The sequence below is a fragment of the Trachypithecus francoisi genome, unplaced genomic scaffold (assembly GCF_009764315.1).
Source record: "Trachypithecus francoisi isolate TF-2019V2 unplaced genomic scaffold, Tfra_2.0 Lachesis_group17, whole genome shotgun sequence".
In the NCBI taxonomy this organism is placed as follows: domain Eukaryota; kingdom Metazoa; phylum Chordata; class Mammalia; order Primates; family Cercopithecidae; genus Trachypithecus; species Trachypithecus francoisi.
This window is the reverse complement of record NW_022681462.1, coordinates 44,414,373-44,528,618: the sequence shown is the minus strand read 5'-3', so window position 1 is coordinate 44,528,618 and position 114,246 is coordinate 44,414,373. Positions and strand designations below refer to the sequence as shown.

General features: G+C 47.7%; 1 protein-coding gene across 4 annotated transcripts; it reads right to left on the bottom strand.

Annotated features, from left to right (window-relative positions):
* Positions 1-15,791: 15,791 nt before the first annotated feature.
* Positions 15,792-109,781, bottom strand: EDAR (ectodysplasin A receptor). 4 transcript variants are annotated; one of them, XM_033175508.1, is made up of 12 exons: positions 109,481-109,781; positions 51,568-51,636; positions 50,725-50,847; positions 49,810-49,991; positions 44,011-44,096; positions 32,822-32,908; positions 31,050-31,175; positions 30,879-30,953; positions 30,564-30,636; positions 27,697-27,856; positions 26,161-26,221; positions 15,792-16,460 (listed from the first exon to the last, which is right to left on the bottom strand). In XM_033175508.1, exons 2-12 carry the CDS (start codon positions 51,616-51,618, stop codon positions 16,138-16,140), a joined length of 1,347 nt encoding a protein of 448 aa, XP_033031399.1. In that variant the 5' UTR covers positions 51,619-51,636; positions 109,481-109,781; the 3' UTR covers positions 15,792-16,137. The 4 variants fall into 4 exon arrangements, with proteins under 4 accessions (XP_033031399.1, XP_033031397.1, XP_033031398.1 ...); XM_033175506.1 differs by lacking the exon at positions 109,481-109,781 and adding an exon at positions 86,332-86,530; XM_033175507.1 differs by having other exon boundaries at positions 30,879-31,175.
* Between the last annotated feature and the right edge of the window lie 4,465 nt (positions 109,782-114,246).

The window sequence follows — 114,246 nt, the reverse complement described above, 5'->3', positions numbered from 1 at the left end:
GCATTATTGGGCAAAGCAGTGCTTTATCTCATTCTCTTGTTTGCCTGTTCAAACTTCCCACCCATTGTAGACTCACTTGCTGTGTTATTGCAGGTTAAGCCCCTGAGGCCCTTTTCTCTCACCTCTTCTGTTCACCTCTCATCCGCTTTCCATCCTCCATGCCCTTCCGATATCCACATGTCTCTTCATTTTCTTCTCAGGCCTCCTCTTTTTCTCTCTCTTGCCATCTCTCTAAGTTATTGAAATTCCTGAAATCCTAAGCTGGCCTGGCACTGAGAGGTAAGCACCTAAGAGCGTCAGTCTTCCCTAGATAGATGGAACTGTGCGCAGATCTGGGACTGCTGGAAGGGTGTGAGGTAGGGGTTTAAGGATGGCGCAAGTAGGGTGGGGTTAAAAAAGACCTTGTCATCTTTAAATAATAGCATCAAGATTAAACTTCGTACTGAATTCAGCAGTGTTCATTTCTTATTTTCCACTGTATTTCATTTCAACCCATCCTCTATTTTATGAGCCCAAACAAAGCCTTTAGATATGTGTAGAGGAAGGTGTGATACAGCTTTCAAATTCTTGAAATTTGCCCAAGAAATACTTTGTATCATGAGGTCTGCAGTTATTTATACAAATCCCTGAAAATATTTCATGGCAAATCTGTAGCACCCAGTTGAGATGAGACCAAACTGGAAAAATCTCTGTGGCTGTGATTATTGTCAATTCTGTAAGATGAAGATGGGACCAGTGACAAGAATGTGCACTGTTTACTGAGCACTCACCTGCACGGGGCCATGTGCTTTTCAGACATTGCCTCTTTCAGTTTTGAGCACAATGCCAGTTGTGGCATCCCTGACATATAGATGAGGAGATGAAGATCCAGACGTAACCAGCAAGGGCAGGGCTGGGATACGATCCATGTATGCCTGATTCCCAGGGCTCGCATGTGTGCAGTTTTCTCTCCAGAACGGTTTGCCTTAGTGAGGAGAGGATTCAGGATATTCAGTTTCAGCTGCACTGGCTGGGCTGGAATCTTTGTTGACCCTTCCACTCTACATTCCTCCCTGGCCGGGGAGGCTTACTAGGGTGGGCTTCTTGCTGGGCTTGGCCAGTGGCTGTTGCCATCAGGAGATGACAGGGCATCTGCTTCTCCAGGGTATCCCCCAGGGCACAGTGCTCTGTGACTCCAGGGTCTGCCCCTCATGGTTTCTCTAAACCTCACTCCTCTCTTTGTAAACAGCCCCTTCATAAATTACCCACCTCGGCTGGGCGCAGTGGCTCATGTCTGTAATCCCAGCACTTTGGGAGGCTGAGGTGGGTGGATCACGAGGTCAGGAGATCGAGACCATCCTGGTTAACCCGGTGAAACCCTGTCTCTACTAAAAAATACAAAAAATTAGCCGGGCATGGTGGTGGGCACCTGTAGTCCCAGCTACTCAGGAGGCTGAGGCAGGAGAATGGCATGAACCTGGGAGGCGGAGCTTGCAGTGAGCCGAGATCGTACCACTGCACTCCAACCTGGGCGACAGAGCAAGACTTCATCTCAAATACATACATACATACATACATACATACATACATACATTACCCACCTTGAGGGTGTCATCTGCTTTCTGTCAGGAGCAGGACTGACACCCCTTCATGAGTTATCCACTTTGAGGGTGTCATCTGCTTTCTGTCAGGAGCAGCACAGACTCGCTAGCATCACTCCTAAATAATGTGAACTTGTTTTGATTTTTTGTTTGAGGCAGAGTCTCACTCTGTTTCCTAGGCTAGAGTGCAGTGACATGGTCTTGGCTCACTGTAGCTTCTGCCTTCTGGGCTCAAGCAATCCTTCCATCTTAGCCATCCCAGTAGCTGGGACTATAGGCGTGCACCACCATGCTTGGCTAAGTTTTAAAATATTGTTTGTAGAGATGAGGTCTCGCTATGTTGCCAGGCTGGTCTTGAACTCCAGGGCTCAAGTGATTCTTCTGCCTCAGCTTCCTAAAGTGTTGGGATTACAGGTCTGAGCCACTGCACCTGCCCAATGATGTGAACTTTTAGTAAGTCCCTTAAGTTCTCTGGGCCCAACTTGCTTTACCTGTCAAGCAGGGACCATGGTGCCGGGTCTCCCAGATTGTGAATGTCAAAGAAAACAGGTAGAGGGGCACTTTGGAAGACAGAAACACTCCTCAGAATGGGAGCTAGCACTGTAATTCCACAAGGCGCAGAATGGGCATTCAGTGCATAGCCTGACTGGAAGTGGAGCATCCTTTGTGAGAAAAGGAAACCTCTGAGACAGTGAATATGTTTCCATTCCGAAAAGCTTGATGCAATTAAAATAGAAGAAAGGGCACCGCTGAAGAGAATAAGAGGAGACGGGATCTTTGTTTTGTTGTTGCTTGTTTCTTTATGGTAGCGACAGCGTATTTCATGTAGGAACCTGTGACAAAGCTCCACATAATAAACATGAGAAAGTCAAGGATGATGGTTTTGGCGAAGGAGCAAATGACATGCCACAGCTGCCCTGGCAGGTCCCCTTTTCAAGATTGTGTCCTCGCGGATGGGACTCTCAAGCAGCTGCAATAGGCATCTTCCAGCTGGGAAAGGCCACTTGACCTCTTTCTCTCTTTCGAAAGCCAGGCAGCTGTGAGTCCAGGCTTGTCACTCCTGGGTGCAGGCTCAGGAATTGAAGGTGGGCCTGCCAAGCCACACACCGTCGTTCGAAACACCTCTGCTCTGTGGCCAGGTTTTTCAGCCCCTCCCCACTCCCCATCAGCAGTGCCTTCTGGAATTTCCCTGTCTGTAGAATGAGAATAGTTACACCAAAATTTCTTCCCAAGGAGCTAACTGGAATATTGCAATATGAATCTTTGCAGAGAATCAATACTGAGAGATGCTAAAGGATAGTTTAGCTCATATAAGTACTAATCAGTATCTCTTTTCCAGGTAGAGAGAGCTGACACTTCCAACCTTTCTTCCTATTCACAAACCCACCTTCACCTGCCCCCAATGCTGAACTTTGGTTTTTCACATTGCTTTTGCAGAACTTTAAAACATTTGATTTCCCTGATGAGTCTTTGTACTGAGGGGCCAGTGCAGTTTGCTTGGCACTTTGTTTTCCTCTCATATAACTTTTCCCTGCCAATAAGGCCTTTAGGCTGAGAGAAAAAGTTATTGAGCATGTGCATCCAAATTTGAGATGATCGTTATTTCATTTACCTAATGACTTTAACTTCTTTGATACTGTGTTTGTCTTATGAATGTAATGGCTTTCTCACTTTAATGAAAAGTTATGCAATAAAATTGAAAAGTAAGTACTATATATGTAAACATTAATTCCTTTTTAAATATAAAGAATTAATGGCACTTTGGGAGGCCGAGACGGGCGGATCACGAGGTCAGGAGATCGAGACCATCCTGGCTAACATGGTGAAACCCCGTCTCTACTAAAAATACAAAAAACTAGCCTGGCGAGGTGGCGGGCGCCTGTAGTCCCAGCTACTTGGGAGGCTGAGGCAGGAGAATGGCGTGAACCCGGGAGGCGGAGCTTGCAGTGAGCCGAGATTGCGCCACTGCACTCCAGCCTGGGCGACAGAGCGAGACTCCGCCTCAAAAAAAAAAAAAAAAAAAAAAAAAGAATTAATGGGACCAGGCTTTTTATATTTTATTTGTACAAATCTATGGGATACATGAGAAATTTTGTTACACATGTATAATGTGTGGTGATCAAGTCAGGGTGTTTGGATTGTCCACCCGAGTACAATACATGTTGGTTAAGTATAATCACCCTACTCAGCTGTTGAACATTGAGTTTTTTCCTTCTAACTTATTGTATGTTTGTACACTTTAACCGAGTTCTCCTTATCCTCTTCCTCCCACCACTCTTGATTCCCAGTCTCTGGTATCTCTTTCCCTCTCTACCTCTATGTGATCAAAATTTTTAGCTTCCACATATAAATGGAAACATGTGTCATTTGTCTTTCTTGCTTGGCTGTTTTCACTTAAAATAATGACCTCTGGTTTTATCCATGTTGCTGCAAATGACATGACTTCATTCTTTTTGTGGCTGAATAGTATTTCATTGTGTGTATGTACCACATTTGCCTTATCCATTCGTCCGCTGATGGGCACTTAGGCTGATTCCATATCTTTGCTATTGTCAATAGTGCTGCAATAAACATGGGGGTGATATATATCAATATATCATATTGTTTTCTTTTCCTTTGGGTAGATACCCAGTAGAGGTATTGCTGGATCCAGTGGTAATTCTAATTTTAGTTTTTTGAGAAATCTTACTTTTCCATAGTGGATATTTAAATTCTCACCAACAATGGGTAAGAATTATTTTTATCTACATCCTTACCAACATCTGTTATGTTTTGTCTTTTTCATAATAGGTATTCTGACTGGGGTGAGATGATATCTAATTGTGATTTTGATTTTGATTCTGATGTTGGGCATTTTTTCACGTATCTGTTGGTTACCTGTATGTCTTCTTTTGAACAATGTCCATTCATGTCCTTTGCCGCTCCCCCCGCTTTTTTTTTTTGAGACGGAGCCACTGTTTGCCACCCAGGCTGGAGTGCAGTGGCGCAATCCCAGCTCACTGCACAATCCGCTTCCTGGGTTCATGCCATTCTCCTGCCTCAGCCTCCTGAGTAGCTGGGACTACAGGCATCTGCCACCATGACCAGCTAATTTTTGTATTTTTAGTAGAGATGGGGTTTCACTGCGTTAGCCAGGATGGTCTCGATCTCCTAACCTCATCATCCACCCGCCTCAGCCTCCCAAAGTGCTGGGATTACAGGTGTGAGCCACCGCGCCCAGCCGCCTTTGCCCACTTTTTAATGGGATTTAAAAAAAATTTTTTAACTGTTGGGCTGTTTGAGTTCTTTGTGTATTTGGAATATTAGTCCCTTGTTGGATGAATAGTTTGCAAATATTTTCTACTATTCAATAGGTTGTCTCTTCACTCTGTTGATCATTTCCTTTGCTGTGTCAAATATTTTTAGTTTATTATAATCCTATTTGTCTATTTTTGTTTTGTTGCCTGTGTTTTTGAGGTCTTAGTCATAAATTCTTTCCCTAGACCAATATTCAGGAGAGTTTTCCCTAGGATTTCTGATGATATTTTTTATAGTTTCACATCTTATGTGTAAATCTCTAATCTAATTTTTAGTTTATTTTTGTCTATGATGAGAGATGGAGGTCCATTTTCATTCTTCTGCATGTAGTTAACCAATTTTCTCACTATCATTTATTGAAGAGGGTGAACTTTCCCCAATGTAAGTTCTTTTTGGCTTTGTCGAAGATCACTTGGCCATAAATATATATGTGCCTTTATTTCTGGTTTCTTTATTTTGCTCCATTGGTCTACGTGTCTGTTTTTATAACAGTATCATGCTGTTTTGATTACTATATGCTTGTAACATGTTTTGAAGTGAGTCATTGTGATGGCTGCAGCTTTTGTCTTTTTGCTCATGATGACTTTGAGCTCTTTTTTGGTTCCATATAAATTTTAGGATTGCTTTTTTAATTCTGTGAAAATTGATGTTGGTATTTTGATGGGGATTGCATTGAATCTATAGATTGCTTTGGGCAATGTGGTTATTTTAATGATATTAATTTCTCTTATCCATGAGCATGGGACCTTTTTCCATTTTATTTGTGTCTTCTTCAATTTCTTTCATCAGTGTTTTATAGTTTTCCTTATAGAGATTTTCCACTTCCTTGCTTAAATTTATTCTAGGTATTTTATTTTATTTTTGTAGCTATTGTAAATGGGATTGCCTTCTTGATTTCTTTCTCAGATCATTATTGGTATAGAAATGCTACTGATTTTTGTTATGTTGGTTTTGTATCCTGCAACTTTACTGAATTTATTTATTAGATATAAGAGATTTTGGTGGAGTATTCAGGTAGATATAAGGCCATAGCATCAGCAAGGAGGGCCAATTTGATTTCCTCTTTTCCAATCTGGATGCTTTTTATTTCTTTCTCTTGCCTGAGTGCTCTGGCTAGGATTTCCAGTACTAAGTTGAATTGCAGTGGTAAACTGGGGTATCCTTGTCTTATTTTAGTTCTTAGAGGAAAGGCTTTTAGCTTTTCTCTGTTCAGTCTGTTAGTTGTGGGCTTGTCATAGCCTTTCTTATTTCAAGGTAAGTTTCTTCTGTGCCTAGTTTGTTGACAGTTTTTATCCTGGAGTGATGTTGAATTTTTTCAAATGCTTTTTCTGCATCTGTTGAGATGATCATATGGTTTTTGTCCTTCATTTTGTTGATGTGATCTGTCACCTTTATTGATTTGCATATGTTGAACTATCCTTGCATCCCTGGCGTAAATCCCATTTGATAATGGTGTATTATGTTTTTGATGTGCTGTTGGATTTGGTTTGCTTGTATTTTGTGGAGGATTTTTGCATATATTTTCATTCACCAGGGATATTGGCCTATAGTTTTCTTGTTATATCTTTGTCTGGTTTTGGTATTAGGGTAATGCTGGCCTTATGGAATAAGTTAAGGAGAATGCCCCTCTCTTCAGTGTTTTGGAATAGTTTCAGGAGGGTTCGTGTTATTTCTTTGTATGTTTGCTAGAATTCAGTTTGAATCCATTTAGTCCTGGGCTTTTTTTCTTGGGTGACTTTTTATTACTGATTCAATCTTCTTATTGATCTTTTCATGTTTTCTATTTCTTCCTGATTCAATCTTGGTAGGTTGTATGTTTCTGGGAATTTATCCATTTCCTCTATGTTTTCTAATTTGTGAGCAAATACTTGTTCATAATAGTCTCTGATTATACTTTGTAATTCTGTGGTATCACTTGTAATATCTTCTTTTTCATTTCTGATTTTATTTGGGTCTTCTTTCTTTGGTTAATTTAGCTAACAATTTATCATTCTTTCTTTTTTTTTTTTACCTTTTGGGACAATTTTTCATATTGTTGAGTCTTTGTATTTTTTTTATTTTATTTTATTTTATTTTATTTTATTTTATTTTTTTTTTGAGACGGAGTCTCGCTCTGTCGCCCAGGCTGGAGTGCAGTGGCCGGATCTCAGCTCACTGCAAGCTCCGCCTCCCGGGTTTATGCCATTCTCTCGCCTCAGCCTCCCGAGTAGCTGGGACTACAGGCGCCCGCCACATCGCCCGGCTAATTTTTTGTATTTTTTTAGTAGAGACGGGGTTTCACCGTGTTAGCCAGGATGGTCTCGATCCCCTGACCTCGTGATCCACCCGTCTCGGCCTCCCAAAGTGCTGGGATTACAGGCTTGAGCCACCGCGCCCGGCCAAGTCTTTGTATTTTTTTAAGTCCCTACTTTATTTAGTCCTGCTCTAATCTTTATTATTTCTTTTTGTCTATTTTTGGGTTTGGTTTGTTCTTGCTTTTCTATTTCCTTGAGGTATATTGTTTGATTGTTAATTTGTACTCTTTCTCCTTTTTTTGATATAGGTGTTTATTGCTGTAAACCTGCTCCTTTGCACTGCTTTTGTTGTATCCCATCAGTTTTGGTATATTGTTTCTCCATTTTTATTTCTTTCAAGTTTTAAAAAATTTTTATATTAATTTCTTTTTTATCCAGCAGTTATTCAGAAGCATGCTATTTAATTTCCATGTCTTTGTATAGTTTCTAAAGTTCCTCATGGTATTGATTTCTAGTTTTATCCATTGTGGTCTAAGAAAATACTTGATATGATTTTGGTTTGTTAAGTTTTGTTTAGACTTGTTTTGTGGCCTAACATATGGTCTATCTTGGAGAATGTTCCACATGCTGATGAGAGAATGTATACTCTGTAGTCAGATAGAATGTTCTGTAAAGATCTGTTAGAGGGCCGGGCGTGGTGGCTCACGCCTGTAATCCCAGCACTTTGGGAGGCCGAGGTGGGCAGATCACGAGGTCAGGTAGATCGAGACCATTCTGGCTAACACGGTGAAACCCCATCTCTACTAAAAATACAAAATATTAGCCAGGTGCGGTGGTGGGCGCCTGTCGTCCCAGCTACACGGGAGGCTGAGGCAGGAGAATGGCATGAACCTGGGAGGCGGAGCTTGCAGTGAGCCGAGATTGCACCACTGCACTCCAGCCTGGGCGACAGAGTGAGATTCCATCTCAAAAAAAAAAAAAAAAAAAAAAAAAAAAAGATCTGTTAGGACCAGATGCTGTAAAGTTTAGTTTAAATCCAGTGCTTCTTGATTTTCTGTCCAGGTGATCTATCTAATGCTGAGTGGGAGACATGAAGTCTCTGACTATTACTGTATTGCATCTATCTCTCCTTAGATCTAATAATATTAACTTTATTAATATCAGTGCTCCAATGTTCTAGACATACATATATAGAATAATTATATCCTCTTGCTGGATTGATCCATTTATCATTGTATAACAACCTTTCTTGTCTTTTTTTTTTTTTCTTTTTACTATTTTTGACTTAAAGTCTAGTCTATCTCATAAGTACAACTATACCTGCTCAATTTTGTTTTTCATTTGTATGGAATATGTACATCACTTTACTTTCAGATGTAAAGTGGTAAGGTGAGTTTCTTGTAAGAAGTGTATAATTAGATCATGTTTCTTAATCCATTCAGCTATTATATATCTTTTAAGTGGAGAATTAAATCTGTTTGTGTTCAAGGTTATTGATATGTGAGGTTTTGTTGTCTTTTCTGGTTGTTTCATATATTCTTTGTTCCTTTCTTTTTCTCTTATTGATTGTTGTTGTGGTTGGTGGGTTTCTACAGTGGTACCATTTCTCTTCCTATTTTATGTGATTGCTTTACCAGTGAGTTTTATACTTTCATTTGTTTCCATGATGGTAAATGTTGTTATTTTGCTTCCAGGCTTAAAATTCCCTTGAGCATTTCTTGTAGGAGTGGTCTAGTGGTAGTGAATTCCCTCAGCATTTGCTTGTCCAGGAAAGACTACTTCTCTTTCATTTATGAAGGACAATTTTGCTGGATATAGTATTCTTGGCTGACATTTTTTTTTCTTTCAGCACTTTGAGTATATCATACCATTCTCTTCTGGCCTGTAAGGTTTCTGCTGAGAAACTCACTCTTAGGCTGATGGGGTTGTCTGTCTGTCTGTCTGTCTGTCTTTCTTTCTTTCTTTCTTTTCTTTCTTTTTTTCTTTTCTTTCTTTTCTTTTTAGATGGGGTCTCACTGGGGTCTCACTCTGTCACCTAGGCCAGAGTGCAGTACAGTGACATGATATGGGCTTACTGCAGCCTCTGCCTCCCAGGCTCAAGCAATCCTCCCACCTCAGCCTCCTTAGTAGCTGGGACCACAGGCACAAGCCACCATGCCTGGCTAACTTTTTGTATTTTTGGTAGAGATGGGGTTTTGCCATGTTGCCCAGGCTAGTCTTGTACTCCTGAGTATAAGTGATTACCCATCTCAGCCTCTCAAAGTGTCAGGATTACAGGCATGAGCCACCGCACTTGGTCAGGGGTTTTCAGGTAACTATATGCTTTTCTCTTGCTCTTTTTAGGATTCACCCTTTATCTTTGACTTTAGACAGTTGGACTATAGTGTGTCATGGAGAAAACGCTTGCAGAATGTATCTTCCTGGAGATCACTGAGTCTCCTGTATTTCAATATCTAACTCTCTAGACTTGGGAAGTTTTCATCTATTATTTTATTCATTAAATTTTCTAATATTTTCTTTGTCTCTTTACTCTCAGGGATATTAATAACTCAAATATTTGATCACTTTGTGTTTTCCCAATTGTCATGAAGGCTTTACTCATTTTGTTTTATTCTTTTTCTTTTTGTCTGACTGGATTATTTTAAAAATCCTGTCTTCAAGTTCTGAGATTCTTTATTCTCCCTTATCTAATCTATTTTTGAAGTTTTCAAATGTATTTTATACTTCCTTCAATGAATTCTTCGGTTCTGGAATTTCTATTTGGTTCTTTAAAAAAAAAACCTATCTCTTTGGTAAATTTTTCATTCATATCCCGTATTGTTTTTCTGATTTCTTTGTGTTATTTTTCAGAGTTATTTTGTATATCACTGAGCTCCTTTAAAATCAATACTTCAAATTTTTTATGTGGGATTTCAAAAATTTCTTTTTGATTAAGATGTATTGCTTGAGAATTCTGATGTTCCTTTAGAGGTGTCACATTTCCTTAATTTTTCATGTTTCGTTTGTCCTTAAGTGGATCTCTGGTGTAACTGTTGCTTCTTCCTGTTTTTGAAATTTTCTTTCATAGAAGAGGATTTTTTCCTAAAGATATATCTATGGTTTTGGTTGAGTAGGGTACTTTGGCTTTGATTCTGGGTGCATGTAGTAATGTAGTCTCTGTATAATTTTTTAGGCTGTAAATAGTGTTGGTGGCATCCATGATTTCCTCACTGGGTTAGGGTGAAGTTACTAGTGGAGGCTGTGGTGAAGTTGTACTAGGGATTGGGATGCCAGATGGGCCAGTCTTCAGGCCCTAGTGATGACAGCAATGGGCTAAATGTGCCCATTTGTGCCCAGGGCTGTGTATGCTGGCATCTCTGTTGGCAGTTATTTGGCAGGCTGATTTCTGGGCCTCCAGCTGGCTTGTTCAGTTGCTGGTAGTGGCAGCAATGGACTGGGTGTGTAGGTGGGTTTTGGGGCTTTTGGGCAGCTGGCATAGCATGAGCGATGGCAGGAGCAGTAGCAGGATGATTCTGTGGGTCCCAAGTGGTGTGCATTGATGTTGGTGGTTACTGTGATGGGCTGGGTGGGACAATCTCTAGGCCTTCAGGTGGCACTTGCAAGGAGGTGCCAGGTGACGTGATGGTGGCTGGGAGTTTAGGCCCAACCATAGGCCCCAGAAAGAGTGCTCAGGTACCCAAGATGGTGGATTGCTTTGCACAGTCCCCAGGACCCCAGGATGTATGTCCTGTCTCAAAGAGTGGGGCAAAGCTGGGCTGTGCAGGTTTGTGCTCAGGCCTCTTGGTGAGAGCAAGAACCACCATTGGGGGCCAGGGTAGGGTGATCCTCAGGCCCCAGGCAGAGTGCTCAGGTAAGAGATGGTAGCAGCTGTGCTGAGGTGCTACGACTGGACAGAGTGTGGCTGTGCTCTGTGGTCACAGCCTGGGCTGGTAAGTGGGAATGTATGTCCTTCCTACAGTCCTAGTGGGGTTTGCTTTCTAGCCTTGACAGTGTTAGCCCATGCCTGTCTCACGCTCCCACCCCGGCTGCAGGAGGCCCCATTTCAGCTGGTGAGCAAGTCCCAGTGGTAGCTTACACCCTTTCGGCATCCTCATCTCTGTCCTAGCAGCACCCACTTCGTGGCATCAGCAACTGCAACCCTTTCCTTGTTTGTTTCTTAGCCCTGGCTGTGGGAGTGCTCACAGCTCACTCCCTATTCCCAGCAGCAACAATCTGGGTTTCTGTAACAAACACCTCAGTCCCAGTGCCTCTGGGCCCCAGGACAGCATGCAGTCTACCCAAGGCTAGGTTTGAAAATGGTATCTTGCTGTAGTTGCTTAGGTCTCAGACAAGTGTGGGATCCAGTGCAAGCTCCATCTTTGGAGCAGTTCCATCCCATGGTCTCCTGGCAGCTCCCTGTGTTAGCTTCAGTGGTTGGGAGGGTTGAGGGGGTCTCTTATGGCCAGGATTACATGATTTCATGGTGGAGAGCTGGGCCACTGGAAGTCTCTCATCCACCCTTTCCCTGAATTGGGAAGTCACGCCCAGCTCCGAGTTGATCCTGGCTAGGCAGGCTGCTTGTCTCCCTTCTCCTCCCCTGCTTTTGGTGTTTCCTGCCACTTCTCTGTTGAATTCCAGTGTTCTCTATTGGATAATGTATTCAAAGTGTGACTGTCTACACACTGTGTTTGTTCTAAGTGGAAGAGGCCGACATGAAACGCTTCTGGTAGCCATCTTTGTCTGTGCTATTTCTAATACTACATGCTGTACCTAGGTAAATTCCTCGGGAACGTTGAGACCCATGTTCACAAAATAAAGAAAAAGGCCACAAGGTTACAAGAAGGGTCACCGGTTCCTCACGGTTATTTCATTTATTCATTTGTTTGCCTTTAAACCTACATTCATGGCTGAAAACCATTATGCAAACTGGGATTCTCATATGACTACGGATTTCATTTTTCCTTTATATTTTCCTTTTTTAAACTTCCTGTTACTTGTCCAATCTCAGTAGAAGTACACCTTCTAACAGAATAATACTGGCCCTACATTTTGAGATGAAAGCAAATGTTTACAGAACAGACAAAATCGAACTTAATAATAGACTTCAAGTAGACCTAGCCTGAGAGCCACTCTCTCCAAACTTCCCTTTTGCTCAAACATGGCTAAAGGGTTTTGACACTGACTCCTAGTCACCATCAAATCCCTCCAATGTGAGACCAGACCAGCCACCTAGGACAGGTCTATCCTGGCACCAAGGAATCATCAAAACCTAACTACGGGATGGCTCATCGGGGATGCTTTCTGATAAAGATCTTGATCAAATGGGGGAAATGTGAAAGTTGTCAGAACTATAAAGGAGTCACTTGTGCCAAAAAAACAAAACAAAACAAAAAACCCTGACAAATAGAGCCATGGAAGGCCATGAAAGAAGGGTTCTCCTAGATAAATGACTGATAACAAGAGCCATCACAAGACTCTGAAAACACCAAAACCTTGCGCAAAAGCCATTACAATCTTAAACACACACAAAGACTCCTGCAAGGACCTCTGCCCAACAACTCCCTGTCCAGCCTTGGACTGGCACCACCCTTATTATTGATCGTTGTAGCCAAGGATAATTGTCTCAAAATAATTACGTAATCCTTCTTATTTTTCCTTTAAGAACTGTTGTCTTCCTTTACCTCTTCAAAAACACACATAGTTTACCATGGCACATGTATTCCCATTGCAATGCCCTATTCCCCAATACATATCATCATTTTCTTTTAGAGAGCCTCTCTCTGTTATCTAGGTGGACAGAGATGATGGAGCAGAGCTGCCCCAGTTAAGGTATTCCAACAGGCAGAGGCCCCAGTTGACCCACATTCAACTGAGCCCAACCTAAGTCAGCTGACTGACCCTCTACTAACCCCCAAGCTATGATAATAAATGACTGTAGCTTTAAGCCATTGAATTTTAAGACAGTTCGTTACACAGAAATAGATAAGTGATACAATGCCTTATGTGCTAATGATAGCGGCTTGGAAAACAATGCTCCAGGTGGTTTCTACATGATCTCCTTGTAATGTTTGCTTCTACACTAGAAGTTCTAGTGTTCTGCTTCTATAACACTAGACGTTCACTAGAGCAGTGGACTCTAGTGAATGGCCCAGGCCCTAACATTTTAGGCACTTTTTGTTTATAGCTGGTTGCAATCCTACAGTCTCAGCATCCATAGTGCAATAACCAGGAACAGAGCAGTCAGAACCTTCTGCACTCACCCACCGACCCACCACCCCAAATACAAAGAGCTCACATTACAGTAGTCTATAAATCTTATTAGTGTGTTTATTGAGATTATAAAATATAATAAGTTATATATATACAGAGTTAGACAAAAATATTGACAATTAAGACTTCACTGTCTAAGGGCCACAGACCTACCCTGGGGCGTTTTCTAAATGTTTTAAAGTATTGCAAAATAATATCTCCACACAAAAATGGCAGGATGGAGTCCCAGCTTTGTTCAGTGAGAATTATTATGATCTCATTGTTCTGAATCCCATAACAAAGGCTAAAGCTTGTCAGAGTAAATCCCATGTTTCCAAATAAGTAAATGACAAGAGAATGTGTAACTATATAAGGAATAGCTCCCTAAAAATGGCAGGTGGAGAGCCAGCGGAACAGGAGCTGACACTGGCTAGCCTTACAGTCCCAGAATTCCAATAGCGTGAAATGAGGCCTAAGCACCAGGAGCAGAGAACAGCCATCCCACTCCTTCACTGAAAACATCCTGAGGAGGGCACAAGCTGTTATCCTGGAACAGCACACTCATCACAAGTGACATTTGCAGTCTAATTAAAGGGAGACTCATCATCATTATCATAATGCAGGGGGAAGGGGGCACCACAGGATTTCAAAGAGGAATTAAAAGGATAATTAAGCTCTGCCGTGGAGTATTTAGCTTGCAAGATAAACCAAATAGGTTCTGAAAAACAGCAGCAAACAGACACAGTAAATGATATTAAATATTCAGGACCTCATTATGATCCTCTCACAGTATGTACTACATTCGTTGGTGGGAAATTGCTTGTTGGTGTGAAAGATATGACTGATTTTCCCCCCAAAGCATTTTTTCAGTCATGCAACTTGTAATTTTTACAACCTCACTTTGTAAGTCAGAGACTTTGTTTTAATTTAGTAATAAACACAGTCAGACCTGCCATCAGGGAGCTCAGCAGTGAACTCTAAATTAACCCCTGGTGTGATCACTAGCCTGCCTCCTGAGCCCTTGGCAGTTACAGGGATAGTACGAGAATCTGCCAAGAACAATGCCAGATTATTACCTTTCTGCCTATAAATGTTATGTCAAACCATTGCAGTTACTGTGAAAATGCCAGTTCTGAGTTCTTCTGTTTCAATTCCCATTTAAATGGACAAACCACACTGTATTCACTTCCATAGAGCACCTCAAAGGCCTGGCGTTTCCTACAGCTCCACTTTCTTTTTGCTCACCTGAACCCTACCTGCCCCAATTATAGAATCACTCGCTAACATCTCATTTGCACAAGAGAAACTGAGGTTGAGAGAGGAAAAGACAAGAGCCAAGGTGGCACGAGAAGCCAGCTCCCTGGACTCCAAGCCCAGACCCTCATTTGCCCTGCAGGACTCCACTTTCCCGACTGGCTCAGAAGGCTGAGTCTGAAACTCTCAGGCCGTGAGGCTAATCTACGAGTCTCAGATGAGCTCTTGAAATCTAGAATTATGCGTGGCTGAGCTCTTAGGAAGTCATCATTTCTCTAATTACAGTTGGCTACTCATATACGTTTGAAGTGAAAACACAGCCTGACACGTTATAATTTAAATTGCTGTGTCCTTGAGCATTGCTGCCCCTAAAAGGTCAAATCTGCCTAAGGCTGAGAGTGGAAGGCCATTCACATGTAACGCAAACCACAGGGTACCCAGGCCAAAGATTCATGCAGTAAATGGAATTGGCTACTGCACACATCCAATTGCTTGGACAAACACATGCCTTGCATATTGGTTTTGTATAGAGTGAGCTCTTTCATTATTGACTGGAAGGCCTGTAAGAATATGGATGACCTCAAGGATAGGTAAAGTTATCCTAATGAAACCACATAGGGTATTAACAGATTTGTACTAAACCTGAAATAATACCTGGAGCAGGGTGTTTGCATTTTGTAGCCATTTTACCAAAATGTTTGAGCTGCTTCTTCACTAGGATGCCATCCTTCATCGTCCCAGTAGGGAGTCATCTCCCGCGTAGAACTTCTATTACATTCTCTCAGTGCCCCTTCATTCAGCTTGTTTGATGTCTTCCAGTGAAGTGGTTTGTAAACATACGTTCCTTCTGTCTTCTACTGGAGTGCAAACTCCTTAAAGACAGGGAACAGATTCTTCACTTCTGTCAGTCCCACGGGGTTTGGTTCATTTGAGTCCTCAACATTGTCTCATTGTTCAGTGACTTAATGGTGGGCTGGTAGGCTGGCTGTATGAGTGAGTGGATTTTTTTTTTTTTTTTTTTTTTGAGACACAGTCTCGCACCCAGGCTGGAGTGCAGTGGCCGGATCTCAGCTCACTGCAAGCTCCGCCTCCTGGGTTTACGCCATTCTCCTGCCTCAGCCTCCCAAGTAGCTGGGACTACAGGCGCCCGCCAAATCGCCCGGCTAGTTTTTTGTATTTTTTAGTAGAGACGGGGTTTCACCGTGTTAGCCAGGATGGTCTCGATCTCCTGACCTCGTGATCCACCCGTCTCAGCCTCCCAAAGTGCTGGGATTACAGGCTTGAGCCACCGCGCCCGGCGTGAGTGGATCTTTACTCTGCCTGGTGAGGTACAGGCGAGCATCTGAAAGTAGCCCAGCTCTAGTCCTTTATCTTTGGTTAAATTGGAAGACAGGCCTTATTTCATCTGGCTCCTTAAACATCCTAAGGTACATGGTGACATCACAAAAGCCTTGATTCTTGGCAGTCTTTTGGCACCACTCACAGCTCCAGAGCCCTCATTGATCCTTGGCTTGTCCTGGGAGGACAACCCACAGGCATGCTTTTCAGGATGCAGCATGTGGCTGGGAAGCAGGTGGCACAACCCCCGCCCACTCCAGTATGTCTGCACACAAGGACTCCACAGCATCCAGCCGCTCAATCTGCACCAGTTTTGTGAGCAGCTCAGGGATGCTGTAGCCTGCTGTGCTGATGCGGTCAAAGAGCTGCATGCCGTCTGTCATGCCCCCAATCTCATCCCTCTTCAGGCCGAAGCTCTCAGCGAGGTGGCGCCACGTTTTCACAACAGCCTTCTCAGAGTTGTACGTGGAGCTGAGCATTCGGCTAGTTTTCTCGAGGCAATCAAATGGCAGCTCCGTGGGGCTAAGACCTGCAAACACCAATGGCCACAGTTAGATGCTGCAAGTCGCAGTCAATAGAAGGTCAACATCATGAAAAATTATTTAAATGAAATAAAAATTATTGAAAAAAACATTAAAAAATCGTAAAACAAAGCATACAGAAAGCCACCTAAAACAAATGCATAATTTAAGGCAAACGACACCTAGAACGCTGCCAGCCACAAGAGAGGGCTGTGCATGTACCCTAACCCCGGTAATAGCCCCTTCCCCACTAGGAAAATGACTGCTCTATTGACCATGATAATAATTCCCTGATGACCATTTTTAGCAATTCTCAAAGACTTCAAGACAAGTTATCCTTAGTTGGGTAACCCTGTCTCCCATGGGGCTGGGCTGAGGAGGGGCTCAAAGAGACAGTATCATGTCTCTTTAGGGAACAGTAGTCAACTTTGTAATGGGTGCTCTCAATGATAGCCCCAGATTGGGGTTATCTGAACCAAGTCACTGCCAACTCAGTGGTCTGATGGTTTTGGGGGTTCACTGTACATTAGACTCACCTAGGAGCATTTAAAAACTTGATATTGCTGCTTCTGGAAGATGAGGAGATATAATTTTCCCTAATCCTCCCACTAAGTGCAGATAAAAGCCCTGAACATTCTGTATAAAACAAATACAAGAAGTCTCTGAAAAGTGGAGAAAAGAAGACAGACCAACTAGGGACCTCGATACCTCAGGATGGTGGTGGTGCTGAGTTCCCTGGGTTTTCTTTTGCCTCATAAATTCCAGATATGGGGCAGAAAAGTCCAAAAATCCAGACATAATAGCAACCACAGACAAAAACAGCCCCAACAAAAGTCTTCTCTTTCTAGTCAGAGCACTAGGAAAAGAGCAGCCTAGCAAGCATACAACATTGAGACAATAATTGCTCTATTCCAGCCAAACACCACAGAAAAACTGTGTCCCCACCCCATCCAGGGTAGCAAAGACTGAGAGGGGAGCCTCAACTTCCACCCTCACCAAGCTGTAACACTGTGCCAGGTGGTGTCAGGAAAGGCCATGTAAGGAGATGGGGCTTTCTCATCAACCAGCTGGTAACAACTCCCCTGCCCCTGTGGTGACCATGTCAGGAGCCATACTCCCAAACCCCAAGTAGCAGTAAAAAGGAGTCCCCTTGGGTGTTAGTGAAGGTTGAGTGGGGAATTTGGATGTCTACCTTCACCTAACAGTAGCAAGACAGCACCCTCATTCTCCTGCCACAGGGCTGTCTATCAAAAGGAGCCAGCTAAAATAGAAGGCTTAAATAAGACCCAGAGTTTCATATCAGGACATAAAACTACACAGGTTTCAAAGTGAATTCATTCATCATACCAAGAACCAGGAAGATGTCAAATGAGTAAAAAAGAAAAACAATAGATGCTAACACTGAGATGACAGATGTTAGATAATCTGAAAAAAGTTTTAAAGAAGCCATAATAAAAGTGCTTCAACAAGCAATTATGAACATGCTTAAAACAAATGCAATAATAGAAAAACAGAAATAGAAAATAGAAAAAAATAGAAATCCTCAGCAAAAATATACAAAATGTACAAAAGAAATGAAAATATTAGAACTTAAAAAATACAATAACCACAATAAAGACTCAGTGGATGTGCTCAGTGGCAGAATAAAGACAGAGAAAAGAATCAGTGAGATGGATAATGGAAGCTAGCAGTGGAAATTACTCAATCAGAGAAAATAAACTGAAAAACACAGAGCCTTAGGGAACTGTGGGGTTATAACAAAAGAGCTAACATTTGTGTCATGAAGTTTCAGAAGGAGAGGAGAAGAGAGTGGGACTAAAGTACTCAAATAAATGATGGCTTAAAACTCCCCAAATTTGTAAAGAGATACAAGTCTACAGATTCAAGAAGCTAAGCAAATCCCAAACAGGATAAACCCAAATATATTCATGTCAAGATACATCATAAATGAACTTCTGAAAACTAAAGATAAAGTCTTAGAAACAGCCAAAGAAGGCCGGGCGCGGTGGCTCAAGCCTGTAATCCCAGCACTTTGGGAGGCCGAGACAGGTGGATCACGAGGTCAGGAGATCGAGACCATCCTGGCTAACACGCTGAAACCCCGTCTCTACTAAAAAATACAAAAAACTAGCTGGGCGATTTGGCGGGCGCCTGTAGTCCCAGCTACTCGGGAGGCTGAGGCAGGAGAATGGCGTAAACCCGGGAGGCGGAGCTTGCAGTGAGCTGAGATCCGGCCACTGCACTCCAGCGCAGGCGACAGAGCGAGACTCTGTCTCAAAAAAAAAAAAAAAAAAAAAAAAGAAACAGCCAAAGAAAAACAACGCCTGACCTAGAGAGAGAAAACAATTAGAATGACAGTAAATTTATAATCAGAAACCTGGAGACCAGAGAGAAGTAGCACAGTATTTCCAAGTACTGAAGGAAGAGAACTTTCAACCCAGAGTTGCATACCAGGTTGCAGTGAGCTGAGTGAAAATATCCTTCAGGATGACATGAGAATATCAAGACATTCCAAGCCAAAGAAAAATTAAGAATTTTTCACCAGCAGACCACCCTAAAAGAAGCAAAAGGAAATTGTATAAACAGAAAGGAAATAATAAAAGAATGAAACTTGAGACATCAGAAAAGACAGAAAAGAACATAGTGAGCAAAAATTCGGGGAAATAAAATAGACTTTCCTTCTCTTTTTAAGTTTTCTGAATTATGTTAGGCAGTTGAAGCAATTTATGTTGTTCTAAATATATGTAGAGGAAATATTTACAACTACTATAAACAGGGAAGGTAAAGGGACAAAGAGAAAGGTAAAGTTTTTATACTTCGTTCAAACTGGCAAAATAATAACACCAGGAAGGCCAGACACAGTGACTCACACCTGTAAACCAAGGACTTTGGGAGGCTGAGGTCGGCAGTTCACCTGAGGTCAGGAGTTTGAGACCAGCCCGGCCAACATGGTGAAACCCTGTCTCTACTAAAAATACAACCGGTTGGTGTGGTGGTGCACAGCTGTAATCCTAGCTACTCGGAAGGCTGAGGCAGGAGAATCGCTTGAACCTGGGAGGCAGAGGTTGCAGTGAGCCAAGATCACGCCACTGCTCTCCAACCTGGGCAACAGAACAAGACTCCATCTCAAAAATAAAAATAAAAATAAATACTAATAACACCAGTAGACTGATAAGTTATATGTGTAAATGTAGTCTCTAGACAAACTACTAAAATAACTATGGAAAAAGATAAAATCAAAACATATCACTCAAAAAACACCAAAGTTGAATTCTGAAATATGTTCAAGTGACCCACAGAAAAGCAGGAATATAAAAACACAGAAATGAAAAACAGAGACAACAAACAGTAAACAAAATATAAAATAGCAGACTTAATTAAGCCCTAACGTAATAATGACTACATTTAATGTAAATGGTTTAAATACCAACTAAAGGCTGGGTGTGGTGGCTTATGCCTGTAATACCAGCACTTTGGGAGGCCAAGGCAGGTGGATCAGCTGAGGTCAGGAGTTTGAGACCTGCCTGGCCAACATGGTGAAACCCTGTTTCTACTAAATATACAAAATTAGCCAGTGTGGTGGTGGATGCCTGTGATCCCAGCTACTTGAGAGGCTGAGGCAGGAGAATTGCTTGAACCTGGGAAGCAGAGGTTGCAGTGAGCCAAGATCACACCATTGCACTCCAGCCTGGGCAACAGGAGCAGAAACTCCATAAAAAACAAACAAACAAACAAAAACCTAAAAGGCAGAACTTGATAGAGTAGATTTTAAAATATACCCAGCTATATGCTGCCTACAAGAAACTCACTTCAATATAATGAGAGAGGCTGGTTGGAAGTAAAAGGATGGAAAAATACATACCATGCAGACTTCAATAAAAGAAAGGCAGAATGGCTATAACATCAGTTAAAGTAGACTTCAGAGGAAAAAAATTACCAGAAAGTGACATTTAATAATGATAAAAGGGTCAATCCAAGAAAACATAGCAATCCTAAATGAAGATGCACCAAACAACAGAGCTCCAAAATATGTGAAACAAAAACTGTTAGACCTGAAAGAAGAGATAAGCCCACAATTATAGTTCAAAACTTTAACATTCCTCCCTCAGTAAATGATAGAACAATTAGAAAAAAATCAGCAAGAGTATAGAACTTACCAACATCATCAACCAACAAGATCTAATCAGCATTTATAGAACACTCCATTCAACAACAGCAGAATACACATTCTTTATAATTATGGGCCTTACACCTCAACAAATTAAAATAATTGAAATTATACAAAGTATATTCCCCTACCACAATATAATTAGAATATAAATCAATAACAGAAAAATCTTTACACATTTGGAAACTAGACAACAGTCTTCTAAATAATCCACAGGTCAAAGAGGAAGTCTCAAAGAAAATTTAGAAATGAATGAAAATAAAAATACCAGATGTCAGTATTTGTGAGACACAGCTAAAGTAGTACTGAGAGGGAAATTTATAGCAGAAATACAAAGGAGGAAAACTCTTAAATTAATAATCTAAGCTCCCATCTCAAGCACTTAGAAAAAGATTAACAAAATAAACCAAATGTACATAGAAGGAAATAAGTAATTTAGAAATAAGAACAGTAATCAATGAAATTGAAAACAGTAAAGTAAAAGAGAGCAATATGAAAAGAAACAGTTATTTGAAAAGATCAATATAACTGACAAGGAAAAAAATAGATAAGACACAAATTACCAATATCAAGAAAGAAGCAGGAGATATCACTACAGACACCATAGATATCAAACAGATAATAAGGGAAAACTATGCAATTTTAACTCTACACATATAAATTTGACAACTTAGGTGAAAATAAACAATTTCTCAAAAAACATAAACTATCACAACTTACCCAATGTAAAACAGATCATTTGAACAGACTTATAACTATTAAGGAAGCTGAATTTGTAACTGTAAAAATCTCCAGCCAAACGTGGTGGCTCACGCCTGTAATCCCAGCACTTTGGGAGGCCGAGGTGGTTATGTTGCTTGAGGTCAGGAGTTCAAGACCACTCTGGCCAAGATGGTGAAACCCTGTTTCTACTAAAATACAAAAATTAGGGCCAGGCATGGTGGCTCACGCCTGTAATCCCAGAATTTTGGGAGACCAAAGCAGGTGGACCACGTGGTCAGGAATTCAAGACCAGCCTGACCAACATGGTGAGACCCCATCTCTACTAAAAATACAGAAATTAGCTGGGCATGGTAGCACGCACATGTAATCCTAGCTACTCAGGAGGCTGAGGCAGGAGAATCACTTGAACCTGGGAGGTGGAGGTTGCCAGCCTGGGACAGAGTGAGACTCCATCTCAAAAAAAAAAAAAAATTAGCTGGGCTTCGGTGGCACAAGCCTATAATCCCAGCTACTTGGGAGGCTGAGGCAGGAGAATCGCTTGAACTTGGGAGGCAGAGGTTGCAGTGAGCCAGGATCGTGCCACTGCACTCCAACCTGGGTGACAGAGCAAGACTCCATCTCAAAAAACAAACAAACAAAAACTCCCCAAAAGAAATATCTAGGTCCACATGATTTCACTGAAGAATTCTACAAAATTTTAAGAAATAATTAATAGCAATTCTACACTATATTTTCTAGACATAGAAAAGGAAGAAACACTTCCTAACTTACTCTGTGAGGGTAGTATAAACTGGATACAAAAACCAGACAAAGACAAAGAACAAACCACAAACCACAGACCAATATCTCTCATGAATAGAAATGCAAAATCCTTAACAAAATATTAGCAAATAGAATGCAACCATATAAAAAAGAATTGTACCACATCAGGTATGGCTTATTCCAGGGAGGCAAGGTTGGTTCAATATTTAAAAATTAACTGTAATCCACTCAAAAAATTAATGTCAACAATTTATAAAAAGCCTAGAGCTAATATTATACTTAATGGTGAAAAATGGAATGCTTTTAAGATCAGAAATAAGGCAAGAATTTCTGCTTATGCTTCATCACTTACATTCACTGTAGTGCTGGAAGGTGTAGCCAGTGCAATAAAATGAGAAAAGGAAGGAGAAGGTATACACATTGGAAAGGAAGAAATAAAACGGTCCCATTTGCAGATGTGATTATCTATGTAGAAAATCCCAAGGAATCTACAAGAAGACTCTCAGATCTTATAAGTGAATTCAGCAAGGTCACAGGATACATAATAAACATACAAAAATCAATTGTATTTCTATATAGCTAACAATGAATGTATGGCTACTGAATTTAAATAGTCATTTACAGTTGCTCAAAAAATAAATGATATACTTATGATGTAAATCTAGCAAAATATGCATAGAACTTGTTTTTTGGAAACTACACAATGTAGATAAAAAAATTAAAGTTGTGCTAAATAAATGAAGAGCTATACCATGTCCATGGCTCAGAAGACTCAACATAGGCCGGGCGCGGTGGCTCAAGCCTGTAATCCCAGCACTTTGGGAGGCCGAGACGGGTGGATCGCGAGGTCAGGAGATCGAGACCATCCTGGCTAACACGGCGAAACCCCGTCTCTACTAAAAAATAGAAAAAACTAGCCGGGCGAGTTGGCGGGCGCCTGTAGTCCCAGCTACTCGGGAGGCTGAGGCAGGAGAATGGCGTAAACCCGGGAGGCGGAGCTTGCAGTGAGCTGAGATCCGGCCACTGCACTCCAGCCTGGGCGACTGCGAGACTCCGTCTCAAAAAAAAGACTCAACATAATCAAGATGTCAAATCTTCCCAATTGATATACAGTTTTGTTGCAACTCATTAAAATCCCAGCAAGGCATTTTGTACATATAGGGAAGACTATTCTAAAACTTATATAGAAAGACAAAGGAACTAGAATAGCTAAAAGATTTTTGAAAAAAGAAAGTGGGAGCAGTCTATTTGATTTCAAGACTTATATAAGTTATTATACAACTTATACAAGAATCAAGACTGTGTGGTATTATAAGAGGGACAGACATGTAGATCAATGCAACAGAACAGCGACCCCAGAAAATAGACCTATACGAATATGCCAAACTGATTTTTGATAAAGTTTGAAAAGCAATTCAATGGAGGAAAGATACTTTTTCAAAAAAAACAGTGCTGGAGCAATTGGATATCCATAGACAAAAAAATGAACTTTGACCCAAGTTTCATATCTTCTATAAAAATCAACTCAAACTTAACTGCAAAATGTGAACTATGTGAACTTAAATGCAAAACATAAAAACTATATGGACTTAAATGTAAAACATTAAGCTATAAAACTTCTAGAAAAAATTGTGGGAGCAAATCTCTGGGATCTAGGACTAGGCAAGAGAGATCTTAGATATGACACAAAAAGCACCATCCATAAAAGGAAAACTTTATAATTAGTTTCATAAATTTGACTCATAAAAATTTAAAGCATCATTCTGTGAAAGCCCCTGTTAAGAGACTGAAAAGATAAGTTAAACTAGCTATAGAATGCAGAAAACATTTACAAAACCACATATGCATCATAGGACTAGTGTCTAGAATATATTGTTAAAAACCCTCAAAACTCAACAGCAAAAAATCATATAATACCATTGAAAAATGGGCAAAAGACATGAAGAAACATTCATTTTACTGAAGAGGACATACAGATGAAAGATAAACACAAGAAAGGATATTCAAACAATAGGAACATGCGAATTAAGACCACACTAAGAGATCATAACACACTTCTCAGAATAGCTAAAATAAAACATAGTAACACCACCAAATACTGGCAAGGATATGGAGAAACTAGACCATTCACACACTGCTCGTAGGAACGTAAAAGGGTACAACAACTTTGGAAAACAGTTTGGCAGGTTTTTTAAAAAAACAACCATGCAACTATCATACAAGCCAACAAAAGTACTCGTACATACGTGTACAAAAGTACACGAAAACCTATACACAAATATTTATAGCACCTTTGTTCATAATAGCCCTTAAGTGGAAATAACCCTGATGTCCTTCAGCAAGTGAATGGTTAAACCAGCTCTGGTCTATTTATGCCACAGACTACTACTCAGCAAGAGAGAGGAACGGACTATTGATACATGCAACAACCTGGCCGGACCTCCAGTGAATTATGCTGAGTGCAAAAAGCCATTCACCAACGGTTACATACTATGTGATTCCACTTTTATAACACTCTTGAAATGACAAAACTGTAGGAATGGAGAACAGATTACTGGTTTCCAGGGGCCTAGGTGAGGGTGGGATGGGTGGGAATTGGCTGTGGCTGTAAAAGGGCAACAGGAGGAGTTTTTTGTATGGGAGCTGAGTCTAGCTTCACCGTGTCGATATCAGTGTCCTGGTTGTGACTTCTGTGTATGGTTTTGCAAGATGTTATCATTAGGAGAAACTGGGTAAAGGGCTTGCAGGATCTCTCTGTATTCTCTCTTACTACTACATGGTAAGAAGTATCTCAAAATAAAAAGTTTAATTAAAAACAAGACAAAACAAAAAACAGAGACACAGATGCCTGGGATTCACCCCTGACTAATTACATCAGGGTGTTGGGGCAGATTGGGTGGGCTGGATGGGCAGAGATGGTGTTAAGACCTGCAGGTGACTCTAATATTCATCAGGGCTGGGCACAGAGCACAAGTTCTCAGCCCTGGCTGAGGTTTGAAAACCCCTGTCCCGGGGTGTGAACTAAATATTTTTTGGAGCAGAGAAGAGCTTGCTGGTGGATGGAAGGTGAGTCCTAGGCCATCCTCCCTTGGGCAGCTGACAGCCCCAGGCCATGCCAGGTGAGATCAGGCAGGCTGACCTGGGGCATGTGTTTACGGAGAGATGCCATGTTGCAGCAGCAGCCAAGAATTCTTGGCCCTGGAGCTCACCCACAGTATAGTTATTTCTGGCCAACAAAGCACTGAACCAGAAAGCCTGCCAGGGAACAGGGGGCTGCACTTGGCCTACGGTGGAGTGTGGGGGTGGGAGGAGCGGTATTGGGGGCATTGGCGAGCTGCCCGACGTGCACCAGGCTCCACTCCTGCTGCCCGGCCAGATCAAGGAGTCCAAGGAGGGAGGCCAGCAAGGCCAGCAGCAGGAAAACTCCTGACCTCAGCCACGAGGGGTTTATCTTTGGGGTTAATAAGAAGGTAATTTAGAAAGAGGATTTTGCAGGAACTGGAAGCTGAGGATTATGATTTCAGATTGCAGCACTGACGGTCCTATCCTGTTGCCTCTTACCTGCCCACACCCAAGCCCAGGTTATGGGGAGACAGCCTGACTTGGCTCAGAAGGCTGCTGGGAGGGGAGGCTGGAGGCTCCCAGGGCCATCGGACATCAGGGACGCTTGACGGCAGGGAGAGGGTGGCTAAGTCTAGGATAAGTGACTAAGTGACTGATTATGTTTCCCAGATGACGATGCCAGTGTAGAGACAGGCACTGGGGACACGGGAGTTCCAAGGCTCCATGGCTGCTGCTCCCCGACCCTGCATGTCCCTGTAGTGGGTGCCTGCACCGGGCTGTCTCCCACCATGAGGGGAAGGCCCATGGAAGCACTGGGAGATGCCTTCTAATATCTGGGAGCCAGATTCTGTTTCTCCACACCTGAAGTCGGTTCCAGCGGCCATTCTGACCAGAGTGCGGCAACTGGATGGGCGGCTTCCCTGAGTTCCCCTCACAGGAGCCTCAGGGCTCCGGGCACAACCCTTATGTCTGCACCACCTCTCTCAGCTTACCTTCCATGACTCCACACACGTTGGCATACACATCCAAGATCTTTTTCCTCCGGCTTTGAATCTGTAAAAAAGGAGTCAGGAGAATTTTCACCTCCAGAAAGGGGCAACAGTAGTGAGGAGGCAAATCCTCCATGTCAGCAGGGGCAGGCAGCAGCTACGCCTGACACCAGAGACGCTGCACACAGGCCCCGAGTCAGCACCCCAGCCCCGACACACAGGGAGGAGGGTCTTCTTCAGGTTTTCCCACTCAGTCATCTTTGGGGTCCACCGTGGGTGCTTCTCAGGCTCAGCTGGGTGGTCAGACTCGTAAGATACTTGGGGATACCCCTGGCATCAGTCTGTTTGAAAAGATGACCATGGGGACCCCCACTTGCCCTCAGGACATCTGTGCTGCAGCAGAGCTGTGCGGGGCTCCCATTCTGGATCACGTGGCTGGTGCCAGGAGACCAGGCCCACGGTGCACAGGTACTCAGTGGCCCTGGCTGAAGAGTCCTGGGGCCATGGCTACCTATTTCTTTTGTAACAACCCACAGGCTTCCAGGATCTCTGCAAGTGGCAGCCCCATTACCGAGGTCACTGAACTCGGAGCAGGCAGAGCATGGCATCCTATCAGGACCAGGCTGGAGCCAGGATCCCAACTGGGCATTTTTGCCATCAGTGATGTTGCCTAGCAACACAGCTGTCCTGCGGCTGGGGTCTGCAGCCAGGGCACAGACTAGAGGGACGACCACAGGCCAGGTCCACAGGGAGCCCAAGAGGGCTCTGGTCATCTCTGCCCTCACCCGTGCCCTGCTCCTGGCCACAGTACATTACAGGGTGGTAGGTGATAAAACCCTGGGGACAGTTTCTACATGTGAGCCTGTTTTTATATTTTTAAAAATGCATACGAGAAAGGCGTGTGTGTGTGTGTGTAGAAAATTGTCTGGCTGGATAAAATCCAATATATTTACAAGGATCTTTTTCTGCCCTCTGGCATTCCAAGTGATTTTACCTTTTTTCTTTTTGCTTATTCTTTTTCATGTTTGTGTATGAAGCTATATAATAAAAACAAAGTGGCTGTGCATGGTGGCTCACATCTGTAATCCTAGCGCTTTGGGAGGCTGAGGCAGGTGGATTGCCTGAACTCAGGAGTTTGAGATCAGCCTGGGCAACACAGTGAAACCTCATCTCTACTAAAATACAAAAAAATTAGCTAGGCGTGGCAGCATGCACCTGTAGTCCTAGCTACTTGGGAGGCTGAGACAGAAGAATTGCTTGAACCCAGGAGGCGGAGGTTGCAGTGAGCCGAGATCGCACCACCGCTCTCCAGGCTGGGTGACAGACAGGCTGGGTCCCATCTCAAAAAAAAAAAGAAAGTCTTTTTCCCCCCTTTTGACTATCTTGCTGTGAACCTGTCACTGTCCAAGTCTCCTTGCTTGGACTTTTGGGAGAAACACCCCGTCTTGCAGGAGAGCTGATTCAGTAAGAAAGTTCTAGTCTTGCGGCTGTGAGGGGGCCACATCTCACAGCTCATCATGGCATCTGCAGGAGCCTCACCCCGGCTGACTTGTTGCTGGTGGCAGACTTCTCCCTGGCCAGGTGAACCAGCGACAGCAGGCACAGCTCCGGGGAGCCCTGCTTGTCAGGGGCGGGCTCCTCGTCACTGTCCACACTCCGGCTCAGCAGCTGCTCATTCTCAGATGAGGCATCGTTCTCGCTGCAAAAACAAGAACAATGGTCATTAGCAGCGCCTGGGGGGACTGCAGCCCTGACAAGTTCTCCTGTGGTGAACTTGTCCATTGCTCAGCTGTGGACAGTGGGGGGCAATGACTTGTTTTTCAACTGGGCACCTTGTGGGCACAGGACCAGGGGACGTGAGATGAGACAGATACATCGGTGGCTTCCTGCTTCCTTCCAAACAAGTCCATGGTGGGTGACCTGCAGGCGTCTAAGGGGCTGGGGCTGCCACTGAGGGTGGGAGGCATCCATGGGCCTCTCCTTCTCTGCTATGTGACACGCAGTGGCTGCTCCATAAAGGTTCATTGAATATGTCCTAGATCCCTGTATTTAATCCCAGTAAGCACCAAGTTCAACTGGTGTCTTCATGTTAAGCAAATAGATTGATGTGGCTGGCACTGAATCCATGCTGGCTCTCTGGAGTCATTGAAAAGGGAGCTGAATGGAGCCTTGTGCCTGGAAAGCCCCTTCTTGACTAGGGGGGTGACCTGGCTGACCTGTGTGCATTGCAGAGGGTGGCACAGCAAGCCCCAGCGGGTGAGGTGGGTGGGCGGTCGGATGCACGAAGCCCAGGTTCATGCCACCTTGTGGTTCACAGCCCACAAAGAACCCAGGGTCTGCCCTTGGCACATGTGGGTTGGAGCTTAAACTCTCTTAAAACCATTCCAAGTATATGAAAAACAATATTCTTTTTTAGAGGCATCCTGCTTGCTTCCTGTGGTTTGGCTGAAGACCTTTATTTCTTAAAAAAAAGGGTTGTATTTGTTAGTAACTAGGTTACAGCAGTGAAGCCCACAGGCAAACACAACCCTAGAGACAGGGTAATACAAAGAAAATGAGAACCATCATGAAGCCCCAGTGGGATCCACTTCCTCATCAGGCTTCAGGGCCTCACAAGCAGGTGGTAGGGCCCATCCCTGTCCCCACTTGAGAGCAGGTGAGATGGAGCAGGTGAGGTGGCACCCCAGGTCCTGTCTCCAAGACCCAGGGACAAACAGCAGAGACAAAAGCTCAGTGCCTTGCTGTCTTTTAATGTACAATTGCCAGGGTTCAATTTGTATTTAATATTTGTGTATGAAAGAAGTATATATTTTTTCCTAGTAGGGCCTCTGAATTTTCCCTGTCTTCAACTGCAACTCAAGTCGTGGGGCATGTCTCTGCCCTTTTAATTTCTGGAAATAAGAAAAGCCTGAAAAACAGAAGGGAGAGGCTGAGACAGAATGAGCTAAGGCTGGGCTGGAGGCTGAGGAGCGAATTCAGTCTCTAGGGAGGCCCTATTTAAGAGTTACATCCATACAGGGTGACCAGGTCCTGCCCTTGGTCCTGGGAGCAGCAGCTTGGATCTGGCACCTCCCGCCAGTCAGGCACAATGGGGCTTAGACCACAAATTCCTGCAGGGGTGGTCGTGGCTGAAAAATGATCAACTGGAATTGAGTCACTTGCAGGAAATAACCACCCCAACACATACTCCGCTTTTCTTTCCTCGTATGCAAAGACTTCGTATTTGTTTGCCTCCTGCCTGTGTGTAAGGGGTGTTAAGAGACACTGGAGTTTTCCAGGTGAGACAATGCACCTGGCAGTGCTTTATGAATGCCAAAGCTCCACACAGATGCTGGATCGATTATTATTTCTTGACAGGAATGGCTTTGCGAGGCGAACCACAGGAAGATCATGGGGTGGGGGCAGGAGAGGAGGGTTTAACCTCTGCTCTTCCTCTAACCAGTTTGGTGACCTTCTGGTGGCCTCTGTGCCCCATCTGCCAAGGGAGGCACTGTTGTGGGGGTGTCCTTCCAGCGCAGCCTGCAGTGGCCATGGGGCAGAGGCTGGCAGCGGGCTCCAGGTGCATTGCCTGGCTGGGAGCTCAGGCTGTGGGGTTGATTTTTGGAAGCTACGCAGGACCAAGTCCAAATGACCATCCCACTGGATGAAAAGAACACTGACTTCCCTCTTCCCTCGATTTTAGAGCAGAGGCTGCTTCCACACCTTCATGTGTGGTAAACACGGGAAAGGCCTCACCTGCCAAATCTCCTCCTCCAGAGGCCTCTTTACGCCACGTGGCTCCTTGGGAGCCTGGACTCAGACCCCAGCCCTGCTGCTCACTAATGTGTGACCTTGGACAAGTGACAACTTCCACACCTCAGTGTGGTATCCTATAAACAGGGATGATATGAGCACCTTGCTCCTGCGCTGTGGAGGGGAAGATGTGTTCACAGCCCCAGCCCAGCACCCGGTGGGCAGCAGGCACCAAATGCTGTTAGCCATCATCACCGCGGTTGTTACCAGCATTACGGTGGCAGCAGTACTGGCACCGCCACGAGCGGTACTGGTGTCTTGGCTGCAGCAGCAGTCATAGGGGATGCTGCATGCATCCTTGGCTTATGTTCTGTCCTCCCAGTCTGGAGAAGGGGCATGAGGAAGTCGGATGTTAAGGAGGAAGGCCCAGGGAATTTGGCAGGGTGCAGGGACAGGAGCCTTACCCGAGAGCAGCAGGCAGCTGTTCCCACAGGCTCCTCACACCGCCTGACCCCTGACAGTCAGCAGAGAGGCGGCAGGGACTGTCTGTCACTGAACATCCCCATGGTGTCCCAGGCTAGCCTGTCAGTGCACCCGGCTACACCCTGGCTCCCCTCCCTGCTCAGGATCCACAGGACCCCAGCTTCAGCCTGGCGCTGGGGGCTTCCACATACCTCTTGGTGGGCTTTGCTGGAGTTGCTGTCAGCTTCTCAAATTCATCCTTCTCAGAGAACATCACCACGTTGTCTGCAGGGAAATGGGGAGGTTGGGGAGACAGGAGTTAGAATTGGCTCATGGCTCTGCGCTCAGCTCAACCCTGTTCTTCCTGTTGGGCAGAGCTGCCCAGTGTCTGCGTGGCACCACCCCGCGGTAAGCACAGCGTGGTTCAGCATGCGAGAGCAGAAGCAGCGAGTAGGCCGCTGCCGGGGACGCCCTCCACCCAGAGACGGGCACCACGCACATGGGTGTGGAAGCCCTGGTTCACAGACCTGGGGCCTCTTTCTTCTCCTCGTCCTTGCTCACTTGGGCCTCCACACTCTTCCCCGGGTGGCTGGTGCAACAGGCTGGGGAGAGAGGAGGGAGTGAGCAGCCAGGCTCTCCGACAGGGAGAGTTGACGGAGAGTCCAGGAGGCAGGGCACCGGCGCGTGGGGGCCGTCACCTGGGGCAGAGGGCTTTGTCTTCAGGATGTAGAACATGATGATGAGGACGATGGCGATGGCCATGATGAAGATGGTGGACATTGCAATGATCAGGGCAGTGGCCAGGTGTCCTTGGCCTGAGAGTTCTGTGGGTGGAGAGAAGACATGAGTGACCCAGAGCTCAGGATTCCTGCTGCTGCTCTTCCCTCCAGGACTACGGCCCCTGGAAGCAATGTGCCTGCCCCTGGGATGCTTTCAGGGAACCCTGAAATCTGAGGTACTTGCTTAGACTGAGAACCAAGTCCTCCGCGTTGGTTTTGGCTGCCAGACCAGGACTGCAGCCTGCCCTCAGACTGGCCTCTCCAGACTTCTCTGGGGTCATCTGGTTGTTCCTGGGGAGTTTGCTCTTGCTTCTACTACTTTGGGAACCTGAGGGCAGGGTTTGGTGTGGAGAGGAAGAAAGGCCAGTGAACAAGAGTGTCTGGAAGGCAGCACAGTTCAAGTCTGGGTATTTCCAAACAAAAGTCAGGATTCCTCTCTTCTTCCGAGCTTTCATCTGAGCACCACCTAACTCCAGGATCAGCTCTGGATTCCGGGTTTGGCTCCATCCTGCACCTCATGCAATTTCAACCTAAGTGTCATTTTAAGAGCTCCAGGGCACAGGTGGTGCCTGGGCGGGGCCACCTAATCCACCTGCTCTGCTGCCTCCACCAGGCAGTCCCTCAGTCACTCTGGGGGATGTTGCTCACTTCCCAGGTTAATGTCGACCTTGGATTGCATAAAATGCCCTGAAGCTCGTTCTCATTCTCTAAAATAACCAAACAGGACTCTGATTCTCTTGAAGTAAGATCCAGATTTGCCACCACCCAAATAGACAGGAGACAAGCATCTGAAGCTCTCGGATCATCTCGGGGAAAGTAGTGCCAGAGCTGAAAACCCCGCATGTGGGCGCTGAGCCTCCCCTGTGGGTGCATCTGCAGGAAAACCAGCCTCCCAGCATCATCTGGGGAATACCTGTAATAGCATTTGCATGCCAGGTCTAGATGACATACGTGTTTTAGTATTCTCCATGTTGTGAGCTCCTCGCCCCAGGGTCTGTGCAAATGAGATTCATATATCCTCGCCCAGCAGTCCTGCCTTTTGCTCTGTGTTAGTGTGTGAGAGGCCCAGTGATGAGGCTGATGAGCTGGGTGCTCTGAGGGATCTGGAAGGTACCTCATGGCTCACTGAGACCTGGACCCGAGACATGTTTCAGTAACAGGCTGGCACTAAACCAGTGAAAGGGAAAGGCCAAGCCAGCTGGAGGCCTGACTCTGAGAGACATATTGAACTTCGGGGTCTTCCTCAATCCCTTCTTCCCTGGTTAGGGAGAATGAAATGTGCTTTCTGCAAGTGAATATTAAAGTGCCATGGTCAGCAGGTTTATATGAAAGCCAGTGATAGAACTGCTGTTGACTCCCAGCCAAACCACAGCCCAGGACGCCTAGTCTCTCCTCCTGGCCCGGCTTGCAGCTGCCTGTGCTGCCCACCTGCCGCTCTGCCCCCGCCTTCATCACCAGCACCTCCCATCAGGCCCAGGACACCCATGGAGGGATCAACTCCGCTCCTTGCAGAGATAATGACTTCCTGCACCGGGTGAGGGGGGCACCTCGTCATTCAGTTACATTAGGGAGGTGAGACCAGGTGGGGAGCGCACCATAATCATTACTCATCATCATTTCCTCTCTTATTCCGAGCTTTCATCCAAGCACCACCTAACTCCAGGTGATCGGTACCTGAGCAGCCTTCTCACCTTTGTGGGCATGCTGGAAGGGAGATAGGGTGCTGCTGCCCGAGGTGCCAGGGAAGTTGGCAGAAGCTCCTGAAGTGGCTCCCACACCTGCAAGGAAAAGAGAGTCCCTCAAATGACCCAGAGAAGCTCCACCTTCAAAAACGCTGCCACAGAGCTCGTGGGTCTGGATTCGCGATCATGAATGGGCTTGAGACAGTGATGGCTGAGGGAGCGAAATATTTGTATTTCTTAGAGTGTTTAATGAACCCTAAAGAGTCATTGTTATTGTTCTTTATTTTTTCGAGACAGAGTCTTGCTCTGTTGCCCAGGTTGGAGTGCAGTGGCACAATCTTGGCTCACTGAAAGCTCCACCTCCCGGGTTCACGCCATTCTCCTGTCTCAGCCTCCCGAGTAGCTGGGACTACAGGCGCCCGCCACCTCGCCCAGCTAATTTTTTTTGTTTTTTTAGTAGAGATGTGGTTTCACCATGTTAGCCAGGATGGTCTCGATCTCCTGACCTCGTAATCTGCCCGCCTCGGCATCCCAAAGTGTTGGGATTACAGGCGTGAGTCACTGCGCCTGGCCCGTTATTGTTTTTTAAATAAAAACATTCATGTGATAAGTCTGCTAAAACTAAACAGCATAGGTTGAGGAGTTTTGCAAGCCTCACCAACTCAATTTTCCTATGCATGGAGACAAAGTATATGAAATTCATAAAAATAAGCAACATAGAATGTGTATATGAAAGTACTATTAGGGTGATACAATACTTGACTAATTCCTTCAATTACATAGAGTAGGAATGTGTTAATACTTTTTCCAGTCATAAAAGTAATATATGCTTTAAAAAATCTAGAAAAGGGGACCGGACGCGGTTGCTCACGCCTGTAATCCCAGCACTTTGGGTTTGGATTGTTGTTCAGCATCAGTTTGAGAAAATAGCTTCTTGATTTATACATATAAATATTGTTGTGGGAAGGAGGCTGGTGATAAAAGCACATGAGATAGCTATCTCTATGTAATATGGGTACAAGTTCTTCTTGTTAGAAGAACAAGAGGCGGCGGATCACGAGGTCAGGAGATCGAGACCATCCTGGCTAATACTGTGAAACCCTGTCTCTACTAAAAATACAAAAAATTAGCCAGGTGTGGTGGCAGGCCCCTGTAGTCCCAGCTACTGGGGAGGCTGAGGCAGGAGAATGGCGTGAATCCAGGAGACGGAACTTGCAGTGAGTGGAGATCGCGTCATTGCACTCCAGCCTGGGTGACACAATGAGACTCTGTCTTAAAAAAAAAAAAAAAAGTAGAAAAGGGGCCAGGCATAGTGGCTCATGCCTGTAATCCTAGCACTTTGGGAGGCCAAGGTGGGTGGATCACTTGAGGTCAGGAGTTCGAGACTAGCCTGGCCAACATGGTGAAACCGCATCTTTACTAAATACAAAAAATTAGCTGGGTATGGTGGCGCATGCCTGTAATCCCAGTTATTTAGGAAGCTGAGGTAGGAAAATTGCTTGAACCTGGGAGGCAGAGGTTGCAGTGAGCTGAGATCACACTACTGCACTACAGCCTGGGCAACAAGAGTGAAACTCCGTCTCAAAAAAATAAAAATAAAAATAAAATAAAATAAAATAAAAATCTGGAAAAATAAGAACACGAGAAAGGAGGAAAAGAACTACCGATGGCCTCCTTGGCTAAGTTGACTTTTGCTGCATTTCTCCCTAGGATTTTTCCTCAGACATGTTTTTCCATAGCTGTGACCAGTTTCAGAGCAAGGTGTGCTCTGCCTTCCCTAAAACTCCCCTTCTACGGAAAAAGTGTCACTTAGCGGGGACAGAATGGAAGCTGATTTTGCTCTCGGTCAAATCACTAAGAAACAACCGTTCAGCCAAAACGAAGCCTTTCCACCACAGAACAGATCACGTCCTGTCCCAGACCTCCTATAAGAAGACCAAGCTTCTTTTAGGCCAGACTTCAGTTCTGCAAATCATAAAAACCAACATGTTTCAAATGCATCTCCCACTCTCTCACTTTTGTCTCTACCAGTTCTGGAGAAATCTGGGAAGTGCATTTGGTCTACAGAAAAGCACCCCCTGAGTCAAGGACAAGGCCAGCTGCTCTCCCCAAATCAAGGTACCTCCCCAGCCTGGCCCAGCCCAGAGGAATGGCCCAGCACTGCACCTGGTCCGCCCATGCAGCAAGGCTTCCAGGAGAAGCAAGCTTCCTAGTTGGGCTGTTGTTTTGTTTTGTTTTGTTTGAGACAAGGAGGATCTCACTCTGTCACCCAGTCGGGAGTACCGTGGCATGATCTTGGCTCACTGCAGCCTCTGCCTCCTGGGCTCAAGCGATCCTCCCACCTCAGCCTCCTGAGAGGCTGGGAGTACAGGTGTGTGCCGCCACACCTGACTAAGTTTTGTATTTTTAGTAGAGAAAAATACACGTTGGTCAGGCTGGTCTTGAACTCCTAACCTCAAGTGATCCACCTGCCTCAGCCTCCCAAAGTGCTAGGATTACAGGTGGGATCCTGTAATCCACACCTGGGCTGGCTGTTTTCTTTAGTAGGAAGTTCTCAGGAGAAATGCACACTCTTGTTCTGTGAGTGGGGGCAGCCCAGGAGCTAGTGACCAGCTGAGCTATCCACTCGTGTCTCCCCTAAATGGAGTGGGGCCACAGGAGAATGGGCTGGATGCTTCTCTATCCTCACACCTTATAAAGCAAATTGGCTGCTTGGCCAAGGAAACACTGGGCTTGGGAGGGACCAGGGCAGCTAAGAGTGCCTGGGACTGTCATAGGGTATGTAAGAAACGTCACCTGCCCACTGAGGGGCGAGTGATGTTTCCTTGTGTTTCTGGATGATGAATGGAAGATTTTTTCCTCCTGGGCCTCAAACTTATGACAAATCTTTGCTTTCTTAATTTAGCCTCTTACTTGGCCTCAGAACCCGTGTTCTTATTCGGGAAAGAGCTGGCCAGGCACGGTAGCTCACGCCTGTAATCCCAGCACTTTGGAAGGCCGAGGTGGGAGGATCACCTAAGAGGAGTTTGAGACCAGCCTGGCCAACATGGTAAAAACCCATCTCTACTAAAAATACAAAAATTCGGGAGGCTGAGGCAGGAGAATGGTGTAAACCCGGGAGGCGGAGCTTGCAGTGAGCTGAGATCCAGCCACTGCACTCCAGCCCGGGCGACAGAGCGAGACTCCGTCTCAAAAAAAAAAAAAAAAAAAAATTAGCTGGGCCTGGGGGCAGGCGCCTGTAATCCCATCTACTGGGGAGGCTGAGGCAAGAGAATCACTGGAACCTGAGAGGCAGAGGTTGCAGTGAGTCGAGACCACACCATTGCACTCCAGGCTGGGCAACAAGAGGGAAACTCCATCTCAAAATAAATAAATAAATAAATAAAAAACAGCTGGTGGAGAGGTGTGTGCCCCTGGCTGAAAACCACAAGCCCCTGTCAAACAACAGAGCATCCCCCTCACAGACCTTACTGAAGTTGCTCTGGAAGTCTCCAGCGTGATAAGGGGACTTCAGACTGTGTGCCCATTTCTGTTTGCTGGGAGGTAGCCTCCCACACTTCATCAGGTGAGTAAGCACAGGGGCATCATAGCATAGTTTCCAGCATGACCTAATTTCCTTTATAAGGGCAAACAGGACATTGAAAAGAAGCTGATCTATCTGTTCAGTAAGGCGCTCAAGGGAGCTTAAGACACACTGTGGGAGCAGAAGAACAGCCGTGGGCTGTGCTGTCTGTGAATGTTTGTCACCTTCGTCTCTTCTTGTCCCTTCCTGCCGGGGCTTGCAGCCTGCTTCAGGTGACAGGGTTGGGGATAGGGACACAAATATGCCCAGGCCTGTGGTCTAGAGTGGAGCGATAAACGCAGCCTAATGAGCACACAGACACTTGTGGAATGCCTCTGCAGCCCTGCAGGGCTGGTTACACAATGACGTCCCCAAACAATGCCTGCAGACATGACATCTGCCTGCACCCACAGGCACCCACCTGCCCTCGGCCGGCCGGCTGTGCCTCCATCCTGATCACCAGACGTTTCCCTCCCCAAACACCCCCAGCTGGCACCAACCAAACAGTCCCTGACTGTGCCGGGCTGCAGGTGTAGGCTGGGTGCTCCCCGGTGTGCAGGGATCCCTGAGTTGGTGAGAGAAATGCTTGCTCTGAGCACGTGTGCGCAGCCGAGGAGGTGGGGGCAAGGTGAGTGGGATGGTGGACCCTGACATTTCTCCAGAGCTCAGCCTCTCATGTCAGGACTGGAGCTGAAAGCCAGCATCCAGTCAGCCAGACCCCACAAGCCTCCTCAGGTTCCAAAGTTCCCAGGGCCACTAGAGCATCTGCAGGGAGACACTTCCCACGAGACCGGTCAGGAGAATCCCAGTCGCTAGATCGTTGCCCAAGGAGCAGGAGGACATGGGGATTTCAGACTTGCCCACAGGCCACCCAGGCCACCAAAGGGCAGCAGCTCACTTCCTGACATTGGGCCTCTTCCCTGTGCTCAGAGCTCGGCAACAAGGAATGGAGCTGCCCTTTCAGCAGAAGGGAGAGGGGCGAAGACCCTCAAATCACAAATAAAGGCAAGGGTGCACTAGAATTTCCGGAGTGGCAGCCCCGTGGCCGACAGACCTGGAGGGAGTGTGCTTGTGGCAAAAAAGGAAAAGGATCGGCCCCGAGCACAGCTGTTTTATAAAAGCAACGCATGGCTCGTGTGGAAGCCAAAGGAGTGGATCTCACAGAAGTGGAGCAGCAGAGAGGTGGGGAAGGAGAGGCTGGTTAACACATACAAAAGTCCAGCCGGGCAGGAGCAGTTGTTCTGAGCTCTAGCACCCAGACTACAGCTGACAATAATGCACTGTATATTTCTCACAGCTACAAGAGAGGATTTGGAATGTTCCTTACACAAAGAAGTGATACATGTTTGAGGTCATGCATATCATAATTACCCTGACCAGATCATGACACTTTGTATACATGTATGGAAATTTCACTCGGTACCCCACACATATGCGCAATTATTATGTGTCAACGGAAAGAACCAACACCTAGCTTACTTGGTCTGTTTTGTCCACAATTCAGTGCCTCTGCCCCTGGGCAAGACAGAAGGTGTGCTAAGACCAGAGGGGATGTCAAACGGGAGGTGGTGGGCCTTGCCATCCCTGGCTGCAAGGCTGACCTCATGAGGGTGAGGTCAGCCCCCTACACACGTCTGTCACCTCTGCTTGCTGCCACTGTCACTACACATACAACCTACAAGAACAGGTGGGCAGATCCGGTCCCAAAGTGCCAACCTTGGGTAGCACTGGGTGTGGTTTGAGGACAGCTAATGAAGGCACCTGCAGAGCTTAAAGCAGGGGCTGGGTAATAAGCCCTGGGTTGTTCTGCTGTTTTTCAGGAGAGTCAGAAAAATCACCATGGGAAACAAGCACCTACTTCGCATTACCCCTAAACGCTTGAAAAAATCCATCCCAGAATCATGCAAGTATGCATTTTGATATTATTAGCATACCAGCATCCTGTTGAATGCACGTGATGTCTAAAAGAGGTTTGGGCAAAACCCAGCATATTAAAAGGAAAAGAGAGCGGTCTGGGCTAATCCTCTTCCTCTCCTTCTGCTGTCACCAGCTGCGGGTCCACAGACAAACCCTCGAGCCTTGCAGGGTGGTGGGTGGGGCTGGGCAGGGTGGGGCGTGAGCAGGCCCAGGGGCCTGGGCTGGAGATGCAGCCCTGGTGCAGCCCCCAGGACAGGCACTGGCACCCCCTGCACCTGCATGCAGGTTCTCCTGGGCCAGGGTCTATGCCTGTCTACTGAGGATTAACTCCTCACTAACCAAATATACAGTGTCTGGAGGTTCCCCCCGTTCCACTGTGTGCTGTGTGTTTCGGTTCATCTGCCTCTTGGGATGCCTGTTAAGTGGAAGGTGCTCCAGGTGGGTTTCTGTTGGGTGGCCAACTGCGGGTCCATCTCCCCTCGTACACTTCCATGCGCACCCGAGTTTTGAATAAGCAAAGCTGGGTTGTTTGATAAAAGCTGGTATGAACTGCAGTCCCAGAAAACAGGCAAAAATGTCCATACAAGGACTGTATTAAAGTGAAAATGAGGCCAGGCCAGGTGGCTCACGCCTGTAATCCCACCACTTTGGGAGGCTGAGGTGGGAGGATCACGAGGTCGGGAGATCAAGACCATTCTGGCCAACGTGGTGAAACCCTGTCTCTACTACAAATACAAAAAAAAATTAGCCGGGGGTGGTGGCACGCACCTGTAGTCCCAGCTACTCAGGAGGCTGAGGCAGGAGAATTGCTTGAACCCAGGAGGCGGAGGTTGCAGTGAGCCGATATCACACCACTGCACTCCAGCCTGGGTGACAGAGCAAGAATCTGTCTCAAAAAAAATAAATAAATAAACAAAGTGAAAATGAGCGGGGACTGGTTCTGCCTAGCTCGCCGTGGAGTTCGAGGCAGCGGTGACTCCGGGAAGGGTCCTGCCAGGCACTGTGTTCCCCTTCCCCAGGAAGGCTCAGTGAGCCAGAAGCATGTGGCCGGAGGGAGCTACGCCTCCATTCACAGCCACCATAGCTCATATGGGGGCCTTTGAGGTCTGTTAATCCACACAATTTAGCATCTCACCAGTATGCATTAGAGGCTGGCTGGGATTCTCTGCAGAGGGTAAAAGACTGCATTTTTAGGAATGATCTGTTTATTGATTCTTACAGCTGTCAACCAGGGGTCCCAGACTGTGGCACTGGCTGTGGACCCCCTAGTGGCAGATTCTGAACTGTGGGCAGACTCAGCAGAGACTCCCTAAATGCTCAAAGTGGGATTCCCTGGAAACCTGCTAGACATGCTGAGTCTCGGGCCCACTGGGGCCCGCTGTGTCAGAATCCATTGCTCAGCGGGTCCCTGGAGATGTGTGCTCAGTCAGGTCTGAGAGGCTCTGTGCCAGGAGCAGCGGAACGCTGGTGTCTGGGAGGCTGGGAAGCCCGCGTCACACCTGAGGGGCAGTGCTTGCTGTTTCGCATCACAGAAGGGCACCCAGGCATGAGAGATGGAAACCATGGAGTACGCAGAGTAGCAGAGATTTCTCCAAAAGGCCAGCCTGCTCTGGCTTTGCCTTAGGGGCCTTCATCCCCGATGATAAGGAAACAGCTACGAGTTTCCTCTCGTTGCATTCTTAACCCTCTGACCGCTATTTATTTATTTGTTTATTTATTTAGAGACAGAGTTTCGCTCTTGTTGCCCAGGCTGGAGTGCAGTGGCGCAATCTCAGTTCACCGCAACCTCCACCTCCCAGGTTCAAGCGATTCTCCTCCTCAGCCTCCCGAGTAGCTGGGATGACAGGCATGCACCATCATGCCCAGTTAATTTTGTATTTTTAGTAGAGATGGGGTTTCTCCATGTTGGTCAGGCTGATCTTGAAGTCCCGACCTCAGGTGATCCACCCACCTAGGCCTCCCAAGGTGCTGGGATTTCAAGGGTGAGCCACTGCACCCGACCCTGACCATTCTTTCTAGGGAGGGATTTCTGCTGCCCAGTGTCCCAGGCCCTGGGGCGCCCTCTTGGGTCTGAACCGTAGCCAGGCCAGAACCGGCAGTGTAGGTCGACGAGGCTCCGTGGTGCACCTGCCCTCTCTCCGCACTAGGAAGCTGCCTCATGGGGAGGCCTTCTGCCCAGTGGTTCCCAGCACCCTGAGTGCGTAGCTGACTTCCCAGCCCTGGATCTCCGCCTGGAGCTTCAGGCCATCTCTGGGTTAGCTATCTCGGTCTGGATGTCCCACAGTTGCCTCAAATTCCACACACACAGCCTCCATCTTCCCTCCACCTCCCCACTAAGCACCCTCTTGCCCTTGCCTTCCGCAGGTGAGCAAGTGGCACCATGTCCACATGGCCAGTCATGGAGACACCTGAGTGTCCTCTTCTGAATCTCTTTCCCCTTCTGTGTGCCGTCCGCACCCCTGGAGCCATGCTGCCTGCTGGGCTGGAATACTTCATCTCTGGTCAGTGCTCGGCGCCTGGCCCTGGAGTGGGCACTCCACATGCATCGCCCGTGCCATCACACCTCTCCTCCCAACAATCATGTCCCCAGTTTGCAGATGAGGAAACTTTCCCAGGGGTGATCACTTGTAATGAAACCCAAGCCTGATGCTGGACCCTATCTTCCTCTCTATTACGCCAGGGCAACGTGTTGACCTCCCTGCCCGCACTGTCATTACAACACAGATCCATTTATGCAGGATGGTGCAGGGAAAACAGAAAACCAGAAAGCTCTGGTCGCCCCAAGTATGTCTTGCTCTTTAATTTAACTGAAAAATAACCGAAGGCCTTTTCATCTCTTCATCTCTTTTCGCCGGGCTCCAGGGCTCCACAGTATTGCAGTCACTGAGTACAGGCTCAGAGCTGGGGGTGAGTATGTTCTAATCCAAGGTGACAACCAACCCACAGCCAGGACTGATCTGCAATCTGACGTCTGTCCTCTTTGGTTTCCCTCTTGTTACTTGGCAACCCCAGAAACTGGAATGATTTTATTCCATTGTAAGGGAAAGTATACGTTGCTTTTTCATTTCTCCTCAGGATTGAGGGCTGCATCACATTAATTAACACCCTGGGGCACTCACGGTGTGCTTCTGGGTGGATATGGTGGGCAAAACTGCACCTGAGCCACACAGCAGCCTGGGCAGTGGGCACCACTGGGAGCTGCCCTGTGCAGGAGAGGACGTGGAGGCTCCGGGAGGTGAGATAATTCGTTTAACTCAGGCAGTGAAGTTCCAGAGCACGCTCATAACCTACGCTAGTGGTTCCCAAACTTGCTAAAAATGTATATTCTCTGGTACATCCAGACCTGATGAATCAGGGGGTGGGCCCAGCAATTGGAGTCATAAGAAATCCCCCTGGTGCTCCCCTGAGAATCACCCCCCTGAAATCCTCTGCTTCACAGAGATGCAGAGAAGCCGCCATCTCTTTTAGGATAGGAGGTGACTGCACTGCACAGGTGCCTCAGCGTGGGGTTCAAGCCCAGGAGGTGTGGGGGAGCGCTGTGGGCACTCCTAGGCTGGGGAGACCCTGGCACTGACCTGGGCTCACTCCTGGCTGGTGCCTCCCCTGCAGCTGCGACCCATTGTCTGCTGCAGCTCTCCTAGGTGTGTGTCATCCTCAGCCAGGGGCCCTTGGCAAGTCTGACTGTGGTTTGCATAATCCACCATTTGTTGCTGCAGAGTACCAAGGATGTGAATTTCGTTTGGCGAGGGCCCAGTTAAATCAAGAAAACGGAGGGGAGGAAGAGGTGCTCTTGACCACAACCGTGGGTTTGAGGAAGACAGGGCCTACTGGACCTGGGCAGCCTGTTGGCAATTTCGGACTCCTGATGAAATGTTTCCTGAATCTCTGGCTGTCCAGGATGAGGCTGCTGACGACGGTCCTATGTGTGGGTCTCAGTGACTCCACGGGGGTTTCTAGCTCTGATGTTTTTGCTGACTGCTGGGCAGGTGCCCGGGGTAAAAAGATGTCTGGATTGAGACCAGTGCAGGCCCAGAGGTGGAGGGCATCACTCTGTTTGGCATTCACACTGAGGCCCCGACCCAGGCAGGGCTCCATCCACCCCAAGGCCTAGCTGGCCGCATCTCCCCATTTCCCAGATGGGCAAGCTGAGGCCTGGGGCCTTGCCCAAGGGGCCTCTCACGAGAACACAGCAGGACTATCTATTTCTCTGCTGATCTCCCTCAGGGCTGGATTCTAAGGCCCTACCCCAAGGCCTTCCTGGGAGCCGGCTTTCTGTTAAGCAGGCAAGGGCTGGAGGTGGGAGTGGGGTGCGCTCGTCTTTAAAATCTTCAGGACTCAGGGGACTTTGCTTGCTTTCCACATGTGACAGACCTCATTGCTGGACTTAGAGAGGCGCCCCTGCCGTGACTCGAGTCTATTCTGGCTGCCACATTGGACACTGAAGGCTGTGCCGTGTCAGAGCTCTCGAACAGAAGGGCCCCTGAGGAGGGCTGCTGCTCTCCCGGGTTTCACAGGCAAAGATGCTTTTCCGAATAGGTAGGGTGTGTCTGACATCTTTCCAGACCGGTTCTTCATCCCAGAATGACGTGGCCTTGAGTCAGCCTAGATCCTCACAGAGGACACGTGGGCCATGGCAGCTGGCTCCACCATGGGTCAGGCTGGCAGCCGAGCTGCGGCCTCCTCTCATTTGTGAATTAATTAGCATACGGCTGGCCAGGAAAATGGCTTTGAAGATAAGCAAACCCATTGGTGCAGGGCTCATGCGCTTCAGTGATTTGGAAGGGACAGAATGGCTCTCCCTGCAGCACAGCCCACAGCACAGAACCCTCCTCCTGGCTTGACCAGAAGGAGGGAGGAGATGCTGCACCCCATTCCTGCTCCTCCCCTTCCTTCCAGCGTGGTAAGATGCAGGCCCTCTTTCTTCTCCTGGAGAACATTATTATGAGACATGGGGGTAGTGGGGCCTTACGGAGAGCAAAGAGAGGCAGGGGCCCAGGGTCAGCTGCTCCTCCACCCTTGAAGGAGCCGGAGGGTGGCAAGTGCTCCTGCAGCCCGGGACCAGACACCCAGCTTCCTCCCAGCTGCCTGTCCTACCTGCCTTCGTCTCTCCCAGACCACACATCCAAGAGTCCACCCAGCACATTCCTCTGAGGCAGAGGTACCTGGCCCTTCCTCATAAACAGATGCCCATAAAAGCCAGACTGAAAGGAGAACAGGAAAGAAACACCCCAAGGCAGGATTATAAACTCCTGAGACTGTTAACAGGTGCTTTGTGGAATCTGTTTCATTAATTGTGATCACATTTATATTTTCCTTGGCCTCACTATCACCTAGCACTTCGTAGTACTTTGCAAAATAGTAGTACTTCGCCTCTGTGATCCCCTTGGTTTTTACAATAACCATGTGAAATTGGTAGGTCAGATGTTAGTACCCCCACATTACAGATGAGAAAACCGAGGCTCATGGAGGTTAAGTGACTTGTCAGGTAGCTGGTGGCCAACCTGCACTAGAACCTCAGCCTCTGACTCAAGGCTCAGCTGTGGCAAACCTCCCTGCCTTCATAGACCTGTCTAGACAGGCCACAGGGACACTTTCACTAATGCTGTTACTGTGATTCACCTTGTCCAGGTGCCAGGATTGGCTCCTTCCTACACCCTCTCTAGTGAAAGAGACCCGTGCTGAACAAATACCGTGCTGGTGGAAGGACAAAGACACTCACATTCCTTGGTGTTGGGGGGCGCCAGGAGGCAGGAGTAGCAGACCATGCCGTAGATGTTCCTGGGTCTGTTCTCCAGCATGTAGTAGCTATGGGGGAGAGACAAGACAAAACAGAGACAGGTGAGCTGGACAGCACACAGGCAGGGACTGGCGCAGAGAGCACGGCGGCCAGTCTGCAGGCCCACAATCCAAGTTGGGCATGAGGCCACGTCCAGTCAGCTGCCTGCTCTGACCACTCAGTTTCCTTGGGGTTTCAGCCTGTATTAAAATGGAGCATTCTTTTAACAGTATTGAGCCACCAGTGTGGGCCTTTCTTTTAATCTCAGCCCCTTTCTGGTTCCTCTCTCTGGTGGCTGTGTTTAGTGTGTGTGCCATCACCATCATCCACCAGAAATATCCCTGTGCCCCCACACGTAGGCTCTGCTTAGCCCCCCAGGGGTCACACCAACCAAGGCCAGACCCTCCTGGAGGAGGGACACGCCCTCTGTGGGCGCCCTCCCCAGAGCCTGCAGCCTGCTGGGATTATGGGCGTCAGTGTGCCTCTGGGACACGTGGAACCCCCAGGCCATCTGCATTGCTGCTGAATGCCACCAGAGTGCAGCTGCAGGAGACAGACGGTTGTGCTGTCCAGAGAGGTCAATGCAGGTGGCCCTCATGACAGCCGGCAACACAACCAGGTTGCAAGTCCCTCCTCCTCAGGAAGCACTTGACAGAAGACACCCTTGGAAGAGCAAGCCTTTACGCTGGGGTTGCACATACAGCGCAAGGAACAAATCATTCACAGTAGCTCCGTTTGAAGTCCTTCAGCTCCCAGTGATGTCCATTTTGTCTTTCAGCTCCCTGATGTCACAGCGCCAGCCCCGTGGCTATATGACGGCTCAGGTCCTGCTCTCAGGGGTCTGCCCTGTGCCTGTGCTCCCTGCAGCTGCCCCACTCCCAGGCACAGCCTCTGCTGGCACCACCCTCTCCTTGGGGCTCCCAGCTCGGGCGCCTTCCCTCTGCAGGCTATGGCTCCTACCCTAGCCTGGGCCCATTTTCCATAAACAAATGCTCAGCGGAGAGTGTGGAGCCATTTGTCACACGGTGAGAAGCTGATTAAATAACATGAGTGGCGCCAACGCTTTCCCTATTGCGATTCAAGAGCTGGGATGAGAAGGAATATTTCCATGGCTGTTTTCTAATCTCTTTTTTATCAGCCAGGCCCCATAGAGGCCCCTGCTGACGGTAGTGCTAAGCAGCAACCTGGCGCGGGGGTCTGTGGGCTCCTGCCTTCCTGAGCCTGGACTGTTACCAGTAATGTTAGGACCATAATTGCCTGCTCTCCCTCAAAGCCCTTTATCCTCAGATCCCTGTGTATCTTGTAAACATTAATTAACCAATCTCAAAACACCTCCCAGAGAAGCCACGGCAGCCAGTTTTACAGCTAAGCCTCTTGCAAATCTACCTTCTGCCCTCCAGAAGCCACCTCTTTCTATGAGGCAGGCCAAGGCACGTGTCTGCCACCTGGCCTTGTGAGCTCACGGGCATGTGGGCCAGACCGGGTCCACCTGCAGCTTTCTAATGTCCCCAGCCCAAGCTGACACTTCTGAGAAACATCTCGGGCTCCTAGGCGGCCCCCTACTCCCCATCTCACCTCCTCTGTGCCCCACCTCCTCGTCCCTTGCCTCCTCCACTTTTTCTCACTCTGCCTCCAGGCATTCTCTCTCCCACTTAGGGGGACTGGCCCTGCTCCTGGACTAGGAAGCCCTCCAGGGCAAGCCTTGTTCACATCTGTATTTCTTTGGACCTTGTGCTAGGCACTGAAGAAGGATGGTTCTCTGTAGACATTGGCTGAATGAATGAATGACACCAAGTTCTTCTCTGTGGAACTTCGATGCTGAGGTGGGCAGAGGCCCCCAAAGGCCTCTCTGCCCATCCTGGCTCACACCCCAGGCGCCGGGCTTGGTCTCTGTTATGGGTGAAGCTCCACGGCCACATGGTGGGTGCGGAACACCCGGCCGTAGGATGGGTGCCCACTGGGGCCACTACATTCTGAGCATGGGGAGGGTGGTGGCTCTGTCCCACAAGTGCGTCTCTGGCTTGTCCTGGGCACCCAGACACCTTCTGTCACAGGCTGGCCACCCTCATCCATGGGGGTCATGTGCATGGGTCCAGCTATGCAACCTATCAAGTCACTCAGTTAAGGAATATTGAAAGGTAATAAACTTTTTTTTTTTTTTTTCCTGAGACAGAGTCTCCCTCTGTTGCCCGGGCTGGAATGCAAAGGAGCAATCTTGGCTCAATGCAACTTCCGCCTCCCAGGTGCAAACAATTCTCCTGCCTCAGCCTCCCAAGTAGCTGGGATTACAGGCATGCACCATGACGCCTGGCTAATTTTTGTATTTTTAGTAGAGACAGGGTTTCACCCGTTGGCCAGGCTGGTCTCGAACTCCTGACCTCAAGTGATCCACCTGCCTTGGCCTCCCAAAGCATTGGAATTACAGGCCTGAGCCATCGTGCCTGGCCGGTGATAAACTTTTAAAAACACATTGGCTCCAAGAGGCTGTTGTGAAACTGTGTTTCCTCACCCCATGAGTGTTCAGTGCCTCCTGACAAGAAGCCACTGTTTTCTAGCACATGCTGCTGCACACAACATTTCTAAATGTTAGGTTCTCTCCGTGGGACTAGCCTAAACTCCACACAGTGTGGCTTACACCCGGGTCTCTCATCCTGGGCTGCACAGCAACCAAGAACATGTGCTTGTCTTTTTCTGCCTGAGCTTGTCACCAACCCAAAATCAGGTGTTCATTTAGGGATCTCTGGCCCAGCTACAGAGTGTCCGGTCCCTTTGTCTTTCTGGAAAGGTCTAATTTCCTACATTTTGATCCATATCTGGCTTTCTCCCTAGGTCCCCCGACCCCTGTTCTACATGGGTTGATTAAGGTGTACAGCCCAGGACAAGAGTCAGTTTAAATGGGTCCCCTAGGAGCTGTTGTTTAGGGATGGACTTTCTCTCAGTCAATAGATACAGATTTTCCCAGAGAGTTCCTTTCTTCAGAACTCTCATGCCGGTAAGGGACGCCGCAGGTTCCCAGATGTTCATTCTCCTCCAACCATGTTGGTGTGCAGAACCAGTGCAGAGCCGCTGTGTCCTGCCCCCTGCCCCTGCCATCCAGAACCGCCGGCTGGCGAATCCTCCAGGGTGAGAAGGCGCCCTGGAGAGGTGGAGAAACGTAACCTCTCTCCCGCTTTCCTCCTGTTTTGGTTCCCAGGTCCTTCCACACAACCTCTCCCAACAGGAAAGCCTCGGGTGCTGCTCATTGTTCAGCGAGTGTCCTGGCCACACAGCCGGGAGGGCGGAGCATCAGGAGGAGTACCTGCCAAACCACAGGCAGGGGCCGGGGCCCAGGACACACTGGGACGAGGCAATTCGCATCCGTAGCCTGACAGCCACTCGGATTCAGGAATGAACGCAGCCTTTCATGGAGCTAGTCACACCGGTCTGCCAAGACTCCTGTGATCCTCCTCTGTGACACAGCATGACAGCCTCACAAGAGGAAGTGGGGCCTCCAGGGTCCTACTGTGGGGAAGCCTCGTCTGCAGTAGAGGGGGCGGCATGAGCCCCTGAGAGGAGCTGGGATTCGGAGGCAAGGCGGGGGCTTTCAATTTTGGTGGCATTGGGACTGGCAGTGATGATTTGAGCAGACACAGCACATCATGGAGCCAACCTGGAAACTGTTCCCACTGTCTACACCCCTGTGGAGCAGAGCGAAGGCACTCTGAGGCGCGTGCTGAGGGTGTCTCTGCACTGGGTCCTTTGCCTGCCCAGCAAGTGTGCTGGGCCTTGCTATGTCCTGGGTGCTGAGGGTGGTGTGGACTGAGCAGGTCACTGTACCACAGAGCAGGGCAGGAGGCATCAAGATTCCAGCACTGGAAAGAATGTTAAAAGCCCAGAGAACATCCTACTCACTAATTCTGCAGATGGCCGTCCACATTCACCTGAATCCTTCTAGAGGCAGGGAGCTCACCACCCTTCCAATGTCCAACTTCTTTAGACATTATACACTTTCTGGTAAATGTATCAGAACCAAGCACATTGTCTTCAGGCCACAGAGTCAGCCTTGGCCTTCGAGTATGGATGGACACCTTCTCGGATCTGAACCGTAGCCAGGCCAGAGCCAGCAGCACAGATCAGTGAGGTTCTGTGGTGCACCCGCCCTCTCCCTGCAGTGGGAATTTGCCTCCTGGGGAACTCTTCTACCATAGCTGCTCCTAGCACCCTGAGTGCATAGCTGACTTCCCAGCTCTGGATTTCCGCCTGGAGCTTCAGGCCGTCTCTGGGTTAGCTATCTAGGTCTGGATGTCCCACAGTCCCCTCAAATTCCACACACACAGCCTCTATCCTCCCTCCACCTCCCCACCAAGCACCCTCTTGCTCCTGTCTTCTGCAGCTGATCAAGTGGCACTGTTTCCACATGGCCAGTCACAGAGACACCTGAGTGTCCTCTTCTGAATCTCCCCTTCTGTGTGCCGTCTGCACCCCGCTCAGTGCTCTCTTTCAGGGGACTCTCAGATTCTTCCTCTCCTCTACCCGTGACGCCTCTGCTGCAGCCCTCTCCCTGCCCACAGCACCCCTGGTCCTGGGGCTCCAGGCTTTCCCTGCTCAGCCATGTCCCTCGCTGCTGCCAGGAGGACGTCCTGCTGTGTCCTACCTGGCTCAGCAGTCTGTGTGTTGACCTGCATCGGCTTCAAGCTGAAGGCTCAAGTCCTCAGCGGTGGTTTCCAGAGCCTGGTTTCATCTGGTCCCTGCCCTCCTCCCCAGCTTGTCCACACCCCCAGGTGTGCAACTCTTGCTCTGGCCACAGGGACCCAATCAGAGTCCCAGGCGCTGCCCAGCTGCTCAACCCTCTGAGCTCTGAAGTCAGCATCTCCACTTGCAGGCCTCTGTCCTACTTCTTAGCCTAACTCATCCAGGTATCACCTCCACAAATCTCCCAAGGCCCCTGCTGACACTACCTCCCCAGCCATGAGGTGAGAAGTCCTTCTGCAACTCCTAAGACACTCTGAGTGTGCCTTATGCACTGAGTTGTGGTCATCTCCCCCGTCCTCACCGGCCTCATCACTGCCGCCACCTCTCCCACCTGTACCAGGGACACCACCACTGCTTTTATTTTTAGTCTCTATTTGTAGCCCTTGCAAAACATTATGCGTTGTGGCCACTAGGGGGAGGAAGCAGCAATAGCCGTGGCTCAGGATTTTCTGGGGATTGAGTGTATTTTCCTGGTCCCTGGCAGAACTTGCTCAGATGTCCTGCCTGGATAAAGGAAGATTTTCTTTCTCTCTTTCAGGCTAATTGCATTTTCAGTCTTTTTTTTGAAAACTTCTGATGCAGAATCATTTTGGTGGGATTATAGTATCATATGACTCAAATATTTTTATTGATAGCGTCCCCACAGTGTTCCCAGAATACTATGAAATTCTGTATGAAATTTTAGTTTTCTTTTTCCCAGAGTGTTTCACATGTGTCACTGCACTGCAAGTATTCAAGCAATTTGCTTCCTTTTGATGATGAAGATATTATGATGGTTAATGGCCACTTAGGAGACACAGAGGCAGAGCCTGATGGGCTGCCTGCCCACCGGAGGGGCCAGGACACTCCGTCCTGGATGCTGCCCCTTGCGGGACAGGACCAAGGCCAGGTGTGTGGCTGCACCGAGGCCTGGAGTGTCCATGACCCCCTGTCCCCAAGGTCCTTGCCCATCGCCCCTTGGGGTTTTCTGCAGAAAGCATCCCAGGGTTTGCCAGGAGGGCCTGTGCTTACCCAGGGAGACAAGGGCCACACTCAGCGTCGTTCTCCATGTCCCCCGGCGTCAGCACGGTGGCCCGGAAGAAGCCCTCACAGTCTTTGTGGCGCCTGCATATCTGGTAGCCTCCTTTGGAAAATTTCTCCGCCGGGCAGGGGACGCAGCCATAGTCCTCGTCTTTGGTGCCGTAGCCACAGGACTGGCCAGGGGAAGAAGAGAGGAGACACAGGTGGGTGCAGCAGCCAAACCGCACCGACTCGGCCCACGGTCCTTGGGCAGTGACGTGCCGGCTGTCTCCGGAAGCTACTCTTGCTGGGCCTTGGTTTCCTGGCTTGTCCTAACTGCAAAGCCCCCAGGAACCAGCTCACGCTCCGGGTCTGTCCCTTTCCTTGCCACTCTCTAGACGCCGCCCCTCTTCTGAGCCTCCCTGAGATGAATTCAGCAAGCTGCTGGAATGCCCAGGCAGTGCAGGTAGCACTTGACATCTGACTTTCCTCAGCTTGCTACAAGAACCAGACACTGAAACCCTGGAGGTTTCCCTTCGTGCTTAACAGAACACCCAGGCTTCGCTTGCCCAGAGGAGGAGGGAGATGTGGCACTCAGGAAAAAATGTACTAGTACTGGAGAACATTTCAATCCTGCTTCCAATCAGATGATCTGATGCTCATTTAATCAGGGTAGAGAGGGAAAGTGGTCCTTTAAAAACATTGGAGAACTCCTGAAAAATCTGTTTACCAATGCTCAGCTGGAGAGTGCCGTTCCTGGGCTCACGGCAGCTCTCGCCACCAATCTTAATGTCCAGGGAGTGTGACCGGCTGGTTTGATACACCCTGGCGACCTCTCACGCAGCAATGCAGGCTCAGGGCAACAATGCTGCAAGCGGGAGGCCTCCCCTGAGAGCGCACGAGGCCCCAGGAGGGCTGGGTCCTTACCAGGTAGGGCTCCTCCCCTGGCCCGCAAGGGGGGCACTCCTGGCACAGCCCCGTAGTCTGGTTGTAGTACTCGTTCTCGCCGCAGTTTGAGTATTCCGCTCGGGCCGAGCACATCAGAGACACCTGCCAACAAAGAGGGGTGTTGTGGCCTCCATATCTCCTTAGAAACATGTGTGACTCCCCCAAGAGCCCAAGGTTGACATAGGAAGGGGGTGCCCTGTGGTGGGGGCTCTGCTGGGGCTCAGTCTGGGAAGGTGCCAGCTTGTGAGTGCTCACTGCTGCTAAGTCTCCAGTGGCTCCTGGTTGATCACCTGGGCACGGCCAGCCCCCACCAGAACCACCCTGCCCCACCCCTGCTGGCCAAGCCTCGTCCCACCATCAAGTCCTGCTCTGAATTCTCCTCATCAACGCACTTGCCAAGGTGATGGAGGAGGCGCCCCTGTCCCCCACTGAGCCTCTGATACAGTGGCTCCTCAGAAGGCCGGTATGTCCAGGAGGATGGGGGTGGGAGTCTGAGTCTTCCAAGTCTTTCTCAGCTGTGCGGGCCGTAAGCATGAGCTCATCACACAGACACTGGGCTGTGTGTATCACACCACAAACAAGCACTCAAGAACGTTTATATCCATGAGACTCTATGAAGGGAGCTACCAATGAAATCAATCTAACTTCAGCCTGGGGCCGAGTTCCGTGCTTTGCAGGCCTGGTTTCATTTCACCCTCAGAAGAACCCTGTGAAGGAGGGACTATGACCAGCATTCCCATTTTACAGCTGAAGAGGCTAAGAAACGGTCCAACCATCACCAGGATGAGGGCGCCATGAGAGTGAGGGGCTCAGACCACTTACCACCAGGACGGGGAGCCAGGGCGTCTGTGTGTAGTCCCCCACATGGGCCATCCTCTCCCAAGGGCTTACCTGAAAGACACGCATCATTAGCTGGGCACTGGCGGTAGCCCCCGAACCCGGGGTCCGGCTACCTGTAATTTAACCCCACTGGATATAAAGTGCCTTCCAGCAAACACAGGGGAAACTACACATCCTAAAAGAAAAGGCAGACGTGAAGCTGAAGCTGTACCCATGCCATTCGAGCTGATTCTGGGGCCTTCCCAGCCTCGTGGCCATGCCCAGGAGGGAGCCTGAGAGGAGGCTGGGAGCACATGGAGGGCCCATGGTTAAACCTGAGGTTAGTGATTGTGTTTCTCGTGTTCAGAGGGTTTGGAGAAACCCAGCCTTACATGAGCTTTAAGTCTGGAGTACTCCAGGCCAGTCCTGGCCTTTGCGCCCCGGACACAGGAGGACCCCTGGGAGAGACTGCTAGGCATCAGATTCTGGTCTGTGCCGCCTCTGAATGCTCTCCCGGCCCCACCGTAAGGTTCTTCCCTCTCTCTGTTAAGAACAGGTTGTCCATCCAAGTGGACAAGTCCAACAACCTAACTTTACAGTTGAGATAATGGGAGCCCAGAGAGGTTAAGTGACTTGCCCCAGGTCACACAGCTATTTAAGGGACTGAGCATGGCTGCAGCTGAGGTGTTCTGATGCTTTTCACCAACTATTAATATTACACGAATGCACTGCCTTGAAGGAGGAGGTGGGTTTATTTATTTATTTATTTTTGCTTATTTGTTTTTTCACTTTCTGAATGGAGACCTGTGTTTCTGACTCAAAGCAATTTTACTTGGGAGTCTGGGTATTAATTAGTCTGGCTCTACAAAGAGAGATAATGTGCGCTTGTGGTCACCTAAATTCTCCAGTGGCTGCACTCTGGTTCACTGTCCTCTTGCCAAGACAAAACAGCAAGTCCTCTTCTAGATGCTGCGTTGTGTCAGGAACCTTCCAGAATCAACCACTGACTCAGACCAGAAGCCCAACTGGGCCATGGAACCCAAACTCCCCACGATCTTTCACCCTCAGCATCCTCTTGTCCTTAGCAAGCCATCACTGGTCATGAAAACCAATTAATTCCCAATATTGCACACAAAAATACCGTGATGAACATATGCCATGATACATGGGAACCTTCCCTCCCTTCCTCCTTTTCTTTTCTTTCTTTTGGAAAAGTCCTGCAACATCCTAAAGGCATTAGGGAGAAAAGTAGCCAAAGATTATTTATTGGAAATAAAGAAATTAAGTTGGAGAGGCTGGGCATGGTGGCTCATGCCTGTAATCCCAACACTTTGGGAGGCTGAGGCGGGCAGATCACGAGGTCAGGAGATGGAGACCATCCTGGCTAACACGGTGAAACTCCGTTTCTACCAAAAATACAAAAAAAATTAGCCGGGCAAGGTGGTGGGCGCCTGTAGTACCAGCTACTCGGGAGGCCGAGGCAGGAGAATGGCGTGAACCCGGGAGGCGGAGCTTGCAGTGAGCCAAGATCGTGCCACTGCACTCCAGCCTGGGTGACTGAGCAAGACTCCGTCTCAAAAAAAAAAAAAAAAGAAAGAAAAGAAAAAAAGAAATTAGGTTGGAGAAAGAGGCGGGAGCTGCGTAAGTCAGCAGCCAGGGAATGGCAGAGGACAGCAAAAGACCAGAGGCCCTGTCAGTGGGGACCGACACCCACAATCTTCTTTTCCAAATCCCCCAGGACTTAAGGGCTTATTCATGGAGATTTCTGGAAAGAGAATGGCCCTTTAGGGGATGCAACCAATGCCAAGTATGTGTATGTTTTTAACACATAAACTGTGGGGGAAACATTCAAACCATAGCAGCGTGGAAAATGTCTCTTCCCATCCGAGGCAGAGAAGGCTGCTGCTTAACTTGTGGAACTAATCAGTTAATTGGCTGCAAGGGAGCTTCCAGTCGGCCAGCCTTCCAGAGATCCCTGGGGAGCACACCCGTCCTGCCTCCCGAGTACAACAGTACATGCCCTCGATCCTGTAGGATAGTATGCTTGTTTATCATTGCAACAAATGCACACCCACGAAAAATCCAAAGGAACTTCAGTTTCCTGGAACACCAAGCAGGGCTGTACCACCTGTTGTTGGGTGAGAAAGAAATCATACAGAAGAATGCCTCCGGGTGTATTTGTAAAGTTTCTAAATGCATGAAAGCAGGTCTGGAGTGATGCCTGCTGAACTTCCAGCAAAGATTTTTTTTGGCAGTAACTGAAATCAGATGGGGGTGGCCAAGGACTGAGGGAGCATTCCAGGGAACATTCACTTTTTATTTTATGCAGGTCTGTATTGTCTGAATGGTCTAGAAGAGAGAGTATGAATTCTGTGATAAAGGAAAAAGCATGTGTACCTGGCTGCTCTAAGAATAGCTGGGGGAAGGGGGTCCCCGGGGCGGGGGTCCCAGAGGACAGACCTGACTAGGGTCAGGTCACTGGTAAAGCACAGTGGCGGTCCTGGGTCTTTCCTTGGGCCCCGGCTGTTGGCCCAGTCACCTTGGAGGTGTCTCACTCGGTGGAGACCTCCAGGTGGCTTTGGGGAAGAGTCCTGTTTCCAGACCTTCTTGATGAGGTTCAAAAACTGCCTTTTCCCACACACTATGTGCACTTCAGTGCTGCATTTACTGTTTGGAAAACACTAAATGGACTGAGGCAAGATTGAGGAGCCAGCCACCCCAGAGGTGAACTCGCTGGGTGTTTTCCTTCTAGCAACAGAGCAAGCTGGGGCAGGCAGCGACGGGAGGTCGGGGTGGTGGGGAGGCAAGGGCGACCTGCAGCCCGCCGGGTGAGGCGGGAGTTTGGGTACAAGCAAAGGCCTGAAAGGGAACTGATAGGAGCCGGTTCCCCCTCCCAGCAGCCCTGGACTTGGCTTCAGGATGGTGAAGTTAGCAGAGAGAGGTTTCCACTGAGTCTGTGGATAGGGCCAGAGGCTCTCAGCAGGGCTGGAGGCCTTCCAAGAACCATATGAATGGTTTCTAATTTAATTGACTTCTAATTATAGCTGAGCCTTGGAGGGCTTCCCTGAATAACTGAGAAGGGCTGGGCCTGCCGCACCTTAGTGTCAACCAGGAGCACTTATCAAAAGGCGCAATTAAAACGTTCCCAGGTAAACCCAAGCAGAGAGAAAAGAAAAACAAATAAATAGCTGCACAAAGCGGAACCAAAAGTCTGCGGCCTTAGATGTGTTTCATTACGTTACCAGTTCTCTGAGGGGGCGAGTGGGGTCTGGGGGAGGGGAGCACAGGGGAGCCTGTGGTTTGGATCCCACTTCTCAGACTGCAGATGCAGGCAGGAGGTGGGCCACTGGCTGCTGGGGGGCCAACTGCTCCCAATCGTGATCCCCTGTTTGTTTTACTTTGGGGATCTCCAATCTCCATCAGTGCCTGGCAATGCTGCTGGGGTATGAGACCAAGGAGCTGACTGAGGTAGGGCTACAGCCTTGTGCACACCGAGCTCCCATGTTTGTGACAGTGATGGGGAGAGGGAGCACCTGTCTTAGTGTGTTTGGCGCTGCTAACAGAATACCACGGACAGGCTGAGAACTGAAGTTTATTTGGGGTTCTGGGGCTGGAAAGTCCAAGAGTGAGTGACTGCATCTGGCGAGAGCTTAGTTTCCATGTCATAACATGGCAGAGGGCATCACATAGTGAGAGAGTGCAAGCAGCGCCAACTCACTGTTACAACCAGCCCACTCTCGAGATAACGAACCCACTCCCGTGATGATGACATTAAGTCATTCATGAGGGCAGAGCCTCATGACGTCATCACCTCCCACCTTTCAAACCTGTTCACTGGGAATTAAGGGATTAAATTTTTAACACAAAAGCTGTGGGGAAAACGTTCAAACCAAAGCAGCGTGGAAATGTCTCTTCCCATCCGAGGCAGACAAGGCTGCTGCTTAACGTGGAACGAATCAGTTAATTGGCTAGTGATCCAGTTCAGGGGTTGTGAAGCCAGTAGCCACCCAGCAGGTTCTGTGAACACACTCTTTCGGAGGCCAGCCTCACCTGTTGGTTACCTAGTGCCTGTGGGCATTTCATGATATAAGAGACCCCATGACCAGGTAAGTCTAGAATATCTCAAATCTGGCCCTTTATGGAAAAGGTCTGCCCACTCCTGCCTGAATTGACAGCTTCTCTTCCCCAACCTGCTCTCTCTTTCTCTGCCTTTGGACCTTCCTTCTTCAGTTCCCATCTAGAATGATGACACAGCTGTAATCACATCAGCTTATGACTACTGAGCTCGGACCCCAGCCAGGCACTACCATGGCTTCATCTTCACCACTACCACGTTGTTGCTCAAAGTGGGGCCCTGGACCAGCAGCATCAGCATCACCTGGGAGCTCAAGAGAAATGCAGAATCTCAGCCCCGCCCAGACCTGCTGTCTGGGATCTGCTTTTCAACCAGATCCGCAGGTGGTCTGTGTGCACATTAAAGTTTGAGAAACGCTGGTCTAGACGATCTCCTAGCAACATCTTGCTGAGGTGGGGAGAGAACATTTAATGTTTAATTAATGTTTAATTCCTTCTGGGAGCCCAGGAAGAAAGCCTTGGCTGGATCTCTCCCTCTTTAAGTTCTGGCCTGCTTCCAAAGAACAAATGCCATCATTAGCACCCCTTTTCACACACACACATACTCTGCACTAGACATTGATTCCCTTAATATTGTTTGTTAGAGTTCATTCATTTATTCGTCATTTATTCAACAAAGAGCTGTGGAGCTGCTACTACCTGGCAATCTTATAGGCCCTAAGGACGGTGCCAGATAGACAGGGTCCCTGCTCTATTGGGCCTTTATCTGTCCAGGGAGCCAGACATGGAAGACATCATAATATACAAGTTTGGCCCACTTTCCTAGCAGCCCTCCCCTAGACTCAGTCTCCTCTCTGAGCTGCCCGCCTCTTGGAATGGCCTTCACCCTTGGCGGTGTGGTTTTGACTGTCTACACTTGTCATCATGGCTGCCTCCAGAGCACAGACAGCGCCCAGTGCAGGAAGAAGGTGGCCATCCTCCCTACTAGTTACCACCTTTAGGAGACGCAGAGTCACTGCCTGGGCTGGCAGACGGTCCAGCCTCCAAGGCTTCCCATTCTTCCATCCAGCTGGGCCCCCTTTGACTGTGACGGTGCCACCTCTTCCAAAAGGTTCTCCCTGAAAGGGCCACACCTCATATCTGTGGGAAGCAGCTGAGACCAGGCGGCTGTGGGAAGCCTTGGCAGGCCTGATGGTTCGGAGTTACCTTTTAAAGTCTGTAGGGCGGATGTCCCTTGTGTCTGTGGCCCCTCTCCATCCCTCCCGTGTGCTCACCTGGCCTGGCCCAGCAGGGCTCACCACGCCTGGGTTGACCACATCATGGACAAAGAGGGGAGAGGCTGTGGCCGGCCCACCCAGCTCCATGGGCATAAGCTCTTCCACGGCGGGAGGCAAGGTGCTGGCAGCTGCCTGTGTCTGGGAGGCGGCCACAGAGCTGGCTGCGGCTCCCTGCCCACCCAGCACTACTCTGCTCCCCTGGCCTCCCACACTCTCCTTCCTACAGGAAGACCGGAGGGGAGGCTGCTGGTGGCCTGCTCCCCACACCCAGCAGGATTGCTTGCTCCCCAGCCTCTCTGAGGGCCCCCACTTCCCATCAACCCAGACAGACCTCCCTGCCCTGAGGGGATCCCGCAAGGTCATCATCAGAGCAGCTGAAAACACTTCCATTTGATGTGATTTACAGCTCCGAATCTTCCCTGTCTGAGCCGGTAGTGCTAATGAATACTACATTGGGAGGAGAGGGATGCATTCTCTTTCCGCTTCTGCTTTAGTCGGATCTGTTTCACCGGAGCAGGAGGAAGGAGGAGAAGGCGGCCTGGAGTCCCTCCCGCCCCATGCTGACTTAGTGTCCCGCTGGCCTTGCCAGCCTAAAGTCCTCAGTGATTTCTGGCCCATTTCTATTTGGCACTGGACCCCACAAATTAAATAGCCGGTCCTGTTCCCAGCCTCTCTGGCCAGGCAGGGGAGGCCCCCCGGTGCTGTGCCAGGGAACAGACACGCAGAGCACAGGCCAAACGTCTTGTCAAGACCACAGGCGCCGTCCTTCCCAAGGCTGGAGCGGAGGGTGACACTGACACAGAAGTGACTGGCCACAGAGCACACTGGCGGGTCCCGGAGCTTCAAACAGCATCACACGGGGGTTTACAAGCAGCCACTCTTCTTTATCACTGCACTGAAAACCTTTCCTCTGCAAACTCCCTGGTGAAGATTTCAGGGCTATGAGGGGCAAACTGACCTTTGGCAGCCTCTCAAAGGCGGCGGGCTGTGTCCCTGAATTCTCTCAAGCCCTAAGTCTCTCAAGGGTGTTGCCCACCCCAAACATGTGGGTGTGAGTGTGTGCATACACGTGAGTGTGTATCTGTCTGCGAGCACATATGTGTGAGTAGATGTGTGTATGTGTATATGTGAGGATATGTGTATGTGTGTGTATACGTGAGTGTATGTGTGTATAAGGGTATGTGTATGTGTGTATGTATGAATGGATGCATGTGTAAGTGTAGGTGACTGTATGTGTGTGAGTTTGTGAATGCGTATGCGTGTGTGTGAGTATGCTTATATGTATGTGAGTGTATCTGCATATGAGTATGTGTGAATATGTGTGTGGGTGTATGTGTATGTTTGTGTGTGTGCATATGTGTATGTTTACATGTGTGAGTACATGTGTATGCGAATGTGTGTGTGTATGTGTGTGTGGATCTGTGTATGAGTGTATGCATATGAATGTATGTGTGTGAATGTATGTGTATGTATGTGTGTGTGTATCTGTGTATGAGTGTATGCATATGAATGTATGTGTGTGAATGTATGTGTGTGTGTATGTGGCAAACCCAGACAGGCCCCATGCACAGGAGACCTGCCTGGAGGGGCACGGATGAGGGCAAACCAAGTGGCCCTGAGCCCTGGAGGGGGCCTTCCCAAACGACGTGGACAGAGAGGTTGATTTGAGTTGAAAGTTTAAAATCCAAGTTCTCAAGTTTCCTTTGTTAATTTGAATTGAGATAATACTCAGAAAATAGATATTCTTGCGCACATAGAATAATAAATATAATGCACGAAACACTTATTCACTTCTAGATTTTCTTTTGAAGGATCACTACTAATACAAATAAGCATGTCCAATTCTTCAGAACTCTCTGTGGATCACTGACTCTTCAGCAGAACCCACAGAGGCAGTAAGAGCATGGAAAAATCAGTATTTTGGACGTATCTGTTCACATCTCATCCTTCTATTTGACTCAACTTCTTCTGTTAGTCTTTATTTTCCCACATATAAACTAGTGACAATGATGATAATTTCTAAAGTGCAGTAAACAGTCATGGCCTAAAAACATTTCTGAACACCGACATGGTTACTGTTGCTTGTCAGACTAGGCTGGGGCTTCTGGGAATGCTAATTGTGTTATGAAGCAGGTGCACGTGTGCATTTGTACACAGGCAGGACTGGGGCTGATGTCCCAAAGAGCAAGAAGCTCTCTCCAGCATTTCCTGCAGCTTGTGGTGCTTGGGTGCTCTGCACTCTTGGAGAATTGCTCACGAAAATAACGTGGCTTGCAAATATCCATGCAGAAGTTCAGAGGGAGAGCAATTATCCTCATTCCAATGTCCTGCTGTAAAGATATGTGTTCACAATTTCATTTCTGTTTCATTGAATGCCTCAGAGCTGAAAGGATCTTGTGGAACTAACAAGCTTGGAGAAGTTTTGAAAAAAAAAAAAAATCCCTACTTTTTTGCCTTATCAAAATTGAGTGAAAGCATTTTCAGGGTGAAATCAGGAAAGTTATCATAACTAATGCATTGCTTTAAATTACAAAATGCAAATTTTTCTAGGACTCTTTTTTTTTTTTCCAGACAGAGTTTCACTCTGTCGCCCAGGCTGGAGTGCAGTGGCATAATCTAGGCTCACTGCAACCTCCACCTCCCGGGTTCCAGCAATTCTCTTGCCTCAGCCTCCCGAGTAGCTGGGACTATAGGCGCCTGCCACCACACCCGGCTAATTTTTGTAATTTTAGTACTGACGGGGTTTTACTATGTTGGCCAGGCTGGTCTCGAACTCCTGATCTCATGATCTGCTCAGCTCAGCCCCCCAAAGTGCTGGGATTACAGGTGTGAACCATCGTGCCTGGCCACTGTAGGACTCATATAAGCATATTAATGTGAAGTTTTGTTGAAACATGATAGGAGCCACTCTCTAGCACTTTAATACACATGCCGCTTATCCTTCCTTTTTTTTTTTGAGACGGAGTCTTGCTCTGTCACTCATGCTAGAGTGCAGTGGCATAATCTCAATCTCAGGTCACTGCAACCTCCTCAACCTCCGCCTCCCAGGTTCAAGTGATTCTCCTGCCTCAGCCTCCGTAGTAGCTGGGACTACAGGCATGTGCCACCACACCTGGCTAATTTTCGTATTTTTAATAGAGATGGTGTTTCACCGTGTTGGCCAGGCTGTTCTTGAACTCCTGATTTCAAGTGTCTAGTGCAGAATGTGTGTGTGTGAAAATGGGTGCTAATGACAGATTACCAGGTGGGGGGGGTCAGGAGGACTGTCCCCAGTCCCAGGAAGATGGCTAGGAGTTAGCCAGGAATCACAACGGAAAAGTAGAGAGAAAGAGGGAACAGCATGGGTGAGGGCTGGGAGGAGGAGAACATGTCCCGTTAGGAAATACAGTCACAGTGTATCCCCTCTAAGGCCATTGCTACACCCGATTCTCTCAGCAATAGATGAATGAGTTATTTGCTGAACTGCGTACTGATAAAATCAAGAACTCTTTCTTGTTTTCTGCCAATGACCTACTGTGCTGGGTCCTCCCTCAGCTCTTGTCTTCATTTCTTTGCTCTCATCAGCTCAGAGATTTGGAAAGCAATACTTTCAGTCTGCCCTGCCTCCCCCAGACCCAGCAGTTCCTTTTGGATCTGGACTCCACTAGAGAACAGAAAGTTGGCACCTTAAAATAATTGTGGTGTGATGGAGACGAGGCCTCCTGCTTGAACGTGTCCCAGTGACACTGATTCTGCTTCACAACAAAAGCAAAACAAGAACGTAATCCTTAATCACTGAAAGACACGCTGCTAGAATCCCAAGCTATGTCAGCCAGACAGAAGACATCAATTTGACAGAGATGATAGCCTCTAAGTTAAGGAAGTTGAAGAAGATGAACCATCTATTGGCACCGGGATCAATAGAGTCTAAAATAGTACAAAGCTGCTGCAGACAACAACATGAAGAGGCAGTAACGATGACTGCCATTGTTACCTGTCCCGAGGGCCTGCAGAGGGCTTGCTGCTCCTCTCAGGCTGGCTATCGTAGGTAACTCAGAAGGCGCCCACATGGGCGGTGGAGGCTGAGCCTCCCAGGATGGCTCGGATGGTCTGAAGGGGAAGGTGGAGGGAGGGAGGACATATGTGGGCTGGCAAAGTACCTGTGGCTCCTCCATGGCTGAGCCTGCCCACGTGCCCCCTACTCTGCAGCCCCTGCCTCCCACTCCCCACTTCAGCTGCCCCTTTGAAGCTACTATGAGCCCAGGGAGTAATGGGAATCTCAGCGCGTGGCCTGTGCACTCTGGGCTCCCCCGGGCCATGCCTGAGTCCCAGATAGGGCGGAGGTGGGGACAGCCAGGCTCTCTGCTCCTCCTCTGTATCAAGCATCCAGTGCCATCGTCACACAATGTGAATGTGGAGTCATGTGCAGAATAACAAAGAAACAGCTTCTGAGCAAAGACTAAGCACAATTACAACATGTCACACCATGCCATGATGTGGGGCTGAACGGGTCAGGCTTCCAGTGGCAACAGTGCAGAATGATGAGAGCAGCGTTCTCAGAGCCTGCATGTCCCGTAAGAACCTACAAGTTGATGTCCTGATGAGTGGCACAGATTTTTGTATTCTTGTTGCTGATAGTTTTAAAAATAATCAGGTGTTTTGAGTTGTAATTAACTTGCAATAAGCTTTACATATTTCCAGTTACAGCTGGGAGACTTTAATAACGTGTATACACCCCATGTGGCTTGATACAGAGCCCATCTCTTCCAGAGTGTATCTTGTGCCTTTGACCATCAACCTGCCCCACCCTGGGCTGTCACCGGTCGTCACTATACATTTAAGCTGATTTTGCCTGTTCTAGATCTTCATGTACATGGAATTGGGCAGCTGGCTTCTTTCACCGAATGTAATACCTGTGGTGCGTCTGCGTTGTAGGAATTAGGACTTCAGTCCTCTTTATTGCCGAATCGTATTCCACTGCATTCGGAAACCACAATGTTTCTCCATTCGCCCATTCCATTTGTTTTTGCTAAGACTACATTTGCAAAATGGTTTTTGGTTGTTTTCTGGACCTGGGCAGTCCTGACCTTGCTTTTGATGTCAGTGACTCAAACATGAGGCAGGTTCCTAAAGGGGCTGCCCCTGGTTTTTGTCTGAATCTGCTCTGGCCAGAGGAGAGTCCTTGTAGCTCACAACCTACCTCCCAGTCACCAGGGCAAGGCGGAGGCACTGAGCTTCCAAACAGCTTCCCCTGAGCTGTTCCCTTTGAGGGGCTTCCTGGCAACCCTGCCTGGCCAGCTGGCAGCTGCCCTGGGTAAGTTACACTCAGCTCTGAGGGTCCCCTGCACCAGCCATAGGCATGGCCAATATGGAAGGGTGGAAGGAGAAGGAAAACGATCTCCTTGGCCCAGACCAACCCAGGGACTAGTTCTCAAAAAGTCACTTCCAAAAGATGGTGTGAGTGCCCTACAACAACCTGACTGCCATTGTAAATAATCCCCTCAATCCAAGCCTTCTCTCCTAGGCTGTGTGTTATGCTCGCACACAGAATTGGCTCAGAGAAGTACACAGCCCATGTGTGAGGCCCTCACTGCCCCAGGGCACTTCTGCCCTGGTCCCAGCAGCCTCTTTCCAGCCTCAGTGAACATGTATGCCCAAGGAGGCCAGTGCCCGACAGCAGGTGGGAGCTAATCAGGTCACAGCCGACAAAGCTCTGTTGCACAGAGAGGCCCGTCCACGCCATGGTTCCCTGCTGGCTGGGGAAGGCAGCTGCCTTTCAGGTGCTCCTTGTGTGATGGAAGCTGCACAGGTGCCTAAGAGAAAGTTTGTTGGGCTTCTTCTGGAACCTATGTTTGGGAGTGGAGCTGCAGGTGTGTGTGCTGGGGACAGAGGCCCCATCTCTCAACCTGCTGAGGGTATTTGTGAAGGGCCAATCCAGCGCCAGGTTTGTCATTAAACCTCCCCAGCATTGCGAGGGAGGCACTCACTACTCCCCTCTTAACATGTGGAGTCAATGGCGGCTCAGAGAGGGTGAGCGACTTGCTAAGGTCACACAGACAGAGGTGGGAGAGCCGAGGCACAATGCCATATCTACTGGACTTTCGACACTTCTACACAGCTTTGGGAACAGAAGTCTGGGAGCCAAGAGAAAGGCTGGCGATGGCTGGGGCTGAGAGGAGGAAGGGCTCCAAGTGAGTCAAGGGGCCCGGGCTTGGAGCCATGGACTTGGTTTCATCCTACCCTGTGGACCTGTGGCAGTTAGAAGGTTCTCCGTGAGGCCAGGTGAACCATGATGAACCATGCGGACGGCAGGGGCCAGCATCCCTGTCTCCCTCCCGTTCTAGAAGACATAAATGGTGTCTTCATTTTATGAGTCTGCACTGAGTGAGGCCACGAGGCGGGCAATTCCGCCACCTGCTTCCCACACCAGAGGCCTTTGAAGATGTCGGAAGCCCTGCGGTTCCAGCGCGTTCCTGTTTCCACCTTTCCTTTCCCCATGAAGCCAGTTTAGCTCCCAGGCACAACCCTGGCCGTCTGGACTCTCAGGAAGGTTCATGCCCTGAGAACTTCAGGAGGAGGTGTGCTAAGAAAACTCAACAGCAGCAACAAAAACATTTTCAGGCTCCCAATCTTTTAAGTTTGAGTGGGTAGGATTTGTGTTTGTTTGTTTGTTTTGAACTATTTAATAGATGGATTTTCTCCCTGCTCCTAATCCTGGGATTAGACCATACCTTCCCAGCCCCTTCACTGACGTGGAGGTAACCTGGCACAGATGGCGTTTCACCAGGCAGGTGACCCGGATGGTGCAGGGCTATAAATAACCATTAAATGTCCCTTTCAGAGTGGGCTTTTTTTCCCCTCCCTTACATTCGAGTCCCAGCATGAAGCAAGTAACTCATAAATTTGGATCCTTCCTGTCAAACTCAGGTCTTGTTCTACCGGTTTGAAAGAGAATTCGTTTTTTCGTCATTGTCTTTAGAAGTACAGTAACGGGAAGGCCTTGAGAAGGGCATGCTTAGCAAAGGCACCTCCAGGTTTAGCCGGAGCACCTGAGACGGATCTGCTCCAACTCCAATGGGCCCTGCTACACCCTGGGAGAAATGCAGGGGAGACTTTCTATCCCTCAGAGCTTGGGGATCAGAGTAAAACCTTTCATTTCTGGCTCACTTCATTCTTTATACAGTTAAATTTATGTATTAATGGGACACAGATTAAACTGCAATCACACCGTATTCTTCTCTCTACCCTGTGCCTTTTTTCCAAGGTGAAAGAGCTGATGCCACTACTGAAGTCCTGGACAAACTTTTTGAAAAAGAGATTGCTGGGGCAGGTGGTGACTAGTCCGAATGATCCAGAACCAGTGTGACACAGGGCAGTCACCACGGGCTTGGGAGGACTCACTTCCGAGCACAACAAAATGTCCAGAGTGAAGACTCCCTGTATTTTCCGTGGCCTGGTGTGTTGAGAAACAGCAACCATCCTTTCTGGGCTCTTTCTTGGTGGTTGGTGTCTGCTCTCCAGTTTGGGGGAGATGAATCCATGGGGCTGAGCACCCCTCCTTTCTCCAGGCTACTCTGTGATGTTCCGCAGCATACCCCAGGCTGGGGCAGAGGGCTGGATGCCAGCCCGGGGCTGAGCAGAGACTAGAATTGCTCTGAGCCCGTGACCTTGCGTGCCATTTCCACCCACCTCAGTTACCTTGCTTCCAAAACAGGGAGACAGGTTTTCCTGCTCACTCATTTCTCAGAGGGTAAACTGAGGTGAATGCATGTGGAAGTGTTTTGAATGTAAAAGGCTTGATGTAGACTGTGGTTTCTCAGGAATGTACACATGCAATTGCTATCCAGCCATGTAGGAGCAAACACTCTGTTCCTGCCTCTGTTTAGCAGGAATGGTATACTCTGCTAATATACCCAGACCTCTGTTCCCAAAGCTGTGTAGAAGTGTCGAAAGTCAAGTAGATATGGCATTGTGCCTCAGCTCTCCCACCTCTGTCTGTGTGACCTTAGCAAGTCGCTCACCCTCTCTGAGCCGCCATTGACTCCATGTGTTTAAGTGGGGAGTAGTGAGTGCCTCCCTTGCAATGCTGGGGAGGTTTAATGACAAGTCTGGCACTGGATCGGCCCTTCACAAATACGCTGATAATTTAATATAGTCTGACTATGGCTGCGGCAACGATGGCCATGGCCATGGAGCCAATGTTGTTGCCTCTAACTTCATGGGGCTGTTAATCTGGCTGTGGGCGAAGCAGGCTCTCCTGGATTGATAATGGGCTCCTTCACAAGCAGACCTGGCCCCCATTCCTGCCCTCAGCAGAACTTACTAAGCCCTGCTGGGCTAAGTGCCAGGGTGGGGGATAGGGTGGGCACAGGCAGCAAAACCAGGAGAGGCCCTGGGCCCCAGTGTCTTGGCCTGGGAGGGAGAGGCTGTAGCGCCCCCACGGTGCACAGGAGGGAGCTGCCACACAGAGCCGGTCTCAGACCTTCCTGAGGTCACAGAGTCAAGGGAGAGGGCTGAGCCAGAGAGCTGACGGCAGAGACCAAGCTTCTAATCCCAGGCCAGGAGCTGTGGTCCCTGCCACCTGCAGGTCCCAGAGGAATTGATGCTGGGGAGGTTCTTTGAGCCCTTTGACATGAGCAGAAGGCCTAGGGTGTCCCTACTTGGATGTTTGCCGTGGTGCAAAGGGCAAGGTTTCCACGATCATCATATTATTTATACCAGTCTGGTGATTTGAAAAAGTTGCCCCCTGCTGTCTGGCTTGCATTGTACGGTCTGGTGCTTTCTGCCCTTGAATGTGCAAAGGAGTTGTGACTATGCATATGGGCGCTGCCTGTCCATGAGACAGCTCAGGAAGCTCGATCCTGTGTGGGGAGCAACAGCTATAAGGCACTCAGCCAAGCCCAGCTTGGGTGGGGGCGAGCTCCCCGTCCTGGGGCACTGTATATTCCAGGGGCCAATGGGATGCTATGCCACTACGTCCAAGCATGTAATCTTTAAAGACATCTTTTATTAGGTGTTTCATTATGCATTTTGCTACTCCAGCAGTTCCAAGGCCATTTATTTATTTATCCCCATGCCAAGAGCCCCCAAGCAATGCCAAGGCATTTGGAACTAGAGTATGCTGGTACTAAAATAAAATTAAAACCTATTTTAAAGCCTTGAGACTTATTAATTTATTAAATTACTAAAAGGGACAATGTCTCTGGGTCTTAACAGGAGCCAACAGAGGACTAGACAGGATGGATAAGCTGGGCTTGTTGGCACTGCCTGCATTTTAAATGCCAGCCACCAAGAATGCCAGGAAAAAGGACTGGAAATGAATGGAAAATAAAAATGCAGCTAACTTCCTAAAAATTTGAGATCTATTTATTTCTAAATGCCATGGATCCCAAATGGATCAACAAAGTATGGCATATGCACACAATGGAATATTACTCAGCCTTAAAAAGGAAAGACTTTCGGACACATGCTACAGTATGCATGAACCTTGAGGACCTTTTGCTAAGTAAGATAAGCCAGTCATGAAAGGACAAATATCATGTGATCCCACTTGTATGAGGTTCCCAGAGTAGTCAGATTCACAGAGACGGAAAGTAGAATGTGGGTTGCCAGGGGCACATGTTACTTTATCATGAAGATGCCTATTCTATCCTATGCTTCCATCTGACTCTTCCTCAAAGTAAAAGACAGTTCAAGCAAACTAATGACTCGATTGCATTTGCTCACTCCATTCTCTGCAGTAGTACTGGCAGCATTAGTCCTCAGACATGAAGGAATCTGACATTTGGGAGGGCTGCCAAGTTTCTGGTGACTCCGAGGACACACCAGCCCCTGCTCCTGGCAATCTTCCACACCCTGTGAGATGTGCTCAGAGTATGTCCCAGCAGCTGTGAGGAGCTGTCAGGTACAAAATACACCAGGGCATGACTGGGTATCTTCAGCCTCCCCTGACTTTATCACAGGCTCTTCAGATACACCCCAAACTCATGTCAGTACTTACAGGTGACAGTGACGGGAGTAGCACCTGGGACAACACATACCTGAGTGTGTTCAGCATCACCCTGTGCCTGCACACCATGGGACTTGGTAAGGACTTGCAGAGCTGAATTATGCACAAAGACAACCCCTTGGGAACTGGTGTCAGGAATATTGGCAGCACCAAACAATTCTTAAAAAGTTGGCTCTCTGGCCAAACATATATTTTACATACTAAAAAGTGGAGTTGTATTAGTCCATTCTCCCATTCTCACACTGCTATAAAGACTGGGTAATCTATAAATAAATAAGATTTAATTGGCAAACAGTTCCACATGACTGGCAGGCCTCAGGAAACTTACAATCATAGCAGAAGGCAAAGGGGAAGAAAAACACATCTTACATGGTGGCGAGAGAGAGAGTGAAGAGGGAAGTGCCAGATACATATCAAACAACTAGATCTCATAAGAACTCACTCACTATCATGAGAACATCATGGGGAAACTGCCATGATCCAGTCACCTCCCACCAGGTTTCTCCCTCAACATGTGGGAATTACAATTTGAGATGAGATTTGGGTGGGGACACAGAGCCAAACCTTATCATTCCACCCCTGGTCCCTCCCAAATCTCATTTTTTTTTTTCACATTTCAAAATCAATCATGACTTCTCAACAGTTTCCCAAAGTCTTAAGTGACTCCAGCATTAACCCAAAAGTCCAAAGTGTCATCTGAGACAAGGCAAATCCCTTCTGCCTATAAGCCTGTGAAATCAAAAGTAAGTTAGTTACTTCCAAGATACTATGGAGGTACAGCCATTGAGTCTCCATTCCAAATGGGAAAAATTGGCCAAAACAAAGGGGCCATAGGCCCCATGAAAAAGTCTGAAACCTGGCTGGGCAGTCATTAAATCTTAAAGCTCCAAAATCTTCCTTGACTCCATGTCTCACATACAGGGCATGCTGATGCAAGGGGTGGACTCCCATGGCCTTGGACAGCTCTGCCTCTGTGGCTCTGCAGGGTACAGCTCCTGTAGCTGCTTTCATGGGCTGGCATTAAGTGCCTGTGGATTTTCAAGCTGTCAGTTGATCTACCATCCTTGGGTCTGGAAAATGGTGGTGCTCTTCTCACAGCTCCACTAGGTAGTGCCGCAGTGAGGACTCTGTGTGGGGGCTCCAACCCCACACTTACTTTCTGCATTGCCCTAGTAGAGGTTCCCCATGAGGGCTTCACCCCTGCAGCAGACTACTGCCTGGACATCCAGGCATTTTCATACATACTCTGAAATCTAGGTGGAGGCTCTCAAAGCTCAACTCCTGTCTCCTGCAGTCCCAACACCAAGTGGAAGTTGCCAAGACTTGGGGCTTGCATCCTCTGAAGCAATGGCCTGAGCTGTACCTTGGCCCCTTTTAGCTGCAGCTGGAGCTGGAGTGGCTGGGAATGCAGGACACCAAGTCCTGGGGCTGCACAGGGCCCATGAAACCATTTTTCCCTTTTAGGCCTCTGGGTCTATGGTGGGAGGGGCTGGTATGAAGATCTCTGACATGCCCTGGAGACATTTCCTCCATTGTCTTGACTATTAACATTCAGCTCCTTGTTACCTATGCAAATTTCTGCAGCCAGCTTGAATTCCTCCCCTGAAAATGGGTTTTTCTTTTCTACCATATGGTTAGGCTGCAAATTTTCCAAACCTTTATGCTCTGCTTCCTTTTTAAACATAAGTTCCAATTTCAAACCATCTTTTTGTGAATGCACATGACTGAATGCTTTCAGAAAAAGCCAGGTCGCATCTTGAATACTTTGCTGTAGAAATTTCTTCTGCCAGATGCCTTAAATCATCACTCTCAATTTCAAAGTTCCACAGATCTCTAGAGCAGGGGCAAAATGTCACCAGTCTCTTTGCTAAAGCATAGCAAGAGTGACCTTTGTTTCAGTTCCCAATAAGTCCCTCATCTCCATCTGAGACCACCTAGACCTGGACTTCATTGTCTATATCACTATTGGCATTTTGGTCAAAATCATTCAACAAGTCTGTAGGAAGTTCCAAATGTTCCCATATTTTCCTGTCTTCTGAGCTTTCCAAACTGTTTCAAACTCTGTTATTCAGTTCCAAAGTTGCTTCCACATTAGCAGTACCCCACTCTGCCAGTACCAATTCTCTGTATTAGTTCGTTCTCACACTGCTATAATGATACTACCTGAGACTGGGTAGTTTATAAAGAAAGGAGATTTAATTGACTCACAGTTTGGAATGGCTGGGAGGCCTCAAGAAACTCAGAATCGTGGTAGAAGGCAAAGAGGAAGCAAGGCACATATTACATGGTGGCAGGAGAGAGAGAGAGTGTGAAGTGGGGAGCGCCAGACACTTACCAAACAACCAAATATGAGACCTAACTCAATATATCATGAGAACAGCATGGGGAAAACCACTTTCAATATCATGAGAACAGCATGGGGAAAACTGCTCCCATGATCCAACTACCTCCCACTAGGTCTCTCCCTGGACATGTGGGGATTACAGTCTGAGATGAGATTTGGCTGAGAAAACAGAGACAAATCATCATATACTAAAAAGTAGAGTTGGCTGGGCATGGTGGCTCATGCCTATAATCCCAGTACTTTGGGATTCTGAGGCAGGATGATCACTTGAGGCCAGGAGTTCAAGATCAGTCTGGACAAGATAGTGAGACCCCCCGCATCACTAAAAAACTAAAAAATTTAGTTAAAAACACATATGTTTTTAGACAAAGTCTCACTCTGTCACCCAGGCTGGAGTGCAGTGGTATAATCGTGGCTTCACTGCAGTCTCGACCTCCAGAGCTCAAGTGATTCTCTCACCTCAGCCTCCTGAGTAGTTGAATCTACAGGCTTGCAACGCCATGTCTGGTTAATTTTTTTGTAGTTTTTTGTAGAGATGGGGTTTCCCCATGTTGCCCACGCTGGGGTCGTACTCCTGGGCTCAAGTGTTCCACCTGCCTTGCCCTCCCAAAGTGCTAGGATTAGAGGTGTGAGCCACCAAGCCTGGCTAACATTGGCTATTTTTAATAAAAGCAATAATACAAGTATTAATTATTCTAAAGAGAAAAACAATGCATTAATATTCACATGTATGATATCTGATCATTTTGCTTTTCAGTTAGTGGGAAGATACAGCTTGGGCATCTTGTGCTGACGAACAGCTGTGTTTGGCCTGAGCCTGCAGTTGGCTCTGAATGATGTTGCCTACTGCATCCCACAACTCTATGGGGACATCCACTTCCTGCTGCCATCAAGTCTTAGAAAACACCCTCCAAACCAGTGCATGACTTGCAATTAATTGCATCATAAAATCTTTTTTTTTTCCTAAAAATGTGATGAGATTTCTCCCTCTTGCTCATAAAACATAATCATCTGAGGTGGGAGAATTGGTTTGGAGCTGCAGGAACTAATCACCCAATCAGAGAGGCCACTGAACCCCGGTCCTGTGTGCCATATGGAACATGCATGTCCTTATTTCTTCTCAAACTCCAAAGAGAAAGAGTGACTCAGTTATGATGATGATGTATGTAGCCAGTGATTTATCATGGGCTAGGTCTTCATGGTGCCTTAGAAGCAGATGTGACTGGAAAATAACCTCCGAGTAATATGTCCCTTCCAAATCAAAGATTCTATGATCTCATGGAGGCCAATGCCCTCATTTCCTGAGGTTTTTGAAGTAACAAATGTATTTGGGAGTAGGGGGAACTGTGGAGATTGGGTGAAGCAAACTGGACAAATCAATTGTCAGACGGTTTATTCATTGAGTGTGGCCTGGACATGGTGCCATGGGGAGGGGCACTTAAGACCCCACGAGGGGCCTGTTGGCTGAAGAGTGAATGCAGCACACAAAGGGACATATTCAGCCCTACAAGGCACAACAGATGACAGCCATCTAAGATGTCATGTCTTTTTTCTCTTTCTTTCCCTTCCTCCCTTCCTCTCTCTTCCTTCCTTCCTTTCTTCTTTCCTTCCTTCCTTCCTTCCTTTTCTTCCTTCCTTTTCTTCTCTTTTCTTTCTTTCTTTTTCTTTCTTTCTTTCTCTTTCTTTCTTTCTTTCTTTCTTCTTTCTTTCTTTCTTTCTTCTTTCTTTCTTTCCTTCCTTCCTTCCTTCCTTCCTTCCTTCCTTCCTTCTCTCTCTATCTCTCTCTTTCTTTCTTTTTCTCTCTTCTTTTTTTGACAGGGGGTTCTCAATCAAGCATAGCTCACTGCAGCCTCAAACTTTTGGGCTCGAATGATCCTCCCGCCTCAGCCTGGAGAGTAGCTGGGACTACAGGTGCATGTCACTGCCTCTAGCTAATTTAGATGTGATGTCTTTATGTAGAGCATGTTGTATCTCTGTTTACAGGGCTGATGGTGTTTAACAGCACTTGAGCCAGCCAGGGCCAGATCAACCAGGGAAGCACAAGAGATTGTTTATTCGTTCATATTCTGACATGATGTGGCTGAAAGTTGGACAGTGTGTGACTTCATCCTGAACACCACAAGGCTCCACGTCTGCATTCTGGATGTAACACACAGCCATGTGCTGTTCCCTCTGCTCTGCTGGAGCTGCCCTCAGCCTTCTCCACATCCCTGCCCTTGCTCCCTTCATGAGTCCAGTTCTCCAGGAATCAGACCTTGGGTTGGAGATGTAAGTGCAAGATATTTATCAGAAAGCTTTGGAATCAACACTGTTGGCACAAGGGGCAGTACATTCTCAGCACAAGGATGGCCCTACAGAGCTGTCCTGAACTGGAGCAAGGGGCCCAGGCCTTCACACATCCACATTAACCAGGTCCCCAGGAAGGGGTGTGACCTTGCATGAGGCAGGCTTCTTCACCCAAGGGCAATTGCCAGGTGGGGGACTCAGCTGCAGCCTTTGTCTGTTGTCCATTGTCCAGCATCTGGGAGCACTAATGCTTCTGTATTGAAGGCGCCACTTGTGAGCCAGGCCTCTCATAATCCAGTTATTTCTTGCATTTGCTCACCAGGCTGATAACTACCTGCCCTGGGGGTTTCTCAGCATCCTGAGAGGATTCTATGTAACTTGAAGCCATCTTTCCCCTTCTCCTGGTTATATGAGCTCAGTTCCCCCTGTAGCAGCTGTGTCTTGGAGGGTCTTAATATCGGTCTTCTGCATTTGTCCAGGCCAATGCCTTGTAATTCCAACGACCACACTACTGTACAGGTACTGAAGAAACTCTGAACTTAGCAAATGGTCACAAAGAACTGAACCATCAATTATTTCTGTTAGCTGGGCAGCATTGTGTCCAAGGTCATGCGGGAATTCGACCAGAAAGGCCAGGATGTCTTATGTGATTATAGTACTAGCAGGTAGTGAACCCCAGGAAAATTGAAATGAATTTAATATAAAGCACAACTTGATGGGAGGGGCTTATTCTTGTCAAAATTTAAATGTGTGCTTAAATTTATTGTTCCAAATCCTATATGCAATCCTGTATAGATATTGGCACAGGTATAAAGGTGATACGGTTTACAGGGAAGGGCACTGGATCAGGATGGGGCCTTGGGTAAGACACCTCACTAAAGCCTGCAATTTCTTTAACTGTAAAATGAAGGTCTTATACTAGATCATTCTAAAGGTTATTCCATTTCTGCTAGTCCATGAGGTTCTTTTAGATCTATGATATGCAGTGAAAGCTCTTGGCAACACTGTATCAGAACCAATGCCTGTGTTATGGACTATCTTCTCAAATCACAGTTATATTCCAATTAATTCGGCAGACATTATGATCTTCACAAGGTCTCTTGATGTACCGAATGGTGTGCAATGATGAGTAAGACATAGACTTGCCCTTGACACTCTTACAGTCTAATAAGAGGGCTTAGATCCTAGACAAAGGACCATGCAGGCAGGACCAAGAATATTTTCACAAAGAAGCAAAAGCATGGTTTTTTTCTTCTCTTGTTACTGCTTTGTTTTTTCATTTGTTTGTTTGACGGAAGGTCAAAAGGGAGAAATCACATTGCTAGTTAGGCACATTGAAGAAAGTTTCATTGGTGAAATGGTGGCATTTGGTATCATCGCAAGGACCTGAAAGAGGGGAGAGAATTTCAGGTATGAGCACCATGCGTGGAAGGGCCAAGGTCGGGAGGTGCAGGTCCTGGGGCAGCCGGTTTATTGATTTGGTTGAAATGATGGGTTAATGTGAAGGGGATTGGGAGACTGGGTAGAAGGTAGTTTGGTGACTAATTACAAAATACCTTAAATATCAGGATTTTGTTTCCTTTAAGTACACAAGATAGGAGAGGGGGATTTCTGAGTAATGAGGACATGATAAAATTTTTTAAATACTCTGTTATACAGATTAGGAAGGTTCAATTGATCTGACTTTAATTCACTGTTTCTCTCTTCTACAGCCTCCAATACACTGTTAAGCCCTTCTGGTGAATTTTTCATTTCAGATATACTTTTCACTTCTAGGATTTCCTTTTTAAAAAATACTCTCACTTGCTCTGCTGAGATTCTCTATCTATTCACTGATTAAATCCAACTTTTTCTTTAAATCCTTGAACATATTAATATGAGTTGTTCTAAAGTCTTAGTTAATTCCAACATCTGGATTATCATGGGCTCTGTTTCTATTGAATTCATTATTTTTGGATTATGGGTCACATTTTCCTACTTCTTCATATGTGTGGTCATGTTTTATCATATGCCAGACATCGTAATGATATGTGGAATCTACTTTAAATAGCACTGAGTTTTACTCTGGGCAAGTGTCAAATTACTGGAAGATCCTCCTGAACCTGTCAGGCTTGACTTTTTTCTTTATTAGGGTTGGTCTATTTATGGTTTTGCTTTTAGTTCCAAGGCATTATCCTTATTCCTGAGGTATAGACTTTCTGAGGTCTTTTTTTTTTTAATTTTTAATTTTTGTGTTTATGTAGTAGGTGTATATATTTATGGGGTATGTGAGATATTTTGATATAGGCATGCAATGCATAATAACCACATCATGAAAAGTGGGGTATCCATCCCCTCAAGCATTCATCTTTTGTGTTACAAATAATCCATCTGTGCTGTTGGAGTCTCTACTGAATGCTCAAAGTGGTGGCTGAGCTTTCTGCATTCTGGCTAAGCTGATGCTTCAGAATTGCCTACCCTTGTGAGGCATCTGAGCTCTCTGCTCAGCCCTTAGCCCACAACAGCTGCTCTCTGTTGTCTGCTAGCTTGTGCCGAGTCTTGGCCAAGACCCACAGGTAAACTTCATGCTGATTTCTGGAACTTTTTTCTGTGCAGCACTCTCTTCTCTGGTATCCTCTTCCACAAATTCTAGATACTTTATCTCTGAACTCTGCCTCTTCATTTCATTAAGACATCCTCCCTGCTTGGTCTCACTGCAGTCTACAAATTCCTTCTGGCTAAGAAGCCGGGGTGAATGGGTATATTTTACTTTTCTTAAGGATCACGGTCCAGTGCTGTTTGTTGTCCAATGCCTGACGACAGTTGCAGTTACCTCCCATACTTGTCCAGTTCTAGAGTTGTTTTTGGTGGACCAGGACACAGCCAGATGATTTTCTAGGAAGACTAATTTGGTGGTTCCATTGTCTGATGAATGCGACTGATGAGACACTTGCAGCTATGTGAACAAGGACCCAAGGTAGGCTGGTGGCGACAGAAACAAAAAGGAAGCACCAGAAAACTGGCAGGAGGAGAGGCCAGTTAGGCAGGAGAAAATGGTTCTGAGGCTTTGAGCCTTTCCTCTGCTCTTTAACACCATTTGTGTGCCCAAGAGTCAAATGAAGTTGAATCAGACTGGTAAGAAGTATCAAGAATATGGATATCCTTTGAAATAATGTTTTTCTACATATTATGAGTGAGACACTAAAGATTATCAAGATCCTAAAACTTCTGGCCGGGTGCGGTGGCTCAAGCCTGTAATCCCAGCACTTTGGGAGGCCGAGACGGGCGGATCACGAGGTCAGGAGATCGAGACCATCCTGGCTAACACGGTGAAACCCCGTCTCTACTAAAAAATACAAAAAAAAAAAAAAACTAGCCAGGCGAGGTGGCGGGCGCCTGTAGTCCCAGCTACTTGGGAGGCTGAGGCAGGAGAATGGCGTGAACCCGGGAGGCGGAGCTTGCAGTGAGCCGAGATCTGGCCACTGCACTCCAGCCCGGGCGACAGAGCGAGACTCTGTCTCAAAAAACAAAAACAAACAAACAAACAAAAACAAAAACAAAAACTTCTTAGGTTGCTCCTGAAAAGCATGATAAGTCTTCTAGGGTCAGACAAAGAGAATTAAAGGCGTCCCTCTCTTTGTATAAGACTATCCCCTCTACGATCTCTTGCTATAGTCTCTCAGTGAAGAAAAGTGACACACCTTATCCACCACCTTCTTATAAAATCCTACGGTTATAGCAACCTAGATAACATAGATAGCATTTCCACACTGTGTCCTAGATCATTTTCTCTTTAGAATGGAAGATCCTGTTCCAGAGACCAGCAGCGGATGGTGGTGTGTGGGCAGATGGCTATACATCAAGACCTATACCCCAAGATACATGGGCTGCCATTTTCCCATCTTAATGTATATGTTTACCATTTGAATAGCTCATTACTTAAAGGAATTGCACAGACATTCTGCAACCGACCTGCCCTCTCTCACCCTGCTAACTTTGGACAGGTGTGGTGGTCTCTATCCCATTATGTGGCCACCAGTCCTGAAACTATCCTTGGAAAAGGCTCCCCACCCACTCTCCTTGGCAAAATTGTGAGCCACATGCTTTGCTCTTTTCATCTTAGTCAACGCTCATCACACCCAGCCCTGTGCCTGGTATATATGGTCCTTGAATTCTATGTCTCTGTGTCTCTGTCTGTTTTCCTCTGTCCCATTCCCTTAGTAATCTTTATTCAAGCATCTGTCACTGGGAAGATAATCTTTTTTTTTTTTTTTTTTTTTTTTTTGAGACAGAGTCTTGCTCTATTGCCCAGGCTGGAGTGCAGTAGTGCAATCTTAGCTCACTGCAACCTCCACTTCCCAGGTTCAAGCGATTCTCCTGTCTCAGCCTCTTGAGTAACTGGTATTACAGGCGCCCACCACCATGGCTGGCTAATTTTTGTATATATATATTTTTAATTGAGATGGGGTTTCACCATGTTGGCCAGCCTGGCCTTGAACTCCTGACCTCAGGTGATCCACCTGCCTCAGCCTCCCAAAGTGCTGGGATTACATGTGTGAGCCACTGGACCCAGCCAGGAAGATAATCTTATACAGGAACTCCCACCAGGCTGTGAGTGACTGGCACTTCTCCCCCAGGGAAGTGCTCACAACTAATTTTAATAATAGCATTAAAGGGTAGTGACTATAAGAACAGAACTCTGATGTCTGATTTCCTGGGTTCAAATCTGGGCTTAATTTACTAGCTGTGCAACTTTGGACAAGTAATTTAAATGTCTCTGTGCTTTGATTGTCTTATCAGTAAAATTATGATATTTATAGAATCTAGGTCAGAATGTGAGGATTAATGAGATAAATTAAATGAGATGATGTGTATAAAGTATTTACAACAGTAAATGCTAATGAATGCAAGGTAATATAATTATTTTCCAATTATGGAAGAATTAGAAAATAAAATAAAAATATAAAGAGGAAATAAAACCATAACCCATCAGTTTTGGGTTTTGGCATTTTCTTTCAGTCCCTTATTTGTAGAGATGTATATACCTTAAAAGATATATACATTTAAAAAAATGAAATTAGGCCAGGTGCAGTGGCTCACTCCTGTAATGCTAGCACTTTGGGAGGCTGTGGTGAGCAGATCACCTGAGGTCAGGGGTCGAGACCTGCCTGGCCAACATGGCATTGTGGTGCATGCCTGTAATCCCAGCTACTTGGGAAACTGAAGCAGGAGAATCACTTGAACTCAGGAGGTGGAGGTTTCAGTGAGCCGAGATCACACCACTGCACTATAGCCTGGGTGACAGAATGAGACTCTGTCTCAAAAAATAAATAAATAAAATAACATAAAATAAAATTAGAGGTTGGGCACGGTGGCTCATGCCTGTAATCCCCAGCACTTTGGGAGGCCAGGGCAAGTAGATCACAAGGTCAGGAGATTGAGACCATCCTGGCTAACATGGCGAAACCCTGTCTCTGCTAAAAAAAAAATACAAAAAAAAAAATAGCCGGGCGTGGTGGCGGGTGCCTGTAGTCCCAGCTATTCGGGAGGCTGAGGCAGAAGAATGGCATGAACCAGGGAGGCAGAGCTTGCAATGAGCTGAGATCGTGCCACTGCACTCCAGCCTGGGTGACAGATCGAGACTTTGTCTCAAAAAAATAAATTAAATTAAATTAAAACACTGTTCGGGCTACTTGTGGTTTGACCATTTCATTCCCTATTGTCTTAATTATTCTTAACAACAGCCTTTTTAATGGATTGAAGTATCCCATCATATGAACAAGCCATAATTAAATCAACCCATCCCCTAATGTTTGCCCTTCAGGTTGGTTCCCAATTTTCACTATCATAAATACAGTTGCAATGAACATCTTTGTGCCTGGCTGGAGATGCCCTTTTTATACGTTCTGAAGAGCAGAAGTTAAAGGGCATGAGAATGTTATGATGCCTGTAGAGGTGTCCTCTAAAACTTGGAGATGACTTTGGTTTGGTTTCAGGTAGGAATACCATTTGGTTTAGAATACTGGCATTCCTGATGCCACTGAAATCCCTCCATGTCCTCCGCTAGCGCTACACCAAGAGTCTCTCACGCCAGCAGGTTCTGATGTTTACCAGTGCATTCTGGGTAGCCAAGAAACTTCACATGACGTTGAAATCTGGCAAGGCGCAAGGCTCCCTTGGGTGCTTTTCTGGTTAGATGGTTGACTGACAGTGAAATTTCCCTCATAGATGCTTGATTATGGGCAGTTCCTTCCATCTGCTCAGCCGCCATCTTGTGTCACCAGAATTTGTTGAAAATATTTGGGTTATGATTCATTTTGCATATCCCTCCTTGTCCTGGACTTTTACGATTAGGATCCCAAATTTTGAAGCTCAGCAGAAAAGGCAAAGGCTCTTTTTTTTGTTTGAAACAGAGTTTTGTTCTTGTTGCCCAGGCTGGGGTGCAATGGCACAATCTCAGCACACCGCAACCTCCGCCTCCCAGGTTCAAGCGATTCTCCTGCCTCAGCCTCCCGAGTAGCTGGGATTACAGGCGCCCACCATCATGCCCGGCTAATTTTTTGTATTTTCAGTGGAGACGGGGTTTCTCCATGTTGGTTAGGCTGGTGTCAAACTCCCGACCTCAGGTGATCTACCTGCCTCGGCCTCCCAAAGTGCTGGAATTACAGGCGTGAGCCACCACGCCCAGCCAAGGCCCTCTAACTATGGGATTTGCATTTCTATACTTTCCCCAGGCCTTAATTCCTTGAAATCTAAGTGAGGTAACTGGCCTGGGTGCCACTGACAGCCAGTTCCAGCCCTCACACTGCAGCTCCACCAAATTTCTGGTGGGCTCTCAGGTAGCTGTTCACCTTCACTTCATGAGACAGAGCAAAGCCTGTTGTTTATCGGCAGAGATGACCCTGTTTGAACTCTCATGCGGAAGCCAAAGGTCTTAGTCACTGGTTTAGGAAGTCACGGGCAGGTAATGCCATCTGTTTGGGCATATCTAATCACTGTTTTGGTTTCTCATGACAGTCCTTCAAATAGAGAGCTATAAATCAAGTGGCCCCAGGCTCATGGAGGCCCCCCAGGGGGCTGGATAGTTCTATCAGGTTCTGCCTGCCATCTGATTTCTTCACCCTCCTCTGCTGCAGAGGTCCTCAGGCTCCATGCTTCTGATCCACAGCCACACACCTGGATAAACGTGGGTTAAGTGTAGGTGCCTCCAACTGCATTTACAACATAATTGGTGTGGCCTTACAAACTATTTGATGCCCAAACCCCATCCCTCACCGGGCCTGCCCGGGGAGGCGAGCGGAGGTGAGGAGCCTCACAATCCGTGTTTTTTAATGCATCCGAGTTATTCCGAAGCAAAGGGTATTTCTTTCCCCTTTTGCTCCTCTAATTGATGCAGCTGTTGCCTAGCCTCATCTGCATTAAGCTAAATATTATGTTTTTGTAACGTTTTTGATCTTCATTAATTATAGCGCAGGAAAGCTGACAAAAGCAACCTGTCTCTTTAATATAAACAAGATTAATTGCACAGTTCCTGCACAAAATGAACTACCAGCCGTTTCACAAAAAATGCTTGTCTTTAAGCAGCCCTTCGGATTAAAAAAAATCAAAACTGTTACAGGAAGTGCCAAAGCTGCCAAATTACCATGCCCGTGAGCCTCACCCTCATTATCAGACTAAACGAACGCACACACCCCTGCACTTTCATCCTCCTCCAGGCCCAAGAAAAAGAAAGGCGGGAGAGAAAAAAAGGGCCTTTATACAAAGAAGTGTCTCTGAAGTCTGGAATGCACCCTGGCTGTTTGAAGACAAGATTTATACCTGACACCTTTCCTTAAGCTCACTGTTGAGACTCGCCTGTTTTCAAATCAACCGCAGACTGGCTGCTTGAGGTACTTCAGCTCGTAACGACCACATAATCTAAGATAAATACACAGGGAATTGCTATCACTTTCATTAATAACCATGAAATAGTCATTCCTTTAGCAGGAAAAAAAAAAAAAAAAAACCCAGGCCAGTGCCTTCCATGGGCTAAGGCGGAAGGCTCACAGGGTGGGTTTGTTCAGGCAGGGGGCAGAACTGGGGGCACGGCAAGACACTGGACCCAGGACGCACAGCATAGAGGGCAGAAGGACAGTGGGAGGGCACCCCACGGCCACCCCATTAGCAATGGCAGAGCCAGGAGTCAGTCTCTGTGGTTAAGAGGCCCCCGTCCAGCTCTCAGGCCTCTGCAGGTGACTTCTGTTGGAACACCCCAAGATATCTGGCCCAGGAGACCTAAAGCTCAAGAGCAAGGCTTCTGATTTTGTCGAATGTTGTGACCTTACGGCCACTTGGAAGTGTCAGCCAGAGATAGTGGGCTTTCCAGGCTCATGGCTGGCTGGGAAATGGCACCAAGTTTGGGGCAGGTGACAATACAATTCATGAGAGAACCTGAGAGCCACATCCACATCGTAGAATGCCACTTCCCTGCAAGTCCTCATGAAGTGGCCTCCATGGCCAGTGGCTGAGGCCATTGGACTTGGCACCCATGAAGAACGGGACACTGTGCTCCCAAAATCATGCTTAGAAAGTGGGCTAGAGCCAGAAAAATATGTGTGTCAACACCAGCTCTCTGTGGCTTCCAATGAATTCCTGACTCTGGCACAGTTAGAATCGTGATTAATGCAGTGTACGTGCGGCATGCTGGTGGCAGGTGGCCCGAGAGAAGCCAAGGCTTCAGTAAAGCTGATGGGGCCATTGAAGGCCAAGTATGTGCAGAGGGGCAGATGATGGCCTATGGAGCCGTGTGGTCTGGGATCTGGGAACTCTCATAGCCTTGTGGATGGAGAGATGATCTGGTGTTGGAGATGTGTTTTCCCAAAGAGCAAGACACGTAGCAGAGAAATCAGAGCTCCCCAGTGTCTGTAATGCAGGAGATGCTGTGCTGTGACTTGGGGCTCTCCCTGATCCAACCCAGTGCATGTCCTCCTGGGTCTTTCACGAACAGAATATTGCATCTTTCAATGCTTTGTTTCTCTGTGATGCTTAAAAGCTGTGCCAAGATGACTCAGGTTGTCAGGTTTCCAAGGGACCTAGTTCTCACAGCAGTCATGGGACTGAGGGGAGCTGGGGCCTTGGGGCTCCCCTTAGGAGCTCCAGCCAGGCCAGTGCCAGATGTGGCGTGTGCCCTGGGACTCAGCTCTGGATACCCGGTGAATGGCTGCTGGGGCAGTGGGCAGTGGGGATTTTGCCTTTCCCCAGGGTACATCTGCCTTCTGAGAGCCAGATGTCTGCAGGGGATTCAGGAGCTTGATGAGGAGTGCTGGCTGAAAATGAGAAAGACGTGTCTTCCGAGACACCAACTTTTCCACAGGTCTCTCAAGAAACTCAAGCCTTCTCTAAACACACTTACACATACATACGAGCACACACATATCCAAGCAAAACCAACACCTGCCCTACATGACATTCTCCATCCTAGACCATGTTACGCGGTGCTATACTACATGGTCCCTTTCCATTTAAAACATGCTAGTCTGCAGCCACTCAGTCAATGTCATGATGCACTAACGCGGCCACGGTGGCTCTGAGAAAGCAGTGCCCTCCCAAGAGGGAGGCTGGGTGCTGGCCTATCCACCCTGCACACCCTGTGGCTGGGTCCACTGATAGGACAGGGTGCTAAGAGGAGCGGGGTGGGGATTCCAGCCCTGGTTCAGTCTGGCCTGGGTGTCCTGGCAACCACCAGTTGTCCCCGGGGTTGCAGTTTCTCTATTTGTCCACAGCAGCCCCAACCTGAGGATCCCCCAAGGTTTCAACTCTGTGGTTTTAGGATCTGGTTTGACACTTTCCTAAGAGATTGTCTGAACAAAAAAAGTGATCACTGCCTCAGAATGTTTAGTTGGGGGTGGTCTATGTTCTCAAGACGCTCTTGCTGATGAATGCCTCTATGGGTTCACCTGTGGTGCTCCCCCAAAATACAGGATACCAGAATTTTTCAGAGCAGGCAAAGAATGAGTATAATCTGGAACGTTTGGAAGATGGGGGCATGAGGAGCCAGGGCAGGGTGCACACCTGTCTCTGCTGCTCCGTCAGCCCGCAGAAGAGTGGACGACAACTTCCACCACACTGGCTCAGTCACTGATAGGTTTTTCCATTTTTTTCATATTTTCCTGATTATAAAAACAGTATATACTAATTGTAAAAAGTTTTCAAATATGTCAAAGTATAAAGAAGGAAACTAAAAATCACTGCTGGTCCTACCATATGGAAACGTCACTGAGATTTTGATATATTTTGTTTTATTATGTATAGATATATAGATACATCATTAGGAGTCATATTGTATATTGAGTCTTGTATCCTGTTTGCTTAATGATTTAATGAGCCTCTTCATTTGAAATACTCTTCAGGAACATGGCTGTATAGTATTCCACCATGTGGATGTACCAAGAGTATCCCCCAAGGCTGGACATTCAACTTTATTTCAATGTTTTTCGCTATTATAATGAATGCCACAACGTACACAAAAGACACAGTGGACAGACTTCTAATTATTTCCTTAGAATAGAGTCCCAGTGGTCGAATTGTTGGATCAGAGGTCAGGCATATACATGAATGGCGTGTGAGCACACATGGATGCAGAAATGCTCGGCCACCTCCCGACCAGCACTAGAGCAGGCCCTGCAGAGTGGCTCCCGCTGCAGAACCTTTGGGCCTGACCCTGACTGGGTTTTGGAGGCCCAGAGAGAAAAAGAAGAATGACCACAATTTTTAATGAAAGAATAAAGAAACAGATTCAAGAAAGGGAACAGTTGCCAGCCCTTTCCCTCCCTAAATAATTAAGAGAGGGAGACACACTGCAGCCTGGGGACCTCTGTCCTCAGGACATACTAGTCTAGGCTGTCCTCCCCTCGCTCACTCAGGGGCATCCGGTGCACCCACCAGTGGAGGCAGGCAGGGAGGAGCCAGCATTGGAGCACAGCTTCTCTGGGGCCAGCCACCCTCCTTGGCTGTCCTGCCCTGCTCACAGCCAGGCCCTCTTCAGAGGGAGGTAGAGCTCCTGGTTCCCGCTGCCTACATCAGATTTATGTGCCAAAGGTCGAACTACTCTTTTGATTATGGACGTTCTGCAAAAACAGACACTTACATTAAATAAGCACGCATTGGCAGATGGTGTTATAGTTATGTTTTCTTTTCTGAAACTCTGTGGTCAGAATGCATTCATTCTCATGCAAGGGGCCTTGGGCTCAACTCAGCCTTGGGTGGGCGCAGAAAAGCCTGGGGGAGGCTTCCTGGAAGAGGTAAGAAGTGATCAGGCCCGTGTTGGGTCTTTTAACCTGCTGTTGCTCTCTCATGGCCTAAGCCCAGGGACAGAGACCCTGGCTTCACACTAATGGCCCCTGTGCTGGAAACGAATGGAAGCAGTGAGTCCAAGCAAGCATGGCTGGGCCAACTCTCATTTTTCCAAGTTAATATTTGTAAGAAAAACTCTAGTTGTGTTCAGGGAAATCAAAGAGGGAAAGCGCGGCCATAAGTTAAGTCATGAGCTGTTTCTCCTGACACCTCTCCCAGAATCTAACAGTTTGGATAAAATCCTGGATGGACTTTTTTCCTTGTGTAAATCACAGAAGGAAATCCACAAAGATGTCCAAGTGAGACTGTGAACTCCCTGTCTAGGCAGCCCCTCAGGCTTTCCTTAGGGTTCCCTGATGGCAGATAGTGCATTGCAGATTGCATTGAGATGCTCAGACACTTTCACATCCTTTCACACATGTGAACCAACGTTCATTTGCAGGAAAATCTTATGAAATAGATAGGTTGTGTTGTCCCTGTCTTACAGATAATGAAATGGAGGATTAAAGAGTTTGGGATAATTGTTAAAGCTCAAACAACCAGTAACTGATGCAAAAGGAACGCAATCCAAGGGCCTTCTGTGCAAAGGCTACCTCTTCCTGGCATGACACCATCGCACACACACTCTTTTCAAGATCAACCGCAGTACCATTCTGTCCAAGAGATTCAACAGAGTGACGCTGAATTAAAAGCACAAATCCAAAGATCCTCACTCTTCAATGGTTTTATCAAAGATCTACAAACAAGAGATCTGCAGACAATCCCAGTGTTGTTCTAAGATAAGGAGAGACAGCTACAGAGATGCCAAGGACAGGGAGGGAGGCTGACTGTGCACTTGTCTTACCCTTGTCAGGAACATCTGTGCCAGCGATCAATTGAACTGAATAAAGTCCAGTGGCTCTGTGTCAGTGAAGTTCACTCATTGTCACTTGTAAGTCCCCTGTCCAGCCCTGCAGAGGCCACAAACCGCTGTACACCCCTAACTTCAACCGCTTGAGTGTGTGCACGAGTCGTACAACAAAGACATATTCCAGTTTTGGGAAAATACATCTGAAGTTTTACATGATGTATTCTTATCTGAAATTTTGTGGCCAATGTAAAAGGGCTACATAAGCAAAAATCATCACACACACCACACACTGTTAAATTGTTCATAGCAACGATGAGAAAAGAATTCAGTTTGCTTTCAAGGGAACTTCAAAATCTGTTTCTGGGATGCCCAAAGCTGACGTTCTAAAATTTAGGAAGATTCGAATTGTAAAAATTGCACAAGGACATTTAAAAGAAATTAAGCTTTCTATTTGAAAGTGGATTCACGTGCACTTGTTCATGATAATACAGAGATAATATAGATAATACAGAGAGATCCCATGTCCCCCATTACCCAGTGTACCCCAATGGTTTCATCTTGTAAAATTACAGGATGATAGCACCTGCACAGTCACGTGTGGACAGCAATATAGTCAAGATAGAAGACAATTACAAGAGGGGTTTTAGAGACTCCATTTTATAAAACTCCATGATCTGCAAAAGCCAGCAGCCCTCTCAACAGAAGAATGAACCTGGGAGCTCTGCAGAATGTTGCGGCCAATTCTGGGCAATTCCCAGGCTGTGGGCATCACAGGACTGCCTGGCCTGGGGCCTGCAACCTGCAAAGAGGGGCCCTTCCATCTGTAGACTCTTCCTTCTCTTGGGAAGATGAGGCAGAGGGAGGAAAGTGTGAGCTAGCTGGAGAGACACCCACACACTCAGAAGCCAATGACCATGGACCGAGGAGCCAGTAGGGTCAGCTCTGGCTGGAGCACGGGCCAATCCCGGACTCACTTCTTGGACCATTTTCCTCAACCATCAGCTGAGGCAGCTGAGCCTGGCACTGTCCAGGACTATGGCCGCTGTGGCTGCCGAGCCTGAACTGTGGCCAGTGTCCCTGAAGCACTGAGTTTCTCATGTTAATGAATTCTACTTAATTTAAATTTAAACAGACACATGTGGCTGTGCCTACCCCACTGGGCAGCACAGAAGATAGTCTTTCAGATCGCTCCCATCCCCTGAAATGTTCTTATAATTAAAAACATCCAGGCTTATATAGATGGGGCATGTTTTTTATTTACTCCTGGGGAAACTGAGACTCTGAGAGATCTAGGACTTTTCTGAGGTCCCACCGGTGAGCTGTGCTACAGCCGGAAGCCCCTGCCAGGTCATCTGGACTCCACTTCAAATCTCAGTCTCTGCCACATGGTGCCACGGCTCAAAAGCAGTCCCACTAACAGGGAACTGTGATGAAAAGGGATCAGGTCATGGAGCTGTTCATCCTTCCCTAGACTGAAGAGGAAACCCAAAATATGAGAAATAAAAATCCCTACTCTAAGAGGAAATCAGGTACTTTGGGGGAAAAAAACCCCAACAAAATCCAAAAACCCAACCAAACCACAGTCACCAGTGAGTGAAATCAGGATAGTCTTTTAACAACAAAGGGACTGCTGTTTAAATAACTAGCTTTCTCTGAGCAAATGGAGCAGCAAATAGCACTCCAATTCCAGAAAGAAAAAGTGCTGGAGGCGTGTCCACAGGAGAGCTTCCCAGTGCTGGAATCCACACTCTCCCTTGCGCCACACTCGGTGCTCACTAAGTGACAGCAGGCAGCAGCCATTGGCTTGATTCTACCCAGAGAGCTGAGGTTCCTAATCAGAAGACCTTCCAGAGAGCCACAGACCCCAAATGTTTGGAAATAATTCCACAAACCGTGTAGCATGACAAAACATACTTAACAACAGCACATCTGGAATAAGGAACAATTCATTAATTCTAATTAAATCATATAAAGTTCAGCTTAACATTTAAATTTTTTTTAATGATCTAAGACTCTCTTCAAAAGCACAATGTGCCTTTTACGTGAACATTCTAAAAACTTACTTTAATATTCCCCCGAACATTTTTTAATTATGCCACCCACTCAGAAAAGTGTGTGTGTGCGTGAAGCACGTGTGTGTGCGTGTGAAGGGTAGTGGTTTTTTTTTTTTTTTGAGTGTCCAGAGTGTCATGATTACATCTTTTAATGATAATAAATAGGCCAGGCGTGGTGGCTCACGCCTGTGATCCCAGCACTTTGGGAGGCAGAGGCAGGCAGATCACGAGGTCCGAGACCATCCTGGCTAACATAGTGAAACCCTATCTCTACTAAAAATACAAAAGCAAAATTAGCCGGGTGTGGTGGTGGGCGCCTGTAGTCCCAGCTAGTCAGGAGGCTGAGGCAGGAGAATGGCGTGAACCTGGGAGGCCAAGATCACGCTACTACACCCCAGCCTGGGAGACAGAGTGAGATTTCATCTCAAAAAAAAAAAAAAAGATAATGAATGACCCAGTTGTTCCCAGATACAGGTCTTTTGGGGAGATAAAGACATTACAGACAGGAAGATCCTTAGAAGGTTTTTACCCCATCAGGATTTTCTCCTCTTTGGCTCTATTGGCTTTGGGTCTTTTCCTCTTACCTTTGGGTGTCTGTGTGCCTCCTTCCTTCTCATTTGGGTGACTGCTGCAGTGGGAGAGCTGGGCACCTTCCCTAGGTGTGTAGTAATTGGGGTTTGATGTAGGAGAGGTGTGACTGCTCTGTGCATTGATGTGGTGGTGGGGGACTGGGATTTTAAAACATCACAGGAAATTCAAGATGGGCCTTTTGATGTGCAGCACCCTCCCCTCCCCTCCTGCATCATGTACTCTCCCTCCACCTTTCCCTTCTGTGCTCCCCCCCTCCCCCCCAGGCAAAGATGTATTTCCTGAAAACTGGAAAAACCAGGTACTATCAACCTCAAATCAGTGCCAATTAAATTCAGTTATAAAATTCGGGCCTTGTCCCTCATCTCTGAGTGACACCTTCCCTTTTACAACCGGGGCTGTTAATACCACAATTAAAACATTCAGTATCACCATATCCTTGGATCTAAAGCAGTTTATAGCCTTGAACTTCTGTAAAGAAAGTCATTAACATATCAAGGTGTTTTGATAAGACCAACTTTGAAGCAAGCCTCTCCTCCTGGTCTTTTATCCCCTCTGCCATCTTATGTATCAAATTTCAAGAATGCAAAGACCTATCTGCCTAGCATGTTGTTGCCTACTCAAGTTCTGTCTTTGTTATTTCTGTTATCAATATTTTAAAGTCAGATGATCTTTGCAATTAACACATGAACTTTGGGTGAAGGGTTTAGATTTACTATGCTGAGACTGGCATTAAGTTCCTTCAAAGCTTTAAGAAATGCAGGGGCATTGGAGGCCAGTCACAGGCCGAGCTCCTGTGGAGTGACTCCTCACAGGGCACAGGAAGTCCTATGCCTCATGTCACAGGCCCCAGTGCAGTTATGCAGGGTTAGAGCCTGTGGTCTCAGCCATACCCTGTGCTCTTTCAACCTGAAGACTATGAGGAAATGGTCATCTTCGGTCTGGACAGAAGTCATCAGAGAGTTCTGCGGTGCCCAAGTGCATTCAAATAGTAAGGAAACCCTACTGACTTCAGGAACACTACTGTGTTTGGTTATAGGGTTTCTGAGAAAATGAGCTTCAGCTGTGTTGGCTCTGCCTGTGGAGAAGGGCTCCCCAAGCTACTGAGCCCACATGCAGGGCTCCCTGCTGGCAGAGACCAAGTGCCATCCCTGGAAGCAAGCACAGTAGAGGGAGGATTGACTGCCTGGGGACCACTATCCTTGGCTAAACTGCCGAGTAGGGCAAACAACTCCACAAACATGATGAAGCGAAAGGAAGTCAGAGCAGGACCCTCTTTACTGGAGTCTGTCCCAAAGACCAGCCAATGTGGTTTTTGTTTTTTGTTTTTTGGAGACGGAGTCTCACTCTGTTGCCGAGGCTGGAGTGTAGTGGTGCAATCTTGGCTCACTGAAACCTTTGCTCCCCAGGTTCAAGCCATTCTCCTGCCTCAGCTTCCCAAGTAGCTGGGATTACAGGCACCCACCACCTTGCCAAGCTAATTTTTGTATTTTTAGTAGAGACAGGGTTTTGCCATGTTGGCCAGGCTGATTTTGAACTCCTGACCTCAATTGATCCACCTGCCTTGGCCTTCTAAAGTGCTAGGATTACAGGCATAAGCCACTGCACCCGGCCAAATTATGTTTTTGAGATCAAGTCCCTGGGATAATCAGTTGTAGGTTCATATTTCACAGGGAAAAACAGAAAAAAAAATGAAGAATATCAAAGGCTAGAATTTTCTTTTACTTCAATAGTTCATGTTGTCCCTGAGGTTGCAGCAAATGTGCTGTAGAAAATGGTTTGAGGGCTTGTGGGCTAAGAGCAGGAGCAGAGGAAGGGGAAGCCTGCTATTCTCCAGGTCTTTAAAGTTTATGTTTATGGCTCTCCTACTTGTCTTTTTGTCCTTTTTTTATTATCAAAGAGGTTTACAACAGTCCTATGCACAAGAAGTGACTTCCTAGTTTTTCTGCCAAAACGGGGTGGCTATAAAACTTGAAAGAGCAGGAGGCTGTCCATGCCTGACAGAGTGTGTCTTTGTAGAAAAATTTAAGGTGATTTTGATCCTTTAATTGCTTCAATTTTACTTCATAAACCAATTTCTTTTCCCCTTATCCCTCAAAGCTTCCAATAACACAATCTATTGGGAAAAACTAGACGGTGGATTTCTGCTTGTTTGAGAGCTTCATAGGTGGATATTTTTTAAAAGGAAAGTTAGAACCCACCAAGATAAATTTCTCTTCATGTAACAATGTTACTGAGAGCAGTGACTTCACAGAAACAAAAGATGGAAAACCCTCAAGATTAGTGAGTCTAAGACCTGTCAAATCCAGCTTTGCGGAGACAGAGGGCCCCAGCCACAGGGGTAGAAAACAGCTCATGCACACAGAACAGGATGCGTGGAGAGATCATAGAGAGACGTGTTATTGAGCCTAGGCTATGTGCCCACTGTCCCAAGAATGCCTCAGTCCCAGGCCCTGGGCGGAAGGTCAGCCTGGCATGCAGCTGAGTGCTGCACAGGGACAATATCGTCTGATTTTTACAGCAACCACCTGGCAAAGGCACTGTCATTGTTCTCACTTTAGTGGAAACTGTCTCTTCTCAAAGTGGGGTCCACATACCATCTGCATCAGTACCGCCCGACAGCCTGTTGGAAATGAAGAACCTGGAGTACCCTAGATCTACTAAATCAGGGCTGACCCAGACATACTTCAACATTTGAGATGGAATGCTTTAGCTCATAGGTCTCCAAGCCTTTTTTTTTTTTTTTTGGATTATGCATCCCGAATAGAAAAATAATTGTGCATGCTTCCTTTTGACTGTTGAAACTTTGCAAACCAGGGATGTAGTGTTTTCTGTTCGGTCTGGGGAGGTTTCCCCCTAGCAGTTCTAACCAGGAGGAGGTAACACAGAGCCCACAGAAACATTCTGGCTTGTTGAGAGTTGGAGCAGAAGGGTGATAGGCATGCTCAGAGGGCAAGCCAAGGCTACGTAGGTGACCAGTCTGTCTGTTGCGCCTCCTGATCACAGGCATGGTGTCAGGGAATAAGTGAGTTGGCACTTTCTTCTGCACTGCTGTGCACAGAATTTGCCCCCTTTACTCTGGATAGCCCTGGTAAAGCTGGATGCTGATACAAAAAGTCATCGAACACTAGGAAATAAGGTCATGTGGAAGGAAACTAGCTTTCCAGGGACCCAGGCCTGCCTGAGATGATGTCATCTCCAGGGGCGTGTCCCTGAGCTTCACTCTGCTACTCACTATTTGGCCAAATCCCAGTCACGGTAGGGTTACACGTTAGCTTGCAGATTTTAGCCTGATAAAAAAGACAACCACAAAGTTTATAAGACTTCATTGCTCTGTGGGACCTTAAGCAGTTTTGTTATCCTAACTTATTCCGTTCCTCAGATGCTCCTGGAATCAGCGAGGCCACCTCAAGGGATCCCTCATTAAGCAGCTGAATGAGTCCCTGATGCACAGTCAGTTTATGTTGTGTGACAGTCATGGTTTTAGCTCCTTGAGAATTGGATTCAACACGGCTGATGAAGAAAGAAGTCTCCTCTGCTCTATGCTGCTCTTGATCTCTGGCGGCTGAACCTTGGCTTTGACAATCTTTTTTTCCCGCTCTTCTCTCTGCCCTCAGCTCCAACCTCCGCCCCACCTGTTTTTAGATATGCACTTTGACTCTGTCTTTCCAAGACCTCACTTGAAATTACCCATTTTCTTGGTCTTGTTCTTGTTGCTATTGATCCGTATGTGCTGGCTAAGTTCAGATGGTTGTGTCTCCGGTGAGAGGAGAACGATTAATGAACTCAGGAATCATGCATTTTTCAAATGTTTACGGGCAGACACCACGCCAGGCCTCCAAAGGCATACAGGTCCTGGCCCCGAGGACTCAGTGAGGAGGTTGGCATGAAGCAGACCTTTATATGCTATTCACGGAGGGCTGTAAAAGGGGGGTCATTCTGTTCCAATTTCGTTTTTATTCCCTTTATTTCTCAAACTAATTTTTCATTAAGTACAGGAATTTTGCTTTGAGTCATTTAAAGAAAAGATATTTATTAAGTGCTTACTAAAGGCACAACGCCATCTCTGTGCTGAAAGAATATAAAAGAAGTGAAAGATGTGTGAGCTGCAGTCCCGGCAGTCTCAGTAGCTAGCTGGAAAGACAGAAACATGTAGGAAAAAAAAAAAAAAGTCAAACAAAAATACAGGCCATGCGCCTGTAATCCCAGCACTTTGGGAGGCCGAGATGGGTGGATCACGAAGTCAGGAGATGGAGACCATCCTGGCTAACACGGTGAAACCCTGTCTCTACTAAAAATACAAAAAAATTAGCCAGGTGTGGTGGTGGGCACCTGTAGTCCCAGGTACTTGGGAGGCTGAGGCAGGAGAATGGCGTGAACCCGGGAGGCAGAGCTTGCAGTGAGCCGAGATTGCGCCACTGAACTCCAGCCTGGGCAACAGAGCGAGACTATGTCTCAAAAAACAAAAAACAAAAAAAACCAACAAAACAAAACAAAACAAAAACCCCAAAATATTAATAACAATGCAAGGCAGTGTGTGATGAAGAGCTAACTTGTGCAGGGATCCAAAAAGGGGCAAAAGAATCACTGAGTTAGAGAACGCTTCAAGGAGAATCCAGAGTTCAATCTGGGTCATAAGAATATACAACTCAGATGTCTTTAAACATTTCTTTAAACACAGTTAAAAGTGGGGAAATTGCTAATGGAGGGGCTTGCTGGCCCAGCACAGGCTTTGGTGACATCTGAGCCTTGGCTATGTGGGTGACATGATGAGTCTGGCTCAGAAGACACTTTCCCCTGTGGAAAATGACGGATAGGTAGTGGGACCTCATCCTGCAGAATGTTGCTGCTTGAACTTTGCACTGAGAAGGAAGCATCGCCTGGGAGCCCCTCAGAGCTGGAAAATCTCAGGTCCTATCTGAGGCCCAGTGGGTCAGAATCTGCCTTTTTAGCAGAACCCCAGGTGGTACGCATTTGAGTTAAAGAAGCTTCTTTAGGACACCAGGAGACATGAGATGTTTGGAGTCAGTGACAGGATGCAGGAAATATTTCAGGACTATTAATCTACAAATGGTGTGTAAAAGTTAGTGCGAAGAGAACCTGGGAGCCCAGAGTTCACCTAGGAGTCTGTTTCAGAGGCTGAGATATGAAGTGAGGAGGATCCTCACATCACCTTGGTTATGTGGAGGCACAGGGAGGGCAGGACACCGAGTAGAGATGGTCTGGGAGCTGGAGCCCCTGGACGGTGCCCAGGGAGCCTGGCTGGGCAGGGAGGTGGACGGGAGTGCAGGCAGGCCACACAGCACTGGGCCCAAGGAGAGAGAATAACCAGGGTGGGGCAGGGGACCAAGGCCCAAGATTCTGCGAATACTTCACTTCCTTCCTGCTCAGGGGATAGGAAGAGGGCCCAGTGGGGTAGACAGAAAAACCATAAGGTAGAAAGAATAGGCCGGGCGCGGTGGCTCAAGCCTGTAATCCCAGCACTTTGGGAGGCCGAGACGGGCGGATCACGAGGTCAGGAGATCGAGACCATCCTGGCTAACACGGTGAAACCCCGTCTCTACTAAAAAAAAATACAAAAAAATTAGCCGGGCGAGGTGGTGGGCGCCTGTAGTCCCAGCTACTCGGGAGGCTGAGGCAGGAGAATGGCGTGAACCCGGGAGGCGGAGCTTGCAGTGAGCCGAGATCCGGCCACAGCACTCCAGCCTGGGCGGCAGAGCGAGACTCCGTCTCAAAAAAAAAAAAAAAAAAAAGAAAGAATAAAGGGTAGGACGATGGTTACTTGCAGGTTTTTTTTTTTTTTTTTTTTTTTTTTTTTTTTTTTTTTTTTGAGACGGAGTCTCGCTCTGTCGCCCGGGCTGGAGTGCAGTGGCCAGATCTCAGCTCACTGCAAGCTCCACCTCCTGGGTTTACGTCATTCTCCTGCCTCAGCCTCCCGAGTAGCTGGGACTACAGGCGCCCGCCACCTCGCCCGGCTAGTTTTTTGTATTTTTTAGTAGAGACGGGGTTTCACTGTGTTAGCCAGGATGGTCTCGATCTTCTGACCTTGTGATCCGCCCGTCTTGGCCTCACTTGCAGGTTTTTAAAAGATATTTTACTAGAATTTCCATAAGCCTAGAATTTCACTCCATGAAGATAAGTTCAGAAAACACACTTAAATTTGTTCATGGCGCCAATAAAAGCAGGCTCACTAAACAGATGTTTAACCTGGAGAATAGCCTACATGACTGAAAAAATACAAGTGATACATTTGCTAATTCTTTTATTTCTCTGTGGAAATAACTACTGTTCAGCAAAACAACCTAACTCGTGGAAGATTTCCAAAGATCACAGAGGATCTGGATTGATGCTGTGTCCTGCTGTGGAGATGAGGGGACAGGGGATGATGCCGGTGGTGGGGAAATCATAGGGTCCGACGGGACCGGGCTCACTGGGGGGATTCTTCACCCCCTCCGACTCAGTCCTGGTGCCTGGGCCACATCCTGGGCAGGCGGTCAGGCCCTGATGGTGCTGGCTACATGTTTTCTGTCTCCAACTGAATTCCTTGTCCCGTGAGGGTGGGAATCATCTTTATATTTCTGTGCCTTTCTTCCAGCATCTAGGAACTTGCTCTTCAAAGAGTGGTCCCTGGGATGCACTGCATTATGCAGGAGCTCGATAGAAATGCCAAATTTCAGGCCACACCCGAGACATCCGGTATTAAAATCTGCATTGTAACAAGACCCCCAGGTGATTTGCGTGCACATCACATTTTCAGGTTATGACTCCAGAAGGAGGACTCTCAACCCTGCCCACACACTAGCATCCCCAGGGGAGACTTAAAATCAGGCATCAGTCTTTTTGAAACTCCCCAGGCATTCTAGCAGAGAGCTGAGTAAATGTTTGGTAAATAAATGCCCAGAATGAATGAAGTGTGAGGGTGTGAGGGCTAAGAGGAAGAGTATTAGAGACAGGATCAGCTCTCTCGTTTTATGGAAGAAGAAACTGAGGCCCAGAGATTTAGAGCGATTTGCCTAAGGTTACACAGAAGTTAAAGAGGAGTTGGCATTAGAAGTCAGGTGTTGTGGTTTATAACACGAACACAAACTTTTTGATACCACCTTCAAAAGGTGGAGCCTAATTCCTCTCCCTGTGAGAACGGGCTGGATTTTAGTGACTCATTTCTAGTCAACAGAAAAAAGGGCGGAAGGGACAGTGCAATTACAGAGACCAGGTCACCAAAGGCACTGAGCTTCCTGCTCTGCCCTGGCTGCTGCTCAGTTACTTAGGGGCAACATAGGAGCAGCCATGGGGAGCTCCCGTGGCAGGGAGCTGAGGCCTCCTGCCCGCAGCCACTTGCGAGGCCTCTGGATGTGGGTCCTCCAGCCTGGCCTGGCCCGCAGATGTTGCAGTCCAGCCGACTGTAGCCTCAGGAGGGACCCTGAGCCAGAACCACCCAGCGGAGCCGCTCCCTGATTCCTGACCCTCAGAAGCTGTGAAACGGTCACGTTTGTTGTTTTAAGCAGCTACATTTTGGGGTCATTTATTACACAGCACAGATGACTAATACGCCTTCCAGTCCTTTGCTGTTTCAGCCACACCCCTGTAAGAGACCAGCTTCTGTTCCACAGAACTTCAATAGCCATGCCGGCCCAGTTCTCAACAAGCTTAGGATTGAATACAGACAATGATGACCAAATCGAAACAGGGGCAGGGCACTGCATGGTTTGGTATCCACTCTTTCCTCCCAGGCCCTGGAACACCTGCCCAACCCTCCTGGCTGGCTTTTGTGCCAACGTGCCAGCCACTGCCCTTTCCAATCCTGCCTACTGTGGGAGTGCCGGGGCAGGGCCAAGTCAGGCTGCAACGGGCTGAGGCAGCCTAGGAAAAAAGAGACTGTAGGTGACCTGGATTCAGAAGCTGGTGACTTGCCCTGCACACCAAGTGTTGGTAAAACCAGCGTCTGCACAAGGGTGAAGGGTGTCTTCCCCACTCTGCTTGCCTTGTAGCTATGGCTGTGATTGGAGAACCTGATGGGATCATTTGAAAAATAAACAAACAGCCCTCATCTGATTTGTCAGTCACAAAGCAATGGCTCACAGCCCACGCAGATGCTGAGACTCAGAAGGGGGTGAGAACCGGGGGGCCTCTAGCAGGGGCGTTCACTCTTCCTCCAACCTCCCCAACCTTGGCTTGCTGGATTCTCCTCTTTGCCTTCCTGACCTTTCTTCTAGAGCTCTCTGAGCTGGACTTGCCCAGAACAAGGCAACCTGTGCTCAAAGTCCAAAGAATTTCCTAGGAAGAGGTCTCAGCAGGTGTTTATTTTTAAATTTATTTTAATTTCTTTTTCTTTTTGTTTTTTTGGAGATGGAGTTTTGCTCTTGTCACCCAGGCTGGAGTGTAGTGGCAAGATTTCAGCTCACTGCAACCTCTGCCTCCCAGGTTCAAGCAATTCTCATGCCTCAGCCTCCCAAGTAGCTGGGATTATTGGCGCCCGCCACCACACCCCACTAATTTTTTGTGTTTTTAGTAGAGATGGGGTTTCACCATGTAGGCCAGCTGGTCTCGAACTCCTGACAGGCAGAACAGGCAGAACATCTGTCTCAGCTTCCAGAAGTGCTGGGATTACAGGCGTGAGCCACTGTACCTGGCCTCAGCAGGTGTGTATAATGCCACTTCCCTGCATTTTGTGGGACAGACCATTAGAAGCTGACTCAGTGGGCTGGCTAAGGCAGGAGGGCGGTGCTGAGAGAGTGTCTGCCATCAGTCCCTGAGATCTGGGAGCTCTGGGCTCAGTGCAGTGCTGGCTACCTCCCGCCTTCATTTCTCCTGCTTCCCAGTGCTTTCCAGCACCTGAGGATGCCATGGGCCTGAACCCTGGCAGAATCCTTCGTGACTGCCATGGACACTTCCAGCCTGTGAGTGTGACTCCTGGAACCCTCAATGACTTCTTCCCTCACCTGCCAGGGTGCTGGCTGCCCCCGGAAGAACAGAAGGAGAAATGCACTTTCCAGGGTCCTGTGTCCGAGAACCATGCCACACGTGGTGACCACTGCCTGTTCCCACCTCCACAGCGACTATAAAACCTGGAAATTTTTTGGTTGGAGCCACAAGCTTGGCTTCCATCTCACAATAAAGAAAACATCATCAGAGTTCTCAAAGGCCCTTCAACTTTTGGATGCCCCACTGGCTCTTGGTTTTATGTAAATAACAACTTTTCTTGTAAATAATAACTCATCTTGAAGATGAGGCTCACAGGGTTTTCAGCACAAGGCTCTTACCCATTTTAAACTAACTGTGGAGCTGTAAGCATCATCTTTGTTCACAAAAGGCTCAACATTCCACTTCCAGGAGAGTAAGACCATCCTGTCCATCCATTCTGCAAATAGAAATAATAAGAAAAATAGAAATGCCACATATTGACGGTATATTTTGTGTTAGACACTATGGTACCCTGTTTATGAACATTATCTTAATGATTTACACCATGAAAAGTAGACATGGGCATGGTGGCTCATGCCTGTAATCCCAGCACTTTGGGAGGCCGAGGGGAGTGGATCACGAGGTCAGGAGTTGGAGACCAGCCTGACCAACATGGTGAAACCCCATCTCTACTAAAAATACAAAAATTAGCACACCTGTAATCCCAGCTACTCAGGAGGCTGAGGCAGGAGAATTGCTTGAACCCGGGAGGCAAAGGTTTCAGTGAGCCGAGGTCGCGCCACTGCACCTCCAGCCTGGGTGGCAGAGTGAGACTCTGTCTGAAAAAAAAAAAAAAGAAAAGAAAAAAGAAAAAGAAAAGAAAAGTTGTAAATACATACAGAGTGTTCCCTGGGATCCTACACCAGTTTTCCTTTTAGGATCTTACATGATGTGATACAGTGGTCATCCCTGATGAACAAATACTGGTGCATTATTGTTAACTGAAGTTCATACATCTCTAGATGTCCTTAGCTTTCTCCTAATGTTCTTTTTCTGTTCCAGGATCCCATCCAGCATCCCACTTTACATTTAGTCATCATACCTCCTTAGGCTCTTCTTGGCTAACAAGACAATTTCTGACTTGCCTTGTTTTTGATGACTCAGAAGTTTTGAGGAGCACTGCCCAGGTGTTTTGTAGAATCCTCCTCAATTGAGAGTTGTCAGATGTTTTTCCCCAGTGACAGACTGGGGCTATGGGTTTGGGAGGAAGACCACAGAGGCAATGTGCCATTCTGATCACGTGAACGGTTCATGCTACCAGCATGGCTCAGGATTGCTAATGCTGGCCTTGATCACTGGGATGAGGCAGTGACTGGCAGGATTCCCCACTGTGAAGTGACTCCTTCCGGTGCTCCTTGGAAGGAAGTCTCCAGGTGCAGCGCACACTTAAGGGAGGGAGTTATCTGCTCCACCTCCTCAAGGGCACAGCATCTACAAGAATTACCTGGAGTTCCTCTGCACAGGAGACCTACCTCTTCTCTGTTATGTATTTGTCCATCCGTCCATCATTTATTTTCAGTGTGAACACATGGGTATTCATTTTAAACTCTGGGTTATAATCCAATATTACATTATTTATTTTGCTGCTCAGATTGTCCCAGCTTCGGTGACTGGGAGCTCTTTTAATTGGTTTGTGTGTCCCTTAGACATGCTCCCATTTTTTTTTTCTTTTTCTTCTTTTTCTTTTCTTAGGACCTCTTCACTTTCTGGCACTACAAGGTGCTCCAGGCTTCTCTTGTAATTTCCCTGCCCCAGTTCTGGAGTCAGCCGCTTCTCCAAGGAGCCCTGGTTCTTTTCACTGGAGATTGGCATTAGGATCCCAGATCTGGGTGCACAGTGAGGACTGACAAATGCTAAGATGAAAAGGTGTCTGAGGGTGCACTAAATCTAAAACTGTCCAAATACCTCTGACTTCCCAGTTTGGAAAGAACAAGCTCCCATTTAGAAAGACACCTGTGTTGTGATCAGGACGCCAATAAGGAGGCGCTGATGATTCCGGTGGCCCCCACTAGCCTGGGCCTGAGTTTTCCTAGATGGGTAAGGCTAAAGGATGCCAACGTGCCCTGCACCCCTGGCCAGGAGGAGTGACCACCCTGCCACGGCCCAACAGCACTGCCCATGCCGCCCAGAGATGTGGTGGCTTCTCAGCTCTGCTCCTGAGGAGCTCACCCTTTCTTTTTTTCTTTTTTTTCTTTTCGATGGAGTCTTGCTCTGTTGCCCAGGCTGGAGTGCAGTGGCACGATGTCGGCTCACTACAAGCTCTGCTTCCCGGGTTCACGCGATTTCTTGCCTCAGTCTCCCGAGTAGCTGGGACTACAGGAGCCCACTACCATGCCCGGCTTATTTTTTGTATTTTTAGTAGAGATGGGGTTTCACCGTGTTAGCCAGGATGGTCTCGATCTCCTGACCTCGTGATCCGCCCACCTCAGCCTCCCAAATTGCTGGGATTACAGGCGTGAGCCACTGTGCCTGGCCAGGAGCTCATCCTTTCTAAGTGTTCCTGAACTGGAAGACTGTTCCTGGGTGTGAGGAGGGACTGGGGGCATCTGGACGTCCTCCCTCCTGGGACCCGGCTCTCACTAGGAGTCACTGTTGTTTCAAATGCTGACAAAGGGCCGGGCGCGGTGGCTCAAGCCTGTAATCCCAGCACTTTGGGAGGCCGAGACGGGCGGATCACGAGGTCAGAAGATCAAGACCATCCTGGCTAACATGGTGAAACCCCGTCTCTACTAAAAATACAAAAAAAAAACTAGCCGGGCGACGTGGCGGGCGCCTGTAGTCCCAGCTACTCGGGAGGCTGAGGCAGGAGAATGGCGTGAACCGGGAGGCGGAGCTTGCAGTGAGCTGAGATCCGGCCACTGCACTCCAGCCTGGGCGGCAGAGCGAGACTCCGTCTCAAAAAAAAAAAAAAAAAAAAAAAAAAACAAATGCTGACAAAGCCCTGGAGATTCCCCAGTGAACAGAAGGCCTCAGAGCTGAGGGTGGAAACAGGAATTGGTGTCTGAAGGACCCACAGAGACCTCAGGACAGCTCCTGCTGAGTGCCGCACCCTCTTTTCTTGTTCTACTTCTGGTTCACACACTTTTGAAGCCTTCATCAACCACAAGACATCATACTAAATGACACAGTAAAGAAACGACAGCCATTTGCTTTTTCTCTTATCTACAGGCAGGATCTATGGCCTCTGTGGATGTAGACGAAACTCCTCAGGGAGCTTCTATTCTCGTAGAGGAACTCCAGCCACCCTCATCCATAAAACAGGGCTGCGGTTCAAAGTCGTTCTTCATTCTCCCAACAAATGGCACTGACATAGGGAAGAGCCCAGGGTACGAAGACCAGCAAATGGCCCCAGAGGGCAAGGCTACACAGGTCCCGCTTCTGTAATGCCAAGTACAGGACCTGCTGAGCTACGGCCTTCACTGGGAGTGGTCTGTGGAGCAGAAAAGGATCCAGGCAGGGCGTGGAAGGGTTTTAAGGGGTAAATACACCATCCATGTCTAGAACATCTGATTACATCTCTGTGGTTCCCAATAATCACCGTCGTATTAGGTGGCCAGGTCTCCTACTAAGTACAAAAAGCTCATTAAAAAAACAAAAACATCAAACTTGGTCGACTCTGCGTGTCTTTGCTAATCTGTGGGTTTGTCATATTTGGTAGACGCCTCAAGAGTTTCACAATGTATTTCTAGAGGGTAGAGCTCCGAGGGAGCCACAGGCTTAGGGAACACGCAGATCCTCCCAAGGAGGCTGAGGTTCAGAGCACCGAGGAAAGGCTTTTTTTTCTTGTTTAACAGTGATTTTTAATAAATAATTTATTTTAACTATTCCTATTAAAATATTAGAGCGACCTAGTTAGAACTTGAGATGCAGTGAAGTTCGGTCAGAGGAAATGCGTTCTGTAGTGAGGCAGAACACCAGCAGACAACGCCCAACCCCGCGTGGGCTTCGGTATGAAGACCGTCTATCGGTAAGATGAAGAAAAGACGGGAAAATCCGTTCTGAAAGCAGGAGAGCACCAATGAAGTTGTTAGCACAGCTGCAAATCTGGTTAAATTAAACCCAACAGGCAAATAATCCACATACAGAGCAGAGGGAAGCAGATAATGTAAACTCCAACGAAGACCATTTGAAAGCTTTCCAAAAGGAAACCATTAACCCGGGAGAGTTCTCAGCAGGGGCAGGAGGGGTGTGGTGTGTGAAGTACAGACATTCCATTTCCAACGAGGCATCGACTCAGTAAGCAGAGAGGTGCCAGCTTCAAAAACGTTCAGTGTTGTGGAAAATGAGATTCACCGAAAACTCGGAAATGTGGAACCATCTGAGGATGCCAAGGCTGCCCCTCCCTCTCACTGTGTTTCTCCATTCACCACCCCAGTACTTGACCCTCACCTAAGGAACAGATCTTTCTTGCTGTTGGGTAAAAGGCGAATCTGCACCTTAGAGCCCAGACATGCAGAATCAAAGGTGTCATCTGGTCGGGGAAGTTTAGAGTCAGATTTGCCTCTTCCATTTGGTGAACCTCACTCCCTCCAACACTCTTGTTTGCAGAGGCTGACCCTGGGCTGGGCTGCCTCCTGCCTCACCACTTCCCCCAGCCTGGTCCAATCCCCATCCCAAGCTTTGGTGGCTCTCTCTCTCTCTCTCTCTCTCTCTCTCTCTCTCTCTCACACACACACACACACACACACACACACACACACACACACGTATGGCATACCCCAGCAGCTGAAGGAGGGGTTGGAGAAAGCAAGCTAGTAAGCTAGGAGCATGTCAGGTGGCGGCTGGGGGCCTGGAGACCCTGAACCAGGCTGCTGAGGTGCAGGGCTGTGGAAAAGAGAAGCCCCTCCTGCCTCCCTACCCAGGGTCAGATTAATCATGAAGGATGCAGACGGCAGGAACTGCAGAGGAGAGGAGGGCTTGAGCAGGTCCAGGCAGCTGTAGCCAACAGAGGAGGAGCCACCGAGGCACACGTCACCAGCCAAATGGGTCCCTTGAATAGAGTTTCTTCACTTTGGCCATCTGACATGACATGCTTCCCTCTAGGCCCTGACAACCAGCTTGGCTCTGAAGGGCAACACATGGGTGGGGACACCTGGCATCACAGCTGGGGGGTGGGAAGCAGGGTGCTGGGGCTCTATTGCGCCGGCTGAGATGAGGCAGGCACGTGACTCTCCTGGCCTCTGCTTCTTTACTTGAAAATCAGTGTGATGCACTCACCTCCCAAGCCTGCTGTATCAGTGATCATGGACACACTCACACTTCACAGACCGGCCATCGTCAAGTTCAACTGGATGCCGTGGGGCGGCGGGGGGGTGGGGGTGGGGCAGGCAAATCACTTACCGCTTCCTCTGCTCTCAACCTGATACTGTACTATTTTAAGGCCTCCTGGTTGTTCTTTAACCCCAGCTCATTGCATTCTCTTCCCTATTTGCTTCACTGATTCCGGATAGTTCTGCAGTGAAAGAATCCCAGGGAGGCCCATGTGAGTCACATCCCAAAACCTCTGCGAAGGTGAGGAGAGCAAAAGCCCCCTTGGGAGACTCTGGAGAGCAAAGAGGAAACTGCTGCTCCCGCTCTGGTGGGCATGTCCTGCCCCTCACCTCAGCAGCAAGTCGTGATTTGAAACTAATGCTTATTACTCACCAAGTTCTAGGTTCAAATATATATATATATATATATTTTTTATATATATTTTATCTATATATATAATAGACCTGAAGGGAATGGGCAAGACACACAGACATCTTGGGCCAGTGTGTTTTAGGCAGAGGGAACAAATGCAGCAGGCCTGAGCTTGAATAAGTGTGGTCAGAGTGGGGTCAGGGTGTCACTGCTGGGGAGGTGGCCAACCTGGCACCATACTCCTTGGGGGCTGGCAGAGCCTGCTCTGTCCCCACACCAACCCCTGTGTAGCTGCCCCTTAACCGCAGGGTCCAGATGGCATTTTGAAACCTGGCCACATTGATAGATTGCTCCAAAAGAGACAGGGACCTCTGATGGACTAGACCATGGGGAATGACTGCCAGGAAGAGGCTGAGGTGACCCATTAAACTCAGCCCGTGAGTGCATACGGAGCGTGGGCGAGTCTTCCAGCATGCCCATGCCCCGTTCTAAGCACTCTGCCTGCCTTGGCTCTCGGAAATCCACACAATATTCCCATGAGGCAAGTGTGTGACCTTCCCTCGGGGAACTGAAGTGACAGAGTTACCCGGCAATGATGATCTGAAGTTCCACCACTAGCACGGGAAGGGGCTGGCTCTGGGACAGTGTCCACCTGAGGCTGGGCTCCTCCCCACCCTGCCGCCAGCATTCTTTCCAGAGCCACACCTGCCCCAGGTGGCTAGCCCATGCCAGTCCAACCCCACCAGGACCAGTCCAACCCGACTTCAGGGAAGAAGAAAGGCTCCTGAGGTTGAAGTTGTCTAGCGCGTCTTAGGTCTGGTGCGACTGCTATTGTGAGAAGAATGGCTGGCCAGGTCTGCTCTTGGCCTTGGGGATAGAAAGAGAAGCTTCCATTTTCCACTCTAGTTCCCAGCATCCTGCAGCCCAAACAACACCTGTCCAGAACCTGGGGCCAGCCAGCAGGGCTGTCTGCTGAGGTGTCTCTGGGCAGCTCAGCCATGTCTAGCCTTTTACACATATGTCTATACCTAGACCCCTGCCCGATATCTACTGTCCCCGCACCTGAGATAGTTATGATACAAGGTTAGACTTCAAGCTAATTTGAAACAGCCCACATCATCCCAGCTCTCATTTCTGAATGAGCCCATGGAAACTACAGCAAGGCGAAGTCCATGAACTTACCAGGAGGGAGGTCTCAGGCAAGCCACCTCCCCTCTCCAAGCCTTTCTCTGCACCTGTGTGAAGCAGTGATGACTGTCTCTATTTCACAGGACTGCTGTGCAGATTAAGACGGAAATGCTAAGAAAGTAACAAATGCCCAATAAATGTGGGTTTCTTCAACATTTATTGAATACCTACTGTGTGCAGCCACTGTGCTAGGTGCCAGAGAATGAAGATGATGCTCCCCGTCCTCAAAGAGGGCACAGTCAGTGCCATGGCGGGGACAGACATTTAACAGCTCAGTCACAGTGCAGTGCAATTTGGCTATCTCTCCTATTTCCTCCTTTCTTTTTTTTTTTTTTTTTTTTTTGAGACGGAGTCTCACTCTGTTGACCAGGCTGGAGTGCAGTGGCCGGATCTCAGCTCACTGCAAACTCCGCCTCCGGGGTTTACGCCATTCTCCTGCCTCAGCCTCCCGAATAGCTGGGACTACAGGCGCCCGCTACCTCGCCCGGCTAGTTTTTTGTATTTTTTAGTAGAGACGGGGTTTCACCGTGTTAGCCAGGATGGTCTCGATCTCCTGACCTCGTGATCCGCCCGTCTCGGCCTCCCAAAGTGCTGGGATTACAGGCTTGAGCCACCGCGCCCGGCCTATTTCCTCCTTTCAACACTTTAGGCCATGAGAATAGGGGCCAGGTCTTCTATTTCTATTAGATCTTCTCACAAAGCCTTGAGTAAGATCTAGAGCCCATTGTCTTATGGCAAATGCAGTGTCCTCTCTATGCTCCAGCGTAAACAGGAAAGCAGCCACCTCAAACCCCATCCAGCCCACACTGGGAGAGCTGTTTACAGAGATGAACCCATGGAGGTGGGTGGAAGCCTCAGACCCTCCCCGGTGGGAGGCTATCCCACCACCAAAGGCCTGCATCTCCAGAGGCTCCTGCTTTAACTGATGCCGCGGGAGGCATGCAGCCAGTCCTTTGAGAACTAGGGACATTGGCGTTTGCCAGTGTCTCAGTTCTGTTTATTCTGTAAACATAAGGAGGAGCTCAACATTCTGTCGTACTTCATTTTGCAATCTTCACAAAATAAATATTTGCCTTCAAAAGCAACAACTGTGATAATCATCAGGATAATATTCTCCAGCGCCATTTCCCTCGCACATGCCGGGCACCGAAGGCAAGTCAGAGTGCTGTGTGTGGTCTGTTTGGATAATAATTTTCATCTGGAAACCTCAAGTTGGAAACCAACTGGCAGTAATTCTAGAGAAAGTTTTGTCTCCTGGTTTTAAGAGTTGACTCAAAACCGAGTGTCCTGAGTCACCTAAGTCTCCTTGTTTTGGTTACCTCTGCCCATAAAATGAGAAGCAAAATTGCTTAGTGAGTGCTGGCGGGAAACTTGGACCTTGGCAGGGATCACAGTGGCCACAGAACAAGGACTGGCCACCCAGACAGGCCAGGTGCTTGCTGCATGTGCAGGGATGGTCTGTCTCTCTCCAAATCTCTCTAAGAATGAGCTAAAATTCAAAGAGTTCTGCTGAATGTAAATGATACTTATTAGAGATTTTATTGCCCATAAAGAAACCCATCAACAGAAAACCACACTCTGCAAATCTACCGATGCACGATTAGTTTGTGCTGCTTACAGATCCCACTCTAAACTCAGCTGTCAGTGCCCTCCCTCGGCCACACTTCTTGGAGATACAGGCTTCCTGCAGGGGATGCCGCTTCTTCATTATGGACAGGAGGCTTTAGGAACAGCCATTCTGAGTCTTTATTAAGGACTAAATCTTAAAGAAAATGAACCTTGAGACTCCTCTAGAGTACCTTTTAGGGATGCTCAGTGCATTGCCGTACTTTTAAGGATTAGGATTTTTCTGGGCCAGAGGTAATGTTTATTATGCACGGATACAGAGCCTCAATCCAAACAGTAAACCATAAAACCACATCTAACTGGGTAAATAAAATCAACCAACTTAATAGACATCTGCATGCCACTGGAGCATTCCCCGTGGACTTGCACTTTCCTGTATTCATCAGACCCCAACCAGACATCAGGTCAACAATCCTGCCCTTCCAGCTCCTCCCTCATGATCCATCTGTCTGCCTTGACTGCCCTGGACTTCTCAGAGACAGGTATCTTCCTCCAGGCTGACTTCCCTCCTAATTGATCTCCATCCTCCAGTTACGAGGAAGGAAATCAAACTTTCCAGGTGCTGGTGGCTCTGTGTGGGACAGGGCAGGGAAGCCAGCTTCTCCCCAACTCCAAAGGCCATATGGAGTCAACAGGAACAGCTCTGGCATGCTGGCCCAGGGCATCAGTGATCTCCGAACCCATTCCCCAACAGTTTTGCCAACTGAGCTGTCAGGGAGCCACTGTGTCCCTACTCCATCACTCCATCTCACATCCAATGCTGGAAGGTGTCCCTGTCTCCAAGTGAGGAGGAAGCGAGTGCAGCTGGCCAGTGGCTCTGCGACTGTGAGAGTGTCCCGGCAGGGCTGCAAGGAGGGCGACGGCGATGTCTGTTGCTGAGTGTTCTTTCTCTGCACAACTTATTGAGTCGTGATAATCTACTTTCAGATTTTTGGAAGTGTAATCTTGTGGTTCAAGTTAGGGTCTTTATAATTTTTCTCACAATGGATCCCTTTGGCACGTGTTAATGGCCAAGGGAGCAGGTGTTGGTGGAAATGGATCATTCCTCTCCTGCCAGCCCTCCTGCTGCCTGCCCTTCCTGCCCTGCACCCCAGCCAAGCCAGCTCTCTCAGGAAGAGGCTACTTGGAGACCCAGCTCCTTAGGAGCTGATACTCAGAATACGGCGACCGGTGTGGTATGGGATGGGGTGGTGTGGGCACTGACTGTTCCAGAACGACACAGGTCATGAGCCACCATAGCTGAACTTCCGCCCTGACTTGACTTCTATTTGCCTTTCTGTCACACTCAATGAGAGCCCAGCCCCCTTGCCATGGCTCGCTCAGGCTCCTGGTTCTCCTCTCCTCCTGTTCAACCCTCCTTCCCCTCTGCTCTGGCAGCATGGTCTTCCAGGTGGTGCAGGGACATCTCCAGCTCACCCCACCCCAGGGCCTCCTTTCTTGCCAGTGTCCTGGTTCACTCCCTCATTTCATTCAGGTCTTTACTCAACTATTTCATTTCCCAAGAGGCCCCCACCACTACCCCGGGCACCTTCTTTCTGCCTGCCCTGCTGGTTTGTTTTTCATGGCGCTGGATTTATGCATTATGGCTTCTCTCCTTGCAGCAGAATCTAAGTTCTGTGAGTGCAGGGATGTTCTCTCTTCTCACCCATGGGACCACTGTGTCACTCACTACATCCCAGCATGGTGCCTGGCATGTAGCAGATGCCCATAAAACATTTGCTGAATGAATGAATGTGCGCTAAAACCAAATTGAAATCCTGCCTGCTTCCTCCTGTGTGTGCAGGATTCCGCGAAAACATGGGATTGGAAATATGGCAAATGGAAGTTTTAAGAGAATGATTTGGTAACGATCTGAGAGTCATCAAAACAGTGCATGCCCTCTCATTTTTTGCTTGCAGTCTGGTTTTGCAGTGCTTTCTCGCAGGATTAAGGTATTGTTGGCAGAATCAATTCTTTTTTTATTTTCAGGAGACGAATACTGTATCATATTTCAGTATTTGGGCTCACTTTTTAGTTGCCTATATCTAGCCATTGAATGGTATCAGTTAACAATATCAGCCTCAAGCCACTGCTAAGCTTGGCTTCTGCACTGCACTGCGGGTCTCAGGGCTGTTAGTAAGAGTAACGTGACTGTGGCTGTTATTGCCCTCATTGCTGATTTCATCTGACTCACAAGTGAAGGCGCGTCTTCCTCCTATGTTTGGAGCAGTAGGTCTGAATTACCGTGAAGTGAGTGAAGCTGGCATGAGCTTGCAGGGTGGTGCAGCGAGGGCTACCACCACAGATGCATCTTCCTCTGTGGGGCTCCTTATGGCCCACCTGTTTTCCACAGTCCTCTGTTTTGTCGGAAATGGAAAACAAAGGCCTCCTGGTTGATTGCATGTGTACGTAGGTGTATAACGTGATGGGCATTTCCAGAGTGTGCCTGGGCAAGAGGATCTGGGCAAGGGGGCAGGGCCTCCAGCTTCACCCGCATGTGTCTGCTCCTTCCTGGGGTCCAAACAGTGTGTTTGCCACCCTTGGGCACGCAGCATTTGAGAAATAACAGGTGTCTCTGTCCCCAGAGAGGGTACCTTTGCTAACTAGGATTTGTTTGCTTATTGACTTAGGGGATGCTGATGTTCGAGCAGCCCCCTTGTCCCTAACTGTGTCATTGGAACAATTGGTGACCTTTCTCTTAACAAGAAGGATGAAGGAGCCCGTTCATTCATTCATTCATTGGACATATTTTCATGGAATGCATGATGTGCTGGGGGTGTGCTATCACAGAAGACACTTTAGGTTGCAGGATCCCTTAATACACGACCTAATGAATGGCTGACCCCTGCCAAGAACCAGGGCAAAGCTTTTTCCATAGCTTTGACTGTACAGGGTTAGTTATCCTTGGGTAATGCTTTGTGACACTCTAAGGACAATGATGAAAAATTAAATATGGTCAAGCTCATTTGTCTCAGGGGTCAATGGGCTGTTGGGATGCCCGAGCCCTAAATGCCATTTTAAATTATTTTTTAGTTACTAGACTACCTTCAACTGAACCACTTATAATGGCCTATATTTGACAGTTTTTTCACTATATAAAAACTGCAAACACTCTAACTTTTATCGGGAGGGTTCACAAAGAACAAAACTGAGATTGTTTCCTCTTGATCCCTCGCCGCTGAGGACAGGATATGAGTGTGTCTGGGGCTGACACAACCCTGGGAAACTAAGATACAGGAAGTTGGGTGTTGCTCACTCCACTCTTATTTTTATAATCCCTGGTGGCTGTCATTGCACCATCTCCTTGTGGGGGAAAATGTGGCAGTGTTGGTGGCAGAGGACACAAATTCTAGTCTCAGCCCCTCCAATTACCAGTGACAGGCTCCGCACAAGGCCTGGGCATTCTGAGTGCTAATCTAGACCAGTTTTTGGTGTTCCCATAATCATTATGAGCTGTGTGACTTTGGGCAAGTCAGTGAACCTCTCTGAGCCTCAATTTCCTTATTGGGAAAATAGAGAAGACATTCATGAAAACGCTTTGTAAAGTGCTAGAGAAATGTTCAGCAGAGGTTAAATGACCAGGCATCAGCTTATGTTTCCTTGCTTTATTTTTTAGGAAATTCCTTCCTGTAATATATGAATTCAGTAAGGACAGAATCATAGGCATTGAGATGGAGGCGGCATGCTCACAGGCAGGGTTGGCTGGGGCTTTTGTCTCCTAATTGATCTAATGTGCTAAGTGGGCTTAATGTAAGTTAATTAATGATACTATTGGTGGGTGGAATACCTAGGCAGAGCCACAAACAGCATCAAAGGAATGAGCAGGCAGGCGTCATCCAGGATAATTGAGGCATGCAGGCAGCCACTAGGCAGGCTAGGAGGAGGGTGAGGGGAAACTGAGCCCAGCTGAGGGGTTGAGCCACTTGAGCAGCATGACTGTCTGCCAAACGCCATCCTGTTTACGGCTCCTGTATTTGAATTTCAGATTTGCTTGAGTCTTTGAAGCTGGGTTCCTGGGCGTTTCCTTGAGAATAGATTCTATTCTTTGGAAACCACAAAACGCACTCACCTGGACCCAGAAAGGAGCGTCAAGTAACCCAGCTTCCGTCTGTGGGCCTGTGAGACCTGAGGAACTTGGACGAAGAGACTCCCTATTTAACAGAGGCAAGTCGGTTTTGTGCTCCGTGAGATGGGGTAAGACCAGGTCTGTCTGCACTCCCGAGCAATGCTGGGCTGCCGCCCAATGGCAGGCACTGGGCTAGGCATTGAGGGTACCATGATGCCTGAGAAACAAAGATGAGCCCCTGACACTTCTGAACTTCACAAATGTGTATCCCCAACAAAACGAAAGTCCAGCTCACAAAAGCAAGAAACCAGGTAGTGGCCAGGGAGTGAAAATCAAGCATTTTAGGGAAATTGTATTTACTTTTTCCTCTCGAAGACCGGTCCTTCCAAGATTATCCTCCAACTGTGCTGTCACAAATTAATCCTCCCACAGCACAGCCTGGCCCACTTAGGGATGGGGAGGGGTACAGCAGAGACTCCGCCGATCACCACCAGGATCGCCAAACTTTCCCAGCCGTGAAGGGTGCACGTGGACAGTCATCGGAACAAACGCTTATTTCCCAACCTTGACCAGAGTCACTCTCTTTTTGGTAGCCTCTGTCAAAATGTATCTTTAAAGGCTTTAAGTGGCTATGACATAGAAATCTCAGCGTATCAAGCCAGGAAAGACACATTCTCTATTTTAGATGCCTGGATCCCTTTTCTCCTTCAGTCTATTATGGCTCTTCACCTCTTTGTCAGTTTCACTCTTGCTTAGAAAGTGTTTCAAAAATGCCACTTCAGAGCCACAGAGCAGTGGCCTGGGGACCGGGGAAGAGGATGGTGGTACTCCTGTGTCCCCGTAAGTCTCCTCATATGCGTGTGCCCCCGACTGTGTGGGACTCCCCACTGACTGGCATCTGCCCTGCTCGTAGATTTGAACTGTCCCTCTTGCTGCTGACCCAACACAACACGGGCAGGAAAACCCAGTGGGAACCGCGCCTGCTGTCCTCCCTGCCCAGCCACCTCTTCTCCCTGAGCTGATATCTCAAAGCCTAGCTGCTACGGGAGGCTGGGAGTCAGAGCCGGCTCCTGTCTAGGAGCCCAAACAGCCCCACGGTCTGTCAGAGTGTTGAGAGGAACCTCTTGGCTGGAAATGAAAACCTCAAACATCACAAATAGGTACCCACTCCCCTCCTTCTCTCCCTCTCCCCACCCCTCCACCACCAACACAGAGGCCAGGATATGGGGGGTCTCAGACATGACTGGATACCCCACTTGGAAGGTCTCTTAGGGCACAGCGGGTACGCAGAGTTGGAGGCAGGTACAGAGCCCAGCTAGAGTCCCAGCCGCGCCTGCCTTCCCCAGTGAGCCGGGCACAGGGGCAAACCTGAGAAACATGCTTTTCACGCTCCCTGGAGGAACCCGTTGCTTCAGTAGCCCAAATCTTAAAGCCTGTGACGCGCACACAGAATTTGGCTCCCTAACCAAATGTGCAACCAACAGCAAAATGGGGTTTCTGCTGTTTTCCTGAAAACAAAGGAACAATCTCAGGTCTTATAACTGGTAGCGCAGACATACTGCAATCGGTAAAGCTTGTTCAAACGCAACCCAAAAATGACATGCATTTCAAAAATGCACCCAGGCTGTCTCCCAGCCCGTGACACCTCCGTCTCAGCCACAGCTGGAGAGTTTAGAAAACCAGAGGAAGGGACCAAAGCTTACCCGGCTCCTGTTGTAGGTCAACTTCGGTCCCAGCAGAAGATGGGTCTATGAAGAAAGCCAGGTACATCCAGTCCTGGGTGACAGGCTTCACCGGTGGCCACCCTGGCAGCCCTCTCAGAAGCAGGTACTCTATGTCCTTAGGGGCCAGTAGGGCTGCCTGGGACCTGGCACACCTCTCTGCCACCAGCCCTGCTTCTTTTCCTTTTAATTTAAAGGGCTTCCCGGGAACTCGTCCTTTACCGCTCCCTGTCCTGTCTGCAAGTTTGGAAACGCAGTCCTTGCGGAGGGGCTTTCCCTCATTGCAAACTCACCTACACCATCTAGAGGTCTCTCCCAGCACTGGAGAGACTGGAGTGGGCACGTTCAGCCCTGCTCCCGTAGGTCCCTGGCACACCTGGCTCTCTGGACGTCTGCCCCTTAAGAGATCTGTTGGAACGCATAAAAATCATTGCTTTTTTTTTTTTTTTTTTTGCAGGGGTGGGGGTCTTGCTTCTATCAGAGCCTTTAGGCATGGGAGTGCTAAAAACCTAAACTAGCATTAAAATATCATTAATCAAAGCTTGTTCGTAGAAGGACCCCCCACTGAGATGGCTACAGGCATGGGTGCCATTGCACGGATTCAGCTTCCAACATGTCTGTTCACATTCTCACCCATCCCCCGCACATCCTTCAGGGATTGAGCCACCAGGACTGCTCTTCCTTTCCTCTCCCTGGACACCTCACACCACCAGTGTATACCCATGTAACTTCAGATAACCATACACACCCCCCGTAAACTAGGTAATTAGGAAGCCATTTGAAACACAAACATTTTGGAAGGACATACCTTTCAGTATTGGGCAATTGTTTCTCAAAAAGTAAATGATCAGGGGGAAAAAAAACCAGCCTCAAAATAATGTAATCCTCTTGTCATTTTCTCCCTCATTCACACCTACACAGATAAATACAGGAACAGAGCAGCTCCTCCAGGCTAGATTTCTGTGTTCTCCTTTTCCATCTTGTCCCCTCGGTCTTGGAAACCTACAAGGTAACTCACATGTGAGAAAGTAAGAGCTTAAGAAAGAAACAGTCTGGGCACGGTGGCTCACACCTGTAATCCCAGCACTTTGGGAGGCCGAGGCAGGCGGATCACTTGAGTTCAGGAGTTCAGGACCAGCCTGGCCAACATGGTGAAACTCTGTCCCTACTAAAAATACAAAAATTAGCCAGTCGTGGTAGCATGTGTCTGTAAACTCAGTTACTCGGGAGGCTAAAGCCAGAGAATCGTTTGAACCCAGGAGATGGAAGTTGCAGTGAGCTGAGATTGTGCCACTGCACTCCAGCCTGGGCAATAGAGCGAGACTCTGTCTAAAAGAAAAGAAAAGAAAAGAAAAAAACAGAAATGTATGGGGCTGGGGCAAGGACTTTGACTGTAAAGGACTAATTCTGCCTCCGCAGAGATTAAGCTGAACCAGAGTTACTTGGCTGACTTGACCCTTGCGGATGATTAATCTAGACGATATAAGCTCCCAAATGAGAATTTTAACTTGAATTTTCAGGTTTGGCTCTCTACCCTGCCCACACCGAGTTCAGACTGAGGGTCTGGATAAACTAAAGTCACTGAAATTATTAAATTAGGAACCTGGGAAAATGAATGGGAGGTATTCTGGGCTAATCTGTTCTATTCATGTAATGTTGACTTTCTGGTGTGCTCACCGTGTGTCTGAGGTTCGGGATTATTTTAGGTGTAACTAAAACTTCTTTTTTTTCTATTGGAAATTAAGTGGTGATTTAAAATTTACCAAAAAGAAATGATACTGACATTGCCCAAAGAGAGAGAAAAAAGACGAGAAAAAATGAAAATAGCACAAAATATGGATTATGCTGTAATAGAAGCCAAGGGAGTTTTTTTCCTCTCTTTGAAAAAAAATCCAAACATCATGGCAGTAGGCAAGGTTATGGATGGTTATACTTCAAGTCTGCCTAGTCATAATATTCAAATGAAAATGAGTATATAATTAATTCAGTTGATTAAGAGAAAGAATGAAATGAGAAATCATTGCTTGTCTTCATCATGTAAGCCTCCAGAGCTCTGAAGACATGTGATTTTCTGTTTTATACATTTCCTAAGAGACTGAGGCAGAAATAGCAAAAGGTTATCAATAGCATTTTTCAAATAAGAACATGAATCAAGACTGCAGACCATGGTTGGGTGAAAGGGGTCTCCCGGGGCTGTGTTCTAAATTTAGAACAAATCTAGAAATGATGAATGTAATTTAGAACAAATGAATTGTAATTTAGAACACATGCTTGATACACATAACAGCCCAGCCAGACACCTGCCCCCTTCATGGGGCATGCTCAAATGAGTGGCCAGGAGTTTCGTGGAGGGGCACAACAGGCAGGCCGGCCCCAGCTCTCAGCTCCACTGCAACAAAACTTTGCAAGCGATTTTAGAGAGTCAGTGGACTCCCATGCCTGTAAAAAACACTCATGGGTTGGTAAGAATGATCTTACAGATCAGATAATTTCCAGTGAGTGAAACGGAGCCATATTCTGGTCATCATGATTTTAAATTTGTGTCTTTTATTTTTTTGGTGAGATGGAGTCTTTCTCTGTCGCCCAGATTGGAGTGCAGTAGCGTGATCTTGGCCCACTGGAACCTCTGCCTCCCAGGTTTAAGCGATTCTCAGCCTCCTGAGGAGCTGGAATTACAGACATGTGCCACTGCGCCCATCTAATTTTTGTATTTTTAGTAGAGACGGAGTTTCACCATGTTGGCTAGGCTGCTCTCAAACTCCTGACTTCAAGTGATCCTCCTGCCTCAGTCTCCCAAAGTGCTGGGATTACAGGTGTGAGCCACCGCACCCGCCTTAAATCTGTGTCTTAATTACAAATCTCATGTTGTGTGAGCAGAAAGAAAATCCTTGATACCCATGTACCCCATCAAAGTAGCATTCTTCTATGCCATCATGTTCACGTGTTTATTCATGCAGCAAATGCACGTTGCGTCTTCTATGTGCCGGCACTGTTCCAGTTGCTGAGTAGATCACAATGAGAATGACAGTCAAAATCTCTGGCCTCAAGAAGCTTATGCTCTGTTTGGAGAGGCACAGAGTAATCAAGTTATGAAATGGAGATGAAAAGTACTTTCTGGCCGTGATAAGCAAGGATGCACAGGATGCCTGGATTATTTGTGTTTGTAGGTGGGGGGATTATCAGTCGGCTGGTGACAGTTTCCTGCTACTAATTACTGTCTCAAAAAGTGGCACGGGATCCAACACTCCAAAAGCAAGATGCTCCTGTCTGGCAGCTGGACATATAATTGGCTTTACCTAACAACTCACCACAGCAAGTCAACTTCTGGTTACCTACAGGTGAAGTTTATCTCAGAAAACCTTCCAGGAAATGACATTGCTCAAATCCTAAAACAGCGTGTGCATATTTGGTGAAATGTTTTTAAGCTCATGGTGACACCCACTAAGTTATTCAGAATAAAATGATCACAGTTCTGTCTATAGTGTAGAATTTGCAGTTTCACATTTGTCCCAGAACTGGAATTGTTTTTTTTTTTTTTTTTTTTTTTTGAGACGGTGTCTCGTTCTGTCGCCCAGGCTGGAGTGCAGTGGCCGGATCTCAGCTCACTGCAAGCTCCGCCTCCTGGGTTTACCCATTCTCTCGCCTCAGCCTCCCGAGTAGCTGGGACTACAGTGGAATTGTTTTCTGGAAGAATGTTATCCCTGCTTCATGGGACAGTGGCTCCCAGGACTGACCTGGCCTGGCTTCTCTGCTTTCCTAAGATGCATTTGTCCCCAGCTCTGTCAGTGGTGACCTCATAGGGCTCTGCCCTCCTCAGCACTGGCCAGCTAGTTTTTAAAGTATCATCTCAGAGCCCCTGCTGCTCAGGTGGTCACAGCTCTGTAGGCAGAAAAAACAGGAACATAAATATTTGTGATTTAAAGTCTCTCTTAGGAACCGCACCTTCCTTGGCTTGCAAATGTGCCTAAAATATGAGAATGGAATTGGGTGATATGGAGGATATCAGCAAGCCGATGGGGCGTAAGGGGTGTGAGAGGTGGCGCTTTGGTTGTTGAGAAGGAAAGCTGCCTCACACAGAGACTCGTGAAGGAAGGAGGCAGTCCTGCGGAGTTGGGCAGAAGGTGTTTTAGATGGACCAAAGATTTTGTGCAAAGGTTCTGTGGGGCCAACAGCCAGGTGTGCTGAGGAATCTGAGAGGAAACGGTGACCACAAAGCAGGGAGCTGGCCTGGGAGGCAGCTGAGCCCAGCCCAGGAAGGGCAGTGGAGACCACATTCCATGTGGGGGCTGGACAAAAGGGTATGGATTCTATTCCAAGTATATCATGATTTGAAGATAATGGAAACTTGTTTCAGAAGTAGAATGGGCCACTATCCTTAGCAAAATGAGGAAGGGGAGAGACCAAGTCTAGGGGAGTATTTGCACAGGGAGGGCCTTTAGGGTGTCATCTAGACACAGCAAGATGAAATGATGAAATGCTAAGTGAACCATTGTCAAGCTTGGGTGATCTGTCCTCCCCCAGCATGAATTCAGATGGGACGGCTCCAGGTCAAAGGCAGGCAAAAGAGCTGGACTTTGTGCTGATTGTACCCTACTGGAGAATGAGATTCTGCATTTAGTTATTTAACTAAACTTCGAACACTGACCCCCTGCTGCTGATTAAACAAAACCCTGACTTTCCTTTGGCTACCTGCCTTAGTTTGGGCTGCTATAACAAAAATCCCATAGGCTGGGAGGCCTCAACAAAAG

What these genes read in the sequence shown, in the direction of transcription:
- EDAR (XM_033175504.1), bottom strand. Translation starts at nt 86,457, where the DNA reads ATGCACAGAGCAGTCACACCTCTCCTACATCAAACCCCAATTACTACA. An exon ending in AGGCACACAGACACCCAAAG is followed by an intron (nt 51,637 to 86,331) that starts GTAAGAGGAAAA and finishes CGTGTCTTTCAG; the next exon opens with GTAAGCCCTTGGGAGAGGAT. An exon ending in CCAGCAACAAGTCAGCCGGG is followed by an intron (nt 26,222 to 27,696) that starts GTGAGGCTCCTG and finishes CCTTTTTTACAG; the next exon opens with ATTCAAAGCCGGAGGAAAAA.